The 144,179-nt window shown below is 34.7% G+C and overlaps 4 protein-coding genes across 6 annotated transcripts; 2 read left to right on the forward strand and 2 right to left on the reverse strand.

Annotated features, from left to right (window-relative positions):
* Window positions 1-4,267: 4,267 nt before the first annotated feature.
* LOC134710099 (ATP-binding cassette sub-family B member 10, mitochondrial-like) lies at window positions 4,268-80,845 on the reverse strand. The gene is made up of 13 exons (XM_063570292.1): window positions 80,331-80,845; window positions 76,253-76,456; window positions 75,464-75,666; window positions 74,137-74,271; window positions 71,931-72,077; window positions 71,176-71,311; window positions 8,871-8,966; window positions 8,167-8,373; window positions 7,253-7,332; window positions 6,728-6,908; window positions 6,102-6,145; window positions 5,533-5,567; window positions 4,268-4,684 (listed from the first exon to the last, which is right to left on the reverse strand). Exons 1-13 carry the CDS (start codon window positions 80,581-80,583, stop codon window positions 4,441-4,443), a joined length of 1,965 nt encoding a protein of 654 aa, XP_063426362.1. The 5' UTR covers window positions 80,584-80,845; the 3' UTR covers window positions 4,268-4,440.
* A 158-nt stretch (window positions 80,846-81,003) lies between these two features.
* Window positions 81,004-88,778, forward strand: LOC134710100 (ribonuclease P/MRP protein subunit POP5-like). 2 transcript variants are annotated; one of them, XM_063570293.1, is made up of 5 exons: window positions 81,004-81,117; window positions 85,199-85,335; window positions 86,305-86,442; window positions 87,109-87,192; window positions 88,501-88,778. In XM_063570293.1, the coding sequence occupies exons 1-5, from the start codon at window positions 81,098-81,100 to the stop codon at window positions 88,602-88,604; spliced, it is 483 nt and encodes a 160-aa protein (XP_063426363.1). In that variant the 5' UTR covers window positions 81,004-81,097; the 3' UTR covers window positions 88,605-88,778. The 2 variants fall into 2 exon arrangements, with proteins under 2 accessions (XP_063426363.1, XP_063426364.1); XM_063570294.1 differs by lacking the exon at window positions 81,004-81,117 and adding an exon at window positions 81,160-81,181.
* Window positions 88,779-92,557: 3,779 nt separating this feature from the next.
* On the reverse strand, window positions 92,558-119,131 carry LOC134710101 (kynurenine 3-monooxygenase-like). Its single transcript, XM_063570295.1, has 14 exons — window positions 118,972-119,131; window positions 113,155-113,224; window positions 110,264-110,451; window positions 109,545-109,593; window positions 108,368-108,455; window positions 105,424-105,592; window positions 104,712-104,905; window positions 104,350-104,407; window positions 103,495-103,584; window positions 103,082-103,139; window positions 102,817-102,899; window positions 102,108-102,209; window positions 95,334-95,393; window positions 92,558-93,964 (listed from the first exon to the last, which is right to left on the reverse strand). The coding sequence occupies exons 1-14, from the start codon at window positions 119,020-119,022 to the stop codon at window positions 93,821-93,823; spliced, it is 1,404 nt and encodes a 467-aa protein (XP_063426365.1). The 5' UTR covers window positions 119,023-119,131; the 3' UTR covers window positions 92,558-93,820.
* A 406-nt stretch (window positions 119,132-119,537) lies between these two features.
* Window positions 119,538-137,937, forward strand: LOC134710102 (ensconsin-like). 2 transcript variants are annotated; one of them, XM_063570296.1, is made up of 8 exons: window positions 119,538-119,668; window positions 121,618-121,825; window positions 123,174-123,259; window positions 124,746-124,829; window positions 126,347-126,445; window positions 128,181-128,300; window positions 128,815-128,896; window positions 132,687-137,937. In XM_063570296.1, exons 2-8 carry the CDS (start codon window positions 121,657-121,659, stop codon window positions 132,911-132,913), a joined length of 867 nt encoding a protein of 288 aa, XP_063426366.1. In that variant the 5' UTR covers window positions 119,538-119,668; window positions 121,618-121,656; the 3' UTR covers window positions 132,914-137,937. The 2 variants fall into 2 exon arrangements, with proteins under 2 accessions (XP_063426366.1, XP_063426367.1); XM_063570297.1 differs by having other exon boundaries at window positions 119,553-119,624.
* The last annotated feature ends 6,242 nt before the right edge of the window (window positions 137,938-144,179 follow it).

Raw genomic sequence — 144,179 nt, forward strand, 5'->3', positions numbered from 1 at the left:
TTGGTTTCATAGTTATAAGCAAAAAACTGCATTTTACCCCTATGTTCTATTTTTAGCCGTGGCGGCCATCTTGGTTGAATGGCCAGGTCATCGGACACATTTTTCAAACTAGATACCCCAAAGATGATTGTGGCCTAGTAGTTTCAGTGGAGATTTTGTAAAAGATTACTTAGATTTATGAAAAATGGTTAAAGATTGACTATAAAGGGCAATAACTCCTAAAGGGGTCAACTGACCATTTTGGTCATGTTGACTTATTTGTAGATCTTACTTTGCTGAACATTATTGCTGTTTACAATTTATCTCTATCTATAATAATATTCAAGATAATAACCAAAAACAGCAAAATTTCCTCAAAATTACCAATTCAGGGGCAGCAACCCAACAACCGATTGACCGATTCATCTGAAAATTTCAGGGCAGATAGTTCTTGACCTGATAAACATTTTTATCCCCATGTCAGATTTCCTCAAAATGCTTTGGTTTTTGAGTTATAAGCCAAAAACTGCATTTTACCCCTATGTTCTATTTTTAGGGGTGGCGGCCATCTTGGTTGGTTGACCAGGTCACGCCACACATTTTTTAAACTAGATACCCCAAAGATAATTGTGGCCAAGTTTGGATTAATTTGGCCAAGTAGTTTCAGAGGAGAAGATTTTTGTAAAAGATAACTTTAATTTACGAAAAATGGTTAAAAATTGACTATAAAGGGCAATAACTCCTAAACAGGTCAACTGACCATTTTGGTCATGTTGACTTATTTGTAGATCTTACTTTGCTGAACATTATTGCTGTTTACAGTTTATCTCTATCTATAATAATATTCAAGATAATAACCAAAAACAGCAAAATTTCCTCAAAATTACCAATTCAGGGGCAGCAACCCAACAACCGATTGACCGATTCATCTGAAAATTTTAGGGCAGATAGATCTTGACCTGATAAACATTTTTATCCCATGTCAGATTTCCTCAAAATGCTTTGGTTTTTGAGTTATAAGCCAAAAACTGCATTTTACCCCTTTGTTCTATTTTTAGCCGTGGCGGCCATCTTGGTTGGTTGACCAGGTCACGCCACACATTTTTTAAACTAGATACCCCAAAGATGATTGTGGCCAAGTTTGGATTAATTTGGCCAAGTAGTTTCAGAGGAGAAGATTTTTGTAAAAGATTACTTTAATTAACGAAAAATGGTTAAAAATTGACTATAAAGGGCAATAACTCCTAAACGGGTCAACTGACCATTTTGGTCATGTTGACTTATTTGTAGATCTTACTTTGCTGAACATTATTGCTGTTTACAGTTTATCTCTAACTATAATAATATTCAAGATAATAACCAAAAACAGCAAAATTTCTTCAAAATTACCAATTCAGGGGCAGCAACCCAACAACCGATTGACCGATTCATCTGAAAATTTCAGGGCAGATAGATCTTGACCTGATAAACATTTTTACTCCATGTCAGATTTGCTCTAAATGCTTTGGTTTTTGAGTTATAAGCCAAAAACTGCATTTTACCCCTATGTTCTATTTTTAGCTGTGGCGGCCATCTTGGTTGGTTGACCGGGTCACGCCACACATTTTTTAAACTAGATACCCCAATGATGATTGTGGCCATGTTTGGTTTGATTTGGCCCAGTAGTTTCAGAGGAGAAGATTTTTGTAAAAGTTAACGACGACGGACGCCAAATGATGAGAAAAGCTCACTTGGCCCTTCGGGCCAGGTGAGCTAAAAAAGGTGCTCCGCCAGGCGCAGCTTTATACGACCCCAGTTTCTTAAACCCTGAACAGTTGGGGCAAATTTCAAATTTTTGACATAATATAGGTTTTCGTCGCAAAATAAATGTGGTCAAAGATCTAACAAATCTATCGCACCATACTGTGCAACCGAAAATTTCTTCTTGAAACATTTGAAAACAAGCAATGTAAGGGAGGTAATCAAGTAATCAAACATATACATGTATATAACATTTTTCTTTAAATTTTCATTGCATTATCTCCCTTACACTGCTTTTATATAGTCTGCATTGTCCTTTCACCAGAAAAACCCTTGTTTTCCCCCTTTTTTTGCCACTTATTGCATAATGATTTGAGCCATAACCGCACCATAACCATTCCTTTGTAGTATGAAAACTTGTGGTATAATTTCAAGGAGATTTATACACTGAAACCCAAGTTTTTGACTGAAAACTACAAAAATGTTTATTTGTGCCCATTTTTTACTTACCCCTCACTTATTGAACCCCCCCCCCCCCTCCCCCATGGAGAAAGAACACCAAAAGTCAATTCCAGCATTTATGTTGTAGTAAGAAACCTTGTAGTATAATTTCAGAGAGATCCAAACAGTTATACATAAGTTATTGTCCCAAAACTACAAAAATGCTTGTTTTGGCCCCTTTTCAGCCCTCAATACCTTAATACTGAGACTGTTTGCCCCATAACTCTTAAGCTAAATCCCAACCTTCTACTTTATGGTATGAACATTGTGGTACAATATCAGAGCAATTGAAATACTAATGCACAACTTATTGTCCTGAAAATAAATAAATGCTTGTTCTGGGCCCCTAATTTCTAAACTGTTGGGATCATAACCCTTAAAAATCAATCCAAACCTTCCTTTAGTGGTTACAAACATTGTGTAAAATTTTTATTGATTTCTATTTACTTATACTTAAGTTATTATCTGGAAAGTGGAAACCATCCATCTTCGGACGATGCTGACAACCACGACGACGACAACAACGTGATACCAATATATGACCCAAATTTTTGCGGTTGTATAACAACAAAATTTCTTTGTTCCAAAATTATCGTCCGATTCCCACCAAATTGTATTTAGTGTTGTATCTTTGTTGAAATTTTACAACAATCCCTCTGTTGTAGGATGTTTCATCCCCAAGAGTATTACCAGTTCAGTAATCAGCACTTCAATTGTGTTGAAGTTAAGTATCATTGATACATTAATTTTTCTGTACATCACATCAAGGTTTTTAGAACTTTCTTTTTCAAAGCTGTTCAACTATGTATACAATTTGTCCTTCATTTGAGGGCCAATGATGAGCTAACAGATGAAAAAACAGACAAATGATTATACCTGGTGAATTTTCAGGTTGTTGGCTCATTGATGTTTATTCCACATTTCCTTTTTTTCTTTTTCAAATAAACAATGCAAATGATTATATATATGTTTTGCACTGAGGCTCAGATGTTTAGACACAAACACACACACACCACCATTCAACTTTTAATAAACCTCACTAATGACAAACATAGTATATTTACATGTCAATACAATCTAATTTATCACAGATTCAATTATACAAAATAAATATGAATATTTTTTTTTCTTCATAATATATGGTTCCTTTATAAACTCTAAACTTTACTAATCTTTCTGAATTCAAACTTATCGACCATCTCGTGCTAAGGACACATTTAATTTCTGCTTTAGTACTTCAAAAAAGCTATAGCTTAATTCAAAATCTATTTTAAATTTTTTATTACGGTTGCCATCAGCTATTTCAAATATATGTTCGTGAACATGGAATGAAAGAAATAAAAACCTGAACCAAAATTTCTGCTAATACAGTTTTTAAAATCCCAATCCATATTTAATATTTTGAAATTTAATTCTTAAAAATTTATTAATAACAGTGAAAATATTTGCCTCAGTTTCAACTGTATGCTTTTTACAAATTTATGTTTTAGAGAAGAAACATGCTAGCTAACTGTACAAAAAAGGATAAAAACCTACTGATACCCTGAAAACTTTGACAGTTAGATAAAAATGCCAAAAAAAGTATTTTATAATATTCATAGCACCTATAATGTCACTTTTTGACACTAAAATCATTCCTAAATAAAATGAAATATTACATTATACTTATCAGAAAGGGGGAAACTTGGCATGACATTGTTTGCAACTTATGCCAGTTCTTTTTTTTTTGTTTAATTGGATTTATAGGGAGAAAAATTCATTGCATTTGCAAATTCTATTCTTTTTTTAAATATATCATAAACTTACTGATAGTCATGGATATCATGTTTAACAATGTTTAAGGATCTTTTTTGTTTGATTTCTTATAGTTTGCATCAATGAAATAAAATCAAAACCTGCATTTACTTTAAAAATAAAATAAAAGTTTTATTCCCTGTGTTACAATGAACAAAATAAACAAATACTCAAAAACCTCATCAAAACGAAATCATTGATATTCCTTATATTTTCCAAAACTTTCATGTATTGCATATTATCTTAAGAAAAGCTACATGAGCAACAATTTCAATATTTAAAAAATGAAGACCTCACAAAAATCTATACAATCCTTGACCATAGACATGCACATCTTTTAACACTGGTCATCTAATCTATAGATTCATTAATAATAAATAATGAAAAGGGGAAGTTCATGTGTAATCTACTTTTTAAATGAATAACTTAAGACCCGTTAACATCAACAGTTATAGTTTGTCTCTCAACAAGTTTCCTGAAAAGTCCGTCTGGAATGTCCATTAACTGACTATAACTTCCTATTTCTGATACATGTCCGTGATTTATAACAGCTATCTGGTCAGCAGACTTAATAGTGGACAGACGATGAGCTATTGTTATTACTGTACGACCAACCATCAGTCTTTCTAAAGCTTCATGTACTAAATATTCACTCTCAGCATCTAAGGCACTAAAATATACAATGAATAATTTATAGAACAATGCTCTCAAAGTTGTCTTACAAAATATTTTCTATTAAAAAAACTGAAGTTCAATTATACACAGAGGTCATATGGAACATAATGTAAGTTTCATTTTGAAGCTGTACATCAATAATTAATATGTCTTTTAAATGTCTAGATATTTTGGTACACAATGCCACATTAACATGAACTTGATCATAGTTCTCTCTACCTGAACAACATGCAAACTTGATTTGTAACTCATGTCTTTTGTTATATTATGATAATGTCATTGTTTGGTATTTTTTTTAGATAGCAAATATTCGATAGTCTCTGTGAGAATTATTCAAAACTTGTGTAAATTCATGACAATTGAGAGTTGGGTTGTCTCATTAATATTTACCCTAATCATAAAAAAGAAACTTTAAAATTCTGTTAATTGGACACATAAAAGGGGGTCTCATGACCTTGCTACTAATTTGTCAGATTCCTGTATCCCGCTTACACTATGTATGTAAGCAATTCTCATTTTTTTTGTAATTTCCCGTGTCCCACTGGACTAAATTTCCCGTTTTCACTGCACAATAATTTGACTTTCATGTGTCAGGCTTACAAAAAATCGACAATTCGACGTCTCGCTTAGTCACCCAACCTTTTTGTGTACTAAATCATGAAAGTCAGAAAAAAATATCAAGTGTTTCGTAACTTTCGTTGAATGTTTTCTTGTGTTTTGTCAATGAGATGAGACATTAAAGCTAGTAAAGTAATACTGAAGTTCGTGTATTTGTGATTTACGATTATTACAATGACATTTCAGTTATATCTCGTCAAATTTCTATTATGGATTAAATCTTACCTGGTTGCTTCATCAAGAATAAGAATTTTTGGATTCTGCAATAAAAATATATAAACTATGTATACTGGTGTATATTATATTGCAAATTGCTGAACTTGTAACTGATACATAAAAGTAAAAAAAAAAGGAATATTTGTAAAATTCAGACATATAAATCCCAAATTTATAAAAGTTGCCTATTCTTGAAGTCTAAATGCTTATGTTCATGTTCATTTTTTTATGTGTCTTAGGGATGACAAGAGTAGATAGCTCCTTACCAGAGAAATTTTATCAGTAAATTTCAATATAAAATCATTTTTAGGAATAAAACATATTTTTGTGTTTTTTGAGTTTAGTATGATGTCCATTATCACTGAACTAGTATACATATTTGTTGAGGGGCCAGCTGAAGGACTCCTCTGGATGTGGGAGTTTCTGGCTGCATTGAAGACGCATTGGTTGTTGTCTGTTCTATGGTCGGGTTGTTGTCTCTTTGACACATTCCCCATTTCCATTCTCAATTTTATTTTAGGTGTAAAGCAGACAACTTTCCAAAAATAGACTTCATCATTTGTAATTAAGTTTGTTACCTTAAGGATCGCTCTGGCTATTGCAACTCTTTGTCTTTGTCCCCCTATTAAATAGACATACATACATATAAGTTTTCGCAGTGCAAAATTGAATTCAAAAAATATTTCATACAATAAATATACTATATAACATCTATTAAAAGTTATTGCAAATTTTTTGTACAGGACTAGTAAAAGATACAAATTTTCATGGATTGAGGAAAAATAACATTATTATATAATAATGTTTCAGTGGGATTGGATCCTGCTTACACTTTTCAACCCGCCACATGCTGTATGAATGTGCCTGTCCCAAGTCAGGATACTGTAATTCAGTAGCAGTAGTTGTCATTTGCTGCTGTGTTACATATTTGGTTTTTTTCTTCATTTTTTGTACATTAATTAGGTCAATAGTTTTCTAATTTCAATTGTGTTCATTTGTCATATCAAGGGCTTTTATATACAGGACTTACTATGCACTTAGGGCTTGTTGTAGGCTGTACAGTGACATAAAGTTGACAATTTCTGTGCCATTTGGTCTCTTGTGATCATGAAGAGTTATCTCATTGGCAATCATACCACATCTTCTTTTTTAAATAGTTAGCAAGTGAATGTCCAAAACTTCTCATTTTTATGTGAAACAATACCTGACAAAGTCTGTCCTCTTTCTCCGACCATTGTGTTGAATTTATCTGGGAATGAGTTGATAAAATGATATGCATTGGCTTTCTTTGCTGCCTCGTAAATCTCCTCATCTGTAACTGTGGTAGGGTCTAGTGAGCCATAGGCTATGTTATCTCTTACTGAACATGAAAATAATACAGGCTCCTGAAAAACCATGAAATTTCTATGTATGAATTAATTGGATAAGAACTCCAAATTATAAACAAACACTGGCTATATTGAAATGAAAAATAAACAGTATAATAGAAAATTTTATGACAATTATGCAAAATGAACGTATCTAAGTGCTGAATACATGCACTCAGTATATAAACATTTATAACAAAGACTTTCGGAACAGTTTTTTAAGAATAATCATTCACTTTTCTACTGATCAATATATCGTAAGGCACAAACCTGCCAGACAATATTACTCAATGAAAATGCAATAACCCTTTTGTTACATATATGTACAAAATAAATAAAACCTTATTAAGTACTATATTTACCTGACTAACAGTTCCTATCTGACCCCTTAGCCAGGTAGGATCTATCTTTTTTATATCTTCACCATCTAATGTTACTGAACCTAGATTAAAGTAAAAAAAAAAAATTATTTCAAAATGGCTTCATCCTTTGATGAATTCAAAAATATAAATTTGCAGAATTTCCTTTTTTGGAATACACAGAGATCAATGACATAGAAAATTTTAGCAAATAACAAGCTCTAGGTCTTAATCACACGTAGACTCCCCAAACTGCAATAAATTAATAGTTAAGAGAGACCACTAGAAGAAGACCCTATTTCAGTATTTAAATTTCATTTTCACCAATGTTGTAGCTGCTTTGGTAACATATTTTTGAGAAGAATCATTATGCTTCAACAGTGATGAAATAAAAATATATTAAATAATTTAAACTGCTTTTGTTAACAGTTGTTATGACATTTTATCGGACTATAGATAAAATATCACGTTGTGATTGGTTAAACGCCGTCACGTGGTGACCCCCTATGAGACCGTAGGGGGTTAGTAGGTTTCATAGGGGGTTTATGACGCGTTAATGGCGACGTCATCTATTAATGTTGTTGCGTTTTGTTGTTTATTTTTCAACAAAACGACGCAAAAAATCCGATAAATTCGTTATACGGTTAACTACTGACCCCCTACGGATCCATAGAGGGTGAATAAAATTCATAGGGAATCGGCCTCCGGCCTCATCCCCTATGGATTTTACTAACCCTCTATGGATCCATATTGGGTCAGTAGCGAACCATATAACTTATAATATTGTCTCAGCCGAAATGAAAAAAAACAACATACCAGTATTTCAATTTCTAGCTGATATGGTAACATAGCTTTATGAGGAACATAATATCTCAGAGGTAAATAAAAAATGTTTACATGTTGCTATGGTAACATACCTTGTGAAGGGTCATAATATCTCAGTAGTAAGGATCCAACCGTTGATTTCCCTGAACCACTTGGACCAACGACAGCAGTAATGGACCCTGATGGTACTAATAATGATAATTTATCAAATATCACAACATCTTCTCTGGAAGGGTAGATAAATCGGACGTCAGTAAATTGTATATTACCTATTACTGGTGAAGTTGGAATAAGACCACCTGTTAAAATAATAAATATTTTAATTATCAATGGTTTTATTCATCTTCATTTCACAAGTTCAATAAGACTGCAGATATTAAAATGAAACTCTAATGCTAAGTTCTTTGTAATGTGCATTTTGATTGGCCACATTTTGAGAAGTTAAATCTATGGTATACAGATAAAATGAAAACGTCATCAATGTTTTGATAATAGGTATTTCAAAAATAATAATGCATGGCTTTGCATAATAATCAATAAAAAAGTATCAAACTATAATCCATCGTATTAAAATATATATGTATATATAAAAACTTTTAGAATAATTACATATGATCAAACAGTGATTTATAAAACAGTTTAAAATTGCATATTATTAGTAGAAATACTTACAAGTGCATTATAATTTAACAAATAATAAAGTTGATTTAATAAAAACTAAAAGTTTTGAAATATTTCCATCATAAATTACCACCTGGATGATATCAACCTGTAATAACTACACCTAAATACAAACCATGTACTGGTATAGAAGAAGTTCTGTCTGTTAATTCCCACAATCTAGTACTAGCACCTAGTCCCTTCATCATCTCTGAGTAAAATGATGTCATTCCTGGAAAAAGAAAGAAAAATCAATTATCTGACATAAAATAATCTAACAAAAAGATAAATCACAAAAATACTGTACTCATAGAAAAATATGAAATAGAATGTCCCTAATCAAATGGCAAAATCAAAACCTCGAACACATCAAACACATCAAACAAATTGATAGCAACTGTCATATTGGTACAGGCATTTTTATATGTAGAACATACTTGAAACCTTCCAGTTTAATTGAGTTTACCCATTGTTTGTGCTTAGTTCAGTGGTTGTTGTTGGTTCATGTCACATATTTGTTTTTTTCAAAAAATGTTTTGTTCTAAATTAAGGGGCTTTTTTAAGCAAACCATGAGGTATGGGTTTTCTCATTGTTGAAGGCTGTACAGTTTCCAATACTTGTTAACACCTACTGAGATCTGATACTTACCTCCTAGAGAAGCACCAATGTAGGCAGCATACAACAAGAATGCAGAGAGATCACCAACTGAGATTTGAGACTTACCTCCTAGAGAAACACCAATGTAGGCAGCATACAACAAGAATGCAGAGAGATCACCAACTGAGATTTAAGACTTACCTCCTAAAGAAACACCAATGTAAGCAGCATACAACAAGAATGCAGAGAGATCACCAACTGAGATTTAAGACTTACCTCCTAGAGAAACACCAATTTAAGCAGCATACAACAAGAATGCAGAGAGATCACCAACTGAGATTTGAGACTTACCTCCTAGAGAAACACCAATGTAGGCAGCATACAACAAGAATGCAGAGAGATCACCAACTGAGATTTAAGACTTACCTCCTAAAGAAACACCAATGTAGGCAGCATAAAACAAGAATACAGAGAGATCACCAACTGAGATTTGAGACTTACCTCCTAGAGAAGCACCAATGTAGGCAGCATACAACAAGCATGCAGAGAGATCACCAACTGAGATTTTAGACTTACCTCCTAAAGAAACACCAATGTAGGCAGCATACAACAAGAATGCAGAGATATCACCAACTGAGATTTAAGACTTACCTCCTAAAGAAACACCAATGTAGGCAGCATACAACAAGAATGCAGAGATATCACCAACTACGATTTGAGACTAACCTCCTAAAGAAACACCAATGTAGGCAGCATACAACAAGAATGCAGAGATATCACCAACTGAGATTTGAGATTTACCTCCTAAAGAAACACCAATGTAGGCAGCATACAACAAGAAGGCAGAGAGATCTCAAACTGAGATTTAAGACTTACCTCCTTAAGAAACACCAATGTAGGCAACATACAACAAGAATGCAGAGAGATCACCAACTGAGATTTAAGACTTACCTCCTAAAGAAACACCAATGTAGGCAACATACAACAAGAATGCAGAGAGATCACAACTGAGATTTAAGACTTACCTCCTAGAGAAACACCAATGTAAGCAGCATACCACAATAATGCAGAGAGATCACAAACTGAGATTTAAGACTTACCTCCTAAAGAAACACCAATGTAGGCAGCATACAACAAGAATACAGAGATTACCAACTGATATTTAAGACTTACCTCCTAAAGAAACACCAATATAGGCAGCATACAAGAAGAATGCAGAGAGATCAACAACTGAGATTTGAGACTTACCTCCTAAAGAAACACCAATGTAAGCAGCATACAACAAGAATGCAGAGAGATCAACAACTGAGATTTGAGACTTACCTCCTAGAGAAACACCAATGTAGGCAGCATACAACAAGAATGCAAAGAGATCAACAACTGAGATTTGAGACTTACCTCCTAAAGAAACACCAATGTAGGCAGCATACAACAAGAATGCAGAGAGATCACCAACTGAGATTTGAGACTTACCTCCTAAAGAAACACCAATGTAAGCAGCATACAACAAGAATGCAGAGAGATCACCAACTGAGATTTGAGACTTACCTCCTAGAGAAACACCAATGTAGGCAGCATACAACAAGAAGGCAGAGAGATCACAAACTGAGATTTAAGACTTACCTCCTTAAGAAACACCAATGTAGGCAACATACAACAAGAATGCAGAGAGATCACCAACTGAGATTTAAGACTTACCTCCTAAAGAAACACCAATGTAGGCAACATACAACAAGAATGCAGAGAGATCACCAACTGAGATTTAAGACTTACCTCCTAGAGAAATACCAATGTAAGCAGCATACCACAATAATGCAGAAAGATCACAAACTGAGATTTAAGACTTACCTCCTAAAGAAACACCAATGTAGGCAGCATACAACAAGAATACGGAGAGATTACCAACTGATATTTAAGACTTACCTCCTAAAGAAACACCAATATAGGCAGCATACAAGAAGAATGCAGAGAGATCAACAACTGAGATTTGAGACTTACCTCCTAGAGAAACACCAATGTAAGCAGCATACCACAATAATGCAGAGAGATCACAAACTGAGATTTAAGACTTACCTCCTAAAGAAACACCAATGTAGGCAGCATACAACAAGAATACGGAGAGATTACCAACTGATATTTAAGACTTACCTCCTTAAGAAACACCAATGTAGGCAGCATACAACAAGAATACGGAGAGATTACCAACTGATATTTAAGACTTACCTCCTAAAGAAACACCAATATAGGCAGCATACAAGAAGAATGCAGAGAGATCAACAACTGAGATTTGAGACTTACCTCCTAGAGAAACACCAATGTAAGCAGCATACCACAATAATGCAGAGAGATCACAAACTGAGATTTAAGACTTACCTCCTAAAGAAACACCAATGTAAGCAGCATACAACAAGAATGCAGAGAGATCAACAACTGAGATTTGAGACTTACCTCCTAGAGAAACACCAATGTAGGCAGCATACAACAAGAATGCAAAGAGATCAACAACTGAGATTTGAGACTTACCTCCTAAAGAAACACCAATATAGGCAGCATACAAGAAGAATGCAGAGAGATCAACAACTGAGATTTGAGACTTACCTCCTAAAGAAACACCAATGTAAGCAGCATACAACAAGAATGCAGAGAGATCAACAACTGAGATTTGAGACTTACCTCCAAGAGAAACACCAATGTAGGCAGCATACAACAAGAATGCAAAGAGATCAACAACTGAGATTTGAGACTTACCTCCTAAAGAAACACCAATGTAGGCAGCATACAACAAGAATGCAGAGAGATCACCAACTGAGATTTGAGACTTACTTCCTAAAGAAACACCAATGTAGGCAGCATACAACAAGAATGCAGAGAGATCACCGGTGAACTGAGATTTGAGACTAACCTCCTAAAGAAACACCAATGTAGGCAGTATACAACAAGAATGCAGAGATATCACCAACTGAGATTTGACACTTACCTCCTAGAGAAACACCAATTTAGGCAGCATACAACAAGAATGCAGAGATCACCAACTGAGATTTGAGACTTACCTCCTAAAGAAACACCAATGTAAGCAGCATACAACAAGAATGCAGAGAGATCACCAACTGAGATTTAAGACTTACCTCCTAGAGAAACACCAATGTAGGCAGCATACAACAAGAATGCAGAGAGATCAACAACTGAGATTTGAGACTTATCTCCTAGAGAAACACCAATGTAGGCAGCATACAACAAGAATGCAGAGAGATCACCAACTGAGATTTACGACTTACCTCCTAGAGAAACACCAATGTAGGCAGCATACAACAAGAATGCAGAGAGATCACCAACTGAGATTTACGACTTACCTCCTAGGGAAACACCAATGTAGGCAGCATACAACAAGAATGCAGAGAGATCACCAACTGAGATTTGAGACTTACTTCCTAAAGAAACACCAATGTAGGCAGTATACAACAAGAATGCAGAGAGATCACCAACTGAGATTTGAGACTAACCTCCTAAAGAAACACCAATGTAGGCAGCATACAACAAGAATGCAGAGATATCACCAATTGAGATTTGACACTTACCTCCTAGAGAAACACCAATTTAGGCAGCATACAACAAGAATGCAGAGAGATCACCAACTGAGATTTGAGACTTACCTCCTAGAGAAACACCAATGTAGGCAGCATACAACAATAATGCAGAGAGATCAACAACTGAGATTTGAGACTTACCTCCTAGAGAAGCACCAATTTAGGCAGCATACAACAAGGATGCAGAGAGATCACCAACTGAGATTTGAGACTTACCTCCTAAAGAAACACCAATGTAAGCAGCATACAACAAGAATGCAGAGAGATCACCAACTGAGATTTGAGACTTACCTCCTTGAGAAACACCAATGTAGGCAGCATACAACAAGAATGCAGAGAGATCACCAACTGAGATTTGAGACTTACCTCCAAAAGAAACACCAATGTAGGCAGCATAAAACAAGAATGCAGAGAGATCACCAACTGAGATTTGAGACTTACCTCCTAGAGAAGCACCAATGTAGGCAGCATACAACAAGAATGCAGAGAGATCACCAACTGAGATTTTAGACTTACCTCCTAAAGAAACACCAATGTAGGCAGCATACAACAAGAATGCAGAGAGATCACCAACTGAGATTTGAGACTTACCTCCTAAAGAAACACCAATGTAAGCAGCATACAACAAGAATGCAGAGAGATCACCAACTGAGATTTGAGACTTACCTCCTTGAGAAACACCAATGTAGGCAGCATACAACAAGAATGCAGAGAGATCACCAACTGAGACTTAAAATTACCTCCTAAAGAAACACCAATGTAGGCAGCATAAAACAAGAATACAGAGAGATCACCAACTGAGATTTGAGACTTACCTCCTAGAGAAGCACCAATGTAGGCAGCATACAACAAGAATGCAGAGGGATCACCAACTGAGATTTTAGACTTACCTCCTAAAGAAACACCAATGTAGGCAGCATACAACAAGAATGCAGAGATATCACCAACTGAGATTTAAGACTTACCTCCTAAAGAAACACCAATGTAGGCAGCATACAACAAGAATGCAGAGAGATCACCAACTGAGATTTGAGACTAACCTCCTAAAGAAACACCAATGTAGGCAGCATACAACAAGAATGCAGAGATATCACCAACTGAGATTTGACACTTACCTCCTAGAGAAACACCAATTTAGGCAGCATACAACAAGAATGCAGAGAGATCACCAACTGAGATTTGAGACTTACCTCCTAGAGAAACACCAATGTAGGCAACATACAACAAAAATGCAGAGAGATCACCAACTGAGATTTGAGACTAACCTCCTAAAGAAACACCAATGTAGGCAGCATACAACAAGAATGCAGAGATATCACCAACTGAGATTTGAGACTTACCTCCTAAAGAAACACCAATGTAGGCAGCATACAACAAGAATGCAGAGAGATCACCAACTGAGATTTGAGACTTACCTCCTAGAGAAACACCAATGTAAGCAGCATACAACAAGAATGCAGAGAGATCACAAACTGAGATTTAAGACTTACCTCCTTAAGAAACACCAATGTAGGCAACATACAACAAGAATGCAGAGAGATCACCAACTGAGATTTAAGACTTACCTCCTAAAGAAACACCAATGTAGGCAACATACAACAAGAATGCAGAGAGATCACCAACTGAGATTTAAGACTTACCTCCTAAAGAAACACCAATGTAGGCAACATACAACAAGAATGCAGAGAGATCACCAACTGAGATTTAAGACTTACCTCCTAGAGAAACACCAATGTAAGCAGCATACCACAATAATGCAGAGAGATCACAAACTGAGATTTAAGAATTATCTCCTAAAGAAACACCAATGTAGGCAGCATACAACAAGAATACAGAGAGATTACCAACTGATATTTAAGACTTACCTCCTAAAGAAACACCAATATAGGCAGCATACAACAAGAATGCAGAGAGATCAACAACTGAGATTTGAGACTTACCTCCTAGAGAAACACCAATGTAGGCAGCATACAACAAGAAGGCAGAGAGATCACAAACTGAGATTTAAGACTTACCTCCTTAAGAAACACCAATGTAGGCAACATACAACAAGAATGCAGAGAGATCACCAACTGAGATTTAAGACTTACCTCCTAAAGAAACACCAATGTAGACAACATACAACAAGAATGCAGAGAGATCACCAACTGAGATTTAAGACTTACCTCCTAGAGAAATACCAATGTAAGCAGCATACCACAATAATGCAGAAAGATCACAAACTGAGATTTAAGACTTACCTCCTAAAGAAACACCAATGTAGGCAGCATACAACAAGAATACGGAGAGATTACCAACTGATATTTAAGACTTACCTCCTAAAGAAACACCAATATAGGCAGCATACAAGAAGAATGCAGAGAGATCAACAACTGAGATTTGAGACTTACCTCCTAGAGAAACACCAATGTAAGCAGCATACCACAATAATGCAGAGAGATCACCAACTGAGATTTAAGACTTACCTCCTAAAGAAACACCAATGTAGGCAGCATACAACAAGAATGCAGAGAGATCACCAACTGAGATTTGAGACTTACCTCCTAAAGAAACACCAATGTAAGCAGCATACAACAAGAATGCAGAGAGATCACCAACTGAGATTTGAGACTTACCTCCTTGAGAAACACCAATGTAGGCAGCATACAACAAGAATGCAGAGAGATCACCAACTGAGACTTAAAATTACCTCCTAAAGAAACACCAATGTAGGCAGCATAAAACAAGAATACAGAGAGATCACCAACTGAGATTTGAGACTTACCTCCTAGAGAAGCACCAATGTAGGCAGCATACAACAAGAATGCAGAGGGATCACCAACTGAGATTTTAGACTTACCTCCTAAAGAAACACCAATGTAGGCAGCATACAACAAGAATGCAGAGATATCACCAACTGAGATTTAAGACTTACCTCCTAAAGAAACACCAATGTAGGCAGCATACAACAAGAATGCAGAGAGATCACCAACTGAGATTTGAGACTAACCTCCTAAAGAAACACCAATGTAGGCAGCATACAACAAGAATGCAGAGATATCACCAACTGAGATTTGACACTTACCTCCTAGAGAAACACCAATTTAGGCAGCATACAACAAGAATGCAGAGAGATCACCAACTGAGATTTGAGACTTACCTCCTAGAGAAACACCAATGTAGGCAACATACAACAAAAATGCAGAGAGATCACCAACTGAGATTTGAGACTAACCTCCTAAAGAAACACCAATGTAGGCAGCATACAACAAGAATGCAGAGATATCACCAACTGAGATTTGAGACTTACCTACTAAAGAAACACCAATGTAGGCAGCATACAACAAGAATGCAGAGAGATCACCAACTGAGATTTGAGACTTACCTCCTAGAGAAACACCAATGTAAGCAGCATACAACAAGAATGCAGAGAGATCACAAACTGAGATTTAAGACTTACCTTCTTAAGAAACACCAATGTAGGCAACATACAACAAGAATGCAGAGAGATCACCAACTGAGATTTAAGACTTACCTCCTAAAGAAACACCAATGTAGGCAACATACAACAAGAATGCAGAGAGATCACCAACTGAGATTTAAGACTTACCTCCTAGAGAAACACCAATGTAAGCAGCATACCACAATAATGCAGAGAGATCACAAACTGAGATTTAAGAATTACCTCCTAAAGAAACACCAATGTAGGCAGCATACAACAAGAATACAGAGAGATTACCAACTGATATTTAAGACTTACCTCCTAAAGAAACACCAATATAGGCAGCATACAACAAGAATGCAGAGAGATCAACAACTGAGATTTGAGACTTACCTCCTAGAGAAACACCAATGTAGGCAGCATACAACAAGAAGGCAGAGAGATCACAAACTGAGATTTAAGACTTACCTCCTTAAGAAACACCAATGTAGGCAACATACAACAAGAATGCAGAGAGATCACCAACTGAGATTTAAGACTTACCTCCTAAAGAAACACCAATGTAGGCAACATACAACAAGAATGCAGAGAGATCACCAACTGAGATTTAAGACTTACCTCCTAGAGAAATACCAATGTAAGCAGCATACCACAATAATGCAGAAAGATCACAAACTGAGATTTAAGACTTACCTCCTAAAGAAACACCAATGTAGGCAGCATACAACAAGAATACGGAGAGATTACCAACTGATATTTAAGACTTACCTCCTAAAGAAACACCAATATAGGCAGCATACAAGAAGAATGCAGAGAGATCAACAACTGAGATTTGAGACTTACCTCCTAGAGAAACACCAATGTAAGCAGCATACCACAATAATGCAGAGAGATCACAAACTGAGATTTAAGACTTACCTCCTAAAGAAACACCAATGTAGGCAGCATACAACAAGAATACGGAGAGATTACCAACTGATATTTAAGACTTACCTCCTTAAGAAACACCAATGTAGGCAGCATACAACAAGAATACGGAGAGATTACCAACTGATATTTAAGACTTACCTCCTAAAGAAACACCAATATAGGCAGCATACAAGAAGAATGCAGAGAGATCAACAACTGAGATTTGAGACTTACCTCCTAGAGAAACACCAATGTAAGCAGCATACCACAATAATGCAGAGAGATCACAAACTGAGATTTAAGACTTACCTCCTAAAGAAACACCAATGTAAGCAGCATACAACAAGAATGCAGAGAGATCAACAACTGAGATTTGAGACTTACCTCCTAGAGAAACACCAATGTAGGCAGCATACAACAAGAATGCAAAGAGATCAACAACTGAGATTTGAGACTTACCTCCTTAAGAAACACCAATATAGGCAGCATACAAGAAGAATGCAGAGAGATCAACAACTGAGATTTGAGACTTACCTCCTAAAGAAACACCAATGTAAGCAGCATACAACAAGAATGCAGAGAGATCAACAACTGAGATTTGAGACTTACCTCCAAGAGAAACACCAATGTAGGCAGCATACAACAAGAATGCAAAGAGATCAACAACTGAGATTTGAGACTTACCTCCTAAAGAAACACCAATGTAGGCAGCATACAACAAGAATGCAGAGAGATCACCAACTGAGATTTGAGACTTACTTCCTAAAGAAACACCAATGTAGGCAGCATACAACAAGAATGCAGAGAGATCACCGGTGAACTGAGATTTGAGACTAACCTCCTAAAGAAACACCAATGTAGGCAGTATACAACAAGAATGCAGAGATATCACCAACTGAGATTTGACACTTACCTCCTAGAGAAACACCAATTTAGGCAGCATACAACAAGAATGCAGAGATCACCAACTGAGATTTGAGACTTACCTCCTAAAGAAACACCAATGTAAGCAGCATACAACAAGAATGCAGAGAGATCACCAACTGAGATTTAAGACTTACCTCCTAGAGAAACACCAATGTAGGCAGCATACAACAAGAATGCAGAGAGATCAACAACTGAGATTTGAGACTTATCTCCTAGAGAAACACCAATGTAGGCAGCATACAACAAGAATGCAGAGAGATCACCAACTGAGATTTACGACTTACCTCCTAGAGAAACACCAATGTAGGCAGCATACAACAAGAATGCAGAGAGATCACCAACTGAGATTTACGACTTACCTCCTAGAGAAACACCAATGTAGGCAGCATACAACAAGAATGCAGAGAGATCACCAACTGAGATTTGAGACTTACTTCCTAAAGAAACACCAATGTAGGCAGTATACAACAAGAATGCAGAGAGATCACCAACTGAGATTTGAGACTAACCTCCTAAAGAAACACCAATGTAGGCAGCATACAACAAGAATGCAGAGATATCACCAATTGAGATTTGACACTTACCTCCTAGAGAAACACCAATTTAGGCAGCATACAACAAGAATGCAGAGAGATCACCAACTGAGATTTGAGACTTACCTCCTAGAGAAGCACCAATGTAGGCAGCATACAACAATAATGCAGAGAGATCAACAACTGAGATTTGAGACTTACCTCCTAGAGAAGCACCAATTTAGGCAGCATACAACAAGGATGCAGAGAGATCACCAACTGAGATTTGAGACTTACCTCCTAAAGAAACACCAATGTAAGCAGCATACAACAAGAATGCAGAGAGATCACCAACTGAGATTTGAGACTTACCTCCTTGAGAAACACCAATGTAGGCAGCATACAACAAGAATGCAGAGAGATCACCAACTGAGATTTGAGACTTACCTCCTAAAGAAACACCAATGTAGGCAGCATAAAACAAGAATGCAGAGAGATCACCAACTGAGATTTGAGACTTACCTCCTAGAGAAGCACCAATGTAGGCAGCATACAACAAGAATGCAGAGAGATCACCAACTGAGATTTTAGACTTACCTCCTAAAGAAACACCAATGTAGGCAGCATACAACAAGAATGCAGAGAGATCACCAACTGAGATTTGAGACTTACCTCCTAAAGAAACACCAATGTAGGCAACATACAACAAGAATGCAGAGAGATCACCAACTGAGATTTAAGACTTACCTCCTAGAGAAATACCAATGTAAGCAGCATACCACAATAATGCAGAAAGATCACAAACTGAGATTTAAGACTTACCTCCTAAAGAAACACCAATGTAGGCAGCATACAACAAGAATACGGAGAGATTACCAACTGATATTTAAGACTTACCTCCTTAAGAAACACCAATGTAGGCAGCATACAACAAGAATACGGAGAGATTACCAACTGATATTTAAGACTTACCTCCTAAAGAAACACCAATATAGGCAGCATACAAGAAGAATGCAGAGAGATCAACAACTGAGATTTGAGACTTACCTCCTAGAGAAACACCAATGTAAGCAGCATACCACAATAATGCAGAGAGATCACAAACTGAGATTTAAGACTTACCTCCTAAAGAAACACCAATGTAAGCAGCATACAACAAGAATGCAGAGAGATCAACAACTGAGATTTGAGACTTACCTCCTAGAGAAACACCAATGTAGGCAGCATACAACAAGAATGCAAAGAGATCAACAACTGAGATTTGAGACTTACCTCCTAAAGAAACACCAATATAGGCAGCATACAAGAAGAATGCAGAGAGATCAACAACTGAGATTTGAGACTTATCTCCTAGAGAAACACCAATGTAAGCAGCATACAACAAGAATGCAGAGAGATCAACAACTGAGATTTGAGACTTACCTCCAAGAGAAACACCAATGTAGGCAGCATACAACAAGAATGCAAAGAGATCAACAACTGAGATTTGAGACTTACCTCCTAAAGAAACACCAATGTAGGCAGCATACAACAAGAATGCAGAGAGATCACCAACTGAGATTTGAGACTTACTTCCTAAAGAAACACCAATGTAGGCAGCATACAACAAGAATGCAGAGAGATCACCGGTGAACTGAGATTTGAGACTAACCTCCTAAAGAAACACCAATGTAGGCAGTATACAACAAGAATGCAGAGATATCACCAACTGAGATTTGACACTTACCTCCTAGAGAAACACCAATTTAGGCAGCATACAACAAGAATGCAGAGATCACCAACTGAGATTTGAGACTTACCTCCTAAAGAAACACCAATGTAAGCAGCATACAACAAGAATGCAGAGAGATCACCAACTGAGATTTAAGACTTACCTCCTAGAGAAACACCAATGTAGGCAGCATACAACAAGAATGCAGAGAGATCAACAACTGAGATTTGAGACTTATCTCCTAGAGAAACACCAATGTAGGCAGCATACAACAAGAATGCAGAGAGATCACCAACTGAGATTTACGACTTACCTCCTAGAGAAACACCAATGTAGGCAGCATACAACAAGAATGCAGAGAGATCACCAACTGAGATTTACGACTTACCTCCTAGAGAAACACCAATGTAGGCAGCATACAACAAGAATGCAGAGAGATCACCAACTGAGATTTGAGACTTACTTCCTAAAGAAACACCAATGTAGGCAGTATACAACAAGAATGCAGAGAGATCACCAACTGAGATTTGAGACTAACCTCCTAAAGAAACACCAATGTAGGCAGCATACAACAAGAATGCAGAGATATCACCAATTGAGATTTGACACTTACCTCCTAGAGAAACACCAATTTAGGCAGCATACAACAAGAATGCAGAGAGATCACCAACTGAGATTTGAGACTTACCTCCTAGAGAAACACCAATGTAGGCAGCATACAACAATAATGCAGAGAGATCAACAACTGAGATTTGAGACTTACCTCCTAGAGAAGCACCAATTTAGGCAGCATACAACAAGGATGCAGAGAGATCACCAACTGAGATTTGAGACTTACCTCCTAAAGAAACACCAATGTAAGCAGCATACAACAAGAATGCAGAGAGATCACCAACTGAGATTTGAGACTTACCTCCTTGAGAAACACCAATGTAGGCAGCATACAACAAGAATGCAGAGAGATCACCAACTGAGATTTGAGACTTACCTCCTAAAGAAACACCAATGTAGGCAGCATAAAACAAGAATGCAGAGAGATCACCAACTGAGATTTGAGACTTACCTCCTAGAGAAGCACCAATGTAGGCAGCATACAACAAGAATGCAGAGAGATCACCAACTGAGATTTTAGACTTACCTCCTAAAGAAACACCAATGTAGGCAGCATACAACAAGAATGCAGAGAGATCACCAACTGAGATTTGAGACTTACCTCCTAAAGAAACACCAATGTAAGCAGCATACAACAAGAATGCAGAGAGATCACCAACTGAGATTTGAGACTTACCTCCTAAAGAAACACCAATGTAGGCAGCATAAAACAAGAATGCAGAGAGATCACCAACTGAGATTTGAGACTTACCTCCTAGAGAAGCACCAATGTAGGCAGCATACAACAAGAATGCAGAGAGATCACCAACTGAGATTTTAGACTTACCTCCTAAAGAAACACCAATGTAGGCAGCATACAACAAGAATGCAGAGAGATCACCAACTGAGATTTGAGACTTACCTCCTAAAGAAACACCAATGTAAGCAGCATACAACAAGAATGCAGAGAGATCACCAACTGAGATTTGAGACTTACCTCCTTGAGAAACACCAATGTAGGCAGCATACAACAAGAATGCAGATAGATCACCAACTGAGACTTAAAATTACCTCCTAAAGAAACACCAATGTAGGCAGCATAAAACAAGAATACAGAGAGATCACCAACTGAGATTTGAGACTTACCTCCTAGAGAAGCACCAATGTAGGCAGCATACAACAAGAATGCAGAGGGATCACCAACTGAGATTTTAGACTTACTCCTAAAGAAACACCAATGTAGGCAGCATACAACAAGAATGCAGAGATATCACCAACTGAGATTTAAGACTTACCTCCTAAAGAAACACCAATGTAGGCAGCATACAACAAGAATGCAGAGAGATCACCAACTGAGATTTGAGACTAACCTCCTAAAGAAACACCAATGTAGGCAGCATACAACAAGAATGCAGAGATATCACCAACTGAGATTTGACACTTACCTCCTAGAGAAACACCAATTTAGGCAGCATACAACAAGAATGCAGAGAGATCACCAACTGAGATTTGAGACTTACCTCCTAGAGAAACACAAATGTAGGCAACATACAACAAAAATGCAGAGAGATCACCAACTGAGATTTGAGACTAACCTCCTAAAGAAACACCAATGTAGGCAGCATACAACAAGAATGCAGAGATATCACCAACTGAGATTTGAGACTTACCTCCTAAAGAAACACCAATGTAGGCAGCATACAACAAGAATGCAGAGAGATCACCAACTGAGATTTGAGACTTACCTCCTAGAGAAACACCAATGTAAGCAGCATACAACAAGAATGCAGAGAGATCACAAACTGAGATTTAAGACTTACCTCCTTAAGAAACACCAATGTAGGCAACATACAACAAGAATGCAGAGAGATTACCAACTGATATTTAAGACTTACCTCCTAAAGAAACACCAATATAGGCAGCATACAACAAGAATGCAGAGAGATCAACAACTGAGATTTGAGACTTACCTCCTAAAGAAGCACCAATGTAGGCAGCATACAACAAGAATACAGAGAGATCACCAACTGAGATTTGAGACTAACCTCCTAAAGAAACACCAATGTAGGCAGCATTCAACAAGAATGCAGAGAGATCACCAACTGAGATTTGAGACTTACCTCCTAGAGAAACACCAATGTAGGCAGCATACAACAAGAATGCAGAGAGATCACCAACTGAGATTTGAGACTTACTTCCTAAAGAAACACCAATGTAGGCAGCATACAACAAGAATGCAGAGAGATCACCAACTGAGATTTACGACTTACCTCCTAGAGAAACACCAATGTAGGCAGCATACAACAAGAATGCAGAGAGATCACCAACTGAGATTTGAGACTAACCTCCTAAAGAAACACCAATGTAGGCAGCATACAACAAGAATGCAGAGAGATCACCAACTGAGATTTGAGACTTACCTCCTAAAGAAACACCAATGTAAGCAGCATACAACAAGAATGCAGAGAGATCACCAACTGAGATTTGAGACTTACCTCCTTGAGAAACACCAATGTAGGCAGCATACAACAAGAATGCAGAGAGATCACCAACTGAGACTTAAAATTACCTCCTAAAGAAACACCAATGTAGGCAGCATAAAACAAGAATACAGAGAGATCACCAACTGAGATTTGAGACTTACCTCCTAGAGAAGCACCAATGTAGGCAGCATACAACAAGAATGCAGAGGGATCACCAACTGAGATTTTAGACTTACCTCCTAAAGAAACACCAATGTAGGCAGCATACAACAAGAATGCAGAGATATCACCAACTGAGATTTAAGACTTACCTCCTAAAGAAACACCAATGTAGGCAGCATACAACAAGAATGCAGAGAGATCACCAACTGAGATTTGAGACTAACCTCCTAAAGAAACACCAATGTAGGCAGCATACAACAAGAATGCAGAGATATCACCAACTGAGATTTGACACTTACCTCCTAGAGAAACACCAATTTAGGCAGCATACAACAAGAATGCAGAGAGATCACCAACTGAGATTTGAGACTTACCTCCTAGAGAAACACCAATGTAGGCAACATACAACAAAAATGCAGAGAGATCACCAACTGAGATTTGAGACTAACCTCCTAAAGAAACACCAATGTAGGCAGCATACAACAAGAATGCAGAGATATCACCAACTGAGATTTGAGACTTACCTCCTAAAGAAACACCAATGTAGGCAGCATACAACAAGAATGCAGAGAGATCACCAACTGAGATTTGAGACTTACCTCCTAGAGAAACACCAATGTAAGCAGCATACAACAAGAATGCAGAGAGATCAACAACTGAGATTTGAGACTTATCTCCTAGAGAAACACCAATGTAGGCAGCATACAACAAGAATGCAGAGAGATCACCAACTGAGATTTACGACTTACCTCCTAGAGAAACACCAATGTAGGCAGCATACAACAAGAATGCAGAGAGATCACCAACTGAGATTTACGACTTACCTCCTAGAGAAACACCAATGTAGGCAGCATACAACAAGAATGCAGAGAGATCACCAACTGAGATTTGAGACTTACTTCCTAAAGAAACACCAATGTAGGCAGTATACAACAAGAATGCAGAGAGATCACCAACTGAGATTTGAGACTAACCTCCTAAAGAAACACCAATGTAGGCAGCATACAACAAGAATGCAGAGATATCACCAATTGAGATTTGACACTTACCTCCTAGAGAAACACCAATTTAGGCAGCATACAACAAGAATGCAGAGAGATCACCAACTGAGATTTGAGACTTACCTCCTAGAGAAACACCAATGTAGGCAGCATACAACAATAATGCAGAGAGATCAACAACTGAGATTTGAGACTTACCTCCTAGAGAAGCACCAATTTAGGCAGCATACAACAAGGATGCAGAGAGATCACCAACTGAGATTTGAGACTTACCTCCTAAAGAAACACCAATGTAAGCAGCATACAACAAGAATGCAGAGAGATCACCAACTGAGATTTGAGACTTACCTCCTTGAGAAACACCAATGTAGGCAGCATACAACAAGAATGCAGAGAGATCACCAACTGAGATTTGAGACTTACCTCCTAAAGAAACACCAATGTAGGCAGCATAAAACAAGAATGCAGAGAGATCACCAACTGAGATTTGAGACTTACCTCCTAGAGAAGCACCAATGTAGGCAGCATACAACAAGAATGCAGAGAGATCACCAACTGAGATTTTAGACTTACCTCCTAAAGAAACACCAATGTAGGCAGCATACAACAAGAATGCAGAGAGATCACCAACTGAGATTTGAGACTTACCTCCTAAAGAAACACCAATGTAGGCAACATACAACAAGAATGCAGAGAGATCACCAACTGAGATTTAAGACTTACCTCCTAGAGAAATACCAATGTAAGCAGCATACCACAATAATGCAGAAAGATCACAAACTGAGATTTAAGACTTACCTCCTAAAGAAACACCAATGTAGGCAGCATACAACAAGAATACGGAGAGATTACCAACTGATATTTAAGACTTACCTCCTTAAGAAACACCAATGTAGGCAGCATACAACAAGAATACGGAGAGATTACCAACTGATATTTAAGACTTACCTCCTAAAGAAACACCAATATAGGCAGCATACAAGAAGAATGCAGAGAGATCACCAACTGAGATTTAAGACTTACCTCCTAGAGAAATACCAATGTAAGCAGCATACCACAATAATGCAGAAAGATCACAAACTGAGATTTAAGACTTACCTCCTAAAGAAACACCAATGTAGGCAGCATACAACAAGAATACGGAGAGATTACCAACTGATATTTAAGACTTACCTCCTTAAGAAACACCAATGTAGGCAGCATACAACAAGAATACGGAGAGATTACCAACTGATATTTAAGACTTACCTCCTAAAGAAACACCAATATAGGCAGCATACAAGAAGAATGCAGAGAGATCAACAACTGAGATTTGAGACTTACCTCCTAGAGAAACACCAATGTAAGCAGCATACCACAATAATGCAGAGAGATCACAAACTGAGATTTAAGACTTACCTCCTAAAGAAACACCAATGTAAGCAGCATACAACAAGAATGCAGAGAGATCAACAACTGAGATTTGAGACTTACCTCCTAGAGAAACACCAATGTAGGCAGCATACAACAAGAATGCAAAGAGATCAACAACTGAGATTTGAGACTTACCTCCTAAAGAAACACCAATATAGGCAGCATACAAGAAGAATGCAGAGAGATCAACAACTGAGATTTGAGACTTATCTCCTAGAGAAACACCAATGTAAGCAGCATACAACAAGAATGCAGAGAGATCAACAACTGAGATTTGAGACTTACCTCCAAGAGAAACACCAATGTAGGCAGCATACAACAAGAATGCAAAGAGATCAACAACTGAGATTTGAGACTTACCTCCTAAAGAAACACCAATGTAGGCAGCATACAACAAGAATGCAGAGAGATCACCAACTGAGATTTGAGACTTACTTCCTAAAGAAACACCAATGTAGGCAGCATACAACAAGAATGCAGAGAGATCACCGGTGAACTGAGATTTGAGACTAACCTCCTAAAGAAACACCAATGTAGGCAGTATACAACAAGAATGCAGAGATATCACCAACTGAGATTTGACACTTACCTCCTAGAGAAACACCAATTTAGGCAGCATACAACAAGAATGCAGAGATCACCAACTGAGATTTGAGACTTACCTCCTAAAGAAACACCAATGTAAGCAGCATACAACAAGAATGCAGAGAGATCACCAACTGAGATTTAAGACTTACCTCCTAGAGAAACACCAATGTAGGCAGCATACAACAAGAATGCAGAGAGATCAACAACTGAGATTTGAGACTTATCTCCTAGAGAAACACCAATGTAGGCAGCATACAACAAGAATGCAGAGAGATCACCAACTGAGATTTACGACTTACCTCCTAGAGAAACACCAATGTAGGCAGCATACAACAAGAATGCAGAGAGATCACCAACTGAGATTTACGACTTACCTCCTAGAGAAACACCAATGTAGGCAGCATACAACAAGAATGCAGAGAGATCACCAACTGAGATTTGAGACTTACTTCCTAAAGAAACACCAATGTAGGCAGTATACAACAAGAATGCAGAGAGATCACCAACTGAGATTTGAGACTAACCTCCTAAAGAAACACCAATGTAGGCAGCATACAACAAGAATGCAGAGATATCACCAATTGAGATTTGACACTTACCTCCTAGAGAAACACCAATTTAGGCAGCATACAACAAGAATGCAGAGAGATCACCAACTGAGATTTGAGACTTACCTCCTAGAGAAACACCAATGTAGGCAGCATACAACAATAATGCAGAGAGATCAACAACTGAGATTTGAGACTTACCTCCTAGAGAAGCACCAATTTAGGCAGCATACAACAAGGATGCAGAGAGATCACCAACTGAGATTTGAGACTTACCTCCTAAAGAAACACCAATGTAAGCAGCATACAACAAGAATGCAGAGAGATCACCAACTGAGATTTGAGACTTACCTCCTTGAGAAACACCAATGTAGGCAGCATACAACAAGAATGCAGAGAGATCACCAACTGAGATTTGAGACTTACCTCCTAAAGAAACACCAATGTAGGCAGCATAAAACAAGAATGCAGAGAGATCACCAACTGAGATTTGAGACTTACCTCCTAGAGAAGCACCAATGTAGGCAGCATACAACAAGAATGCAGAGAGATCACCAACTGAGATTTTAGACTTACCTCCTAAAGAAACACCAATGTAGGCAGCATACAACAAGAATGCAGAGAGATCACCAACTGAGATTTGAGACTTACCTCCTAAAGAAACACCAATGTAAGCAGCATACAACAAGAATGCAGAGAGATCACCAACTGAGATTTGAGACTTACCTCCTAAAGAAACACCAATGTAGGCAGCATAAAACAAGAATGCAGAGAGATCACCAACTGAGATTTGAGACTTACCTCCTAGAGAAGCACCAATGTAGGCAGCATACAACAAGAATGCAGAGAGATCACCAACTGAGATTTTAGACTTACCTCCTAAAGAAACACCAATGTAGGCAGCATACAACAAGAATGCAGAGAGATCACCAACTGAGATTTGAGACTTACCTCCTAAAGAAACACCAATGTAAGCAGCATACAACAAGAATGCAGAGAGATCACCAACTGAGATTTGAGACTTACCTCCTTGAGAAACACCAATGTAGGCAGCATACAACAAGAATGCAGATAGATCACCAACTGAGACTTAAAATTACCTCCTAAAGAAACACCAATGTAGGCAGCATAAAACAAGAATACAGAGAGATCACCAACTGAGATTTGAGACTTACCTCCTAGAGAAGCACCAATGTAGGCAGCATACAACAAGAATGCAGAGGGATCACCAACTGAGATTTTAGACTTACTCCTAAAGAAACACCAATGTAGGCAGCATACAACAAGAATGCAGAGATATCACCAACTGAGATTTAAGACTTACCTCCTAAAGAAACACCAATGTAGGCAGCATACAACAAGAATGCAGAGAGATCACCAACTGAGATTTGAGACTAACCTCCTAAAGAAACACCAATGTAGGCAGCATACAACAAGAATGCAGAGATATCACCAACTGAGATTTGACACTTACCTCCTAGAGAAACACCAATTTAGGCAGCATACAACAAGAATGCAGAGAGATCACCAACTGAGATTTGAGACTTACCTCCTAGAGAAACACAAATGTAGGCAACATACAACAAAAATGCAGAGAGATCACCAACTGAGATTTGAGACTAACCTCCTAAAGAAACACCAATGTAGGCAGCATACAACAAGAATGCAGAGATATCACCAACTGAGATTTGAGACTTACCTCCTAAAGAAACACCAATGTAGGCAGCATACAACAAGAATGCAGAGAGATCACCAACTGAGATTTGAGACTTACCTCCTAGAGAAACACCAATGTAAGCAGCATACAACAAGAATGCAGAGAGATCACAAACTGAGATTTAAGACTTACCTCCTTAAGAAACACCAATGTAGGCAACATACAACAAGAATGCAGAGAGATTACCAACTGATATTTAAGACTTACCTCCTAAAGAAACACCAATATAGGCAGCATACAACAAGAATGCAGAGAGATCAACAACTGAGATTTGAGACTTACCTCCTAAAGAAGCACCAATGTAGGCAGCATACAACAAGAATACAGAGAGATCACCAACTGAGATTTGAGACTAACCTCCTAAAGAAACACCAATGTAGGCAGCATTCAACAAGAATGCAGAGAGATCACCAACTGAGATTTGAGACTTACCTCCTAGAGAAACACCAATGTAGGCAGCATACAACAAGAATGCAGAGAGATCACCAACTGAGATTTGAGACTTACTTCCTAAAGAAACACCAATGTAGGCAGCATACAACAAGAATGCAGAGAGATCACCAACTGAGATTTACGACTTACCTCCTAGAGAAACACCAATGTAGGCAGCATACAACAAGAATGCAGAGAGATCACCAACTGAGATTTGAGACTAACCTCCTAAAGAAACACCAATGTAGGCAGCATACAACAAGAATGCAGAGAGATCACCAACTGAGATTTGAGACTTACCTCCTAAAGAAACACCAATGTAAGCAGCATACAACAAGAATGCAGAGAGATCACCAACTGAGATTTGAGACTTACCTCCTTGAGAAACACCAATGTAGGCAGCATACAACAAGAATGCAGAGAGATCACCAACTGAGACTTAAAATTACCTCCTAAAGAAACACCAATGTAGGCAGCATACAACAAGAATGCAGAGAGATCACCAACTGAGATTTTAGACTTACTCCTAAAGAAACACCAATGTAGGCAGCATACAACAAGAATGCAGAGATATCACCAACTGAGATTTAAGACTTACCTCCTAAAGAAACACCAATGTAGGCAGCATACAACAAGAATGCAGAGAGATCACCAACTGAGATTTGAGACTAACCTCCTAAAGAAACACCAATGTAGGCAGCATACAACAAGAATGCAGAGATATCACCAACTGAGATTTGACACTTACCTCCTAGAGAAACACCAATTTAGGCAGCATACAACAAGAATGCAGAGAGATCACCAACTGAGATTTGAGACTTACCTCCTAGAGAAACACAAATGTAGGCAACATACAACAAAAATGCAGAGAGATCACCAACTGAGATTTGAGACTAACCTCCTAAAGAAACACCAATGTAGGCAGCATACAACAAGAATGCAGAGATATCACCAACTGAGATTTGAGACTTACCTCCTAAAGAAACACCAATGTAGGCAGCATACAACAAGAATGCAGAGAGATCACCAACTGAGATTTGAGACTTACCTCCTAGAGAAACACCAATGTAAGCAGCATACAACAAGAATGCAGAGAGATCACAAACTGAGATTTAAGACTTACCTCCTTAAGAAACACCAATGTAGGCAACATACAACAAGAATGCAGAGAGATTACCAACTGATATTTAAGACTTACCTCCTAAAGAAACACCAATATAGGCAGCATACAACAAGAATGCAGAGAGATCAACAACTGAGATTTGAGACTTACCTCCTAAAGAAGCACCAATGTAGGCAGCATACAACAAGAATACAGAGAGATCACCAACTGAGATTTGAGACTAACCTCCTAAAGAAACACCAATGTAGGCAGCATTCAACAAGAATGCAGAGAGATCACCAACTGAGATTTGAGACTTACCTCCTAGAGAAACACCAATGTAGGCAGCATACAACAAGAATGCAGAGAGATCACCAACTGAGATTTGAGACTTACTTCCTAAAGAAACACCAATGTAGGCAGCATACAACAAGAATGCAGAGAGATCACCAACTGAGATTTACGACTTACCTCCTAGAGAAACACCAATGTAGGCAGCATACAACAAGAATGCAGAGAGATCACCAACTGAGATTTGAGACTAACCTCCTAAAGAAACACCAATGTAGGCAGCATACAACAAGAATGCAGAGAGATCACCAACTGAGATTTGAGACTTACCTCCTAAAGAAACACCAATGTAAGCAGCATACAACAAGAATGCAGAGAGATCACCAACTGAGATTTGAGACTTACCTCCTTGAGAAACACCAATGTAGGCAGCATACAACAAGAATGCAGAGAGATCACCAACTGAGACTTAAAATTACCTCCTAAAGAAACACCAATGTAGGCAGCATAAAACAAGAATACAGAGAGATCACCAACTGAGATTTGAGACTTACCTCCTAGAGAAGCACCAATGTAGGCAGCATACAACAAGAATGCAGAGGGATCACCAACTGAGATTTTAGACTTACCTCCTAAAGAAACACCAATGTAGGCAGCATACAACAAGAATGCAGAGATATCACCAACTGAGATTTAAGACTTACCTCCTAAAGAAACACCAATGTAGGCAGCATACAACAAGAATGCAGAGAGATCACCAACTGAGATTTGAGACTAACCTCCTAAAGAAACACCAATGTAGGCAGCATACAACAAGAATGCAGAGATATCACCAACTGAGATTTGACACTTACCTCCTAGAGAAACACCAATTTAGGCAGCATACAACAAGAATGCAGAGAGATCACCAACTGAGATTTGAGACTTACCTCCTAGAGAAACACCAATGTAGGCAACATACAACAAAAATGCAGAGAGATCACCAACTGAGATTTGAGACTAACCTCCTAAAGAAACACCAATGTAGGCAGCATACAACAAGAATGCAGAGATATCACCAACTGAGATTTGAGACTTACCTCCTAAAGAAACACCAATGTAGGCAGCATACAACAAGAATGCAGAGAGATCACCAACTGAGATTTGAGACTTACCTCCTAGAGAAACACCAATGTAAGCAGCATACAACAAGAATGCAGAGAGATCACAAACTGAGATTTAAGACTTACCTCCTTAAGAAACACCAATGTAGGCAACATACAACAAGAATGCAGAGAGATCACCAACTGAGATTTAAGACTTACCTCCTAAAGAAACACCAATGTAGGCAACATACAACAAGAATGCAGAGAGATCACCAACTGAGATTTAAGACTTACCTCCTAGAGAAACACCAATGTAAGCAGCATACCACAATAATGCAGAGAGATCACAAACTGAGATTTAAGAATTACCTCCTAAAGAAACACCAATGTAGGCAGCATACAACAAGAATACAGAGAGATTACCAACTGATATTTAAGACTTACCTCCTAAAGAAACACCAATATAGGCAGCATACAACAAGAATGCAGAGAGATCAACAACTGAGATTTGAGACTTACCTCCTAGAGAAACACCAATGTAGGCAGCATACAACAAGAAGGCAGAGAGATCACAAACTGGGATTTAAGACTTACCTCCTTAAGAAACACCAATGTAGGCAACATACAACAAGAATGCAGAGAGATCACCAACTGAGATTTAAGACTTACCTCCTAAAGAAACACCAATGTAGACAACATACAACAAGAATGCAGAGAGATCACCAACTGAGATTTAAGACTTACCTCCTAGAGAAATACCAATGTAAGCAGCATACCACAATAATGCAGAAAGATCACAAACTGAGATTTAAGACTTACCTCCTAAAGAAACACCAATGTAGGCAGCATACAACAAGAATACGGAGAGATTACCAACTGATATTTAAGACTTACCTCCTAAAGAAACACCAATATAGGCAGCATACAAGAAGAATGCAGAGAGATCAACAACTGAGATTTGAGACTTACCTCCTAGAGAAACACCAATGTAAGCAGCATACCACAATAATGCAGAGAGATCACCAACTGAGATTTAAGACTTACCTCCTAAAGAAACACCAATGTAGGCAGCATACAACAAGAATGCAGAGAGATCACCAACTGAGATTTGAGACTGACCTCCTAAAGAAACACCAATGTAAGCAGCATACAACAAGAATGCAGAGAGATCACCAACTGAGATTTGAGACTTACCTCCTTGAGAAACACCAATGTAAGCAGCATACAACAAGAATGCAGAGAGATCACCAACTGAGACTTAAAATTACCTCCTAAAGAAACACCAATGTAGGCAGCATAAAACAAGAATACAGAGAGATCACCAACTGAGATTTGAGACTTACCTCCTAGAGAAGCACCAATGTAGGCAGCATACAACAAGAATGCAGAGGGATCACCAACTGAGATTTTAGACTTACCTCCTAAAGAAACACCAATGTAGGCAGAATACAACAAGAATGCAGAGATATCACCAACTGAGATTTAAGACTTACCTCCTAAAGAAACACCAATGTAGGCAGCATACAACAAGAATGCAGAGAGATCACCAACTGAGATTTGAGACTAACCTCCTAAAGAAACACCAATGTAGGCAGCATACAACAAGAATGCAGAGATATCACCAACTGAGATTTGACACTTACCTCCTAGAGAAACACCAATTTAGGCAGCATACAACAAGAATGCAGAGAGATCACCAACTGAGATTTGAGACTTACCTCCTAGAGAAACACCAATGTAGGCAACATACAACAAAAATGCAGAGAGATCACCAACTGAGATTTGAGACTAACCTCCTAAAGAAACACCAATGTAGGCAGCATACAACAAGAATGCAGAGATATCACCAACTGAGATTTGAGACTTACCTCCTAAAGAAACACCAATGTAGGCAGCATACAACAAGAATGCAGAGAGATCACCAACTGAGATTTGAGACTTACCTCCTAGAGAAACACCAATGTAAGCAGCATACAACAAGAATGCAGAGAGATCACAAACTGAGATTTAAGACTTACCTTCTTAAGAAACACCAATGTAGGCAGCATACAACAAGAATGCAGAGAGATCACCAACTGAGATTTGAGACTTACCTCCTAAAGAAACACCAATGTAGGCAGCATAAAACAAGAATGCAGAGAGATCACCAACTGAGATTTGAGACTTACCTCCTTGAGAAACACCAATGTAGGCAGCATACAACAAGAATGCAGAGAGATCACCAACTGAGATTTGAGACTTACCTCCTAAAGAAACACCAATGTAGGCAGCATAAAACAAGAATGCAGAGAGATCACCAACTGAGATTTGAGACTTACCTCCTAGAGAAGCACCAATGTAGGCAGCATACAACAAGAATGCAGAGAGATCACCAACTGAGATTTTAGACTTACCTCCTAAAGAAACACCAATGTAGGCAGCATACAACAAGAATGCAGAGAGATCACCAACTGAGATTTGAGACTTACCTCCTAAAGAAACACCAATGTAAGCAGCATACAACAAGAATGCAGAGAGATCACCAACTGAGATTTGAGACTTACCTCCTTGAGAAACACCAATGTAGGCAGCATACAACAAGAATGCAGAGAGATCACCAACTGAGACTTAAAATTACCTCCTAAAGAAACACCAATGTAGGCAGCATAAAACAAGAATACAGAGAGATCACCAACTGAGATTTGAGACTTACCTCCTAGAGAAGCACCAATGTAGGCAGCATACAACAAGAATGCAGAGGGATCACCAACTGAGATTTTAGACTTACCTCCTAAAGAAACACCAATAAAGGCAGCATACAACAAGAATGCAGAGATATCACCAATTGAGATTTGACACTTACCTCCTAGAGAAACACCAATTTAGGCAGCATACAACAAGAATGCAGAGAGATCACCAACTGAGATTTGAGACTTACCTCCTAGAGAAACACCAATGTAGGCAGCATACAACAATAATGCAGAGAGATGAACAACTGAGATTTGAGACTTACCTCCTAGAGAAGCACCAATTTAGGCAGCATACAACAAGGATGCAGAGAGATCACCAACTGAGATTTGAGACTTACCTCCTAAAGAAACACCAATGTAAGCAGCATACAACAAGAATGCAGAGAGATCACCAACTGAGATTTGAGACTTACCTCCTTGAGAAACACCAATGTAGGCAGCATACAACAAGAATGCAGAGAGATCACCAACTGAGATTTGAGACTTACCTCCTAAAGAAACACCAATGTAGGCAGCATAAAACAAGAATGCAGAGAGATCACCAACTGAGATTTGAGACTTACCTCCTAGAGAAGCACCAATGTAGGCAGCATACAACAAGAATGCAGAGAGATCACCAACTGAGATTTTAGACTTACCTCCTAAAGAAACACCAATGTAGGCAGCATACAACAAGAATGCAGAGAGATCACCAACTGAGATTTGAGACTTACCTCCTAAAGAAACACCAATGTAAGCAGCATACAACAAGAATGCAGAGAGATCACCAACTGAGATTTGAGACTTACCTCCTAAAGAAACACCAATGTAGGCAGCATAAAACAAGAATGCAGAGAGATCACCAACTGAGATTTGAGACTTACCTCCTAGAGAAGCACCAATGTAGGCAGCATACAACAAGAATGCAGAGAGATCACCAACTGAGATTTTAGACTTACCTCCTAAAGAAACACCAATGTAGGCAGCATACAACAAGAATGCAGAGAGATCACCAACTGAGATTTGAGACTTACCTCCTAAAGAAACACCAATGTAAGCAGCATACAACAAGAATGCAGAGAGATCACCAACTGAGATTTGAGACTTACCTCCTAGAGAAACACCAATGTAAGCAGCATACCACAATAATGCAGAGAGATCACAAACTGAGATTTAAGACTTACCTCCTAAAGAAACACCAATGTAAGCAGCATACAACAAGAATGCAGAGAGATCACCAACTGAGATTTGAGACTTACCTCCTAAAGAAACACCAATGTAAGCAACATACAACAAGAATGCAGAGAGATCACCAACTGAGATTTAAGACTTACCTCCTAGAGAAACACCAATGTAAGCAGCATACCACAATAATGCAGAGAGATCACAAACTGAGATTTAAGAATTATCTCCTAAAGAAACACCAATGTAGGCAGCATACAACAAGAATACAGAGAGATTACCAACTGATATTTAAGACTTACCTCCTAAAGAAACACCAATATAGGCAGCATACAACAAGAATGCAGAGAGATCAACAACTGAGATTTGAGACTTACCTCCTAGAGAAACACCAATGTAGGCAGCATACAACAAGAAGGCAGAGAGATCACAAACTGAGATTTAAGACTTACCTCCTTAAGAAACACCAATGTAGGCAACATACAACAAGAATGCAGAGAGATCACCAACTGAGATTTAAGACTTACCTCCTAAAGAAACACCAATGTAGACAACATACAACAAGAATGCAGAGAGATCACCAACTGAGATTTAAGACTTACCTCCTAGAGAAATACCAATGTAAGCAGCATACCACAATAATGCAGAAAGATCACAAACTGAGATTTAAGACTTACCTCCTAAAGAAACACCAATGTAGGCAGCATACAACAAGAATACGGAGAGATTACCAACTGATATTTAAGACTTACCTCCTAAAGAAACACCAATATAGGCAGCATACAAGAAGAATGCAGAGAGATCAACAACTGAGATTTGAGACTTACCTCCTAGAGAAACACCAATGTAAGCAGCATACCACAATAATGCAGAGAGATCACCAACTGAGATTTAAGACTTACCTCCTAAAGAAACACCAATGTAGGCAGCATACAACAAGAATGCAGAGAGATCACCAACTGAGATTTGAGACTTACCTCCTAAAGAAACACCAATGTAAGCAGCATACAACAAGAATGCAGAGAGATCACCAACTGAGATTTGAGACTTACCTCCTTGAGAAACACCAATGTAGGCAGCATACAACAAGAATGCAGAGAGATCACCAACTGAGACTTAAAATTACCTCCTAAAGAAACACCAATGTAGGCAGCATAAAACAAGAATACAGAGAGATCACCAACTGAGATTTGAGACTTACCTCCTAGAGAAGCACCAATGTAGGCAGCATACAACAAGAATGCAGAGGGATCACCAACTGAGATTTTAGACTTACCTCCTAAAGAAACACCAATGTAGGCAGCATACAACAAGAATGCAGAGATATCACCAACTGAGATTTAAGACTTACCTCCTAAAGAAACACCAATGTAGGCAGCATACAACAAGAATGCAGAGAGATCACCAACTGAGATTTGAGACTAACCTCCTAAAGAAACACCAATGTAGGCAGCATACAACAAGAATGCAGAGATATCACCAACTGAGATTTGACACTTACCTCCTAGAGAAACACCAATTTAGGCAGCATACAACAAGAATGCAGAGAGATCACCAACTGAGATTTGAGACTTACCTCCTAGAGAAACACCAATGTAGGCAACATACAACAAAAATGCAGAGAGATCACCAACTGAGATTTGAGACTAACCTCCTAAAGAAACACCAATGTAGGCAGCATACAACAAGAATGCAGAGATATCACCAACTGAGATTTGAGACTTACCTCCTAAAGAAACACCAATGTAGGCAGCATACAACAAGAATGCAGAGAGATCACCAACTGAGATTTGAGACTTACCTCCTAGAGAAACACCAATGTAAGCAGCATACAACAAGAATGCAGAGAGATCACAAACTGAGATTTAAGACTTACCTTCTTAAGAAACACCAATGTAGGCAACATACAACAAGAATGCAGAGAGATCACCAACTGAGATTTAAGACTTACCTCCTAAAGAAACACCAATGTAGGCAACATACAACAAGAATGCAGAGAGATCACCAACTGAGATTTAAGACTTACCTCCTAGAGAAACACCAATGTAAGCAGCATACCACAATAATGCAGAGAGATCACAAACTGAGATTTAAGAATTACCTCCTAAAGAAACACCAATGTAGGCAGCATACAACAAGAATACAGAGAGATTACCAACTGATATTTAAGACTTACCTCCTAAAGAAACACCAATATAGGCAGCATACAACAAGAATGCAGAGAGATCAACAACTGAGATTTGAGACTTACCTCCTAGAGAAACACCAATGTAGGCAGCATACAACAAGAAGGCAGAGAGATCACAAACTGAGATTTAAGACTTACCTCCTTAAGAAACACCAATGTAGGCAACATACAACAAGAATGCAGAGAGATCACCAACTGAGATTTAAGACTTACCTCCTAAAGAAACACCAATGTAGGCAACATACAACAAGAATGCAGAGAGATCACCAACTGAGATTTAAGACTTACCTCCTAGAGAAATACCAATGTAAGCAGCATACCACAATAATGCAGAAAGATCACAAACTGAGATTTAAGACTTACCTCCTAAAGAAACACCAATGTAGGCAGCATACAACAAGAATACGGAGAGATTACCAACTGATATTTAAGACTTACCTCCTAAAGAAACACCAATATAGGCAGCATACAAGAAGAATGCAGAGAGATCAACAACTGAGATTTGAGACTTACCTCCTAGAGAAACACCAATGTAAGCAGCATACCACAATAATGCAGAGAGATCACAAACTGAGATTTAAGACTTACCTCCTAAAGAAACACCAATGTAGGCAGCATACAACAAGAATACGGAGAGATTACCAACTGATATTTAAGACTTACCTCCTTAAGAAACACCAATGTAGGCAGCATACAACAAGAATACGGAGAGATTACCAACTGATATTTAAGACTTACCTCCTAAAGAAACACCAATATAGGCAGCATACAAGAAGAATGCAGAGAGATCAACAACTGAGATTTGAGACTTACCTCCTAGAGAAACACCAATGTAAGCAGCATACCACAATAATGCAGAGAGATCACAAACTGAGATTTAAGACTTACCTCCTAAAGAAACACCAATGTAAGCAGCATACAACAAGAATGCAGAGAGATCAACAACTGAGATTTGAGACTTACCTCCTAGAGAAACACCAATGTAGGCAGCATACAACAAGAATGCAAAGAGATCAACAACTGAGATTTGAGACTTACCTCCTAAAGAAACACCAATATAGGCAGCATACAAGAAGAATGCAGAGAGATCAACAACTGAGATTTGAGACTTACCTCCTAAAGAAACACCAATGTAAGCAGCATACAACAAGAATGCAGAGAGATCAACAACTGAGATTTGAGACTTACCTCCAAGAGAAACACCAATGTAGGCAGCATACAACAAGAATGCAAAGAGATCAACAACTGAGATTTGAGACTTACCTCCTAAAGAAACACCAATGTAGGCAGCATACAACAAGAATGCAGAGAGATCACCAACTGAGATTTGAGACTTACTTCCTAAAGAAACACCAATGTAGGCAGCATACAACAAGAATGCAGAGAGATCACCGGTGAACTGAGATTTGAGACTAACCTCCTAAAGAAACACCAATGTAGGCAGTATACAACAAGAATGCAGAGATATCACCAACTGAGATTTGACACTTACCTCCTAGAGAAACACCAATTTAGGCAGCATACAACAAGAATGCAGAGATCACCAACTGAGATTTGAGACTTACCTCCTAAAGAAACACCAATGTAAGCAGCATACAACAAGAATGCAGAGAGATCACCAACTGAGATTTAAGACTTACCTCCTAGAGAAACACCAATGTAGGCAGCATACAACAAGAATGCAGAGAGATCAACAACTGAGATTTGAGACTTATCTCCTAGAGAAACACCAATGTAGGCAGCATACAACAAGAATGCAGAGAGATCACCAACTGAGATTTACGACTTACCTCCTAGAGAAACACCAATGTAGGCAGCATACAACAAGAATGCAGAGAGATCACCAACTGAGATTTACGACTTACCTCCTAGAGAAACACCAATGTAGGCAGCATACAACAAGAATGCAGAGAGATCACCAACTGAGATTTGAGACTTACTTCCTAAAGAAACACCAATGTAGGCAGTATACAACAAGAATGCAGAGAGATCACCAACTGAGATTTGAGACTAACCTCCTAAAGAAACACCAATGTAGGCAGCATACAACAAGAATGCAGAGAAATCACCAATTGAGATTTGACACTTACCTCCTAGAGAAACACCAATTTAGGCAGCATACAACAAGAATGCAGAGAGATCACCAACTGAGATTTGAGACTTACCTCCTAGAGAAACACCAATGTAGGCAGCATACAACAATAATGCAGAGAGATCAACAACTGAGATTTGAGACTTACCTCCTAGAGAAGCACCAATTTAGGCAGCATACAACAAGGATGCAGAGAGATCACCAACTGAGATTTGAGACTTACCTCCTAAAGAAACACCAATGTAAGCAGCATACAACAAGAATGCAGAGAGATCACCAACTGAGATTTGAGACTTACCTCCTTGAGAAACACCAATGTAGGCAGCATACAACAAGAATGCAGAGAGATCACCAACTGAGATTTGAGACTTACCTCCTAAAGAAACACCAATGTAGGCAGCATAAAACAAGAATGCAGAGAGATCACCAACTGAGATTTGAGACTTACCTCCTAGAGAAGCACCAATGTAGGCAGCATACAACAAGAATGCAGAGAGATCACCAACTGAGATTTTAGACTTACCTCCTAAAGAAACACCAATGTAGGCAGCATACAACAAGAATGCAGAGAGATCACCAACTGAGATTTGAGACTTACCTCCTAAAGAAACACCAATGTAGGCAACATACAACAAGAATGCAGAGAGATCACCAACTGAGATTTAAGACTTACCTCCTAGAGAAATACCAATGTAAGCAGCATACCACAATAATGCAGAAAGATCACAAACTGAGATTTAAGACTTACCTCCTAAAGAAACACCAATGTAGGCAGCATACAACAAGAATACGGAGAGATTACCAACTGATATTTAAGACTTACCTCCTTAAGAAACACCAATGTAGGCAGCATACAACAAGAATACGGAGAGATTACCAACTGATATTTAAGACTTACCTCCTAAAGAAACACCAATATAGGCAGCATACAAGAAGAATGCAGAGAGATCAACAACTGAGATTTGAGACTTACCTCCTAGAGAAACACCAATGTAAGCAGCATACCACAATAATGCAGAGAGATCACAAACTGAGATTTAAGACTTACCTCCTAAAGAAACACCAATGTAAGCAGCATACAACAAGAATGCAGAGAGATCAACAACTGAGATTTGAGACTTACCTCCTAGAGAAACACCAATGTAGGCAGCATACAACAAGAATGCAAAGAGATCAACAACTGAGATTTGAGACTTACCTCCTAAAGAAACACCAATATAGGCAGCATACAAGAAGAATGCAGAGAGATCAACAACTGAGATTTGAGACTTATCTCCTAGAGAAACACCAATGTAAGCAGCATACAACAAGAATGCAGAGAGATCAACAACTGAGATTTGAGACTTACCTCCAAGAGAAACACCAATGTAGGCAGCATACAACAAGAATGCAAAGAGATCAACAACTGAGATTTGAGACTTACCTCCTAAAGAAACACCAATGTAGGCAGCATACAACAAGAATGCAGAGAGATCACCAACTGAGATTTGAGACTTACTTCCTAAAGAAACACCAATGTAGGCAGCATACAACAAGAATGCAGAGAGATCACCGGTGAACTGAGATTTGAGACTAACCTCCTAAAGAAACACCAATGTAGGCAGTATACAACAAGAATGCAGAGATATCACCAACTGAGATTTGACACTTACCTCCTAGAGAAACACCAATTTAGGCAGCATACAACAAGAATGCAGAGATCACCAACTGAGATTTGAGACTTACCTCCTAAAGAAACACCAATGTAAGCAGCATACAACAAGAATGCAGAGAGATCACCAACTGAGATTTAAGACTTACCTCCTAGAGAAACACCAATGTAGGCAGCATACAACAAGAATGCAGAGAGATCAACAACTGAGATTTGAGACTTATCTCCTAGAGAAACACCAATGTAGGCAGCATACAACAAGAATGCAGAGAGATCACCAACTGAGATTTACGACTTACCTCCTAGAGAAACACCAATGTAGGCAGCATACAACAAGAATGCAGAGAGATCACCAACTGAGATTTACGACTTACCTCCTAGAGAAACACCAATGTAGGCAGCATACAACAAGAATGCAGAGAGATCACCAACTGAGATTTGAGACTTACTTCCTAAAGAAACACCAATGTAGGCAGTATACAACAAGAATGCAGAGAGATCACCAACTGAGATTTGAGACTAACCTCCTAAAGAAACACCAATGTAGGCAGCATACAACAAGAATGCAGAGATATCACCAATTGAGATTTGACACTTACCTCCTAGAGAAACACCAATTTAGGCAGCATACAACAAGAATGCAGAGAGATCACCAACTGAGATTTGAGACTTACCTCCTAGAGAAACACCAATGTAGGCAGCATACAACAATAATGCAGAGAGATCAACAACTGAGATTTGAGACTTACCTCCTAGAGAAGCACCAATTTAGGCAGCATACAACAAGGATGCAGAGAGATCACCAACTGAGATTTGAGACTTACCTCCTAAAGAAACACCAATGTAAGCAACATACAACAAGAATGCAGAGAGATCACCAACTGAGATTTAAGACTTACCTCCTAAAGAAACACCAATGTAGGCAACATACAACAAGAATGCAGAGAGATCACCAACTGAGATTTAAGACTTACCTCCTAGAGAAACACCAATGTAAGCAGCATACCACAATAATGCAGAGAGATCACAAACTGAGATTTAAGAATTACCTCCTAAAGAAACACCAATGTAGGCAGCATACAACAAGAATACAGAGAGATTACCAACTGATATTTAAGACTTACCTCCTAAAGAAACACCAATATAGGCAGCATACAACAAGAATGCAGAGAGATCAACAACTGAGATTTGAGACTTACCTCCTAGAGAAACACCAATGTATGCAGCATACAACAAGAAGGCAGAGAGATCACAAACTGAGATTTAAGACTTACCTCCTTAAGAAACACCAATGTAGGCAACATACAACAAGAATGCAGAGAGATCACCAACTGAGATTTAAGACTTACCTCCTAAAGAAACACCAATGTAGGCAACATACAACAAGAATGCAGAGAGATCACCAACTGAGATTTAAGACTTACCTCCTAGAGAAATACCAATGTAAGCAGCATACCACAATAATGCAGAAAGATCACAAACTGAGATTTAAGACTTACCTCCTAAAGAAACACCAATGTAGGCAGCATACAACAAGAATACGGAGAGATTACCAACTGATATTTAAGACTTACCTCCTAAAGAAACACCAATATAGGCAGCATACAAGAAGAATGCAGAGAGATCAACAACTGAGATTTGAGACTTACCTCCTAGAGAAACACCAATGTAAGCAGCATACCACAATAATGCAGAGAGATCACAAACTGAGATTTAAGACTTACCTCCTAAAGAAACACCAATGTAGGCAGCATACAACAAGAATACGGAGAGATTACCAACTGATATTTAAGACTTACCTCCTTAAGAAACACCAATGTAGGCAGCATACAACAAGAATACGGAGAGATTACCAACTGATATTTAAGACTTACCTCCTAAAGAAACACCAATATAGGCAGCATACAAGAAGAATGCAGAGAGATCAACAACTGAGATTTGAGACTTACCTCCTAGAGAAACACCAATGTAAGCAGCATACCACAATAATGCAGAGAGATCACAAACTGAGATTTAAGACTTACCTCCTAAAGAAACACCAATGTAAGCAGCATACAACAAGAATGCAGAGAGATCAACAACTGAGATTTGAGACTTACCTCCTAGAGAAACACCAATGTAGGCAGCATACAACAAGAATGCAAAGAGATCAACAACTGAGATTTGAGACTTACCTCCTAAAGAAACACCAATATAGGCAGCATACAAGAAGAATGCAGAGAGATCAACAACTGAGATTTGAGACTTACCTCCTAAAGAAACACCAATGTAAGCAGCATACAACAAGAATGCAGAGAGATCAACAACTGAGATTTGAGACTTACCTCCAAGAGAAACACCAATGTAGGCAGCATACAACAAGAATGCAAAGAGATCAACAACTGAGATTTGAGACTTACCTCCTAAAGAAACACCAATGTAGGCAGCATACAACAAGAATGCAGAGAGATCACCAACTGAGATTTGAGACTTACTTCCTAAAGAAACACCAATGTAGGCAGCATACAACAAGAATGCAGAGAGATCACCGGTGAACTGAGATTTGAGACTAACCTCCTAAAGAAACACCAATGTAGGCAGTATACAACAAGAATGCAGAGATATCACCAACTGAGATTTGACACTTACCTCCTAGAGAAACACCAATTTAGGCAGCATACAACAAGAATGCAGAGATCACCAACTGAGATTTGAGACTTACCTCCTAAAGAAACACCAATGTAAGCAGCATACAACAAGAATGCAGAGAGATCACCAACTGAGATTTAAGACTTACCTCCTAGAGAAACACCAATGTAGGCAGCATACAACAAGAATGCAGAGAGATCAACAACTGAGATTTGAGACTTATCTCCTAGAGAAACACCAATGTAGGCAGCATACAACAAGAATGCAGAGAGATCACCAACTGAGATTTACGACTTACCTCCTAGAGAAACACCAATGTAGGCAGCATACAACAAGAATGCAGAGAGATCACCAACTGAGATTTACGACTTACCTCCTAGAGAAACACCAATGTAGGCAGCATACAACAAGAATGCAGAGAGATCACCAACTGAGATTTGAGACTTACTTCCTAAAGAAACACCAATGTAGGCAGTATACAACAAGAATGCAGAGAGATCACCAACTGAGATTTGAGACTAACCTCCTAAAGAAACACCAATGTAGGCAGCATACAACAAGAATGCAGAGATATCACCAATTGAGATTTGACACTTACCTCCTAGAGAAACACCAATTTAGGCAGCATACAACAAGAATGCAGAGAGATCACCAACTGAGATTTGAGACTTACCTCCTAGAGAAACACCAATGTAGGCAGCATACAACAATAATGCAGAGAGATCAACAACTGAGATTTGAGACTTACCTCCTAGAGAAGCACCAATTTAGGCAGCATACAACAAGGATGCAGAGAGATCACCAACTGAGATTTGAGACTTACCTCCTAAAGAAACACCAATGTAAGCAGCATACAACAAGAATGCAGAGAGATCACCAACTGAGATTTGAGACTTACCTCCTTGAGAAACACCAATGTAGGCAGCATACAACAAGAATGCAGAGAGATCACCAACTGAGATTTGAGACTTACCTCCTAAAGAAACACCAATGTAGGCAGCATAAAACAAGAATGCAGAGAGATCACCAACTGAGATTTGAGACTTACCTCCTAGAGAAGCACCAATGTAGGCAGCATACAACAAGAATGCAGAGAGATCACCAACTGAGATTTTAGACTTACCTCCTAAAGAAACACCAATGTAGGCAGCATACAACAAGAATGCAGAGAGATCACCAACTGAGATTTGAGACTTACCTCCTAAAGAAACACCAATGTAGGCAACATACAACAAGAATGCAGAGAGATCACCAACTGAGATTTAAGACTTACCTCCTAGAGAAATACCAATGTAAGCAGCATACCACAATAATGCAGAAAGATCACAAACTGAGATTTAAGACTTACCTCCTAAAGAAACACCAATGTAGGCAGCATACAACAAGAATACGGAGAGATTACCAACTGATATTTAAGACTTACCTCCTTAAGAAACACCAATGTAGGCAGCATACAACAAGAATACGGAGAGATTACCAACTGATATTTAAGACTTACCTCCTAAAGAAACACCAATATAGGCAGCATACAAGAAGAATGCAGAGAGATCAACAACTGAGATTTGAGACTTACCTCCTAGAGAAACACCAATGTAAGCAGCATACCACAATAATGCAGAGAGATCACAAACTGAGATTTAAGACTTACCTCCTAAAGAAACACCAATGTAAGCAGCATACAACAAGAATGCAGAGAGATCAACAACTGAGATTTGAGACTTACCTCCTAGAGAAACACCAATGTAGGCAGCATACAACAAGAATGCAAAGAGATCAACAACTGAGATTTGAGACTTACCTCCTAAAGAAACACCAATATAGGCAGCATACAAGAAGAATGCAGAGATATCAACAACTGAGATTTGAGACTTATCTCCTAGAGAAACACCAATGTAAGCAGCATACAACAAGAATGCAGAGAGATCAACAACTGAGATTTGAGACTTACCTCCAAGAGAAACACCAATGTAGGCAGCATACAACAAGAATGCAAAGAGATCAACAACTCAGATTTGAGACTTACCTCCTAAAGAAACACCAATGTAGGCAGCATACAACAAGAATGCAGAGAGATCACCAACTGAGATTTGAGACTTACTTCCTAAAGAAACACCAATGTAGGCAGCATACAACAAGAATGCAGAGAGATCACCGGTGAACTGAGATTTGAGACTAACCTCCTAAAGAAACACCAATGTAGGCAGTATACAACAAGAATGCAGAGATATCACCAACTGAGATTTGACACTTACCTCCTAGAGAAACACCATTTAGGCAGCATACAACAAGAATGCAGAGATCACCAACTGAGACTTAAAATTACCTCCTAAAGAAACACCAATGTAGGCAGCATAAAACAAGAATACAGAGAGATCACCAACTGAGATTTGAGACTTACCTCCTAGAGAAGCACCAATGTAGGCAGCATACAACAAGAATGCAGAGGGATCACCAACTGAGATTTTAGACTTACCTCCTAAAGAAACACCAATGTAGGCAGCATACAACAAGAATGCAGAGATATCACCAATTGAGATTTGACACTTACCTCCTAGAGAAACACCAATTTAGGCAGCATACAACAAGAATGCAGAGAGATCACCAACTGAGATTTGAGACTTACCTCCTAGAGAAACACCAATGTAGGCAGCATACAACAATAATGCAGAGAGATCAACAACTGAGATTTGAGACTTACCTCCTAGAGAAGCACCAATTTAGGCAGCATACAACAAGGATGCAGAGAGATCACCAACTGAGATTTGAGACTTACCTCCTAAAGAAACACCAATGTAAGCAGCATACAACAAGAATGCAGAGAGATCACCAACTGAGATTTGAGACTTACCTCCTTGAGAAACACCAATGTAGGCAGCATACAACAAGAATGCAGAGAGATCACCAACTGAGATTTGAGACTTACCTCCTAAAGAAACACCAATGTAGGCAGCATAAAACAAGAATGCAGAGAGATCACCAACTGAGATTTGAGACTTACCTCCTAGAGAAGCACCAATGTAGGCAGCATACAACAAGAATGCAGAGAGATCACCAACTGAGATTTTAGACTTACCTCCTAAAGAAACACCAATGTAGGCAGCATACAACAAGAATGCAGAGAGATCACCAACTGAGATTTGAGACTTACCTCCTAAAGAAACACCAATGTAAGCAGCATACAACAAGAATGCAGAGAGATCACCAACTGAGATTTGAGACTTACCTCCTAAAGAAACACCAATGTAGGCAGCATAAAACAAGAATGCAGAGAGATCACCAACTGAGATTTGAGACTTACCTCCTAGAGAAGCACCAATGTAGGCAGCATACAACAAGAATGCAGAGAGATCACCAACTGAGATTTTAGACTTACCTCCTAAAGAAACACCAATGTAGGCAGCATACAACAAGAATGCAGAGAGATCACCAACTGAGATTTGAGACTTACCTCCTAAAGAAACACCAATGTAAGCAGCATACAACAAGAATGCAGAGAGATCACCAACTGAGATTTGAGACTTACCTCCTTGAGAAACACCAATGTAGGCAGCATACAACAAGAATGCAGAGAGATCACCAACTGAGACTTAAAATTACCTCCTAAAGAAACACCAATGTAGGCAGCATAAAACAAGAATACAGAGAGATCACCAACTGAGATTTGAGACTTACCTCCTAGAGAAGCACCAATGTAGGCAGCATACAACAAGAATGCAGAGGGATCACCAACTGAGATTTTAGACTTACCTCCTAAAGAAACACCAATGTAGGCAGCATACAACAAGAATGCAGAGATATCACCAACTGAGATTTAAGACTTACCTCCTAAAGAAACACCAATGTAGGCAGCATACAACAAGAATGCAGAGAGATCACCAACTGAGATTTGAGACTAACCTCCTAAAGAAACACCAATGTAGGCAGCATACAACAAGAATGCAGAGATATCACCAACTGAGATTTGACACTTACCTCCTAGAGAAACACCAATTTAGGCAGCATACAACAAGAATGCAGAGAGATCACCAACTGAGATTTGAGACTTACCTCCTAGAGAAACACAAATGTAGGCAACATACAACAAAAATGCAGAGAGATCACCAACTGAGATTTGAGACTAACCTCCTAAAGAAACACCAATGTAGGCAGCATACAACAAGAATGCAGAGATATCACCAACTGAGATTTGAGACTTACCTCCTAAAGAAACACCAATGTAGGCAGCATACAACAAGAATGCAGAGAGATCACCAACTGAGATTTGAGACTTACCTCCTAGAGAAACACCAATGTAAGCAGCATACAACAAGAATGCAGAGAGATCACAAACTGAGATTTAAGACTTACCTCCTTAAGAAACACCAATGTAGGCAACATACAACAAGAATGCAGAGAGATTACCAACTGATATTTAAGACTTACCTCCTAAAGAAACACCAATATAGGCAGCATACAACAAGAATGCAGAGAGATCAACAACTGAGATTTGAGACTTACCTCCTAAAGAAGCACCAATGTAGGCAGCATACAACAAGAATACAGAGAGATCACCAACTGAGATTTGAGACTAACCTCCTAAAGAAACACCAATGTAGGCAGCATTCAACAAGAATGCAGAGAGATCACCAACTGAGATTTGAGACTTACCTCCTAGAGAAACACCAATGTAGGCAGCATACAACAAGAATGCAGAGAGATCACCAACTGAGATTTGAGACTTACTTCCTAAAGAAACACCAATGTAGGCAGCATACAACAAGAATGCAGAGAGATCACCAACTGAGATTTACGACTTACCTCCTAGAGAAACACCAATGTAGGCAGCATACAACAAGAATGCAGAGAGATCACCAACTGAGATTTGAGACTAACCTCCTAAAGAAACACCAATGTAGGCAGCATACAACAAGAATGCAGAGAGATCACCAACTGAGATTTGAGACTTACCTCCTAAAGAAACACCAATGTAAGCAGCATACAACAAGAATGCAGAGAGATCACCAACTGAGATTTGAGACTTACCTCCTTGAGAAACACCAATGTAGGCAGCATACAACAAGAATGCAGAGAGATCACCAACTGAGACTTAAAATTACCTCCTAAAGAAACACCAATGTAGGCAGCATAAAACAAGAATACAGAGAGATCACCAACTGAGATTTGAGACTTACCTCCTAGAGAAGCACCAATGTAGGCAGCATACAACAAGAATGCAGAGGGATCACCAACTGAGATTTTAGACTTACCTCCTAAAGAAACACCAATGTAGGCAGCATACAACAAGAATGCAGAGATATCACCAACTGAGATTTAAGACTTACCTCCTAAAGAAACACCAATGTAGGCAGCATACAACAAGAATGCAGAGAGATCACCAACTGAGATTTGAGACTAACCTCCTAAAGAAACACCAATGTAGGCAGCATACAACAAGAATGCAGAGATATCACCAACTGAGATTTGACACTTACCTCCTAGAGAAACACCAATTTAGGCAGCATACAACAAGAATGCAGAGAGATCACCAACTGAGATTTGAGACTTACCTCCTAGAGAAACACCAATGTAGGCAACATACAACAAAAATGCAGAGAGATCACCAACTGAGATTTGAGACTAACCTCCTAAAGAAACACCAATGTAGGCAGCATACAACAAGAATGCAGAGATATCACCAACTGAGATTTGAGACTTACCTCCTAAAGAAACACCAATGTAGGCAGCATACAACAAGAATGCAGAGAGATCACCAACTGAGATTTGAGACTTACCTCCTAGAGAAACACCAATGTAAGCAGCATACAACAAGAATGCAGAGAGATCACAAACTGAGATTTAAGACTTACCTCCTTAAGAAACACCAATGTAGGCAACATACAACAAGAATGCAGAGAGATCACCAACTGAGATTTAAGACTTACCTCCTAAAGAAACACCAATGTAGGCAACATACAACAAGAATGCAGAGAGATCACCAACTGAGATTTAAGACTTACCTCCTAGAGAAACACCAATGTAAGCAGCATACCACAATAATGCAGAGAGATCACAAACTGAGATTTAAGAATTACCTCCTAAAGAAACACCAATGTAGGCAGCATACAACAAGAATACAGAGAGATTACCAACTGATATTTAAGACTTACCTCCTAAAGAAACACCAATATAGGCAGCATACAACAAGAATGCAGAGAGATCAACAACTGAGATTTGAGACTTACCTCCTAGAGAAACACCAATGTAGGCAGCATACAACAAGAAGGCAGAGAGATCACAAACTGGGATTTAAGACTTACCTCCTTAAGAAACACCAATGTAGGCAACATACAACAAGAATGCAGAGAGATCACCAACTGAGATTTAAGACTTACCTCCTAAAGAAACACCAATGTAGACAACATACAACAAGAATGCAGAGAGATCACCAACTGAGATTTAAGACTTACCTCCTAGAGAAATACCAATGTAAGCAGCATACCACAATAATGCAGAAAGATCACAAACTGAGATTTAAGACTTACCTCCTAAAGAAACACCAATGTAGGCAGCATACAACAAGAATACGGAGAGATTACCAACTGATATTTAAGACTTACCTCCTAAAGAAACACCAATATAGGCAGCATACAAGAAGAATGCAGAGAGATCAACAACTGAGATTTGAGACTTACCTCCTAGAGAAACACCAATGTAAGCAGCATACCACAATAATGCAGAGAGATCACCAACTGAGATTTAAGACTTACCTCCTAAAGAAACACCAATGTAGGCAGCATACAACAAGAATGCAGAGAGATCACCAACTGAGATTTGAGACTGACCTCCTAAAGAAACACCAATGTAAGCAGCATACAACAAGAATGCAGAGAGATCACCAACTGAGATTTGAGACTTACCTCCTTGAGAAACACCAATGTAGGCAGCATACAACAAGAATGCAGAGGGATCACCAACTGAGATTTTAGACTTACCTCCTAAAGAAACACCAATGTAGGCAGCATACAACAAGAATGCAGAGATATCACCAACTGAGATTTAAGACTTACCTCCTAAAGAAACACCAATGTAGGCAGCATACAACAAGAATGCAGAGAGATCACCAACTGAGATTTGAGACTAACCTCCTAAAGAAACACCAATGTAGGCAGCATACAACAAGAATGCAGAGATATCACCAACTGAGATTTGACACTTACCTCCTAGAGAAACACCAATTTAGGCAGCATACAACAAGAATGCAGAGAGATCACCAACTGAGATTTGAGACTTACCTCCTAGAGAAACACCAATGTAGGCAACATACAACAAAAATGCAGAGAGATCACCAACTGAGATTTGAGACTAACCTCCTAAAGAAACACCAATGTAGGCAGCATACAACAAGAATGCAGAGATATCACCAACTGAGATTTGAGACTTACCTCCTAAAGAAACACCAATGTAGGCAGCATACAACAAGAATGCAGAGAGATCACCAACTGAGATTTGAGACTTACCTCCTAGAGAAACACCAATGTAAGCAGCATACAACAAGAATGCAGAGAGATCACAAACTGAGATTTAAGACTTACCTTCTTAAGAAACACCAATGTAGGCAGCATACAACAAGAATGCAGAGAGATCACCAACTGAGATTTGAGACTTACCTCCTAAAGAAACACCAATGTAGGCAGCATAAAACAAGAATGCAGAGAGATCACCAACTGAGATTTGAGACTTACCTCCTTGAGAAACACCAATGTAGGCAGCATACAACAAGAATGCAGAGAGATCACCAACTGAGATTTGAGACTTACCTCCTAAAGAAACACCAATGTAGGCAGCATAAAACAAGAATGCAGAGAGATCACCAACTGAGATTTGAGACTTACCTCCTAGAGAAGCACCAATGTAGGCAGCATGCAACAAGAATGCAGAGAGATCACCAACTGAGATTTTAGACTTACCTCCTAAAGAAACACCAATGTAGGCAGCATACAACAAGAATGCAGAGAGATCACCAACTGAGATTTGAGACTTACCTCCTAAAGAAACACCAATGTAAGCAGCATACAACAAGAATGCAGAGAGATCACCAACTGAGATTTGAGACTTACCTCCTTGAGAAACACCAATGTAGGCAGCATACAACAAGAATGCAGAGAGATCACCAACTGAGACTTAAAATTACCTCCTAAAGAAACACCAATGTAGGCAGCATAAAACAAGAATACAGAGAGATCACCAACTGAGATTTGAGACTTACCTCCTAGAGAAGCACCAATGTAGGCAGCATACAACAAGAATGCAGAGGGATCACCAACTGAGATTTTAGACTTACCTCCTAAAGAAACACCAATGTAGGCAGCATACAACAAGAATGCAGAGATATCACCAATTGAGATTTGACACTTACCTCCTAGAGAAACACCAATTTAGGCAGCATACAACAAGAATGCAGAGAGATCACCAACTGAGATTTGAGACTTACCTCCTAGAGAAACACCAATGTAGGCAGCATACAACAATAATGCAGAGAGATCAACAACTGAGATTTGAGACTTACCTCCTAGAGAAGCACCAATTTAGGCAGCATACAACAAGGATGCAGAGAGATCACCAACTGAGATTTGAGACTTACCTCCTAAAGAAACACCAATGTAAGCAGCATACAACAAGAATGCAGAGAGATCACCAACTGAGATTTGAGACTTACCTCCTTGAGAAACACCAATGTAGGCAGCATACAACAAGAATGCAGAGAGATCACCAACTGAGATTTGAGACTTACCTCCTAAAGAAACACCAATGTAGGCAGCATAAAACAAGAATGCAGAGAGATCACCAACTGAGATTTGAGACTTACCTCCTAGAGAAGCACCAATGTAGGCAGCATACAACAAGAATGCAGAGAGATCACCAACTGAGATTTGAGACTTACCTCCTAGAGAAACACCAATGTAGGCAGCATACAACAATAATGCAGAGAGATCAACAACTGAGATTTGAGACTTACCTCCTAGAGAAGCACCAATTTAGGCAGCATACAACAAGGATGCAGAGAGATCACCAACTGAGATTTGAGACTTACCTCCTAAAGAAACACCAATGTAAGCAGCATACAACAAGAATGCAGAGAGATCACCAACTGAGATTTGAGACTTACCTCCTTGAGAAACACCAATGTAGGCAGCATACAACAAGAATGCAGAGAGATCACCAACTGAGATTTGAGACTTACCTCCTAAAGAAACACCAATGTAGGCAGCATAAAACAAGAATGCAGAGAGATCACCAACTGAGATTTGAGACTTACCTCCTAGAGAAGCACCAATGTAGGCAGCATACAACAAGAATGCAGAGAGATCACCAACTGAGATTTTAGACTTACCTCCTAAAGAAACACCAATGTAGGCAGCATACAACAAGAATGCAGAGAGATCACCAACTGAGATTTGAGACTTACCTCCTAAAGAAACACCAATGTAAGCAGCATACAACAAGAATGCAGAGAGATCACCAACTGAGATTTGAGACTTACCTCCTAAAGAAACACCAATGTAGGCAGCATAAAACAAGAATGCAGAGAGATCACCAACTGAGATTTGAGACTTACCTCCTAGAGAAGCACCAATGTAGGCAGCATACAACAAGAATGCAGAGAGATCACCAACTGAGATTTTAGACTTACCTCCTAAAGAAACACCAATGTAGGCAGCATACAACAAGAATGCAGAGAGATCACCAACTGAGATTTGAGACTTACCTCCTAAAGAAACACCAATGTAAGCAGCATACAACAAGAATGCAGAGAGATCACCAACTGAGATTTGAGACTTACCTCCTTGAGAAACACCAATGTAGGCAGCATACAACAAGAATGCAGAGAGATCACCAACTGAGACTTAAAATTACCTCCTAAAGAAACACCAATGTAGGCAGCATAAAACAAGAATACAGAGAGATCACCAACTGAGATTTGAGACTTACCTCCTAGAGAAACACCAATGTAGGCAACATACAACAAAAATGCAGAGAGATCACCAACTGAGATTTGAGACTAACCTCCTAAAGAAACACCAATGTAGGCAGCATACAACAAGAATGCAGAGATATCACCAACTGAGATTTGAGACTTACCTCCTAAAGAAACACCAATGTAGGCAGCATACAACAAGAATGCAGAGAGATCACCAACTGAGATTTGAGACTTACCTCCTAGAGAAACACCAATGTAAGCAGCATACAACAAGAATGCAGAGAGATCACAAACTGAGATTTAAGACTTACCTCCTTAAGAAACACCAATGTAGGCAACATACAACAAGAATGCAGAGAGATCACCAACTGAGATTTAAGACTTACCTCCTAAAGAAACACCAATGTAGGCAACATACAACAAGAATGCAGAGAGATCACCAACTGAGATTTAAGACTTACCTCCTAGAGAAACACCAATGTAAGCAGCATACCACAATAATGCAGAGAGATCACAAACTGAGATTTAAGAATTATCTCCTAAAGAAACACCAATGTAGGCAGCATACAACAAGAATACAGAGAGATTACCAACTGATATTTAAGACTTACCTCCTAAAGAAACACCAATATAGGCAGCATACAACAAGAATGCAGAGAGATCAACAACTGAGATTTGAGACTTACCTCCTAGAGAAACACCAATGTAGGCAGCATACAACAAGAAGGCAGAGAGATCACAAACTGAGATTTAAGACTTACCTCCTTAAGAAACACCAATGTAGGCAACATACAACAAGAATGCAGAGAGATCACCAACTGAGATTTAAGACTTACCTCCTAAAGAAACACCAATGTAGACAACATACAACAAGAATGCAGAGAGATCACCAACTGAGATTTAAGACTTACCTCCTAGAGAAATACCAATGTAAGCAGCATACCACAATAATGCAGAAAGATCACAAACTGAGATTTAAGACTTACCTCCTAAAGAAACACCAATGTAGGCAGCATACAACAAGAATACGGAGAGATTACCAACTGATATTTAAGACTTACCTCCTAAAGAAACACCAATATAGGCAGCATACAAGAAGAATGCAGAGAGATCAACAACTGAGATTTGAGACTTACCTCCTAGAGAAACACCAATGTAAGCAGCATACCACAATAATGCAGAGAGATCACCAACTGAGATTTAAGACTTACCTCCTAAAGAAACACCAATGTAGGCAGCATACAACAAGAATGCAGAGAGATCACCAACTGAGATTTGAGACTTACCTCCTAAAGAAACACCAATGTAAGCAGCATACAACAAGAATGCAGAGAGATCACCAACTGAGATTTGAGACTTACCTCCTTGAGAAACACCAATGTAGGCAGCATACAACAAGAATGCAGAGAGATCACCAACTGAGACTTAAAATTACCTCCTAAAGAAACACCAATGTAGGCAGCATAAAACAAGAATACAGAGAGATCACCAACTGAGATTTGAGACTTACCTCCTAGAGAAGCACCAATGTAGGCAGCATACAACAAGAATGCAGAGGGATCACCAACTGAGATTTTAGACTTACCTCCTAAAGAAACACCAATGTAGGCAGCATACAACAAGAATGCAGAGATATCACCAACTGAGATTTAAGACTTACCTCCTAAAGAAACACCAATGTAGGCAGCATACAACAAGAATGCAGAGAGATCACCAACTGAGATTTGAGACTAACCTCCTAAAGAAACACCAATGTAGGCAGCATACAACAAGAATGCAGAGAGATCACCAACTGAGATTTGACACTTACCTCCTAGAGAAACACCAATTTAGGCAGCATACAACAAGAATGCAGAGAGATCACCAACTGAGATTTGAGACTTACCTCCTAGAGAAACACCAATGTAGGCAACATACAACAAAAATGCAGAGAGATCACCAACTGAGATTTGAGACTAACCTCCTAAAGAAACACCAATGTAGGCAGCATACAACAAGAATGCAGAGATATCACCAACTGAGATTTGAGACTTACCTCCTAAAGAAACACCAATGTAGGCAGCATACAACAAGAATGCAGAGAGATCACCAACTGAGATTTGAGACTTACCTCCTAGAGAAACACCAATGTAAGCAGCATACAACAAGAATGCAGAGAGATCACAAACTGAGATTTAAGACTTACCTTCTTAAGAAACACCAATGTAGGCAACATACAACAAGAATGCAGAGAGATCACCAACTGAGATTTAAGACTTACCTCCTAAAGAAACACCAATGTAGGCAACATACAACAAGAATGCAGAGAGATCACCAACTGAGATTTAAGACTTACCTCCTAGAGAAACACCAATGTAAGCAGCATACCACAATAATGCAGAGAGATCACAAACTGAGATTTAAGAATTACCTCCTAAAGAAACACCAATGTAGGCAGCATACAACAAGAATACAGAGAGATTACCAACTGATATTTAAGACTTACCTCCTAAAGAAACACCAATATAGGCAGCATACAACAAGAATGCAGAGAGATCAACAACTGAGATTTGAGACTTACCTCCTAGAGAAACACCAATGTAGGCAGCATACAACAAGAAGGCAGAGAGATCACAAACTGAGATTTAAGACTTACCTCCTTAAGAAACACCAATGTAGGCAACATACAACAAGAATGCAGAGAGATCACCAACTGAGATTTAAGACTTACCTCCTAAAGAAACACCAATGTAGGCAACATACAACAAGAATGCAGAGAGATCACCAACTGAGATTTAAGACTTACCTCCTAGAGAAATACCAATGTAAGCAGCATACCACAATAATGCAGAAAGATCACAAACTGAGATTTAAGACTTACCTCCTAAAGAAACACCAATGTAGGCAGCATACAACAAGAATACGGAGAGATTACCAACTGATATTTAAGACTTACCTCCTAAAGAAACACCAATATAGGCAGCATACAAGAAGAATGCAGAGAGATCAACAACTGAGATTTGAGACTTACCTCCTAGAGAAACACCAATGTAAGCAGCATACCACAATAATGCAGAGAGATCACAAACTGAGATTTAAGACTTACCTCCTAAAGAAACACCAATGTAGGCAGCATACAACAAGAATACGGAGAGATTACCAACTGATATTTAAGACTTACCTCCTTAAGAAACACCAATGTAGGCAGCATACAACAAGAATACGGAGAGATTACCAACTGATATTTAAGACTTACCTCCTAAAGAAACACCAATATAGGCAGCATACAAGAAGAATGCAGAGAGATCAACAACTGAGATTTGAGACTTACCTCCTAGAGAAACACCAATGTAAGCAGCATACCACAATAATGCAGAGAGATCACAAACTGAGATTTAAGACTTACCTCCTAAAGAAACACCAATGTAAGCAGCATACAACAAGAATGCAGAGAGATCAACAACTGAGATTTGAGACTTACCTCCTAGAGAAACACCAATGTAGGCAGCATACAACAAGAATGCAAAGAGATCAACAACTGAGATTTGAGACTTACCTCCTAAAGAAACACCAATATAGGCAGCATACAAGAAGAATGCAGAGAGATCAACAACTGAGATTTGAGACTTACCTCCTAAAGAAACACCAATGTAAGCAGCATACAACAAGAATGCAGAGAGATCAACAACTGAGATTTGAGACTTACCTCCAAGAGAAACACCAATGTAGGCAGCATACAACAAGAATGCAAAGAGATCAACAACTGAGATTTGAGACTTACCTCCTAAAGAAACACCAATGTAGGCAGCATACAACAAGAATGCAGAGAGATCACCAACTGAGATTTGAGACTTACTTCCTAAAGAAACACCAATGTAGGCAGCATACAACAAGAATGCAGAGAGATCACCGGTGAACTGAGATTTGAGACTAACCTCCTAAAGAAACACCAATGTAGGCAGTATACAACAAGAATGCAGAGATATCACCAACTGAGATTTGACACTTACCTCCTAGAGAAACACCAATTTAGGCAGCATACAACAAGAATGCAGAGATCACCAACTGAGATTTGAGACTTACCTCCTAAAGAAACACCAATGTAAGCAGCATACAACAAGAATGCAGAGAGATCACCAACTGAGATTTAAGACTTACCTCCTAGAGAAACACCAATGTAGGCAGCATACAACAAGAATGCAGAGAGATCAACAACTGAGATTTGAGACTTATCTCCTAGAGAAACACCAATGTAGGCAGCATACAACAAGAATGCAGAGAGATCACCAACTGAGATTTACGACTTACCTCCTAGAGAAACACCAATGTAGGCAGCATACAACAAGAATGCAGAGAGATCACCAACTGAGATTTACGACTTACCTCCTAGAGAAACACCAATGTAGGCAGCATACAACAAGAATGCAGAGAGATCACCAACTGAGATTTGAGACTTACTTCCTAAAGAAACACCAATGTAGGCAGTATACAACAAGAATGCAGAGAGATCACCAACTGAGATTTGAGACTAACCTCCTAAAGAAACACCAATGTAGGCAGCATACAACAAGAATGCAGAGATATCACCAATTGAGATTTGACACTTACCTCCTAGAGAAACACCAATTTAGGCAGCATACAACAAGAATGCAGAGAGATCACCAACTGAGATTTGAGACTTACCTCCTAGAGAAACACCAATGTAGGCAGCATACAACAATAATGCAGAGAGATCAACAACTGAGATTTGAGACTTACCTCCTAGAGAAGCACCAATTTAGGCAGCATACAACAAGGATGCAGAGAGATCACCAACTGAGATTTGAGACTTACCTCCTAAAGAAACACCAATGTAAGCAGCATACAACAAGAATGCAGAGAGATCACCAACTGAGATTTGAGACTTACCTCCTTGAGAAACACCAATGTAGGCAGCATACAACAAGAATGCAGAGAGATCACCAACTGAGATTTGAGACTTACCTCCTAAAGAAACACCAATGTAGGCAGCATAAAACAAGAATGCAGAGAGATCACCAACTGAGATTTGAGACTTACCTCCTAGAGAAGCACCAATGTAGGCAGCATACAACAAGAATGCAGAGAGATCACCAACTGAGATTTTAGACTTACCTCCTAAAGAAACACCAATGTAGGCAGCATACAACAAGAATGCAGAGAGATCACCAACTGAGATTTGAGACTTACCTCCTAAAGAAACACCAATGTAGGCAACATACAACAAGAATGCAGAGAGATCACCAACTGAGATTTAAGACTTACCTCCTAGAGAAATACCAATGTAAGCAGCATACCACAATAATGCAGAAAGATCACAAACTGAGATTTAAGACTTACCTCCTAAAGAAACACCAATGTAGGCAGCATACAACAAGAATACGGAGAGATTACCAACTGATATTTAAGACTTACCTCCTTAAGAAACACCAATGTAGGCAGCATACAACAAGAATACGGAGAGATTACCAACTGATATTTAAGACTTACCTCCTAAAGAAACACCAATATAGGCAGCATACAAGAAGAATGCAGAGAGATCAACAACTGAGATTTGAGACTTACCTCCTAGAGAAACACCAATGTAAGCAGCATACCACAATAATGCAGAGAGATCACAAACTGAGATTTAAGACTTACCTCCTAAAGAAACACCAATGTAAGCAGCATACAACAAGAATGCAGAGAGATCAACAACTGAGATTTGAGACTTACCTCCTAGAGAAACACCAATGTAGGCAGCATACAACAAGAATGCAAAGAGATCAACAACTGAGATTTGAGACTTACCTCCTAAAGAAACACCAATATAGGCAGCATACAAGAAGAATGCAGAGAGATCAACAACTGAGATTTGAGACTTATCTCCTAGAGAAACACCAATGTAAGCAGCATACAACAAGAATGCAGAGAGATCAACAACTGAGATTTGAGACTTACCTCCAAGAGAAACACCAATGTAGGCAGCATACAACAAGAATGCAAAGAGATCAACAACTGAGATTTGAGACTTACCTCCTAAAGAAACACCAATGTAGGCAGCATACAACAAGAATGCAGAGAGATCACCAACTGAGATTTGAGACTTACTTCCTAAAGAAACACCAATGTAGGCAGCATACAACAAGAATGCAGAGAGATCACCGGTGAACTGAGATTTGAGACTAACCTCCTAAAGAAACACCAATGTAGGCAGTATACAACAAGAATGCAGAGATATCACCAACTGAGATTTGACACTTACCTCCTAGAGAAACACCAATTTAGGCAGCATACAACAAGAATGCAGAGATCACCAACTGAGATTTGAGACTTACCTCCTAAAGAAACACCAATGTAAGCAGCATACAACAAGAATGCAGAGAGATCACCAACTGAGATTTAAGACTTACCTCCTAGAGAAACACCAATGTAGGCAGCATACAACAAGAATGCAGAGAGATCAACAACTGAGATTTGAGACTTATCTCCTAGAGAAACACCAATGTAGGCAGCATACAACAAGAATGCAGAGAGATCACCAACTGAGATTTACGACTTACCTCCTAGAGAAACACCAATGTAGGCAGCATACAACAAGAATGCAGAGAGATCACCAACTGAGATTTACGACTTACCTCCTAGAGAAACACCAATGTAGGCAGCATACAACAAGAATGCAGAGAGATCACCAACTGAGATTTGAGACTTACTTCCTAAAGAAACACCAATGTAGGCAGTATACAACAAGAATGCAGAGAGATCACCAACTGAGATTTGAGACTAACCTCCTAAAGAAACACCAATGTAGGCAGCATACAACAAGAATGCAGAGATATCACCAATTGAGATTTGACACTTACCTCCTAGAGAAACACCAATTTAGGCAGCATACAACAAGAATGCAGAGAGATCACCAACTGAGATTTGAGACTTACCTCCTAGAGAAACACCAATGTAGGCAGCATACAACAATAATGCAGAGAGATCAACAACTGAGATTTGAGACTTACCTCCTAGAGAAGCACCAATTTAGGCAGCATACAACAAGGATGCAGAGAGATCACCAACTGAGATTTGAGACTTACCTCCTAAAGAAACACCAATGTAAGCAACATACAACAAGAATGCAGAGAGATCACCAACTGAGATTTAAGACTTACCTCCTAAAGAAACACCAATGTAGGCAACATACAACAAGAATGCAGAGAGATCACCAACTGAGATTTAAGACTTACCTCCTAGAGAAACACCAATGTAAGCAGCATACCACAATAATGCAGAGAGATCACAAACTGAGATTTAAGAATTACCTCCTAAAGAAACACCAATGTAGGCAGCATACAACAAGAATACAGAGAGATTACCAACTGATATTTAAGACTTACCTCCTAAAGAAACACCAATATAGGCAGCATACAACAAGAATGCAGAGAGATCAACAACTGAGATTTGAGACTTACCTCCTAGAGAAACACCAATGTAGGCAGCATACAACAAGAAGGCAGAGAGATCACAAACTGAGATTTAAGACTTACCTCCTTAAGAAACACCAATGTAGGCAACATACAACAAGAATGCAGAGAGATCACCAACTGAGATTTAAGACTTACCTCCTAAAGAAACACCAATGTAGGCAACATACAACAAGAATGCAGAGAGATCACCAACTGAGATTTAAGACTTACCTCCTAGAGAAATACCAATGTAAGCAGCATACCACAATAATGCAGAAAGATCACAAACTGAGATTTAAGACTTACCTCCTAAAGAAACACCAATGTAGGCAGCATACAACAAGAATACGGAGAGATTACCAACTGATATTTAAGACTTACCTCCTAAAGAAACACCAATATAGGCAGCATACAAGAAGAATGCAGAGAGATCAACAACTGAGATTTGAGACTTACCTCCTAGAGAAACACCAATGTAGGCAGCATACAACAAGAATGCAGAGAGATCACCAACTGAGATTTACGACTTACCTCCTAGAGAAACACCAATGTAGGCAGCATACAACAAGAATGCAGAGAGATCACCAACTGAGATTTACGACTTACCTCCTAGAGAAACACCAATGTAGGCAGCATACAACAAGAATGCAGAGAGATCACCGGTGAACTGAGATTTGAGACTAACCTCCTAAAGAAACACCAATGTAGGCAGTATACAACAAGAATGCAGAGATATCACCAACTGAGATTTGACACTTACCTCCTAGAGAAACACCATTTAGGCAGCATACAACAAGAATGCAGAGATCACCAACTGAGACTTAAAATTACCTCCTAAAGAAACACCAATGTAGGCAGCATAAAACAAGAATACAGAGAGATCACCAACTGAGATTTGAGACTTACCTCCTAGAGAAGCACCAATGTAGGCAGCATACAACAAGAATGCAGAGGGATCACCAACTGAGATTTTAGACTTACCTCCTAAAGAAACACCAATGTAGGCAGCATACAACAAGAATGCAGAGATATCACCAATTGAGATTTGACACTTACCTCCTAGAGAAACACCAATTTAGGCAGCATACAACAAGAATGCAGAGAGATCACCAACTGAGATTTGAGACTTACCTCCTAGAGAAACACCAATGTAGGCAGCATACAACAAGAATGCAAAGAGATCAACAACTGAGATTTGAGACTTACCTCCTAAAGAAACACCAATATAGGCAGCATACAAGAAGAATGCAGAGATATCAACAACTGAGATTTGAGACTTATCTCCTAGAGAAACACCAATGTAAGCAGCATACAACAAGAATGCAGAGAGATCAACAACTGAGATTTGAGACTTACCTCCAAGAGAAACACCAATGTAGGCAGCATACAACAAGAATGCAAAGAGATCAACAACTCAGATTTGAGACTTACCTCCTAAAGAAACACCAATGTAGGCAGCATACAACAAGAATGCAGAGAGATCACCAACTGAGATTTGAGACTTACTTCCTAAAGAAACACCAATGTAGGCAGCATACAACAAGAATGCAGAGAGATCACCGGTGAACTGAGATTTGAGACTAACCTCCTAAAGAAACACCAATGTAGGCAGTATACAACAAGAATGCAGAGATATCACCAACTGAGATTTGACACTTACCTCCTAGAGAAACACCATTTAGGCAGCATACAACAAGAATGCAGAGATCACCAACTGAGACTTAAAATTACCTCCTAAAGAAACACCAATGTAGGCAGCATAAAACAAGAATACAGAGAGATCACCAACTGAGATTTGAGACTTACCTCCTAGAGAAGCACCAATGTAGGCAGCATACAACAAGAATGCAGAGGGATCACCAACTGAGATTTTAGACTTACCTCCTAAAGAAACACCAATGTAGGCAGCATACAACAAGAATGCAGAGATATCACCAATTGAGATTTGACACTTACCTCCTAGAGAAACACCAATTTAGGCAGCATACAACAAGAATGCAGAGAGATCACCAACTGAGATTTGAGACTTACCTCCTAGAGAAACACCAATGTAGGCAGCATACAACAATAATGCAGAGAGATCAACAACTGAGATTTGAGACTTACCTCCTAGAGAAGCACCAATTTAGGCAGCATACAACAAGGATGCAGAGAGATCACCAACTGAGATTTGAGACTTACCTCCTAAAGAAACACCAATGTAAGCAGCATACAACAAGAATGCAGAGAGATCACCAACTGAGATTTGAGACTTACCTCCTTGAGAAACACCAATGTAGGCAGCATACAACAAGAATGCAGAGAGATCACCAACTGAGATTTGAGACTTACCTCCTAAAGAAACACCAATGTAGGCAGCATAAAACAAGAATGCAGAGAGATCACCAACTGAGATTTGAGACTTACCTCCTAGAGAAGCACCAATGTAGGCAGCATACAACAAGAATGCAGAGAGATCACCAACTGAGATTTTAGACTTACCTCCTAAAGAAACACCAATGTAGGCAGCATACAACAAGAATGCAGAGAGATCACCAACTGAGATTTGAGACTTACCTCCTAAAGAAACACCAATGTAAGCAGCATACAACAAGAATGCAGAGAGATCACCAACTGAGATTTGAGACTTACCTCCTAAAGAAACACCAATGTAGGCAGCATAAAACAAGAATGCAGAGAGATCACCAACTGAGATTTGAGACTTACCTCCTAGAGAAGCACCAATGTAGGCAGCATACAACAAGAATGCAGAGAGATCACCAACTGAGATTTTAGACTTACCTCCTAAAGAAACACCAATGTAGGCAGCATACAACAAGAATGCAGAGAGATCACCAACTGAGATTTGAGACTTACCTCCTAAAGAAACACCAATGTAAGCAGCATACAACAAGAATGCAGAGAGATCACCAACTGAGATTTGAGACTTACCTCCTTGAGAAACACCAATGTAGGCAGCATACAACAAGAATGCAGAGAGATCACCAACTGAGACTTAAAATTACCTCCTAAAGAAACACCAATGTAGGCAGCATAAAACAAGAATACAGAGAGATCACCAACTGAGATTTGAGACTTACCTCCTAGAGAAGCACCAATGTAGGCAGCATACAACAAGAATGCAGAGGGATCACCAACTGAGATTTTAGACTTACCTCCTAAAGAAACACCAATGTAGGCAGCATACAACAAGAATGCAGAGATATCACCAACTGAGATTTAAGACTTACCTCCTAAAGAAACACCAATGTAGGCAGCATACAACAAGAATGCAGAGAGATCACCAACTGAGATTTGAGACTAACCTCCTAAAGAAACACCAATGTAGGCAGCATACAACAAGAATGCAGAGATATCACCAACTGAGATTTGACACTTACCTCCTAGAGAAACACCAATTTAGGCAGCATACAACAAGAATGCAGAGAGATCACCAACTGAGATTTGAGACTTACCTCCTAGAGAAACACAAATGTAGGCAACATACAACAAAAATGCAGAGAGATCACCAACTGAGATTTGAGACTAACCTCCTAAAGAAACACCAATGTAGGCAGCATACAACAAGAATGCAGAGATATCACCAACTGAGATTTGAGACTTACCTCCTAAAGAAACACCAATGTAGGCAGCATACAACAAGAATGCAGAGAGATCACCAACTGAGATTTGAGACTTACCTCCTAGAGAAACACCAATGTAAGCAGCATACAACAAGAATGCAGAGAGATCACAAACTGAGATTTAAGACTTACCTCCTTAAGAAACACCAATGTAGGCAACATACAACAAGAATGCAGAGAGATTACCAACTGATATTTAAGACTTACCTCCTAAAGAAACACCAATATAGGCAGCATACAACAAGAATGCAGAGAGATCAACAACTGAGATTTGAGACTTACCTCCTAAAGAAGCACCAATGTAGGCAGCATACAACAAGAGTACAGAGAGATCACCAACTGAGATTTGAGACTAACCTCCTAAAGAAACACCAATGTAGGCAGCATTCAACAAGAATGCAGAGAGATCACCAACTGAGATTTGAGACTTACCTCCTAGAGAAACACCAATGTAGGCAGCATACAACAAGAATGCAGAGAGATCACCAACTGAGATTTGAGACTTACTTCCTAAAGAAACACCAATGTAGGCAGCATACAACAAGAATGCAGAGAGATCACCAACTGAGATTTACGACTTACCTCCTAGAGAAACACCAATGTAGGCAGCATACAACAAGAATGCAGAGAGATCACCAACTGAGATTTGAGACTAACCTCCTAAAGAAACACCAATGTAGGCAGCATACAACAAGAATGCAGAGAGATCACCAACTGAGATTTGAGACTTACCTCCTAAAGAAACACCAATGTAAGCAGCATACAACAAGAATGCAGAGAGATCACCAACTGAGATTTGAGACTTACCTCCTTGAGAAACACCAATGTAGGCAGCATACAACAAGAATGCAGAGAGATCACCAACTGAGACTTAAAATTACCTCCTAAAGAAACACCAATGTAGGCAGCATAAAACAAGAATACAGAGAGATCACCAACTGAGATTTGAGACTTACCTCCTAGAGAAGCACCAATGTAGGCAGCATACAACAAGAATGCAGAGGGATCACCAACTGAGATTTTAGACTTACCTCCTAAAGAAACACCAATGTAGGCAGCATACAACAAGAATGCAGAGATATCACCAACTGAGATTTAAGACTTACCTCCTAAAGAAACACCAATGTAGGCAGCATACAACAAGAATGCAGAGAGATCACCAACTGAGATTTGAGACTAACCTCCTAAAGAAACACCAATGTAGGCAGCATACAACAAGAATGCAGAGATATCACCAACTGAGATTTGACACTTACCTCCTAGAGAAACACCAATTTAGGCAGCATACAACAAGAATGCAGAGAGATCACCAACTGAGATTTGAGACTTACCTCCTAGAGAAACACCAATGTAGGCAACATACAACAAAAATGCAGAGAGATCACCAACTGAGATTTGAGACTAACCTCCTAAAGAAACACCAATGTAGGCAGCATACAACAAGAATGCAGAGATATCACCAACTGAGATTTGAGACTTACCTCCTAAAGAAACACCAATGTAGGCAGCATACAACAAGAATGCAGAGAGATCACCAACTGAGATTTGAGACTTACCTCCTAGAGAAACACCAATGTAAGCAGCATACAACAAGAATGCAGAGAGATCACAAACTGAGATTTAAGACTTACCTCCTTAAGAAACACCAATGTAGGCAACATACAACAAGAATGCAGAGAGATCACCAACTGAGATTTAAGACTTACCTCCTAAAGAAACACCAATGTAGGCAACATACAACAAGAATGCAGAGAGATCACCAACTGAGATTTAAGACTTACCTCCTAGAGAAACACCAATGTAAGCAGCATACCACAATAATGCAGAGAGATCACAAACTGAGATTTAAGAATTACCTCCTAAAGAAACACCAATGTAGGCAGCATACAACAAGAATACAGAGAGATTACCAACTGATATTTAAGACTTACCTCCTAAAGAAACACCAATATAGGCAGCATACAACAAGAATGCAGAGAGATCAACAACTGAGATTTGAGACTTACCTCCTAGAGAAACACCAATGTAGGCAGCATACAACAAGAAGGCAGAGAGATCACAAACTGGGATTTAAGACTTACCTCCTTAAGAAACACCAATGTAGGCAACATACAACAAGAATGCAGAGAGATCACCAACTGAGATTTAAGACTTACCTCCTAAAGAAACACCAATGTAGACAACATACAACAAGAATGCAGAGAGATCACCAACTGAGATTTAAGACTTACCTCCTAGAGAAATACCAATGTAAGCAGCATACCACAATAATGCAGAAAGATCACAAACTGAGATTTAAGACTTACCTCCTAAAGAAACACCAATGTAGGCAGCATACAACAAGAATACGGAGAGATTACCAACTGATATTTAAGACTTACCTCCTAAAGAAACACCAATATAGGCAGCATACAAGAAGAATGCAGAGAGATCAACAACTGAGATTTGAGACTTACCTCCTAGAGAAACACCAATGTAAGCAGCATACCACAATAATGCAGAGAGATCACCAACTGAGATTTAAGACTTACCTCCTAAAGAAACACCAATGTAGGCAGCATACAACAAGAATGCAGAGAGATCACCAACTGAGATTTGAGACTGACCTCCTAAAGAAACACCAATGTAAGCAGCATACAACAAGAATGCAGAGAGATCACCAACTGAGATTTGAGACTTACCTCCTTGAGAAACACCAATGTAGGCAGCATACAACAAGAATGCAGAGAGATCACCAACTGAGACTTAAAATTACCTCCTAAAGAAACACCAATGTAGGCAGCATAAAACAAGAATACAGAGAGATCACCAACTGAGATTTGAGACTTACCTCCTAGAGAAGCACCAATGTAGGCAGCATACAACAAGAATGCAGAGGGATCACCAACTGAGATTTTAGACTTACCTCCTAAAGAAACACCAATGTAGGCAGCATACAACAAGAATGCAGAGATATCACCAACTGAGATTTAAGACTTACCTCCTAAAGAAACACCAATGTAGGCAGCATACAACAAGAATGCAGAGAGATCACCAACTGAGATTTGAGACTAACCTCCTAAAGAAACACCAATGTAGGCAGCATACAACAAGAATGCAGAGATATCACCAACTGAGATTTGACACTTACCTCCTAGAGAAACACCAATTTAGGCAGCATACAACAAGAATGCAGAGAGATCACCAACTGAGATTTGAGACTTACCTCCTAGAGAAACACCAATGTAGGCAACATACAACAAAAATGCAGAGAGATCACCAACTGAGATTTGAGACTAACCTCCTAAAGAAACACCAATGTAGGCAGCATACAACAAGAATGCAGAGATATCACCAACTGAGATTTGAGACTTACCTCCTAAAGAAACACCAATGTAGGCAGCATACAACAAGAATGCAGAGAGATCACCAACTGAGATTTGAGACTTACCTCCTAGAGAAACACCAATGTAAGCAGCATACAACAAGAATGCAGAGAGATCACAAACTGAGATTTAAGACTTACCTTCTTAAGAAACACCAATGTAGGCAGCATACAACAAGAATGCAGAGAGATCACCAACTGAGATTTGAGACTTACCTCCTAAAGAAACACCAATGTAGGCAGCATAAAACAAGAATGCAGAGAGATCACCAACTGAGATTTGAGACTTACCTCCTTGAGAAACACCAATGTAGGCAGCATACAACAAGAATGCAGAGAGATCACCAACTGAGATTTGAGACTTACCTCCTAAAGAAACACCAATGTAGGCAGCATAAAACAAGAATGCAGAGAGATCACCAACTGAGATTTGAGACTTACCTCCTAGAGAAGCACCAATGTAGGCAGCATACAACAAGAATGCAGAGAGATCACCAACTGAGATTTTAGACTTACCTCCTAAAGAAACACCAATGTAGGCAGCATACAACAAGAATGCAGAGAGATCACCAACTGAGATTTGAGACTTACCTCCTAAAGAAACACCAATGTAAGCAGCATACAACAAGAATGCAGAGAGATCACCAACTGAGATTTGAGACTTACCTCCTTGAGAAACACCAATGTAGGCAGCATACAACAAGAATGCAGAGAGATCACCAACTGAGACTTAAAATTACCTCCTAAAGAAACACCAATGTAGGCAGCATAAAACAAGAATACAGAGAGATCACCAACTGAGATTTGAGACTTACCTCCTAGAGAAGCACCAATGTAGGCAGCATACAACAAGAATGCAGAGGGATCACCAACTGAGATTTTAGACTTACCTCCTAAAGAAACACCAATGTAGGCAGCATACAACAAGAATGCAGAGATATCACCAATTGAGATTTGACACTTACCTCCTAGAGAAACACCAATTTAGGCAGCATACAACAAGAATGCAGAGAGATCACCAACTGAGATTTGAGACTTACCTCCTAGAGAAACACCAATGTAGGCAGCATACAACAATAATGCAGAGAGATCAACAACTGAGATTTGAGACTTACCTCCTAGAGAAGCACCAATTTAGGCAGCATACAACAAGGATGCAGAGAGATCACCAACTGAGATTTGAGACTTACCTCCTAAAGAAACACCAATGTAAGCAGCATACAACAAGAATGCAGAGAGATCACCAACTGAGATTTGAGACTTACCTCCTTGAGAAACACCAATGTAGGCAGCATACAACAAGAATGCAGAGAGATCACCAACTGAGATTTGAGACTTACCTCCTAAAGAAACACCAATGTAGGCAGCATAAAACAAGAATGCAGAGAGATCACCAACTGAGATTTGAGACTTACCTCCTAGAGAAGCACCAATGTAGGCAGCATACAACAAGAATGCAGAGAGATCACCAACTGAGATTTGAGACTTACCTCCTTGAGAAACACCAATGTAGGCAGCATACAACAAGAATGCAGAGAGATCACCAACTGAGACTTAAAATTACCTCCTAAAGAAACACCAATGTAGGCAGCATAAAACAAGAATACAGAGAGATCACCAACTGAGATTTGAGACTTACCTCCTAGAGAAGCACCAATGTAGGCAGCATACAACAAGAATGCAGAGGGATCACCAACTGAGATTTTAGACTTACCTCCTAAAGAAACACCAATGTAGGCAGCATACAACAAGAATGCAGAGATATCACCAACTGAGATTTAAGACTTACCTCCTAAAGAAACACCAATGTAGGCAGCATACAACAAGAATGCAGAGAGATCACCAACTGAGATTTGAGACTAACCTCCTAAAGAAACACCAATGTAGGCAGCATACAACAAGAATGCAGAGATATCACCAACTGAGATTTGACACTTACCTCCTAGAGAAACACCAATTTAGGCAGCATACAACAAGAATGCAGAGAGATCACCAACTGAGATTTGAGACTTACCTCCTAGAGAAACACAAATGTAGGCAACATACAACAAAAATGCAGAGAGATCACCAACTGAGATTTGAGACTAACCTCCTAAAGAAACACCAATGTAGGCAGCATACAACAAGAATGCAGAGATATCACCAACTGAGATTTGAGACTTACCTCCTAAAGAAACACCAATGTAGGCAGCATACAACAAGAATGCAGAGAGATCACCAACTGAGATTTGAGACTTACCTCCTAGAGAAACACCAATGTAAGCAGCATACAACAAGAATGCAGAGAGATCACAAACTGAGATTTAAGACTTACCTCCTTAAGAAACACCAATGTAGGCAACATACAACAAGAATGCAGAGAGATTACCAACTGATATTTAAGACTTACCTCCTAAAGAAACACCAATATAGGCAGCATACAACAAGAATGCAAAGGGATCACCAACTGAGATTTGAGACTTACCTCCTAGAGAAACACCAATGTAAGCAGCATACAACAAGAATGCAGAGAGATCACCAACTGAGATCTGATACTTACCTCCTAAAGAAACACCAATGTAGGCAGCATACAACAAGAATGCAGAGAGATCACCAACTGAGATTTGAGATTCTGTCATCATTGTTCCTCCATAATAAAATACAGAGAGAACTACACAATTTCCTGCTAAACCAACCTGAAATATAGCAACACGAAATTATGTATCTTATCTATGCATGTCTGTATTTTCCAAAACACAGAATACTTTGCCACATATGGGGAGATAACTCAGATATAAGGGTACGTAACTCTGATTGAATTTATTTGAATTTAAAGAATGTGTTGTGAATTTACCTATTTTAATATGTAGAAAGCACATGAGTTCAGTGTGAGTGGTCCTATTTTTATTTTTCTTATTTATTTGACAGCATATTATTATAGCTATCTTCTCATATTCTATCTATAATTCTATGGCTTATTTTTTACACAAAATTCGGGTTTCCATGCTTAATGTATTTAAAATCTGACAATTTTCACAACCTTTTATCACAAAAAAGCCTGGTGACCCATACTTTTTATTATATTTTGGAGAAATGCATGATCATAATGATTTAAGCTACATTTTGACAAATTATTAAAAACTCTATGGATTTTAATTCAAACCCCCATCTAACTTAAAACCTGCTTTAGAACAGTATAGTAAAAAACAAATAGATCTATATAAATAATGGCCTTCAAACTCCCTTTATTGAACCTGCAATAATCCTGTTATTGCCTTAAAACTAAGATTCTACTGGACCTCTACTGGTACTTACTGAACCAAAGAACGCAGCCCTCATAAGAGCCTCTTTATAAGTTAAGTCAAGAACACGTTTGATCCCTGTATTATAACGATCTTCTTCTGTAGTTTCATGACCAAATGCTCTGACTGTTCTTATATTGCTAATCTTTTCCTCTGCTATCTGTAATTAAAAATTGTATATTATTATTATTTTTTTTATTTATATGCTAACTCTGTCTGTGTTATGAATATGAATGTATAACATATATGCAAAAGTCATGATATAATTTTTTTTTTAAAAGAATCCATCATTTATCCCTGGTTGATGGATATTTATAAACACGGGGCCTCTTGTGTATGCTTCCCTGGGTTATACAAGGTAAATCATATTTGGGTGATTTTCAATAAATGTATTAAAGTCTTAAAAAAAAATGATATGTGTTGCAATGCTGTTAAGGGGCTCGCGGGTCTAAATGATTTTTTTTATTTAATATAGGATTTCGCTATATTTTTCTATAAATGAACTTTATCTTATACTTAATGGAAAAATGAAATAAAAAAATGGGGTCACCGTTCATTTACGCTCACAATCTGCCTTCAAAAGAAGTATACATTTTTGTTAATGTCCTTTTTTTCTGTTGATCTTATAGGAGAAATATCGGTAATATCGAAATAAAAAAAGAACTAAATTACAGAAATCGCTTAAATTTTACAATTATTTAGTTTATGTACAGCTTATTCGAAAACAACAATAAAAAATATAGGTCACCGATGATTTAAAAAAGATATTTCAATTTTATGCCAAAATATGTCATTTTTGCACCAAAGGGAGATAATTTGGAGCTTTTTCAATGATATCTACATTTTAAAAGTCACCAGGGGTCAACACAAATTGATTTTTTGGAATGATTTTTGTACCATATGATAAAGTAACAACTACTTAAGGAAGGGAATAAAATTTGTAATGAAAAATTAAAGTTTATTTTTTTTCGGAAAATCTTATACCCGCGAGCCTCCTTAAGTACAATTAAGAAATAATTCATGGGGGCTTGAATATATCTTGATTTTACCACGGGTTGGCCCTTTATGACAAATATTTTACCCTGAGCGTTAGCGAGGGATAAAATATCGGCATAAAGGGACAATCCATGGTAAAATCTAGATATATTCAAGCCCCAAAGAATTATTTCGATTCTAATAGGACAAATACGGCAATTCTTTTGGATCAAAGCGCTCTAAGTGGAGATAAATATTTGCCGTTCTGATAAATAAACGCACTATTAAATTGACGTAACAGAACAGAGCAAACTGAATAAGTGACATGTTTTAACTATTAAAAATAACATATTTAAATAGTTTTGGATGCATTTAAATGATAATTTACTTATATATGTCTAACATGTATAAAAAAAAAATGGCTTATACGACATTTTAGCATCGTTTGTTTACGTTTCCTTGTTGTGATGATTTTCGGTTTCACAAGCGTGAATTTTCCGATAAAAATGCTTATATTCTTACGTCAATGTTCTATGACGTCGGGTTCCTCATTCATTAAAAAATGTATGACATGGGGGTACAATGGGAACAGCCCATGAAATATATTCATATTTTACCACGGGTGTGTACTCAAAGCGTTTGAAGGACGTCATGTTAGAATTAGTATTATAATTAATTTTTTTTTTAACTATAGAAACTATGACTTTTTTTGGAGGGGAATGTCGTCTATCATCTCTCATCCTTCAATCATGATGCTATCTGTGCTTCTCTAATGTGTGATTTTGCTATTGCCTCCTTGGTAGATGATGCAAATGTCTTATATTTCTTTGCAGGAAATTTATAGATTTTATTTTGTGTTAAATTTTCAATCATTTGTGGTTTGGTTCATTCTTCCTTCAAGCAATACAAAATTTGTTTGTTAAACACTCAAATCCTGTTACCAGTACTATTGAAATCCAAGATAATTAGGGCTAATCTATTACACCAAATATAGAGGATAGGAAGGGAAATATATTTTTTTAACATAGGTCATCGGTCATATATGGTTTTATGTTCAATAATTGATTAATGCAAAGTTAGTAATTTTACTCAAAGAATATGTTGGCTATTGGGGAATTTAAATACTACTTTCTAACATCAATGATTTTATAGATAATGAATAGAATAGCACAGTGCATCTTTTAACTAACAATGAATTAACATTCTCAATACAAAATTTCTACAGTTAAAGATTATCCTCATACCTGTGTAGTGTTTGCTAGTGAATCTTGCACATCTTTTGTGATAGCCCGTAAAAATCTTCCATAATATCGAGCCATAATGGATACTGGTGGAACTATCAACAAAGCTATACCTGTCAGCTTAGGGGACACGTACATCTGGAGAATAAAAAAGATAAACCTGTCATTCAACTAGACGCCAAAAAAATAAGTGCAAGATTTAAGATTTACACAATATTTTTTCTGTTTATACAGTTATACAGTTGATAGACTTTTTGAGTGTTTAACAATCAGCAGTTATATTCAATCATCTCAAGTGAATTATCAATTTGGATTGTGATCAAATTTTTGACATAATATAGATTTCTGACACAAAACAAATGTCAATATCTTACAAATCTATTGTGCAATACTGTGCAATAAAAGATTTCTTCTTGAAACTTTTCAAAAATTTGAAATTTGAAAATTTTTGAAAAAAAATAAATTGAACCCCTTAAAAAATTTGACCCACCCAAACTTTTTGAATCTCCCCATGGAGCATTTACCCCAACACTCGATCCAAGCCTTTCCTTTGTAGAATGGAACCTTGTAGTACAATGTCAGAGAGGTCCATACACTTCAATACAAGTTAGTGTATGAAAACTAGAACTAGAAAAATGCTTGTTTTTGCCCCTTTTTTGGCTCCTAATTATATAATTCCTGCATGAATGAAGCATTAACCTTGAAACTCAATCCCAGCCTTTCTTTTGTGATATGGAACTTTGTGGTACAATGTCAGAGAGATCCATACATTTATACACAAGTTATTGTCCAGAAAATAAAAAAAATGCTTATTTTTGGCCCATAATTCCTAAACTATTGGCACCATAACTCCCAAAATGAATCCAAACCTTATACTTGTGTTATTAAACATTGTGGTACAATTTCAGAGCAATTTAAATACTTATATTACTTATACACAAGTTATTATTCTGAAAGTAGAAAAATGCTTGTTTGGGGTTCTTTTTTGGCCTTAATTCCTGAATGGATGGAACCATCATCCCCAATGATTTTATATCAATCCCAACCTTCTTTTTATGGCATTGAACCTTCTTATGAAGTTTCAAAGAGATCCATTCATCCATTGTTCATGTAAACTAAACTTATTGTTCAGGAACCAAAAGTATCTCCAGATGACGACATCATACCATTATACAATCCCCAAAAAAATGTTGCAGTCGTATAAAAATGCCACTCGGCAAAACATAAAGACAAAGCTAGAAGTATAATAAAGAAACAAATCCAGCAGCTGTTCCAAAATTGTCAACAACCTAGAATCTAATTTAAATATGTTTAATGACTGTAAACCTACCATCATACCCACTCCACCTGTGGCTTGTGCCACAGCTCTCAGTCCATCTGATATGTTTTGAGTAACAGACTGGCCTACAAGAAGTGTGTCTGCAGATAATCTATTTACTAATTCCCCAGTCTTTGTTTTGTCAAAGAAGCCCATTTCTTGGCGCATTATTGATGAAAAAAGTGTTTGTCGAAGTCTATTAATAATTCTATTTCCTGAAATCAGATAGGGTATCAATTTAAAAGAAGAACATTCATTTTGACTGGACATAAAGAAAACAAGGATCTAAGAGAACAATACAAAACTTTAATGGGTAGTTGTCTTATTTGCAATCATACCACATCTCTTTATTCTATATTAATTCTGAGATAACTATAAAGTTATATACACTTTAAAAAGCTGTCTAAGTAATTGTTCAAGATAGTACAGTTAACTCTACATGTAGATGTCATTTTTTTGTTTGTTTGTTTTTTGTGTGTGAAGTGTATTGTATTGATTGTTACATGTAATGATTTGTATTATCTCCCTTACTCTATGGGTCATGTAAATGTATGATATTTGATGGGTTATTTCCCCCTTATTGTTTCCTGACTCAGGTTCATTTATAAATGTGTCTTCAAAACAATTTGTGTTTCTACATTGGAGCACCACAGTATACTCCCGTCTTTATTTTTTTCTGTTAACCTAGACCGTTATAGGTTCTAGCATTTTGTATGAGTTTGTTACATTTACATGATAAACGCGTGCTCTATTTTATTGATTTGGCATACAATAAAGTCAATCAAATTTCTATATATTTACCTGAAACTGACATTAAATAAACTCTTCCAAAGTTTGCTACGGCACCAACAATAAATACACCAACCATTATTTGACAGAACGTAGTTAGTTTCTCTTTCATTTTTTCTCGTTCAGATGGTGAATAAATGATATCTATAACTTTTCCAATACAGAATGGAACTGCCATAGAAACACCACTTGATACGATCAATAAAACAACAGCACCTAAGAAAACAATAGAAAAATTATATAAATACTGGCCTTAAGGTAGTACCCAACACTTTCACTGAAATTAATTTTGCTCGTTTAATTTTCATAAAATTTTGTCAAAGTAAATCCTTTAACAAAAATGTAAAAACTTCAAAACTTTTGAACCACCCGTTTTGTCAGAAAAATTACACTGGTTATAAAACAGTTTGACAAACACTAATTTTGATCATTGAGAAGCTTAATATTCCTTTTACAACACAACATAATTAAAACGTTTAGCTGACTTTAAAGAGTTATCTCCCTGAAGTGTTAGGTACCACATTAACAAGTGATATTATTCTTTGTGTCTTTAGGCTTGTTTGTCGAAGAGAAAAAGATACCAAACAATATGTTTATGATTGTAATTTGCATTTTCAAATAATTAATTTCACGTGCGGTTATTTTTTTTGTGGTAAAAAAATCTTTGGAGGATATATCATGTTTATCTAATTATTGCAATTCTCTAGCAAATGAATTTATAAATCACATACATTGTATATGAAGCACCTTTGATTTTTTACCAGTGGTAAGTTATATAAATAGAACATAAGCCATTTAAATTGGATTCCTCATTTGTTCTTCCGATTTTCCTTGCACTCTTAAACATGTTAAACAAATTCTCTTTTTCAAATTTATAGAATAAACTTGTTTTGATCTTAATGCTCAACATGTTTTAAGAGAACACACTTATACAATTTAGTACAATTTCTTAACATTATGTGTCATTTACCGGTTGTAACTTAAACAGCTGCATTTACATATGTTTTATGTATTTCAACATTTTTGTTTAGGGGCCAGCTGAAGCTTGCATTAGGTTGCAGGATTTTTCTGCTGTAATAATCAAAGACCCTTTTGAGCATGTTGTGGCCTTGGTCATGTTGGTCTTCTGTTTTTGTGCTCTTAGTCAGGTTGTTGTCTCTTTGGCATATTCCCCATTTTCACTCTCAATTTTATTTAAAATGTAAATGTTTATTGTCTTGTGCATGATAATGACATGTATGATGACAGTTCTCATGTATTTTGTTTTAATTTATGTGTAGAATAGTCTGTTTTAAAATCACTGGTGAGCTGTATATGTTGTACTTTTTTTTATATATGAATGGGTTCTAAATAAAGATTATGATTATTTACAATGCAAACTAGTCTTGTATTATTTTAATTTTAGTTTCTTGTGTACAATTTGGAAATTACAGTACAGCCTGTGACATCCTCTTAGTAATGTCCACCCTCTTGCATGGTCAACATCCAATGGTGGACATTTATTGGGGTATTCAATCTTGAGATGTTGGCCATTTATTGGGGGTCATAAAACATAGGTAGATTTTTTATCTCATTATGTTACCTGTTAAAGTCAATCGGGGTTGAAGTTTTCAGCTGTTGTGGTTCATTAATTTTTACCTGTACAGGTAACTCAGGTAACTTCTTTTAAAATTGACATTTCACCTTTTTTGGAAAATGTAGAATATTGAAAAGATTGATTTAGGCTGTTTAATTTATTATTTGTTTTTTTGTTTTAATGTTATATATTTAAATTTTTTATAACTTTTTGTTGTTTTTTTTCATTAATTTTTTGTTTCTTATTCTTTTAATTTCTTCTTGGTAAGAATCTTGAGTAGAAATGGCAAAAGGCAATAATAAAGTTATTGATGACTAACATTTGAAATAAACAGACTTTTATCAATTGTATTTTAAATAAAAAAATTATATAAATTGTAAATGATGTTTGTTAGCATTATTACATGTAAATGAGTTATTAGTTACTATTAATAATTATAATAATAACTTATCATGTAAATGATATTCAAAAAAAAATTAAAGTAATTAAACAAGTTGGTTTCTTAACAAAATAAAATGATCAATATCAATCCTTTTACAATAATCATCTAATAGTATTCAGGAAAACTACAAGTTTCCTTATATGGTTTAGGAAAACAACTAATTTTGTTATCTATTTTTGTTTCAAATCTCAAAACAAGAGTTGTGCACAAACAATCACTGAAAAGACTTATTTTCCAAATGCCCACCTAGTCACATGCTAGTTATCATCAAATTTTGTTAAATGCTCATTAAAAAATGATAATCACAATTAAAAAATCTGAATAAAGTGAATCTTATGAAAAGAAATGTCTTGAAACTTATTAAATATGACATGATGTTATCTTCAGTTTGGTTAATTTCCTTCAAAATTTGTCTCCAGAAAAAAATAATGTGCACTTCTAAAGATGGTGACACTTTTATGGTCTATTAATTGCATCATATTTTTTTCTCAGTGTAATGTACATATATTGTCGAAAGTGCTGGACTAGCATGATACATATTCTTGGTATACATTTGCAAAGAATATTTCACTCAACCTAGGCCTTTTAGATATAATTAATGGATAATATAAAATTCCTAGAAAGGATAGAATATGTAAACAGTGTCTCTTGTCACTAGGTCAATGAAAACACCTATTCCTTGATTGTAAAATTATCAAAACAACTTTGAGATAATCTATTTGAAAATTATCTACCTGGCTTCTCATAATAACGTCTCTTGCCCAAAAACAAAAAGCAAAAGAAATGTTTTACCTCTAAAACATGGATCATGTTTAAAATATCATATGACAATAAAAACATTATCAAATTTTGCTTTAATGAATATTTCTAATATTTATATTTTATTTAATAGAGAAATAAACAACTGCCTAAATTTTATTTAGAGTAAGTCCTAAAGACAATCTTTAACATATGTTAAACAATGTTGAATGCAGATCAGTCTACAATAATAAACAATTTTGATTTAACAAAATTAATTTGAGAAACACCTTTTCATTAGAAAAAGGCAGGCATTTTAAAAGTGTGCAGTTATATTTGAAAATGATATTCATTTATTTTTCCAAAAAATAGACTTAATGTAAAAAATATTTTTTATGGCCACCATTAATAAGATAAAATCACAGGTAGTACTGTAGTATGGCGTTCATTATCACTGAACTAGAATATATTTGTTTAGGGGGCCAGCTGAAGGACGCCTCCGGTGCGGGAATTTCTCGCTACATTGAAGACCTGTTGGTGACCTTCTTCTGTTGTTTTTTTTTTATTTGGTCGGGTTGTTGTCTCTTTGACACATTCCCCATTTCCATTCTCAATTTTAATATGTTTAATAAATGTTTTACAGTGTGTCCTTTTGTGTCGTATTGTTATGCCAATGTCTCAGGTTAGGGTGAATGTTGGCATCAGATAAAAAGTGCAAACTTGCTGCTCTTCTTTGAAAACTGTCCTAATTTAGTGGGTCTCATTGAGGTCTAAAATAAGCGTGCTGCAGGATTGTCGATTTTTTGTAAGCAACTGCTGCGTGACACGGGAAATGAGGTCTTGCAGGACCTGGGAAATGACCAAAAAAGGAGAATTGCTTACGTACATAGTGTAAGCGGGATACAGGAATCTGACAAAACAGTTAGCGGGATCCGGGATCGAGACCCCCAATTTAGGAAACTGATGTTCACTGGTTGTCATTTGTTGTATGGTTGACAAGTGTTTCTCTTTTCTGTGTTTTTTTACATAGATTAAGCTGTTGGTTTTCCTGTTTGAACTGCCAAATAGTATGTTTATATTTTTACACTAACTATTTTGGGGGTTATTACAATTGAAGCCTGTTGTTCTGGGTGAGCCAAGACTCCATGTTGACGACTGTACTTTGACTTTATATAATGGTTTAATTTAAAAAATTGTGACTAAGAAGAAGAGTTGTCTTATTGGCAATCATACTACATCTTCTTATAAACTCTGATTAAATAAAAGTTGTTATCATTATCATTCTATCCTGAGTATGGTGCACATTTTGTGCATGCTATCCAGATAACACTTGCCTGACAACTTCCATCTCTCTGGTTTTGCAAGAGAAAACAATCTCCTTATTTCATATGTCTTTTTCTTTATGTTGTCAGGTGCCTTTTTATTGGTAGCTTTGACATTAGCAAATCTTTTAAAAATATGGAAGACTTTTGGTTTATCACATTTCACTTTCAAAACTTGTCTGCCAATAACTGATGACCTATGTCTGATATTATTAGAAGTCAATCTTTGACTTAACAAGATACAATTTCTCATCAAAATGGTCATATTTGTTGCATCAGATCTCCAAACTTTTTGGTTTATGTGTATCCGGCTGTGTTATTACGTAAGATTTTCAATAGTCTAACAGATGGACCACTGGTTGACCGGTTATTTCATGTTTTGATATTTTTTACAACACTTCTCTTCAATAATGCAAACAGTAGACATCTATAAACTTGATCATGCCGATTGTCTTTAAACTTCTTTCCTTAAAAATACAAAAATAACATGTTCCAAATGTTGACATTCATGGGCGCAGACATGTTGGATAGACATAAATTGTGTATTCTAGTCCCGTTACTTGCACGGTAATATCTTAAAATCATAGTGATGAAATTACAATTTTCTTGAATTTTATGAAATACCTTTCCTTAGTTAATAATCTATAGTTTATTCTATTTTTGATAATTGCAATGGATGTCAAATAAAAGTTCAAAATTTAATGATCGGAAACTTTCATTCGTAATTTAACTTATTTCACAAATTTGCTAGAGACTGAAGACATAAAAATAAATAGAAGATGGTTCGGTTCAAAAACAGGTTCATATACATTTAGTGAAAGTGATAAAGCAATTTTCAAAAGGGGGACCCAGGATAAATAGTGGTGTGTGAATGTGTTCTAAATATATGTTTTTGCTTAAAAATCTAATTGACTCTGTACTTTCCACAGGTAAAAAATTGTATGCCTGTTTTATAGATTTTAAAAAGGCGTTTGATTCAGTCATACATAGTGGTATTAAATATAAACTATTACAGATGGGATTAGGAGGAAATTTTTACAACATTATAAAGAACATGTACAATGTTAGCTCAACTTGTGTCAAAGCTGGGAAAATTTTAACTGACTCTTTTAGAGTTAAATTAGGGGTTCGACAAGGTGATAACCTAAGCCCTAATCTTTTCAAAATTTTTATAAATGACTTTCCATCATATATTGATAATGTTGATGATGATCTGATTTTGGGTGATACTAATATTAATTGTTTAATGTATGCTGATGATATTGTTTTGCTCTCTACCACATCATATGGTCTTCAATCTAAGTTAAAAAATGTTGATAAGTTTTGCTCTGACTGGTGCTTAAACATAAACACCAATAAAACAAAAATTTTAGTATTTAATAAGCAAGGTAGACTTATCAATGAAAAATTTACTCTTCAGCAAGTTGAACTGGAATGTGTACAGCACTACAAGTATTTAGGCCTTATATTTTCGGCTTCAGGAGTCTTCTCTCATGCAAGACAGGAATTGTACAAAAAGAGTCTAAAAGGCTATTATAAATTATGCAAAGATGTTATTCGTTCACATCCAAAAATTACTACCAGTCTACATCTATTTGATCACATGATCAAACCTATTTCTTTATATTCCTCTGAAATTTGGGGTACATTTAACCCAAAGAGTAGTAAATTTAGAAATGATATAGTCTTAGATAAAATTTATTCAGATCTTGAACCAGATAAATTACACATGAAAATAACAAAATTTATTTTGGGTGTAAACAGAAAGAGCAGCAATTTTGCTGTACTCTCTGAACTAGGTAGATTTCCTATTTATATTAGTATTGTGAAAAATTTACTGAATTATTATTTTAGAATTGAAAATATGCCTGAGGACTCTTTATTATATAAAGCCTTACAAACCTCTAAAGATTTAGATGATAAAAATCACAATAGTTGGTATAGCAGTGTCAGACACTTATGTAAAATTATTGACCTGCCTAGTAACTTCATTAATTTTAGTAAATACAAATTCAGAAAATGTTTACTTAATTGTTTAAAAGTATCCTATGTTAAATCTTGGGAAAATGCTTATAGCCAAAATAGCCAAGGAAAACTAAGAACATATTGTCAGTTTAAAACATCATTTTGTAAAGAAAATTATTTAAATATCTTGAAAAATTTTGATTTGAGAAAAGCTATCACAAAATTAAGGATTTCATCTCATAGACTTAAAATTGAAACTGGGAGATATTCCAAATTAGAAGTTCATCAAAGAATTTGTGATAAATGCGATTTAAATAAAGTGGAAGATGAACTTCATTTTCTTATAGAATGCCCTGTATACTCTAAGGATAGAGATATGTTATTTGATCTGATATTTAAAGAATGTAAAAATTTTTACTCCTTGGATATGGTCAATAAATTTATTTGGCTTTTAAACTGTGAGTCTATTAATATTTTAAAACAACTTGGCTATTTCTTATCAAAACACCTGCCTTGAGTAAACATTTATATCATATATTTAAAATGTCTAACTTTTTTAAAGCATACTGTTTTGTTGTTTTGCTTTATTGTATTTGTAATTGTTTGTAACTATATATTGTCATGAATGTATATGCACTATGCCCCTTGTGGGTACCTCTTATGGAAATAAAAGATATTCTATTCTATTCTATTCTGTTCCCATTCTATGCATTGATCAGCCAAAAAAAGGGGGGTGTCCAACCTCTGCACCCCCCCCCCCCCCCTTTTTGGGTGTGCCATAGTCCAAATAATTATGACGTCTGGCAAGTCTTTTTTGGGGGGGACGCCTGCCTATGACAGTCCTAGGAAGGCATCCCAGAAAAATTACAATAACCTTGCCAAACTTAATAATTATTTGGACTAGATCATCTAGTAGATGCACCACTTCTTCTAAACAGTTGACATGACAATTAATTTGAGGGTAGCAATGAATTTTACCTTCACATGCCTAATGTTCATTTTCAGCTACGTTTAGGAGGATAGTAATGCCCTTTACCATCAGGCCTGAAACGGTCATTTGCAATAACCATTTAAGCATCAAATTGGTTAAAATCTTTAATACTGTGATTCGTCAAAATCTTACAGTGATTCATCAAAATATCTATATTGTGATTCGTCAGAGGTGTCAAATAATAATTGTTAATATCATTTTTGGAAAAAAGATAACGAGATGCTTCAAAATCAGTCGATTTTTTTTATCCTGGAAAAGAAAGTGTACACTTTATCGTCAATGCAACAAAAATTATGTAAGAAGTTTTACCGTTATTTGTAATGAAGGTACCTTATTACTACCCTTCTTTAGCACTGCAACTCTTACAACTTTTCCAAATTAAACAAGAAAAGAAAGAAGTCACATTATAAACGTGGTGATATACAAAGTAAAAACACAAAAATACTAAACTCTGAGGAAAATACTGTACAAGGTATAATGATCAGTGTCAAACTGTATTTATAGATTATGGTTTAGATCACAAACGTTCACTGTACCAGCGTAAGCGAGAAAATGAAATAGAGTTGAGATGACCAATGATGACCTGTTCATCAAATTTTTCATAGCTATTTAACCTACAACAATGTTGTCAATTTCATTGAAGATGACATGAGCACCCATAGCATTTAGCGATAATTATTCATATCACTGTCAGTCAGGGGTACTACTTGTACAAATTTGTAGGATACTTATACAAGTGAATTTTATTTACTTGTATAGGTAAAAAAAAAATTGGCTGAGTTATGTGCCTTCCCCATTCAGATTTTTTTACTTGTATATGTTTAAAAAATCATCCTTTCTTCTTTTCTTGAATTCTGAATATTTCTTTGCTCTAATCGAATTTTAAATTGTGTACCCTTTGAAGATGTCTATACTAATCATTCAAGTGTAATTTCATGGACAATGAAAGTCCCATTTGTCTGTTATCTTCTTAAACACTGCTCATTTACAAGCCCCAAACAGGGATGTATATATATATAGGTCCTTGCCCCAAAAGAGCAATTTTTGATTGCATTGCACAAATATACAAGATCTTTGCTCAATCAGTTTCTTTGATGAATTAATGAGATGAAACTTTGAACTTTAATGAAAAAATTTGAGCAAACCTGGGAAAAAATTTTAAAGGCATGATTTTACATCTCAATACTTGAGAATTTTTGTGGGATTGTAAGAATAATTTACTTGTACAACTAAATTTTTCAGAAAATTAAGGGGAGATTATTCAAACATTATTTATTTACTTATAATGTGTATATTTTTTTCACTTCTTCAAGTAAATAAAATACACTTGTACAAGTAGTACCCCTGACTGACTGTACTGTTCTGAGAAAGGAAATTATCAGTCACATAAATCAAAAGAAAATTTTGTAAAATAGCAATAAACACATACAACCATTTCTCACAACAATTTAAGTGTTAAGCTACTAACAACCAATTTTGTTTCTCGCAGAAATTTGTGATGTCTATATTTAGTATTTAGATTTTATAAAAAGTTGAAAAGTATAGAGGTCACTTAAAAGAATTACTAATTCATAATGTATATCATGTATATATTTATATAGCCAAAAAAACAAAAAACCAAAGGGATTATAAAATTTTAAGTAAAAGTTTGAGATGTGAGTAGATGATATCCCTTCAACATGCAGCTTAGGTTTTATGCATTGGACTATTATATAGAAAAAAATGTAAAAAGAGGGTTCACCATTGTATTTGATCAAATTAACATATCAACATTAAACATGATAGACTTGATTTTTCAACTGTCAAAACATATTCTTTATTATAATTCAATGAATTTTACTCTATTAAAAAAAAAGATTTAAAATACAAGTATTCTTTGAATATCTGACTGTTTCCAATGATAAATACTTAAATTATATTTCAGATATTTAGTGTGTGAAGTTGTAACAGACGGCAGGAAACCAGAGTTTCAACAGATGGATTTTCTTCGTTGTTTGAAAGATGCAGTATCAAAATATCATGGAGATTATGGCACAGGGTCTATTATGACTTCATTATTTGGTATATATAAAAAAGAAGATGTGGTATGATTGCTAATGAGACAACTATCCATAAAAGACCAAAAATTACACAAACATTAACAACTATAGGTCACACAATATGAATGTTTTTATTTCAGTAGCATATATATTCGAGCTTCCATTAAATCATTAAAATAACTGATTCAGTTATTGTATAAAATAAACTTGTATTGTAGTAGTAAGCAATTTTTCAAGACCTTAGCAAGTGGTCTTCTTCAGTTTCTAAAATAAATTCTAATATGACGTCCTTATTACGCTTTGTAAACAAAGCCGTGTTCTAATGAGAATAAAAAAAATGTTTGACACATGCGCACGAACTTACTGTGTATATTAACGTTATTTCCATCGTTATCCTTTAAAATCTATACATTTAAGCAGCTAGCATAAACTTTTATTATATATATTTTTTATAAAACGACATATATTTACCCTGCTCGTAGTTTTTAAACTTATCAAATATGAAATGTAATGCACAGACTCCTTGGGGAGGAAACGGGAAAAGCCAAACATTTTTACGGTATTTTTGTACGCTTCGACCTATAAAAATACTGTATTTGTCCTATTAGAATCGAAATAATTCCTTCGTGTCATGCTCTATGCTCATTTTAACATGGGTAGGCATTATATTTGACCACATTTTACACCTCGCTAACGCTCAGTGTAAAATATCGACAAATATAATGCCTACCCATGTTAAAATGAGCATAGAGCATGACACGAAGGAATTATTTCTTAACTGTAACAGTACTGAATGATTCAGTTCTCATGTAATTGCATTTTTCTCTAATTAGCAGTTGTAATATGTACATACAAACATGAAGGTCTATATCATGTTTATGGCAGGGTCTTCCATTCTGAATTATTTTTTTTGCTCATTGTTGCATTCTCTGTATTTTTGGTTCTTTTTCTCTATTTGTATCATTTAAACATGAATGTTCATTTATTTCAGTTAAGTATTTTAACCCAGAGACTGGGATCATTATCATACGAGTGAAACGTGGATGTCATCTGATGATCCAGACAACTTTAACCTTTATGACAAAGGTCAAAGATTGTGAAGTCATGTTACATACTATTCACATAGGAGGTTAATATTTGTTATAATATTTTGGAGTCTTTTTCTTTGTGTTAGAACTCCATTTGAATTTGATTAGCCTAATATATAACTACCAGTACTTTAAATATAAATCAGGCTGTCTATGAGAGAGATAATTACAAGAAACTTCTTCTCATCATATCTTTGTAACTTTCAACAGTCCATTATTTCATTCAGAATTTGTAAACCCATAACCAAAATGTGACAAACAACAGAAACATGGAAAATATTTAATACCTTTTACATAATATGTATAAAAGTAGACATATGAAACAGCAAACCAAACAAACATCCAAACAAAATCTAGAGGTCAAAATACAGTTATCAACAATCTATAGATATGGTGTCCAGATCTTATGGAAAGCTCTAAATTACCTAAAAGATGGCCTGTTTATTGGACTTGATTTGGTCATTGATAATCTTGGACTAGGCATATACCTATTATACTGGGTTTCTCAAAACATTAGGCTACTGGATACCATTTATCCAGGTATATTTTGATAAAATTTAATCTGTGATTAAAATTAATGGTAACTATGTCCCAGAAATCAAAATGTGTTTTTTCTTTCATAATAATTGAGTACAAGGATATTTTGACTTTCAAGTATCTAAAGGAACTTGATTTTATGATATTATATTTTTCTTGTTTTTTTTCAGGTACACTGAAGTCCTGCCAGAAATTTCTGATCAGATATCATCAAAAACAGCTAGCTACGTCACTGAAACAATGTAAAACTAAAGGTTAGTAAAACTATAATTGGGGATATTTTGTAAAATTGAGAATGGAAATGAGGAAAGGGACAACAACCCAACTAAAGAGCAGAAACAGTTCAAGGCCACCAATGTTAATTGCTTATAATATTGTATTTACAGTAATTATTTTCAGTGATTGACTTTTCATCGTCTTTTGTCAAATTAATTATAATGTTGATCAGAGAATTTTGTGATTTATTCCCAACTTTTTTACTCTTTGAGATGACCTTTGGTACCGTGAAGACATCTGTACATTGTTGAAGACTATACATTAATTACATCAAGAGGTCTTTTGGATTTTAATGTACATGTGTCAAATTTGCTGTCTCATTGATGATTACCCAAACACTTTTTGTCGAGCCTTCGACTTTAGTTGAAAAAGCGAGACTAAGCGATCCTACATTCGTTGTCGTATCTGGTGGCGTCCACAAATATTCACTCTGTGGTTAAAGTTTTTGAAAATTTAATAACTTTCTTAAACTATACTGGATTTCTAACCAATTGGACAGAAGCTTGTTTATGATCATAAGATGGAATCCAGAAGTATTTTGTAGAAATGAAATTCCATTTTTTCAATATTTTACTTGTAAATGGACTTAGTTTTTCTGCGGGGAAACATTACATTCACTCTGTGGTTAAAGTTTTTAAAATTTTAATAACTTTCTGAAACTATCCTGGGTTTGTACCAAACTTGGACAGAAGCTTGTTTATGATCATAAGATAGTATCCAGAAGTAAATTTTGTAAAAAAATAAATCCATTTTTTCCATATTTTACATTTGAATGGACTTAGTTTTACTTCCAGTTAACATTACATACGTGTAAAGTCTGCAGTTAAAGTTTTTAAAGCATTTATTAGATTCATAAACTATGCTGGATTTTTACCAAACTTGGACAGAAGATTCTTACAATCAAAAGATTGAATCAAGAGGAATATTTTATTGATTTTTTTCCTCATTTTTGTTGAGCCTGCCATTTACAGCAAAAGTAGGCGAGACACTGGGTTCCGCGGAACCCTACAATTTTTTTTATTGATAGTTGCTCGAAAGAGACTGAATTTGCAATATATATGCTTAGGTTTTATTTTCTGTTATTTGATCTACAAATAGTCTGTTAGTGTCCATTTGATTTTTTTTCCTAAATGTGACACAGATTCCAAACATATAGATAAAAAATTCATAGGTGTGTTTTAATTTATTCCAAATGGGAGAGTAAAATGGAGCATTCAGCTCAGATCTATATGAGGAATATTTATTTCAACCATTGTTTTCAGTATTTCTTTACTTTTTCTTTTCAGAAGAGAAAACTGTTGTAGGAAAAGCTGTCAAAAGAAGTGATGCCATTGTGAAAGCCAGTAATCTGAAAAAACTGGAGCTGAATATATTGTCAGATGTTACTTGATATGGGTTTAATAGTCAAAGAGAATAGAAAAGTATGAAGAGGCTAACCATTAAAAAATAAACTGTCCAATTGAAATGTGATGCTTGAACCAGAAAATAACATTGATTTTTTGGTGACTGTACTGAACTCAGACGTTATTGTTCAATATGCAAATGAAGACATGTTAATAAAGATTGAATCATGTAAATTTTAGAGTAGTAATACTATAAATGAATCAATAATTTGTTTGTTTGTTTGTTGCCACTATCAGCACTCTTTCCTGGGAGACTGAGGACTTTTTCCTGTACTATTTCAGGAATATGACAGTTGTTATCCATTTGTTTGAGCTTTCAATTTTGTCATTTGATTAGGACTTTCCATTTTGAATTTTCCTCAGTGTTCAGATTTTTTGTTAATTTACTTTTTTCCATTTTTAATCTGTAATTCTCAAGGGGAGATAAGTATTTTTTCGGGGTAGATGGTTTCCCTTTGTAAGCAAATGCAAAGTTCTTGTTTTACTATGCTGAGCATTGAGTAATTTACATTTACTTTAAATGATATTCACTTGTGTTTATTTTGTTTAATTTTAAATGATATTGTTGACTGCTTTTCTATTTTCACTCATGACAATAAATTTTACATAAATAATTCTTCGAATTCACTGCCACTATATCAGATTATAAGTTTATTTTTCAATAAATATATACAACTAGTATAGCAATTAATTATCTAAATCTAAGACATTTCAATATATGTAAACAGTGTTCTAGTACAAATGTTTCAAATTTTTGTAATCTATAAACTGAACGTATTTTTGTCCATTCCTGAAAAATCACAATAATAAATGCATACAATAATTTCTGAGTTTACAATATTCAAATGTCAATAACTTTTCCATTGATTCAAAGGCAGACGACAGACATTTGGCCAAGATGAACTTAATTTATTTTTACTATCATGCTGTACAGAATTTTTTATAAAGCAAAAGTGCTGTCGTTGACCTAATTGATTATTTTTTTATCATCGATAGTGAAAAAACTCAAATTATAAACAACACAGAAAAATACAATATTTTTATGATTTGTTTTTTAAATTTTTAAAGAAGTCAAACAGACTATAATTAATAACTGAATTTGACCTGCATTAAATAATTGTCCACAGGCAAATGGAATGTCTAAAAAGAAACCTGAGAAAGTATGCATCAAATAATTGTTTACAGAACAAAAACATACAAGAATTTAATATGCTAAGATTATATTTTTAACAACTAACATTTATCTTTTACAATAAACTGTAAATCATCAATAATGCTGTTTTCTGTGTACATAATATGGTGATCAATTACTGACTAGTTTTGAGTTATAACACAACAATTCCATATATGGAAAACTCAGAAACAGCAAATTTTCTTAATTTCTTATTATATTTTGAATGGATATACAATCTAAACGTAACTAAAATACATAAAAGAGTAAACTATACTACTTTATAATAAAGTAAAACAGATTTAAAAGATCGAGATTGAATAATACTGCAATAACTGACATTCATTCATTAATAAAATATAATTCATAATATTTAACATGGGAGATAACTCTATTTGCCTTTTTGTTTCTAGAAAAAATATGTCAAAGCATTTCTTGATGTCAGTATCCAGTGTAAGTCATATAAAGATGGATTTTCTTATATGCTTCTGATTTCACACTACTCATAGACGATTACCCCACTAATGTTAGACTGTTAAAAGATCCACTACAAATTAGATATTTTGTGTTCTTTATTGCATAAATGTGACAATAGGTTTTTTAAAAATATAACATAGAATTAAAATTTTGATAGCACTATTGATATATGCACCATTTTTTTAAATCCTAATATCAATTCTAATATTTTTGTCATTTAAGTAAGTTGTTCAGCAATTACACTAATAAATGCACACAAACTTCTAAAACAATTTACTGCACCAAATAATAGTACCGGTAATGATACACATTTTACAATCTTGCACATAAAAAAATTCTCAGATAAAATAATTTTATTTCATTCTGAATATTTGAAGCACTAGAAATGCAATTGTTTTCTAATAGTGACAACTGAAAATACATTAATATTAGACTGCAAAAAATGTAGTTCTACAAAACCAGTAAATGCAAATATGGCCCCTATTCATTCCATCAAGTGCATATATTTTTTTTATTAAGTTAAAGTAATAAAAATGGCAGTGCATTAAAAGCACGTCAATTAGTAAAAAATTCAAAACAGATTAGGCCACTTTTTTTTTATTAGTTGGTTTACGGATCCGCCGACCCTGTTTTTCACGATATTGAAATAAAAATAAAAACGATTTTGAAGATTTTTTTTAATTCCGCCGACCTTTTTCTGTTTGAAGAAGTACAAATAAAAATAAAAACATGATTAAAAAGATCGGTCTTTCTTCTTCCAGTCGGAATACCCTCGGAAATCCCGTGCGGTTCCCTGTTCAGTGAACGTTTCATGATGATCTAATGTGGTGAAAAGGAACCAGTTGAAAGGCGGTTCCCTGTTCAGTCAACGTTTCATCATGATTTAATGCGGTGAAAAGGAACCAGTTGAAAATGGAGGCAACTTCCAAGCAAGGAACGAAGCTCATAAACTCGGCAATCAATGTTACACGCAGGACTTCGGGAAAGTTCGGATAGCCGACAACCTTGCTTCAGAAGTTGAAATGGAGGACCAGATACGATTTTAATATTGTTGCCTTGGAGATTTTCGGTGTAAATCTTAACGGTTGAACAAAATAAACATCGCAGTCATGAATAATAAAAATGAAAATTATTTTTGAGATGGTTTGGGAAGTTTGGTTTAAAAGGTCGAACAACCGCTAATTTGAAACCTTGTTTTAGACTGTCAGTGAGGTTGACGGCGGGTCAACTTTGGTTTAAGTGTTGATCAGAAAGTCTGAAACCCGTCGAAAGGGGTTGTTTTAGTTTCTTGAGGATTGAGCTGCATTTGTCATTACATATATGAGGTACAAATAATTATGACGTCTGGCAAGGCTTTCTGGCATCCAAGATTTGTTTTAAATAGCCTTGCCAGACGTCACTTAATTTAAGGGAAGAATCTTTTAACTTGCTGCCAGGGATGGGTGTCTGATTAATTGGCCTTATTATATAAATACCTAAATACCATCCCACCGTACTCATTAAGATTTAATGGAACAGAGATGGGAAATGGTGGACAAGATCCCAACACAAAATCAGAAGATGTATTACTGTAATAGAATGTCTGACAATTAAAATCACTTCAACATTTATAAAAAGGGACAATCCCAGAACACTTCGAGATATAAGCTTATACTTTATAAATAGCAGTGTAAAATAGCATAAAAAGTCTAAGAAGGACATGTTTTAATGTACCACATATGAATGTATATGACATGCAGAGCGCATATGGTATTTCCTCAATAAGATTGTATTTTGTTATGAGGAATTTTGTCACTCCCTGATCTAAATTTGATAAATAAATACACAGAACAAAGAGAAATGCAATTGGAAAAGACACTTCCCTTTCATCAGGGACATGGTTTCATCAATCTACATTGACATTGGACTCCTTGTAACACATTAAATTTAAATTGAAACAGCAAGAATCAATACCAAATTATGAAACGATCTGCATACATGTTAAGTACAAAATGCATAATACTATCATATCTATCTATCTATCTTCCCGTCAAGGAGTGGACTCATTTTTGAGTGTATATACTCCAGCGATTATATTACTATTATATAGAGTAATGTCATTGTTTGTTTCTCTCCATTTTTGGTTAAAAAAAAAAAGTATTAATTCCAATTTTTATTTTTATTTATTTTTCGACCTCCTACCCTACATTTTTTCATTGTTTTTATATTTAATTTTTTTTCGACCTCCTACCCTTCCTTTTTTAAGAAGAATCCCGTAAACCAACTAATAAAAAAAAAGTGGCCTTAAACAAGTATTGAACAGGGTAATACATTTTGTACAATGGAATTTTCTGTCAAAGAATTCATTAGCATATGTAAAATAATGGAATGTTTGTGGAAAAATTATTACAATACATACAAAAATCAAGATACATGTCCATCCTAACAATATTCCGACAAAGTCAGTATTACAGAAAATAAGGTGACCGACTGCACATGTTTCTTAAAAACAAAAAAATGCATCACAATTTCAAACTCTTCCTACATTTGCTTAGTCTATTGATTTCTTACTTGCCTAGCCATTTTGAAGAATCCCATATTAATGATATTTTTCATGATAGTTGCTTCATGACTAATAGCTATATCCGTAGGTAATTTTGAGAAGAAAAACTTGTGTTTGCAGCACTAATCTGATACATATGTAGCCAAAGGTGGTGGTGGGGATCAGACAAGCCCCACCCCCTTCCCCCTTGAAAATTAAATAATGTTATTAGAGACTATCATATTGAGATTCACTTTGAAGTGTAACAATCTAAAGACGAGATTCACATTGAAATTTGTCTATTACCATCAGAGCACCATTAGCCACGAATAACCACAACCCTACTACCCTCTCCTCAGGGACACCTTAGCTACAGGTAGTACATGTATAAACATAGTCCCTAATGATGAAAATAAAACTTTACAAAAGTTTATGTCCAGGTAAATCATTTTATATCTAATCATTAAAAAAAAAACATTATATGTGAACATTGGTGGATGAAAATAGTTTATAAAACAAATGGTCCGAGTACACAGTTATCGTCCTTTGATTTTCGTTGTCCATGAATATAGTCCTTAGTGTGGACAGTGTGTTACTTGTCAATTTTTGTTATACCCCTTCCAAATTTATTTCTCCATGTTTAATGCCTCATATAGCAAGTTGGGGGGTGAAATGACATTGAAAAAAGTGATAAGGTCCAGCTGAAAAAGGTAAAAAATTAGCACTTCTGAAGCTGTCAAAAGATTTCAAGACCCCCTTAACATAAAATTGTCCATAATGAAGTTTTCTATAATTTTGATATAATCTGTCCCAAAAGTAGTACAACACAGTGTAAAAATATTATTGAGAAAGCGCAGATGGGATTTTTTTAATTTTCATTTATTGTCTAAAAGCAATGCACTACGAAATAACTGTGTACTCGGACCAAATTAACATATTTTTGATTTCCATAAATTCTATCATCAAATAGTATTTGATTTTTGTTTTTTATCAAAATGTACAATCACCATGACAACTAGGCAAGAGTTATAAGATCAAAGGTGAAGTCCGTCCAGCAATGACTGTATCCTTCCTTGTAGAGTGGTCACAATATCGGTTGTCTGGTTCACACGTCTAACTAACAGGAAACCACCAACCATTAAACTCACAACACCAACTTGTATAAAAGAACTGAGTACCTATTAAAATATTTCATAATAAACTGTATACATGGTATAGTGCATTAGCCTAAATATTGGTCTTTAAATTTAAGCATTGTTAAGTTATCTATTTATCTGATTTCAGATATATATCAATCAGTTTTGAAGTCTGGAGCTGGCATGTCAGTAACTGGTTGTAGTCCTTTATTATTTTTTTTATAAATGACAATTTGCTTTAAGTTTTCTTTTGTTACCTATCCTGACATCACTTGGACTTCTTTTAAACTGAGTGTTAATGTGCTTTTTACTGTGTGTTTGTTTAATCTGCATTGGCTAGAGGTATTGAGTGTTGCGGCGTTTTGCATTTGCGCCGATTTTTTTACAGGTAAATTACAGGTAAATTACAAGTGAATAGATATATAAAGATGTGTGAGTGCCAATGAGACAACTTTCCATCCAAGTTATTTTTCATTTAACATTTTGACCTCTTCCGTTAGCCAGTTGTACAGAGGAGAGGGGTGGTGGAAGAAGTCATACTTGATACATCTTCAGACCTTTTCCTTGACTGTACCCATAGTTTTTAGCCTTTGTCTTTCGGTCATCGATCTGCCGCATGGTTATGCTTTTCAAGTCTTTTGACAATAGCCAGCCAGACCATCAGAATCCGTGGTGAGTTTGGCTTTACACGATTTTATGGTACTTTGTAAGATATGTTGTTATGTTTCAGGACACTGACCTTCCGATATGTATGACCGTCAATGATAAAGGAATTAGGAATTGACTCATTGGCTCATTTTAGTCCATGTCCATATGTCCATTGTGTTACAACGAAGTTCAAGAACTATATATCATATGAATCCAAATTAACTTAAACATAAGTGAACTACATTTATAACCAGATTTTACCAATGGTATAGTACATGTGCAAGTGTTAACTTACCTGTAAATCTAATTAGGAGAAAACATAAAATCGGCGCAAATGAAAAAATGAAATCGGCGCAAATGTCATACGCCCGAGTGTTGAGATCTCACAAAACATCTTTAACCCTGCAGCATTTTTGCACCTGTCCCAAGTTAGGAGCCTCTGACCTTTGTTAGTCTTGTTTGATTTTTAATTTCATTTTATTAACATCATGAACAGGTTTTGGAGTTTAGTGTAACATCCATTTTCACTGAACTAGTACACATTGTTGTTAAGGGCCAGCTGAAACACATCTCTGGGTGCAAGATTTTCTCACAGTGTTTAAGACCCATCGGTGGTCTTTGGCTCATGTTGTTGTCTCTTTGACACATTCCCCATTTCTATTCTCAATTTTACTCCATTGTTTAAACAATCTTTTTTTTCCACACTTTTCAGATGGCCACAAAGGCTCCTCTAAATATTTGGACTTCTTATATACAATATTACCTTATCCTGCTGCTTTCTCTTGGCTATACATAAGTGATATCTTTCTCTGGAGAATGAAACCTATGAACAAATACATAATTCTTTTAGAAATAAATTAAATAGTTGAATAATTGCATTTATTTTTGCTGAATTTATAGTATTTATTGTTGTAAAATACTTGCTCCTGAGAAGTAATAATTGAATACTTTTTCTCAGTGGCAGATCCATAAATTTGCATAAGTGGGGTCCCACTGAGTGCTTAAGAGAGGGCCTGCTTCGGTCATGCTTAAGAAATTCTCTTTCTAATCAACCAAATTCTGCCCAGAAAAGGGGGGCCATCTAAACCCGCCTCTGTTTCTTCTTTTTTTTAATACAGCTGGTTGACAGAATATTCCAAAGTGATAATGACAGAGGTCCTGATATTTCTCAATTGATAGTCTCTTTCTTTGCTATAGTTTCAAGATTTTAGCCAAAATCTTCAGATTGAACCCTTTGTTCAATTCTACCTATGATGGACATGTTGGTTGATGAACCTAGACAAAAGTCGCAAACTTCATAGTACCTAAACACAAACAGACGAAGCTGAGGCAAGCATTGGTTTAAGTGCTTTTAGAAGAACAAATTTTTAAGAAAACCTTACTGACAACTGATGATGGAAGCTAAGTACAGTCAAGGGTCTAACTTAAATAAAAATCAGAGAAAAATAACATGCATGTTGTTATTGTGGGCTAAAATATCAAAAATCTGTAATAACATATGTATGTTACATGGGGCGCATTTCATTTGCACCAATTTAAAAAAAAAAAAAACTTTCATTTGCGCCACAAGTTTATATATTATTTGCGCCAAAAAAAAACCTTCATTTGCGCCATTTTACAGGTATGACAGGTAATATAACGGAAAAGTTAAAAATTATTTACGATTTATTTTGTTTTTTGTTTGTACATAACTCCCCCTGGATACATGTGTGAGTTCATACTCATTTCTAATACAAAACTGAGAGTCACTAAGGTTATAATTATATATATAGTGTTCACATGACCAGTCCAGTGTGAGGATGGACATAGTCAAATCTGAGACAAACAGAGGAAAAAATTCTGTGATATTTGATGACCACATATAACGGTTATCAAATGTTTTAAAAAATGGAGACAAATCCTTCAGGTGTACCAAAAAAATCCTGTAAAGCCAGGATTACGACTGATACGGACAGCAAAACAACTTTTAGCATTACTTGTATGATTTTATCGAGGTTTTAGCATAGTTTGTATGATTTTATCAAGGTTTTAGCATAACTTGTATGATTTTATGATAACTGATTTCTGAGGAATATGTTTAAAACTTTCTTCATTATTAAGAGACTTTTTGAAAAATTTAATATTTTATACTATTATTACCTGTATTTACATGTATTTACCTGCAATATTGGCGCAAATGAAAAATTTAGTTTTTGGCGCAAATGAAATATGGTTTGTGGCGCAAATGATTTTTTTTTTGGCGCAAATGAAATGCCAATTGGCGCAAAAGCAAAGCAACGGTTACATGTTTCAAAGGGAAAATATACAACCTTTATTTTGTTAAAGTTAGACCCTTGACTGAAGTAATGGCCACAGCTGAAATTGCCCATAAAATAATTCTTACCATAGTATATAATGGAACCCAAGAGTTAGGGAATATCCAATAATTCTTACCATAGTATATAATGGAACCCAAGAGTTAGGGAATATCCAACAATTCTTACCATAGTATATAATGGAACCCAAGAGTTAGGGAATATCCAATAATTCTTACCATAGTATATAATGGAACCCAAGAGTTAGGGAATATCCAATAATTCTTACCAAAGTATATAATGGAACCCAAGAGTTAGGGAATATCCAATAATTCTTACCATAGTATATAATGGAACCCAAGAGTTAGGGAATATCCAATAATTCTTACCATAGTATATAATGGAACCCAAGAGTTAGGGAATATCCAATAATTCTTACCATAGTATATAATGGAACCCAAGAGTTAGGGAATATCCAATAATTCTTACCATAGTATATAATGGAACCCAAGAGTTAGGGAATATCCAATAATTCTTACCATAGTATATAATGGAACCCAAGAGTTAGGGAATATCCAATAATTCTTACCATAGTATATAATGGAACCCAAAAGTTAGGGAATATCCAATAATTCTTACCATAGTATATAATGGAACCCAAGAGTTAGGGAATATCCAATAATTCCTACCATAGTATATAATGGAACCCAAGAGTTAGGGAATATCCAATAATTCTTACCATAGTATATAATGGAACCCAAGAGTTAGGGAATATCCAATAATTCTTACCATAGTATATAATGGAACCCAAGAGTTAGGGAATATCCAATAATTCTTACCATAGTATATAATGGAACCCAAGAGTTAGGGAATATCCAATAATTCTTACCATAGTATATAATGGAACCCAAGAGTTAGGGAATATCCAATAATTCTTATCATAGTATATAATGGAACCCAAGAGTTAGGGAATATCCAATAATTCTTTCCGTAGTATATAATGGAACCCAAGAGTTAGGGAATATCCAATAATTCTTACCATAGTATATAATGGAACCCAAGAGTTAGGGAATATCCAATAATTCTTATCATAGTATATAATGGAACCCAAGAGTTAGGGAATATCCAATAATTCTTACCATAGTATATAATGGAACCCAAGAGTTAGGGAATATCCAATAGTTCTTACCATAGTATATAATGGAACCCAAGAGTTAGGGAATATCCAATAATTCTTACCATAGTATATAATGGAACCCAAGAGTTAGGGAATATCCAATAATTCTTATCATAGTATATAATGGAACCCAAGAGTAAGGGAATATCCAATAATTCTTACCATAGTATATAATGGAACCCAAGAGTTAGGGAATATCCAATAATTCTTATCATAGTATATAATGGAACCCAAGAGTTAGGGAATATCCAATAATTCTTACCATAGTATATAATGGAACCCAAGAGTTAGGGAATATCCAATAATTCTTACCATAGTATATAATGGAACCCAAGAGTTAGGGAATATCCAATAATTCTTACCATAGTATATAATGGAACCCAAGAGTTAGGGAATATCCAATAATTCTTACCATAGTATATAATGGAACCCAAGAGTTAGGGAATATCCAATAATTCTTATCATAGTATATAATGGAACCCAAGAGTTAGGGAATATCCAATAATTCTTACCATAGTATATAACATGTATAATGGAACCCAAGAGTTAGGGAATATCCAATAATTCTTACCATAGTATATAATGGAACCCAAGAGTTAGGGAATATCCAATAATTCTTACCATAGTATATAATGGAACCCAAGAGTTAGGGAATATCCAATAATTCTTACCATAGTATATAATGGAACCCAAGAGTTAGGGAATATCCAATAATTCTTATCATAGTATATAATGGAACCCAAGAGTTAGGGAATATCCAATAATTCTTACCATAGTATATAATGGAACCCAAGAGTTAGGGAATATCCAATAATTCTTACCATAGTATATAATGGAACCCAAGAATTAGGGAATATCCAATAATTCTTACCATAGTATATAATGGAACCCAAGAGTTAGGGAATATCCAATAATTCTTACCATAGTATATAATGGAACCCAAGAGTTAGGGAATATCCAATAATTCTTACCATAGTATATAATGGAACCCAAGAGTTAGGGAATATCCAATAATTCTTACCATAGTATATAATGGAACCCAAGAATTAGGGAATATCCAATAATTCTTACCATAGTATATAATGGAACCCAAGAGTTAGGGAATATCCAATAATTCTTACCATAGTATATAATGGAACCCAAGAGTTAGGGAATATCCAATAATTCTTATCATAGTATATAATGGAACCCAAGAGTTAGGGAATATCCAATAATTCTTATCATAGTATATAATGGAACCCAAGAGTTAGGGAATATCCAATAATTCTTACCATAGTATATAACATGTATAATGGAACCCAAGAGTTAGGGAATATCCAATAATTCTTACCATAGTATATAATGGAACCCAAGAGTTAGGGAATATCCAATAATTCTTACCATAGTATATAATGGAACCCAAGAGTTAGGGAATATCCAATAATTCTTATCATAGTATATAATGGAACCCAAGAGTTAGGGAATATCCAATAATTCTTACCATAGTATATAATGGAACCCAAGAGTTAGGGAATATCCAATAATTCTTACCATAGTATATAATGGAACCCAAGAATTAGGGAATATCCAATAATTCTTACCATAGTATATAATGGAACCCAAGAGTTAGGGAATATCCAATAATTCTTACCATAGTATATAATGGAACCCAAGAGTTAGGGAATATCCAATAATTCTTATCATAGTATATAATGGAACCCAAGAGTTAGGGAATATCCAATAATTCTTATCATAGTATATAATGGAACCCAAGAGTTAGGGAATATCCAATAATTCTTACCATAGTATATAACATGTATAATGGAACCCAAGAGTTAGGGAATATCCAATAATTCTTACCATAGTATATAATGGAACCCAAGAGTTAGGGAATATCCAATAATTCTTACCATAGTATATAATGGAACCCAAGAGTTAGGGAATATCCAATAATTCTTATCATAGTATATAATGGAACCCAAGAGTTAGGGAATATCCAATAATTCTTATCATAGTATATAATGGAACCCAAGAGTTAGGGAATATCCAATAATTCTTACCATAGTATATAATGGAACCCAAGAGTTAGGGAATATCCAATAATTCTTACCATAGTATATAATGGAACCCAAGAGTTAGGGAATATCCAATAATTCTTACCATAGTATATAATGGAACCCAAGAGTTAGGGAATATCCAATAATTCTTACCATAGTATATAATGGAACCCAAGAGTTAGGGAATATCCAATAATTCTTACCATAGTATATAATGGAACCCAAGAGTTAGGGAATATCCAATAATTCTTATCATAGTATATAATGGAACCCAAGAGTTAGGGAATATCCAATAATTCTTACCATAGTATATAACATGTATAATGGAACCCAAGAGTTAGGGAATATCCAATAATTCTTACCATAGTATATAATGGAACCCAAGAGTTAGGGAATATCCAATAATTCTTACCATAGTATATAATGGAACCCAAGAGTTAGGGAATATCCAATAATTCTTACCATAGTATATAATGGAACCCAAGAGTTAGGGAATATCCAATAATTCTTATCATAGTATATAATGGAACCCAAGAGTTAGGGAATATCCAATAATTCTTACCATAGTATATAATGGAACCCAAGAGTTAGGGAATATCCAATAATTCTTACCATAGTATATAATGGAACCCAAGAATTAGGGAATATCCAATAATTCTTACCATAGTATATAATGGAACCCAAGAGTTAGGGAATATCCAATAATTCTTACCATAGTATATAATGGAACCCAAGAGTTAGGGAATATCCAATAATTCTTATCATAGTATATAATGGAACCCAAGAGTTAGGGAATATCCAATAATTCTTATCATAGTATATAATGGAACCCAAGAGTTAGGGAATATCCAATAATTCTTACCATAGTATATAACATGTATAATGGAACCCAAGAGTTAGGGAATATCCAATAATTCTTACCATAGTATATAATGGAACCCAAGAGTTAGGGAATATCCAATAATTCTTACCATAGTATATAATGGAACCCAAGAGTTAGGGAATATCCAATAATTCTTATCATAGTATATAATGGAACCCAAGAGTTAGGGAATATCCAATAATTCTTATCATAGTATATAATGGAACCCAAGAGTTAGGGAATATCCAATAATTCTTACCATAGTATATAATGGAACCCAAGAGTTAGGGAATATCCAATAATTCTTACCATAGTATATAATGGAACCCAAGAGTTAGGGAATATCCAATAATTCTTATCATAGTATATAATGGAACCCAAGAGTTAGGGAATATCCAATAATTCTTACCATAGTATATAATGGAACCCAAGAGTTAGGGAATATCCAATAATTCTTACCATAGTATATAATGGAACCCAAGAGTTAGGGAATATCCAATAATTCTTATCATAGTATATAATGGAACCCAAGAGTTAGGGAATATCCAATAATTCTTACCATAGTATATAATGGAACCCAAGAGTTAGGGAATATCCAATAATTCTTACCATAGTATATAATGGAACCCAAGAGTTAGGGAATATCCAATAATTCCTACCATAGTATATAATGGAACCCAAGAGTTAGGGAATATCCAATAATTCCTACCATAGTATATAATGGAACCCAAGAGTTAGGGAATATCCAATAATTCTTACCATAGTATATAATGGAACCCAAGAGTTAGGGAATATCCAATAATTCTTACCATAGTATATAATGGAACCCAAGAGTTAGGGAATATCCAATAATTCTTACCATAGTATATAATGGAACCCAAGAGTTAGGGAATATCCAATAATTCCTACCATAGTATATAATGGAACCCAAGAGTTAGGGAATATCCAATAATTCCTACCATAGTATATAATGGAACCCAAGAGTTAGGGAATATCCAATAATTCTTACCATAGTATATAACATGTATAATGGAACCCAAGAGTTAGGGAATATCCAATAATTCTTACCATAGTATATAATGGAACCCAAGAGTTAGGGAATATCCAATAATTCTTACCATAGTATATAATGGAACCCAAGAGTTAGGGAATATCCAATAATTCTTACCATAGTATATAATGGAACCCAAGAGTTAGGGAATATCCAATGTAACATATTGTCAATCTTCTTACGCAACAGGAACATCTTGGAATTAACAGATTTTCTCATCTGAAATAATAATGTAATACTGCTTATCAAATAACACTATATTTTATATTGCAAAATTTACAGTAGGATAAGTTTGGGAGAGAAAAAAAACTTGCATTTACAATGTTGATAAATAATTTGTATTCACCTTTCCTGAAATCACAATACTGTAAATTCTGATATTATTGCGTGCATTTATTATTGCGATTTTGTCATTTGAGACTTAAATGCGATTTTAATTTTTACTATTTTGAAAAAAATCCTGTTTAATTCATATGTATTATTTCAAAATGCGAGTTTTAATTATTGCGGTTACAACTCTATCGCATTTATCGCAATAATAAAAACCTCGCAATAATTTCTGAATTTACAGTAATTTATCTGACAATTTTACTGCAATTAATACTTAAGAAGGAAAATAAAGAAATTGAAGAGACCAATGGACGAAACTTCTTAAATAATAGTTTAATACTACACTTATGTTAAATATGTTCCCTATTGGAATTTTTCAAACAAGAGTACAATTAATAAACAATCACAACAATAAATGCATGCAAAAACTTTTGTGTTTTTTTCTTAAATTCTACTACATTAGATCATATGATCATAAACTATTTATTATATTTACCTCTACATAATTGTACATGGCTAGATCTACTATAGCTTTAGCATCTGGATTTCTGTGTTCTGTGTACGCTTTCAAGGCGAGTTCTGTAATAAACAGGAATTATGATGTTATATTATAACAATTTTCCTTTTCATTTAAACAATGGCCATATATTTCTTAAACTGGATTTTCAGAATTTTTCTTGTCTTTTGATCAGAAAAAAGTTTCTGTTCAAGTTTCATAAAATACTTTGATTATGTATGTCTAAAAAGTTTTAACAACTCACCTAAGTTGTCACTATGTTTATCTAGCATGTCATTCAACACAATACAATCTTCAAAACCCTGAAAATCAAACATGAAAATGTGAAAATTATAATTTAAATATGTTAAAATATAAAAGTTAATTTTCAATGCTTCAATTTATTCATTTATTTTTTTCATAAATACCAATTTTCAGGTACAACACAAATGATCATGGTTGCTGTGATACTTTAAAGTATGTGACGAGGAATAGTTGAATTATGTTTTATTTACCAAATTTACCAGAGTTCTACTGGAGCAATTTGTTTTTTGTATTTAAATTGCCACTTGCAAGGTAATTTATGAATACCATGCAATTTATCTTACTTGCAACAAATAAAAAATGGAAAATATTTTTTTTCTCCTCTAATTTTGGTGAGTCTGAAAGTTTACATACACAATTCATTCCTTGTCCATAGAATGGTACCATAGCATGTGCTGCATCCCCCATTATCACAACTTTGTCTTTGACATGGTATGGACTACACTGAAAAAAAAGACACAAGTTGAGGGAATAGTGTTGTTTGGTGCTGAAATTGGATATCTATCCAGTCACCCGTTGTCTTTTAACATATCATTATGCCTTTTTTTTTTTTTCTTTTTGGAAATGTAGTGTTGCTGGAAATCTGAATTCATTATCTCTGTTTAACGATTCACCAACGTTATCAGACACAGGGTTATTGAGAGCTTGCCATATTGTATGGGTATCTGTCTTATGCTGAAGACCATATTTTTACCACTTGTTGTCTTTAGTGTTAATTGATGTTTCCTTGATGTATATCCACATGACTGCAATGGCTTGATAACACTGTAGACAACTGTTTGTACCTGTCCTAAGTCATGTAAGTCAGGAATCTGATGTACAGTAGTTGTCGTTTGTTTATGTAATTTATACATATTTCTCGTTTCTCGTTTTTTTTTTTTTTTTATTTTTTTTATTAGATTAGTACCGTTGGTTTTCCCGTTTGAATGGTTTTACACTAGTTATTTTGGGGCCCTTTATAGCTTGTTGTTTTTTGGTGTGAGCCAAGGCTCCATGTTGAAGGCTGTACATTGACCTATAATGGTTTACTTTTATAAATTGTTATTTGGATGGAGAGTTGTCTCATTGGCACTCACACCACATCTTCTAATATCTAATTAGAGTTATTCTTTAATTTGTATGCCAAAATAATTCTGCCTTTAGCTGATCATTCTCAATTTTTATATGAACCCTCATTTTAAGGTGGATGAATCTGAAACTATCTCTTACCTTTATAGAAACCATTGGAAGAGCTTTGCTAGATTGGTAGATTTCCTTCAGGAATTTCCTGAAAAATAATATTAAGATATATTTTGGTGAAAAACATTTTGCAGCAGTTTTAAAATAAGAAAATTTGTATACAAATATATATCCCTATTGTCCATCTAAATTTTTATTGAAATAACCATCACCAACAAAATATTAATTACCTTCAAAATTGAATTTTAAAAAGGGTACAAATGTTACCCAAACTATAAATTGCTATCAGAAAACAATGGAACTATGAATGATCTCATGAAAAGAATATACTCTTCAACCTAAAAATGTGATTGTCTCCCCTTTTAAACATGTAGGCCAGCATTGAAACTTACTCTCCTATTAGAGGTATAGAGTCTGGAAACATCCTATTGAAAAAATCCATGACATCATCTTCAGTCTTTATTTGATTAAAGTTTTCAAATGGCATAAATAATGTTAAGGTATATGATTTGTCCAGGTTTGGCAAAGCTATCATCATGAATTCATTCCTTGGCCAAATATGTAGGTAGTTCACTCCCATGGCAAACTGTGAAAAAAAAATCCTTTTTTAATTTGTATTTAAGACTTTATGAAATTAATATTAAACCTTTATAATAGTGCCTAACTGTTAAAATTATTCAACTTGGTGAAAGAAGAAGAATTAGTACTGCACATCTGCAGTAAGTTCATTTTATTTAAATATCATGATCCTCCTTAATACACAATGGTTCACCTCATGTTTTTTGTGGGTTTTGAGTTTCTCAGTCTTATATTCCCTGCGTAATGTTTTGCTATATTGTTATTCAACTTTTGATTGTTTTTCTTTTTGGTCATGGTGTTGTCTACTTTATTTAAAATTATGATTTTTAATCATTCATAATTTTGGCCATGGTGATGGCTAGTTCAATTGAAATCAAATATTTTATTGTTCATCTTTTTGGTCATGGTGTTGTCTATTTTTATACAAATTATGAATTTTTATCGCATCTTTGGTATCTTTTATATTTTTTAACAGCAATGGATGTTAATGGATGAATTGTGAATCACAAGTAGATGTAAGCTTACATCATTTGATGGTGTGGCAGGAATTGTTAACTCCATATAGCCGTGAGGAATATATTCCTGGTTATAGTCTAATAAGGTATCTTTCATCATCTGACGTCTAATGGCAGAGAAAGCTCCGTCATTTCCAACAATAAGATCTACTTTATTTTTAACTTCTTTGCCTTCCTTCCTAATGATGATAAAATGGAAACATAAAAAAGTAAGAAAGTTTTAAGAAATAAATATAAATTTAAAAGTTAAAGGGAACGGATATTTGAAGATAGAATCCACCAATTCATCATGTTCATCAGACATTTTTTTCAAATCCAACAAATCAAATGATACAGTTAATTTATTATTTTTATGGGTACTAATTTTTGGGGAGTGAGGAAAAATTGTATTAACGTGGATATTTTTTTTATTTTTTTTGCCAAAATTCTGCATAAAAGCCAGTTGATCCAAACACATAGTATTATTGTTAAAAACGTGATGGTTTCATAAAAATATAAAATCCCATTTCAAATCTTAATAGCATTTTTTTTATATAACATACTGAAATAGCATCTTACATTTTTCCTTTGTTTCTTAATTGCAATTATAGTACAAGAAAACAACATACATCTTTTCCACTCAAATTTTGATTACTGTATATAAAAAAGAAGATGTGGTATGATTGCCTATGAGACAACTATCCACAAAAGACCAAAATGACACAAATATTAACAACTATAGGTCACCGTACGGCCTTCAACAATGAGCAAAGCTCATACCGCATAGTCAGCTATAAAAGGCCCTGATAAGACAATGTAAAACAATTCAAACGAGAAAACTAACGGCCTTATTTATGTAAACCAGATGCTCCGCAGGGCGTAGCTTTATACGACCGCAGAGGTTGAACCCTGAACGGTTGGGGCAAGTATGGACACAACATTCAAGCTGGATTCCGCTCTAAATTTGGATTGTGATTAAATAGTTGACACAGCATAGGTTTCTGACACAGAATGAATGTATTCAAATGAACTTAAAATTTTTGTTTTCTCTTAGAGCAATTCACTATGCTGTTGAATATTAATCCTCTCAAAAAAATGTTTGAAGAAATTTTCTTTTTATTTATGAAATTTCAAATGAGAAAAATTGAACCCAATTTTTTAATCACAACCCCCTTTCCCTTATTCCAAAACTAATTTCAATTAAAATATTCTAATGGAGTTTGCAACAATTACTACTCATTTAAATACATCATAAAATATTAAGATGTAAAAAAACTGCTTGTTATCACTGAATGGTAAAGATTATTTAAATTTATCAGTTGGTAGTAAAAAGTTAATATACATTGTATATTGTATATAACAAAGATTTAAGTTGATTCTGGACAAAGAAAGATAACTCCAATTAAAAAAAATCTTGCAGATATTTTTTGCTTACTATACTGGACAAAGAAAGATAACTCTTAATTAAAAAAAAAATTGCTATTTCACAATATTGTGAAATTAGATATTTCTTGCCATTGCACAATACTGTGAAAAGACTTGCTATTGCACAATACTTAATATAATAATTTTAGATCCTGATTTGGACCAACTTGAAAACTGGGCCCATAATCAAAAATCTAAGTACATGTTTAGATTCAGCATATCAAAGAGGCCCAAGAATTTAATTTTTGTTAAAATCAAACTTAGTTTAATTTTGGACCCTTTGCACTTTAATTTAGACCAATTTTAAAACTGGACCAAAAATTAAGAATCTACATACACTGTTAGATTTGGCATATCAAAGAACCCCAGTTATTCAATTTTTGATGAAATCAAACAATGTTTAATTTTGGACCTGGATTTGGGCCAACTTGAAAACTGGGCCAAAAATCAAAAATCTAAGTACATTTTTAGATTCAGCATATCAAAGAACCCCAAGGTTTCAATTTTTGTTAAAATCAAACTAAGTTTAATTTTGTACCCTTTGGACCTTAATGTAGACCAATTTGAAAACGGGACCAAAAATTAAGAATCTACATACACAGTTAGATTCTGCATATTAAAGAACCCCAATTATTCAATTTTGATGAAATCAAACAAAGTTTAATTTTGGACCCTTTGGGCCCCTTTTTCCTTAACTGTTGGGACCAAAACTCCCAAAATCAATACCAACCTTCCTTTTATAGTCATAAACCTTGTGTTTAAATTTCATAGATTTCTATTTACTTATACTAACGCTATGGTGCGAAAACCAAGAAAAATGCTTATTTGGGTCCCTTTTTGGCCCCTAATTCCTAAACTGTTGGGACCGAAACTCCCAAAATCAATACCAACCTTCCTTTTGTGGTCATAAACATTGTGTTTAAATTTCATTGATTTCTATTTTCTTTAACTAAAGTTATTGTGCGAAAACCAAGAATAATGCTTATTTGGGCCCTTTTTTGGCCCCTAATTCCTAAACTGTTCAAACCAAAACTCCCAAAATCAATCCCAACCTTTCTTTTGTGGTCATAAACCTTGTGTCAAAATTTCATTGATTTCTATTAACTTAAACTAAAGTTATAGTGCGAAAACCAAGAAAATGCTTATTTGGGCCCTTTTTGGCCCCTAATTCCTAAAATGTTGGGACCAAAACTCCCAAAATCAATACCAGTCTTCCTTTTATGGTCATAAACCTTGTGTTGAGATTTCATAGATTTCTATTCACTTTTACTAAAGTTAGAGTGCGAAAAGTAAAAGTATTCGGACGACGACGACGACGACGACGACGACGCCAACGTGATAGCAATATACGACGAAAATTTTTTCAAAATTTGCGGTCGTATAAAAAATGAACGAAAAACAAATATGTAACACATAAACAAACGACAACCACTGAATTACAGGCTCCTGACTTGGGACAGGCACATGCATAAATAATGTGGTGGGTAATTTGTTTTAAATTAAAGAGCCAATGCAACCAATGCTTTGACTTTTTTTGTATGTTTACTTACGTCAAAAAGGTCAATTCCCCTGTGTTAAAATCACACTTCAAGAGCTTGTGGTTGAAGTGACAGGTAACTTGAGGGTTCCTCTCTGCAGCTGGAATAATAACCATCAAGTTTTGGGGATTACAGAACAGTCTTGTTTTCTTTCTTCCATAAATGCATGTTTGAAGGCTCCAAAAGAAAAGGGACCACAAAATTTTAAAATTACAGATAGTTTGTTAAACAATTGAAGGATGTTATTTAATCATTTATATACTAATCAGTAATTTTCACATTTAATGTACCAAAAAGTGTCATTATCATGCTCCCTTCTTAAAGGGGCACTAGCTACGAGATATATAAAAAATCTGAAGTATGATTTTTTTTGTTCAATCAATAATGAAAGTGAAATAGTGAAATAACAATTCGCTTTTTGCAGCCAAAAAGGTTCAATTTTGTCAAACTACGCTAAGAAACATTGATACTTAGGTTTTCACTTGCAAGTAAATTAGTCGACCTCTTTAAATCCGTATTCATGTGAACCTCAATTTAACCCCTAGCTAGAGATTGACAACGCATGCATTGTATGTGTACTGGTTATTTAAAAAAAAAAGAATGTCAACAATGAAAGTAAAATAATGGTAAATCATTTGATTACTAATTCAATGCACATAAAATCAGACTTTTAAAAATCCAATTGCACGTGTTGGTTTAATCAATTCATATCTTTATTTATGTTAATACATCGCTTATATGGTCATCTGAGGTCAAATCAATATTTAATTAGATGGCGTCTGGACTAAAATACACACGAAACGAACCTATATTTTATCTACCCCATGCTCTGTAAACTGTTTATTTTAGACTTTTGATAGTGTGGATAAATGTTTTACATTGTTTTAAATCAAATATGAGAATTTGAGTCAAATCGGTGACCATGAATTTGACAGCTAGTGCCCCTTTAAGTGAAAACAATTTCACAGTTATTTTTAGTCCGATTATCTCCCTTGTCTTCTTATGTTTGTTATTAATGAGCCATGTTATGTTACTTAAAAATGTTTTACATTAATTTTGGGCATGAATTCCTCGTAAATTCAGTTTGCAGCTGACATGGTGTAAGAAACACTTGACTGCAAGACAAACTACATAGTTACATCAAATTTGCAATATAATCAAAGGGATCGCAAGTAATCTGTGTTCATACCTGTCAGTAGGACTTCATTCAATAACCTTCTGTCCACAGAATTGATGAACTGTAAAATTAAAAGTTTATTAAGTATTTAAAATAAATTACCATCAGTAAGCCATGTTTTTTTGATTTTGCCTTATTCAACATGTCATGTTTTACCAAGGTTTTTTTCAAATTTACTTTAACTTATGCATTGGTTTGATTTTGTTTTGCATATACTCATAGTATTCCTTGTTTGTTTACAATAAACAATGAAATAAAAAGATGACTGAATACTCAGTTCAATTAACTACTATCATTCCTATAATATGTTAGAAGTGAATATTTGCTAGTCTCTTTCTGTTTACCAGGAATAGTTCAGTTTCTTCCACTAGGCAATTTACAGCATTGGAACTGTATGAATACATGTATACACAATGAAGTTAAAACTAACAATGAATAAATGTCTAACCAGACAAAGCTTGGTATGATAATACTGACCCCTTTCATGGCATTTCATCACACTTTCCTGTTTTTTCTTAAATATGTCCATGGACCAGAAACGTCAGTCAAAATAGAGAGATAAAAACACTACCCACCCTCACATCACTTTAATTTGGAATTCGTTTTTTAATCATGAGAGATTTTTTGTAAACATAGATCGTAATTCTACCCCTTTTTCAACAGTCTATAAATACAAAAAAAACTTGTTTTAATGAGTGGAGACTCAACCATCGTTGCAACCCGACAAATACCTGATCACTCTTTCCGTATGGTATTGGATGGCAAGTACCATCTAAATCATGGATCATTCTGGCACGCATTGGAATAGCTGTCTTTAGAACCTCATCTTCAAGTCCAACATGCTTTAAAGCTTCTCTTCCTCTACAGGACAAAGCCAGATTGATACTTCTTCCTTTCACAATCTCCATAGTACGTATATCTTAAATATTCAAATTAAAGTAATATGAATCCTTCCATACTGGTAACCTAAAAAAACTAGAGGCTCTCAAGAGCCTGTGTCACTCACCTGTTAATGTGTTTACTGATGTCGGCCATCTTTGTTGGTAGGCGGGGTCATTAGACACTTTTTTTTTAAATAGATACCTTAGTATTATGATTGTGGCCAAGTTTGGTTAAATTTGGCCAAGTAGTTTTAGAAAATATTTTTATACAAGTTACAAAAATGACGAAAAGTTGTTCAATATTGACTATAAAGGGCAATAACTCCTTAAGGGGTCCTCTAACAGTTTTGATCATGCCGACTTATTTGTAGATCTTATTTTGCTGAACATTATTGTTGTTTACAGTTTATCTCTATCTATAATAGTATTCAAGATAATAAACAAAAACTGCAAAATTTCCTTAAAATCACCAATTTTAGGGCTGCAACCCAACAACAGATTGTCCGATTCAACTAAATATTTGTGAGGGGATATATCTTATTCTGATGGACATTTAAATCTTGAAAGATTTGCCCTAAATGTCTTAATTTCAAAAATTTAAAGCAAAAACTGCACTTTACCACTATGTTCTAATTTTAGCCATGTCGGCCATTTTGTTTTGTAGGCTGGGACATTGGACACATTTTTTAAACTATAAACCACAATGATAATTGTGGCCATGTTTGGTTAAATTTGGCAAAGTAGTTTTAGAGAAGAAGATTTTTAGAAAAGTTACAAAAAATTACGAAAAGATGTTAAAAATTGACTATAAAGGGCAATAACTCCTTAAGGGGTCAACTGACAATTTTGGTCATGTTGACTTATTTGTAGGTCTAACTTTGCTGAACATTATTGTTGTTTAAAGTTTATCTCTATCTATAATAGTATTCAAGATAATAACCAAAAACTGCAAAATTTCCTTAAAATAACCATTTCACAGGCAGCAACCCAACTACAGGTTGTCTGATTCATCTGAAAATTTCAGGGCAGATAGATCTTGACCTGATCAACAATTGTATGCCTGTTAGATTAGCTCTAAATGCTTTGGTTTTTGAGTTATAAGCCAAAAACACATTTTACCCCTATGTTCTATTTTTAGCCATGGCGGCCATCTTGGTTGGTTTGACGGGTCACTGGACACATTTTTTAAACTAGATACCCCAAGGATGATTGTGGCCAAGTTTGGTAGAATTTGGCCTAGTAGTTTCAGAGGAGAAGATTTTTGTAAAAGTTTACAGCCGACGGACGACAGACGACGGACGCAGGACGACGGACGCCAAGTGATGAGAAAAGCTCACTTGACCTTTCAGGTCAGGTGAGCTAAAAAAGGTGTCATACATATGATCGACTGTGAAACTGAGCCTCAGAGATTAAGAAAGTTTGTTCAGGTGTATAAACCTCACATTAGAATGTTTTTTTTATAAACCTTTAATCATTGTTAATTGGGCATAAATGTACTTGTTAGTCTGGCATGATTTTGAATTTTAGTGTTTTGTGTATTATAATTCAGATTTTAGTATGACGTCTATTACCACTGTACTAGTATGCATATTTGTTTAGGGGCCAGCTGAAAGGTGCCTCACGGTGCGGGAATCTCTCGCTACATTGAAGACCCATTGGTGGCTGTTGTCTGCTTTATGGTCGGGTTGTTGTTGCTTTGACACATTCCCCATTTCCATTCTCAATTTTAATTTTACAGGTAATAGTCTAGTCAAACTAAGATTTAACCTCAAACTAATTGCAACAGAAATGTTTTAGTTCTAATTCTTTTTTTTCTTGAAATTTTTGATGGGGCTATAAGTTTGAATTTGACTAAATTATATAATCTTCTGCTCATGAAATGTACAAAACCAAAATGTTATGTGTAGTTTTATTTTTTTCATTAAAGAAATTGCAAATTTGAAGCTTTGTAACCATTTTGAAAAAAATTAATGTGAAAATTTGGTATTGTTTATATCTGTATATTATATTTTTTCACCAACTTACATATCTAAAGAAACTTTAAACCACAAAAAGAAGAATAAATGCTTAATTATTTTTATCAAATTTGAGATTCTTTGAGACATGTTGAAAAATTCAATAAATGGTCAAGTAATGAATTAAGAAATCTAGATTATAGCTTTATAAAAGATATGAGAACACTTTTAGAGTTGTTTGTTATACCCTAAGACCGCTAAAAAATCAAGAATCAATACATTCTGATTAATAAAAGCGTTGAAGTTATAATTTTGTATCAATTTTTATTGATATTTCTGCCTTTTTTGCAAGTATTATCTCCCTTTTCAATGCAAATCTCCAAAGGAATTTTAAATGGGGAATTTTTGTAGTCTTCCTCAAGTTATATTTTATGGGACTTTTTTCTGTGTATATTTGGGGTATAATTCTAACATGTCTAATGATTAAAACTTGAAAATCTTCTGTTGCAATTACTTTTGGGTTAGGGTCAAATTTATGCTAGATTGGCTTGACTATAACCATTTGATGTCAAAATAGTCTATTTGTGTGTTTTTTCTTCAATCTTTCATCTGAATGTAATATATCAATGAAAGATAAATTCAGACAAAATAGAAAAATATAAATCCATATCTTAGTATTTCTCTAATTGCAAAACTGAATTACTTGTCCTTTAATCATTTTATTATGTCCCTTAATTAGTTTATTTCAATGTACATGAGGAACATCTTAAAAATTTTGAACCATACCATCTCTCATTTCATATAAATCCACTTTATATTTTCTCTTGGCAAAAAAGCAAGCATTCAGGGATCCTACCTATAAAAAAAATATACAATTAACAATCATTAGAGATTTAACATGTTTAAAACAATCATTTACATGGTATATGTAGACGAAACGTGTGTCTAGTGTACTTAATTATAATCCTGGTACATTTGATAACTATATATACAAATTAAAACTTTATAAAAAAAATCATTTATATATGTACAATTGATCATTATACAATTCATAGGCAGATCCAGTTGATTATATAGGGAATTACTGAAGCATGACTGGAGTGCCCCCCCCCCTTAGGTCAGTCAGCGGGCCCCTCTTAGGAAAACTTCTGGATCTGCCACTTACAAATGTTAAAAAATAGCACCATGTCACAAGTTGTGTGAACTTGATTGGTAATCAACATGATCAAATACATCATGAAGTTGTATAAGCTTTGATATCTCTTCTATTGATTAAGAAATATCAATAAAAACATAATTCAGATAACATTTTTGTAAAAACTTCCCCATATTTCAGAAGAGAAGTCAAAGCTTATACAACTTACATTGATGTGTTTTCTACCTCTTTTGAAATATAGGGAAGTTTTTACAAAAATGTTATCTGAATAATGTTTTTTTATCGATATTTGTATAAGATTTCCAAAAATACATGTATTTCCATGATAAAATACTTAATCAATAAATTACCTTCAAACACAAATACTTCTTATAGTTCATGTAGTTTGGCCTAACAAAAAAGTTTAAGGAAAAAAAGGGTGCTTAATTATAAAGACAAATGAAAGAATAGCAAATAATGGGTCAAAAACTGTGAACTTAAAATTGTGTAAAATAAAAAAATAATGAAATATATTATATAGTGATGAACACCATCTCATTAAGATCATATACAATTTTTCCACTTCTATCAATTGTTTCCAGGCACTGTACAATGAAGGGTCATCAAGTTTGGTATTTAATGATTCAATCATCCTTTAAAAAAAATTGACTAAGGGAACAGTCATTATTTATCAGCTGAGGGGGTCGGTTCAAATTTTCACATCAAAAAGTTTTGTTGGCAACCCCCCCATAATTTTTATGAACCACATAATGACCCCCCCTTAAAATGATGTTTCATAAGTATGACCCCCCTACTAAAAAAAATCCCTATTAATTAACAGTGGGCAAATAACTATGGGAAGAATGTGGACATTGACACTATCTGTTACCGAGTATGCATGGCAGAAAGAAATTTTCCCTGATTGCAGTCATTTTCTTTGATTTTTTATATTACATTCTACAATTATAAGTTCCTCTGGTATCTTCTGTCCCTCTTTTCTATTATTTAGTATAAGTAGCTTGAACTTATTAATTTGATAAAGATAATTAAGTTTGACTGCATGTTAGCAGTCATTAATAACTGATATTCTCTAACTATTTTCAAATATTTTTATTGGATAAAGCAAAAAAACTATAAGGTGATTTTATATTCCCTTGATGTTCATTATGACCTTCAATGTTCTTTGTTTTGAAGCTGATAGACCTGATTTTGGTTACCTTTTTCATTTAATTCTACTTTGAATAAAACAGCCTGAATACATGAAATATCACATCGATTTTTTTTCAGATTGTTTTTTTCTTGAAACACGAATTTCTGACACATGCAAGAAGAAAAAAAGACAAAATAAGCATTTAAATGAAAAAAATATAGATCGCAATTTAACTCGAAGGTTCGTGTACAGAATGAAGGAAAATGTCTAAATACATTTAATGCCTTTATTAAAATTTTAAAGCTTTATAAATGTTTTGTGGATTTTATTTTTCTAATAATATAGTTCTAGGGAGTGCAACTTATGGTTCTGGTCCGTCCTGTTTCAAATATGAATATACACTTAACATTATTTTGGAGCTTATATTTTTATACGACCGCAAATTTTGAAAAAATTTTCGTCGTATATTGCTATCACGTTGGCGTCGTCGTCGTCGGCGGCGTCGTCGTCGTCGTCGTCGTCGTCGTCGTCGTCGTCCGAATACTTTTAGTTTTCGCACTCTAACTTTAGTAAAAGTGAATAGAAATCTATGAAATTTTAACACAAGGTTTATGACCATAAAAGGAAGGCTGGTATTGATTTTGGGAGTTTTGGTCCCAATATTTTAGGAATTAGGGGCCAAAAAGGGCCCAAATAAGCATTTTCTTGGTTTTCGCACTATAACTTTAGTTTAAGTGAATAGAAATCTATGAAATTTTGACACAAGGTTTATGACCACAAAAGAAAGGTTGGGATTGATTTTGGGAGTTTTGGTTTCAACAGTTTAGGAATTAGGGGCCAAAAAAGGGCCCAAATAAGCATTATTCTTGGTTTTCGCACAATAAATTTAGTTAAAGTAAATAGAAATCTATGAAATTTAAACACAAGGTTTATGACTATAAAAGGAAGGTTGGTATTGATTTTGGGAGTTTTGGTCCCAACAGTTAAGGAAAAAGGGGCCCAAAGGGTCCAAAATTAAACTTTGTTTGATTTCATCAAAATTGAATAATTGGGGTTCTTTAATATGCCGAATCTAACTGTGTATGTAGATTCTTAATTTTTGGTCCCGTTTTCAAATTGGTCTACATTAAGGTCCAAAGGGTCCAAAATTAAACTTAGTTTGATTTTAACAAAAATTGAAACCTTGGGGTTCTTTGATATGCTGAATCTAAAAATGTACTTAGATTTTTTATTATGGGCCCAGTTTTCAAGTTGGCCCAAATCGAGGTCCAAAATTAAACATTGTTTGATTTCATCAAAAATTGAATAATTGGGGTTCTTTGATATGCCAAATCTTACTGTGTATGTAGATTCTTAATTTTTGGTCCAGTTTTAAAATTGGTCTAAATTAAAGTGCAAAGGGTCCAAAATTAAACTAAGTTTGATTTTATCAAAAATTAAATTCTTGGGCCTCTTTGATATGCTGAATCTAAACATGTACTTAGATTTTTGATTATGAGCCCAGTTTTCAAGTTGGTCCAAATCAGGATCTAAAATTATTATATTAAGTATTGTGCAATAGCAAGTCTTATCAATTGCACAGTATTGTGCAATGGCAAGAAATATCTAATTTCACAATATTGTGAAATAGCAATTTTTTTTTTAATTAAGAGTTATCTTTCTTTGTCCAGTATAGTAAGCAAGAATTTTTTTTAATTGGAGTTATCTTTCTTTGTCCAGAATCAACTTAAATCTTTGTTATATACAATATACAATGTATATTCACTTTTTACTACCAACTGATAAATTTAAATAATCTTTACCATTCAGTGATAACAAGCAGTTTTTTTACATCTTAATATTTTATGATGTATTTAAATGAGTAGTAATTGTTGCAAACTCCATTAGAATATTTTAATTGAAATTAGTTTTGGAATAAGGGAAAGGGGGATGTGATTAAAAAATTGGGTTCAATTTTTCTCATTTGAAATTTCATAAATAAAAAGAAAATTTCTTCAAACATTTTTTTGAGAGGATTAATATTCAACAGCATAGTGAATTGCTCTAAGAGAAAACAAAAATTTTAAGTTCAGTTGAATACATTCATTCTGTGTCAGAAACCTATGCTGTGTCAACTATTTAATCACAATCCAAATTAAGAGCGGAATCCAGCTTGAATGTTGTGTCCATACTTGCCCCAACCGTTCAGGGTTCAACCTCTGCGGTCGTATAAAGCTGCGCCCTGCGGAGCATCTGGTTATATATATATATATACAGTTAACTCTCGTTGTCTCGAACTCGGTTGACTCGAAATTTCGGATGAGTCGAAGTTTTCACGTGGTCCCGAACTTTGTTCCATATAAATGTATGTAATTCGACTCCTGATGAGTCGAAATTGGATGTGTCGAAATTTCGGTTGAGTCGAACTAAATTTACGATCCCAAGGTTAACAAAAGCATTCAAAATTCATTATTTATCTCGAACTAATACACATATGTCAAATCATGACCTCCGGCATTTAAATGGATTGAAGAGTAAATCTGACAATACACGTGTAATTAAATATCTTAACTGGACCCCTGCTGTTGTTTCAATCTTATCTACACAAAGTTTGTGTCGAAGTATCAATCAGCGGGTGGCCAGTTAATTAAATATCCAGTCACTGACCACTGTATTGATTTATGACATGCTGTTTCCACGAGTGTTTACCTAAGATTATCTTGTATAGAATTTTTATAAATAATTAGTGATACATTTGTTTATGTTCATGAAAAAGTATTTAAAATGTTTACAAAACAGTTAATTGTGATTTACACTAATGAGCTTGGGTGTGTATAAAGTAAGGATTATGACTTCCGTTGATGATCACCTAAAAATTACTCAATCGGCGTCTTTAATCTTGTATTTTCTTTTATTAAAAAAAAGAGTGAGATAAAAAAAAATGAAGAGGAATTTAAATTTTTTAGTCTTTTGTATCCGAGAATAAACAATTTTGCCATAGGAAACAATTGTAACTGAAACAATTGAATAAGTAAAACAATGTTATTATAATAACGAAAGACCATGACATACAAATATATCGATCTGATACCAGAATATCGATCCCCTTCCCATATTCACCCTGATTTATTTTAGCTTTACCATGCTAAGCAAGAGGTGTCCCTTGTTCAGTCAAACTTCCGGTTTACGTTTGAGTCGAACTATGTGTATCTCGAAATATTTCTCCGGTCCGGCTGACTTCGAGATAACGAGAGTCGACTGTATATATCATGTATTTATAGGTTTATTATTATAAGAACATTCAATTTCATTTCAATGTGGAAATGTTTTACAAAATCCCTGAGTGTACTGTTTTTTGTTTGTGAATGCCATGCTACCCAACACAATTAAAGGCCCTTACTTGAATCATTAAATATTCTTTATCTTAATCGATAACTTTGTAATAATTTAATAAATTAATAATTTCTATATAATTATCAAATGATTTTAGAATGTACACACCTTTAACAGTCCTACATCTATCCTAAGAAATATCATCAACATGATTTTAACACTTTAGAAAGTTGGAATAAACTTGTTCAACTGCATGTTCAGAAACTTTTCATGTTTTATACAGTTGTAAATCTTATGAATTAGTTGTAAATTTTCACATCCTATGGATAATGAACCATAACAAATGAGTGATTAGATACACTACAAATGAGAGATTGGGCATCCTGCTGGTGCTATTAAAGGTTTTAAAATGACAGAAATCATCAAAGAGATTGCACACTTACTTACAATATCGTCAACAATTTATATACTTGACAGACATACAAACTTTCATTGTGTGACCCCCCCAGTAAAATAAAATTTTTGATGGCAACCCCCCCAGCTGTGTGATTTTTTTGGTAATGACCCCCCTAAAATGCACCGACCCCCTCAGCTGATAAATAATGACTGTTCCCTAAAGGACTTAGGAGTTTAAATGTTACATTAATATACAGAGTTCAAAACTTGTTTTTCAATTCAGATTTGTTTCAAACTGTTCAACCTACATATACAGTTGATGTTTCTTATTTTTAGCTCATCGTGGGACAATATAATAATAATCACATGCACTGTTTAAATTCTTAAATTAAAGTGACATAGTACATTCTGTTGAGTGATCTAGTGGATAACATAATTTCTGACATGTACATAAAAAATGTTCTGACCCCTGTGAATATATAATATATATATATTTTTTTTTTTTTTCATTTTACATGTTTTATAACAGCAGAACAGTACTGATATTTTAAAATAAAAATGATTGCACTAAAAATAAAGGAAATATTCAAAACAATTATTGCTGACTTACCAAACCCCCACCAACAACAGCTACATGTTTAACTTGTTTTTCACCCGACATGCTGATTCAGACTGTCAACTTCTGAAGACTATTTTAAAAGCATGTGAAGAATAGTGTCAAGGACATTTTTGTTGACAAGCTCACTGATTGGTGTATTGGAGCACAGCCTTCTTTTCTAAATATATTTTGGATATACTATTCTTCTTCGGTAAATTATACAACAATTTCTTTTTAAGTTTGTTATATTTAATTCGTCCGTCATGTACAAGGTGTACATCTTTCCAAATTTCTATTTCAATAAAAAAAAAATACAACAGGAAATTTTTTTTCCGCGAAAAGGGGAGTAACGCTTTAACTTCCTTCTGGATCTTTCTTTGCATAAAGAAACAGGTATAAAGAATGCATAGAAAGAACAATTTATATTGTAATTTAATGGATTGATTATAAGAATAATTCAGTTTTATAACACTTATAGCCACAATTTCAGGTTGTAATGTGAATGGCACTCAAACATTTGATATTTTATGAGATTGCAATGGAGTGCTCCCTGATATTTATACGTCGCCATGATACGGACTACGTCACGGGCACCTGTTTCCTGTAACGTGCATTCCAACTACTGAAAAAGTCTTCAGAGCATGAATCTTTATAATTTGATTATGGTGTATTCTTTGTGAATTATTTAAGAGAAAAATATAAGTTTTCTGTAAGTAAAATTATATGGAAATGTTCAATTGTATGCATGTTCAAATATTCGCCCTAAAAAGTTTTGAGTTGATAAATCTGTAATTTTTATTTAACAATAAAACCCTTGTTCAAGTTGTTGTATATCATGGATATATGATTTTGATAGGCATTTTAGCTGGATAGTTACAACTCTCTAAGAAGGGAGTAATTTGCTTAAGGAATGACTTTTCTTCAATTACCTTTCATTTTCAAAGAATTTTGTAAATTCAGATTCTTATACACCTTATTTTTACCAAGTTTTGTATTGCCAGGTCTATCATGGATTCTCAAGTGGACCTTTTCAAGTGTCATAAACTCCAAATATGACAGTAACAAGTCATTAAAATTCATTGTCATCAATAAAAACACTCAGAAATATATATAAAAACGTTATATTAAACACTTTTTTTTATCGATTGCTACTTAGTTTTTCAGGAATTGTCCCATTTGGTAGGTTACCCAACTATTTTACAAGTATTATTGATTTATATTAAAAGAGTGTGCCTAAACAAAATTAAACTCTGGAGGCACCTTTTGGAAAACTAATTGTCCACATATGTTGGATAATTCCTCAAATGATGTGTTATCTCTTTAAAGAGTTGATCATTTGATGTATCGGCAGCTACATGTACATTTAGTTATAAATTAATATAAAACTAGATTTAACCTTTTTTTTTCTTTAAAAACAATAGTATTTGGTTCGTATTAAAGAATAAGAATAAGACTATTTATTATTCCAACATGTCCAATCAAGGGCCCTTGATGGGCAGCTTAGCATGTACACATAAAACAATACATGTTTTGTAACAGAAAAACATCTTTATATACTAAAATGAAACATTATAACAAAAAAGTTCAGACAGATGCTATTATCTTCATTCTATAAAAATCATATACATATAATTGGTTCGTATTTGCATGACTTGTACAAACTCAAGTATATTTCATATGTAACTTTTTCACTTGTTTGGTGATCGGTTGTTATATTAAACAATTGATTATTCCGTTTTCCTTGACTCTGCTTTTAAATTTGAATTTACCTAGGAAATTTGTAATTTCGTTATACTGTTATAAATACATGTATGAAGTAAAATTTAATTTTGATTTTTAAACAAAGTTGAACAACATTTTAAATACTGTGACTGTTTAAAAATTGAACACATACAAAAGTATGTGATCCAAATAATTTCCATTTCTCCTTTGGAACATAAAATATATTACAAGTTACATTAAGATGATTAAATCGATCATGGAGTTTCTTAAATTTACAATATATATATCTTTTTGTCGTATAAATCTTGACATGTTTAACAATGTTTAAGAATCATGAGAATGTTGGAGGACAATATTATATACTTTTCAACAATCATGACAATACAGTCAAATAATATTTATGTGTTTAAAGATCTTTATTATCTTAACTTAAGGAGCAGTACACTTTTTTTTCTAAAATTTCAAATTTTTATAATGAACTGATATCAAAGAATTTGAAATACTTTAAGAATTAATCTTTTGGATTAAGCATAAATGTCTATTTTACGCTGATGGATTTTTTTTTATTATCCAAGCCTTAATTTGCTTCTTGTTCACTGTAAAATGATACGATCATTATTTAGATCATGAAACAGTTATTAGAAAAAAAAACACAAGAAAAGAATAACTTTGTTTGATTTATTAATGAAATAAAAAAATCTGTGAAAAATAGTAAAATTATCATGTTGATGTGGACAGACTAACGACTGGACTTTAAGGGGAAAAAAATCCAATAATATTTAGATAAGACAAGACAAGTCATGAATGATAGTTTATAACAACAACAAGGAAAGTAAAGGTAATATAGATGTTGTTAATTGATTAAAGTAGATAGATTATTTAATTATTCTCCTAGGAGTTTATGTCACTAAGAGTTTGTTATTGAATATCCTATAGGTTTATCATCATTAGTAACTGAGTGATGGTATTGTAATCATGGGCTGTGGAACATCCCGAGTTAACCCCGACGGGGAGAAAGAAGCAGCCACACCCAGACCTAACCCAAACAAGAGCAGAAATGGACTAGTACCGAATGGAGAAACTAAAACATATGATAAGAAGACAGCCGTGGATTCTAATGCTAACATTCCTAGCCAAAGACCAGGTAAGACATGTATAGTGCACTTTGGTTTTTTGTCCCATATTACATGTACATGTATTTGTAAAGTTTACAAAAATGTTTTCTTCATATCCTGTTTCTTGTAAAAAGCAAATGGTAATGTATAAAAAAATAATATACTTTCAGTTTAACTTTTATGATATATCAGATAATATAATCTTGTTTCATAGTCCTGCATTGTAATAAGAGAATCGCCACAATATACAGTAGCCTTTTTGCGTTCATGGAGGAGGGTTTGGATGGGGTTAAATGATTAAAGAACAATTATGATACCCTTGTAAAATGAAGATTAGAGAATGACGGGCAACAAAAATGAAGATTAGAGAAAAAAGGGGTTAATTGTTTGAAGATTAGAGAAAAAGGGGTGAAAATTAAATGTTTACAGAATAACAGAACCCCCCCAAATCCAGACCCTCATGGAGCATAAAGCAAACTCCAATCAATCAGTCAATGAAATAAGAGAAAAGCTCATATAAATAGATAGAACTGTGAATAGAATTGGGGAATGTGTCAGAAAAGACAACAACCTGACAAAAGAGCATGTAAAGGTTCTTCAAAAGTTTATATTTTTCTACAAGGAGCTTGGATATGTATTCTGTAACTTTGTATAATAAACAAGTTATATACTAACTTGTAATAAACTTTATAGATACAAATATACATTAACAAAGTTAAAATCTATTGTTTGTACCATTTGATAATCTGAATTAGTCCACTATGTGAACAAACCAAATTTCCGTTTTAATTAATTAATAGATTTCATGTTGAAACAACCAGGTACCAAGTTGTACAGTATATAACATGTAATTAAACCTGATCCCACAACACTCCTAAACTCTGCCTCATTGAACAATTAATTAACAATTTATAGGGAAGGAAAGTGGTCAGGTAAAAATAATAATTAATTATTTATATCACATCATATAAATGTTTGTATTTCGTTGCCATGTTAATAAAGTGATAATCTCACACTTATAAAAAATAAAGAAGTTTATGATTTTCTGAAAAGTATTCAGTAAATTTGTTTATCTATAAAAAAATCAGATTTATGTCTGTAATATACATATGATATAAACATTTTGCTTCACTTGTGCATTTTTCAGTCTGTTTGTGAAAATATTTCATAATCTAAATATTTTTGAAACAAATTGCAATGAAGGGTTTACTTTAATTGCTACTTCAATGTACTATTTTATGGTTTTGCTGTTTAAGTGTGGCCTTAGCAGTTGCATTTAGCATGATACAATTGTATTTCAGAAATTTGTCCGGTTTTGTTGTATGAAGCTCAAAGATAAGCTCATTACAAACTGAATATATTTTACATTAATTTCAGTTCCAAAGTCTGTGGCTTTTGAAGTTTTATTGGATGAGAATAAAACAGACAGTTTGATAAGGAAACATCCTCCAATGAGAATTCAGGTAACATTTCATTCTCAAATAATTAAGACATGTATCTACAGTCATCATGCAAATAAAATTTTGTCAGTTTTTTCCAATGGTATCCTTTTTTTTTCAACCTGTCAAAAAGTCATGGTTCTCTCACGGGAGTCTGCCTCCTTTAAGCCCCAGTCCAACTAGATGCAACACGCTCACTGCGATCTAAAATAAATTGAAATCATGGTGAGGTTGCGGTATGAGTGGCATGGAAATGTTAATTTTCATTGTTTTTACGATGGTACTACTACGTCCTTATTACGCTTCTACCACAATCCCACTACCATTATACCATGTTCTAACCATGCTTCTTCTACAATTATCACGATCTTAAAAACTTCAAAGTTAACCACGCTCATCCCAATCTTAAAGACCTCACCACGACCATGATACGACCTTACTGTGATCTACAAGATCGCACTATGATCATCAAAATTTGCATTTTTTTCACAGATTGTAGTGCGATCGTGGCCTAGTGGGACAGCAGTATTACCAATTAGCAATTAAAACTTGTAGCCAAGATAAAACCAACATTGCTAAAAGTGGTGTTAAATACCATGAATAAATCAATTGCTTGATTTGGTAGCCCACTTCTCCAAACAGTAACCAAGACCTTACATTTCAACTTGTCCACCATGGACAGCCCACTCTAATTTACCTAGGTAAATGTTGTAAAAATGTTGAACACATTATAGCTGAAATTGCTTATGAATTGAATAATTTGAGTCCAAGTATTAAGCTAGGTGACATTTCATTCCATAGGATAAGCACAGGAGATTATCTAAAATATTGTCCAAATGACAAAATTCACCTGATCTGTAGTTTAAAGGTTGCTAAGAGGTCAATGTCTACACATGTTGTCTTAAATGAACTTGATGGATTACTTTGTATAATTATAGTCATTGATTTGACAGAGAAGAATGAATTGATTTATAAAGAGAATGATTATAAACATAAATGATAAACTGGTCCTAACAATAGTTACAACTAATTTAAAATTGAGTAGGTAAAACACAAAATAATAAAATCTGAAAGATATGTATAGATCACTTTTCCAAACTACCCAACATGATAAGGTTGCGAATTTTTATTAAATATATAATACGGTTGCTGATTATATCAGATGTTATATCTGAAACTTAACTATTACATTAGCTACATTATGGTGCAGAGTAACACTTAATAAAAGGCTGACTTGACAATATAAGATCCCTATCAATGTCTGCAGGAATGTCATAATATACATGTACTTTAAATTATTGTGATGTTTTTAGTATTTCGGAAAATGAGACAAGGTTACAAGCACAATAATTTAAACTCTTATTTTGAAACTTTTTATACGAATTTTACAGGATTTTTCTCAATATCGCTAAGATTTAAACCGCATTTTACTCTAAAATGACAAAATCGCAATAATTTCTGAATTTACTGTAATCCCTGTTCATGATATTTTCTGTTTATTTTTATTTAGAAATTAGAACCTTTGAGCTTACCAGTTCTTACTCCAGAAATGTTAGCAGAAAAACAGAGACTGGCTGATGAGAAACGAGAAAGGGTAAGATTGGTTTACTAAATCTGAGCTTTAAAAAATAATATGAGTAAAAGGGAAGTAACTTATGTTTTGTAGCAACGAATCATTTTAAAAATCAAATTTGTGGAGTTATTTATTAGTAAATGTTCCTATTACAAAATGTTACATAAAGTTATGGATATACAGTCGACTCTCGTTATCTCGAAGTCGGCCGGACCAGAGAAATATTTCGAGATACACATAGTTCGACTCAAACGAAAACCGGAAGTTTGAATGAACAAGGTACACAACTCTTGCTTAGCATGGTAAAGCTAAAATAAATCCGGGTGAATATGGGAAGGGGATCGATATTCTGGTATCAGATCGATGTATTTGTATGTCATGGTCTTTCGTTATTATAATAACATTGTTTTACTTATTCAATTGTTTCAGTTACAATTGTTTCCTATGGCTTTTATCCGAGAGAGTAATTTCCAATCGATAGTTTCGTAATTCAGGTCGTTTAAAGTTGACAAAATTGTTTATTCTCGGATACAAAAGACTTTAGAAAATTTAGATTCCTCTTCATTTTGTTTTATCTCACTCTTTCTTTTAATAAAAGAAAATACAAAAAGATTAAAGACGCCGATTGAGTAGTTTTTAGGTGATCATCAACGGAAGTCATAATCCTTACTTTATACACACCCAAGCTCATTAGTGTAAATCACAATTAATTGTTTTGTAAACATTTTAAACACTTTTTCATAAACATAAACAATGTATCACTAATTATTTATAAAAATTCTATAAAAGATAATCTTAGGTAAACACTCGTGGAAATAGCATGTCATAAATCAATACAGTGGTCAGTGACTGGAAGTTTAATTACACGTGTATTGTCAGATTAACTCTTCAATCCATTTAAATGCCGGAGGTCATGTTTTGACATATGTGTTTTAGTTCGAGATAAATAATGAATTTTGAATGCTTTTGTTAACCTTGGGATCGCAAATTTAGTTCGACTCAACCGAAATTTCGACACATCCAATTTCGACTCATCAGGAGTCGAATTACATACATTTATATGGAACAAAGTTCGGGACCACGTGAAAACTTCGACTCATCCGAAATTTCGAGTCAACCGAGTTCGAGACAACGAGAGTTAACTGTATATTTTATTTGTACACATGTGCATTAGAATATATATCAAGTTATTCTCTTTTATTTTTATTATATCCCAGTTTCTCCTTTATCATTTTTCTATGAAAATCATTGTTTGCCTTTCAAAAGTTACCCTTAGATTGTAAATATTAAATAAAAAAAGAGAGAAACTTTGCACATAAATGTAGTTTAAGATAATTTTTAAGCTAAAATATGTAGCATGTACATGTACATTATTTTTGTAGGTCAAAATTTCCCTTAGTTTTTCGTCTTGAAAAATACTTCTGGTGGATATCTCCAGTTTTGGAAAAAAATTAAATCTTGGACTACTATGTTTATTATAGAAATTTCTTATAATTTGTAAAACACATATATGTCATAGAATTCTCATTATTTTCCAGGAATTACAAAAAAGAGCAAGTGCATCTAGGAAGAAGTCACAGAGAAGGAGAGAAATTCTGAAAGCTCAAGAAATAGCACAAGACTTACAGCAAAAGGAGGTACGAGAAATATGATATCTTATAAGGAAGCCAAACTTAATGAAACACCACCTTTAAAAGTAAAGGACCAAAAGTCTAGTCTGTGTCAGGTTGAATATTTTGATTAAGATTTAGGCTAAAATTTCTGTTAAATTTAGTATGGGTTACATCAACTTGGATCCCAGTACACATGAGGGGTGTAAGAAGGGGTCCTGATACCAAAATTCCGTGCTTAAAAACATGAAATCCAGAGGTCCTGAATTTAAATAAATTTCAATCAAGACATCCTAAAATTCGAAAAAAGAATTCTCGGATCCGGAAAGGGTCAATCCTGATATCCCAAACTTAAAAACACCCGATTCCAGAGTCCCTTCAAAGGTCCTATCCCCCCTTACACATGAAGTGAACATTTTAGAGTATATACTAGAGATGGAACCGTGAATTCTAGAGTAGGGCATTGTGTCCAAATAAGTTAATTGCCTTATAAAAATTAGAATTAAAAAAAAATCTGAAAGAAGTTTAAGTTATATTTTATTTTATTTTGAACTTTTATAAGTGGAAGAAAATTGATTTTAAAAAGCTAATATTAAGTCTTCCTGCATATTTGGCATGGAAAAATTACAAATTTAGAAAATGAAATCGTAATTAGCCATCAGAAAATTCACTATTTGATAGCTGCTTAACTTTTATGAAGTAGAGTTATCTCCCATGGACAAAATATTTCTTTACATGACTTTTAGAAAGTACACTATCAAACTTATAAGCCTAGAAAGATACAACTTATATTTAGTAGAGTTATCTCCCATGTCCACAATACTTCCTTATATGACCTCATAAAGTTGACTGACTGATTAGCATATAAAATATCATTTATTTGTATTAGAGTTATCTCCCATGGGCACAATATTTCCTTATACAACCTCAGAAAGTTGACTGACTGATTATCCTTTACAGGTATAACTTATTTGTATTAGAATTATCTCCCATGGACACAATATTTCCTTATACAACCCCAGAAAGATGACTGACTGATAAGCCTTTAAAGGTATAACTTATTTGAAGTAGAATTATCTCCCATGGACACAATATTTCCTTATACGACCTCAGAAAGTTGACTGACTGATTAGCATATAAAATATAATTTATTTGTATCAGAGTTATCTCCCATGGGCACACTATTTCCTTATACAACCTCAGAAAGTTCACAAACTGATTAGCCTATGTAGGTATAGTTTATATGTAGAAGAGGTTAATTTAAACATATTTATTTATAGTGGATTGGGGAACAAGTTTTGCAACTTATATTTATCCCTTTCCACTTTGCAGGTGTGAGTGCTGCCTTGTAGCCGCATGAGCCTGCTCTTTTTCGAAATCTACAAGGGTGTCTTATGTGCAAGAGATATGGCTCTCTCTTATCATTTTTTGTCCCCTTTTCGACTGACTGTCATTGTTTCCTCAAGACCATACTTGCAAATGCTGTCAAGGGAGACCTGAAAATTTTCATCCCGAAACGGGAACCCAACCAGGAACCTTTGTGTTAGTAGAAGAGGTGTATCCCATTATTTATTTGAGTTAACATAGGTACATTGAATTCAACATACTGTTTAGAATTTTTGAAAAACCAAAAAAATGCAATTTTTCCGTAATTTTAAAAATGGTACCAATAAAATTAAAATTTGAAGAGTTTTTTGTCATGAGAGATAGAACACTGTTGCATGCGTTTCTTGGTTATATACCTTTTATTAATTCCTTTCAGGTTCAGAACCAGTTTTTAACTAGAGAAAAAACAGTAGAAAATTTAAGGTCTGCAAAATTAGCAGAAATACAAGAAAAACAAAGATTGCAAGAAGAAAGAAGAAAAAGAACAAGAGAAAGGGTAAATTTAATATTGTTTTTTCTTTCTCTTTGTATGATCACCAAAAGATGTTAAATGATACACTACAGTTCAACTGAATTTTGCTTTTAAATATCTTCCTCCTGTGTTTAGAAACACATTAGCTTTAACTTATTTCTTATTATAATTCAGGGATGAATGAACAATTTAAGGGCGAAACTTTATAATGATATTTGATTAATGAATTTAATGATAAATTTTCAACAATTGAGATAAAATGAAAACATAAATTAAAATTGAAATAATGCTTCAGCAAATTATGAGTTGATGAAGGAATCTGATGAATATTAAAGAATAAGAAAAAAACTATCAATACTGAAATTCAACCAAAAAATTTGTGTCCCTGTTATGACCTGAGATTTTCCTCCTTGTTTTTAGAGGTTGTCCCAAATGTTTAAATGCTAAAAATAGTCATTTAGTTATAAGAGTCCTGTTTTCACAGGAAATAGCTATAGGTTTCAATTAAAAGTTTACATTATCTCCCTTTTTATTTTAGGCCAAGAAAATTAACACAGAAGATCAGCAGGAGGTAGGAATGTTGGAGGTTGAAAAAGACGACCATTATAATGCTGATGATGGTATGTATTATAAGACTTTAGTTTTGAATAGGGAATTATAGCAGAAGGGGAGGGTTCAGGAATTGGGAAGTTTTAATTGTGAGATGTATATGTCAGAATTTACATAACTGAACAAACTTTTTGGTTTTATTTGTCTATGGGAGAAGGGATGTAATAATATCTAGTTTGTAACCTGCATATATACCATTGCTTATTTAATGTGTTAAATGTGTCAGCCACTTGATTAATCAAAAATTCTCTATAAAAAAAGATATTATTTATGATGCATAAAAATATTATTCTTTAAAAGTGTTAAAGATATTAAAGCTTATTTCTTTTATGATGCACCTTTTTACAAGTAGTCCCTTTTTACAAGTAGTCTTCTGAAAATAACTAATTTTCTTCTATTATTGTTGTATGTGTTCATGTCCTAAATGAATCAGAATCAAATACAAGGACCGAGCAACAAGTTCTTTAAAATATGATTCAATTGTTTGCCAACAACTATAATATCTCAAACTAACCAATCATCTACCCTTTTGTCATCAGTTTATTTTAATGTAACAGCATTATGTTAAAATATTTTTCATCTACCAAACCTAAAGATCCTCCTTGAATCTCATGCTGGTATTAATGTGGATTCATAAATATTCATTTGATATCAATTTTTGTGGATTTCTTGGTAACAATGAAACCATGAATTTAAACGTTCAACGAAATGTTTATTTTTTAAAGGAATGTATGCCAAATTTGCAAAAAACACTAAATTTTAATATCCTCGAAAATGCAAGTTTTCCTCTATCCACTAAAAAATGATATCCAAGTAAATAGATACCCATGAAAAGAAATGAATCCACAGTAGTATTATGGCTAAAATGCTTAAAAGCAACCAAGAGAAATTTAACCAAAATTTAAGCTCTAAAATATGATTTCAGCCAATAAACAATCTATCTAATTGAGGTAAGTTAACTTTTGACACAGTAACTATGGTAACTATATTATTTGTTTGTGACCTTCAGGAATTGTCAGAAAGATGCTTGACCTTGAATGTTTATGATATGTAAGTTATTGTTTTACAAGAATGGTCAGATCAATATTAAAATTTCATAACTTGATGCTGTTCCTTTGTAAATGTAACAAAAAGTCAAGAGTTTTAGAAGATTTATTTCCACTGCATAACAAACATTTTATTTATTTGTCGTGAATGATTTTGTGCTGATTTTTTCCTAATATTTCTCAAATAAAACAAATTTTCAAAACAAATTCAATTTTATTTTTACTACAATAGAAATTGCTGTACCTAAAAAGTTCATTTATACATATATTTACATCAAGAAGCATTGTATCTTAACTCTGTTAGGATTTTAGGAATAGTTTTATACAATTATCTAGTTTTTAGTTTTTTTCCATCATGTTTTTTGTGTTTCTAGAGGCAACACCTGTATTTGTCATCTCTACATATCCTTTATTTTATTTTATTTTTTTCTGTGGGGGGAGGGTAGTAAATGGTATGTATATGTAATCTCTGCTAACAGTTTTCAATCTTAGATAAGAATGGATTATCATTGCAGTGGCGGATCTAGAAATGTTAATAAGTGGGAGCCCACTGGCTGGTCTAAGAAGGGAATGTTACCATCACGCTTCAGTGATTCCCTATATAATCACCCCTCCCTAAATCTGCCTCTGAATTGGTTGATTTCTATTCTGTTCAAATTGTTGACATGTTTATGGATATTAGATGTTGGGTAAACAATCAATGAGATATTATTTTGTCATTTTCACATAAACAACAGTTTAAGATCTAGATTGAATATTTAGGTATTTATTTTTTATTCTAGTACATTAATAAGTATAGATTCTTTATGATGTAGAAGTTAAAAATTATAGGTCACTGAACAGCCTTCAAAAATGGGCAAAACACATACATCATAGTTAACTATAAAAGTCCATAAAAAAGAAAACAAGAAAACAAGAAAACTAACAGCCTGTTTATTACATAATATATGATTAAATAAATTTAGGTGTTAAAAGTAATATAAATGAAACCATTATTATCTATGTGAGTTGGATGTTCATATATTTTAAAAAAAAAATACATCCATAAACTTTTTGTGATTTTAGTGGTTAGTGCCATAAGCATAATTATTCTTGCATGTAAATAAGAAATGGTATATTGCATCACTTTCTTATTACAATATTTGACAGTAGTTCAGTTGAATCCTTGATGTCATTTTAATATAATTTGTCCATTCTAAGTTTGAACTCTTACACTGGTTGAATTTAAGCATGAATGCATAGTTGCATACACTTCTCTTTATATATTTCATATTTCACTAATTCATTTTAAGGTTTCATTAATGTGTGTAATCTATAGATTCATTTCACTAATATGTTTTCGTTGATTTTTTAAACAATTTTTTTTTCATTGATTTGTCTGTTTCATGTAATTCTGTTTTTGATGAAGAAAATGAGATTGCACAACATTACATTTAACTAGCAATATGTAAATAATTTTGTGTCATATGTTTTGACGTTGCTGTTTTTCAGTGAAGACTATTTCATTTGAATGAATATTAGAGGGTAGGATAGGACTTCAGAAGTTCCCCCTCCACCAACATACTTTATTAATGTAATATCCTTACATTAAATTATTAAAAAATAAATAAAAAAATCACCAACCAAAAATCACCGATGAATTTAACTTTCATAACTTCGCTGAAACCCTACCTTTTCACTCTCTCACCTAAATGGAATAGTCCTTACTTTAGAGGTATATTGAGCACCTCTGTAAACATTCTGCTGTTGCATATTCATTTAAAAGATACCCATCACCTGCTATGTATTAGCTGCAAATATTTTGGGAAAATATCATGTCCTGAAACTATGGAGTGTTTAAGGACATTGACTGGCCCTCGCACTGATGGTGCACAGTTAAAGAAATGGAGCTTCAATGCTCCAGATGGATGTTATGTACTTATGTTAAAATCTAATTCTATTCAATTTGTCTTTGTTTTCAATGATTCAATGTTTTAGTATATAAATTATGATTTCTGGTAATTTTACTAAAGAATTAGATTTTTGCTTCTCTGCATACAATAAGCACATATCATTTAGTGTCGAGAGAAAAGGTTTTTGTCAGAATTGGAATTGTGTGTTCAGATTCAGTGATTTGTCTTCCTTTTCCCTATTAACTAACATGTTAAACATGAATATCTTAAAATGCCATGGTGTAGTACAAAACAAAGGGATTCATATTGATATAGCATTAACATGTCATTGTTCTGAATGTGCTTTTTCTGTTTGGAATTTGTCATCTAACATCCATCAAGACATCATTTAAGAACTGCATGTGTGTTGGTATTAACATTTTAATCAAAATATTAATCACCTAAATTCATCTTCAAAAATATCAAATGGGGGCCTACCTATCATATGTATTTGAAATTTTAACCAATTGTATTCTTCTTTTACAAAAAAATATACATTCAAAATGATTTTAAATTATTTTATTATTGTCAAAATATTACTTAATCAATAAAGTTTTGTATGGAAGCTATATAGTCAGAAACAGGTACTGTGGATCCATTATTATTCATAGAATACCAATTTTCTTGGAATAAGTCAGATGGGTAAAATACAATTTTTCTAATGGTTTAATATAGATTTTGTCATGTCCACATCAACCAAATGAAAAACACTAAAATTGGTATCAATGAAAATAAATGAACACACAGTCATCACCTTATTTTTCAGTTATACAAAATCAAAAATAATCTTTCTTTTGATACTTAATAATACTTTATATTTTTAGCGGATTCATGGCTGAATGGAGATGATAATAATAATGACAATCCATCTGAGCCGGGTGATAGAGTCTATAATGGCCGAACAAGTCCATCTAAAAACACGAATCCTAGAGAGTGTCCTCCTAGTGCTTCAACTGTTGATAGTTATGACAATGCCTATAATCGTAAAACAAGTGGTAAAACTCGTGCAGAACAGATAAATTCACAAACTGACGATTTCTTTGACTCTTGATGACAAGATTCTAGCTATATATAGTCATGTGACTTTGTTCAGTAGATAGTATCTCAAAGGTTTTGACCTGTATCTTTGTGTCATATTTCATAGTATAACTAGTGATGCAGTACATGTAGTAACCTTCAATTGAAGTGGATTTAGTCATTGTCACTCGTTCAGACTTGGGTTGGCCAACGATTCGGTAAAACTCAAAGTTTACACACATAAAGTCATGTGCCTTCAAATTGGGACAAACTTGTCTGGCTTTTTTTTTATAATTAGCTTAACACTTGTATCTATATAAATATATATAGAATCTTGGAAAAATTATTGAAGATTTTTTTTCATTATTTTTTGGCAAAATCTTTTTAAACTTGAGTAGGAGGTTCCATGTTGTGTAGGGTAGAATTGACATATTCCACACATGGTGTAGTGCATCATGGGTAAGTTGACTGATCTAGTATTGTTATCATCATTTATATTTTTCTACAATTTGTTCATAACTTTTATATTTTGTAGATTTTTTTATACAAATGTTGTAATTGTAAATTCAGGAACTATTGATGTAAAAATAAAGAGATGTTGTATGGTAGTCAACTTTTGAGCAGAACAAATATTATTACAGTTGTTGATCAAATCAAATGAATAACAAGATAAACGCGGAAAAAAAATAAACATAAATTATGTTATTGTAGTATTAAACCAATTTTTAAGAGTTTTCTTTGATTGTAAAAGTGAAAATGTTAGCCATGCAGTGAAGGAGAAAAACAAAGAAACTGAAGAAGGCAAATGGCCGAAACAACTTAAAATTAATTGCAAAATATTCTGAATTTATAGTAATAAATGATAATTACTGAATTTATATGTCTTTGTGAAAGAGTTCATCAGTGTTCTTTTTACTTAGTTTTGTTAGCATGAATTATAAATTGATATTGTCAATTATATTTATGAAAATATTTAATGTAATTGTTTATGCAGGTCCATAATTAGTGGTTTTTACATTGACAATTTTCAATTCCATTTATATCTTTCATATATAATATAGCATGTTTAGATAATGAATGCGACTAGAGGTATAATTTGCACTTTTTCATCAGACAAAATTTGTATGCCACCAATGAATAGTATTGTTTTTAGACTTATTATGCTTCTAGCTAGAATTTGTTGGTTTTACTTTTTGAATTTTAGATAATAAAAAAAACAATTTCATTTCAATGGCCTTTGATCCCTCCAATTTCACTCCATTTATAAAAACTACATTTGAATAATGTGGAAAAGAAGAATTTCCTGTTTGATCTGTAAAATTCCATTTAAATTCTAAAAAACTGGTTCACCAGACATTCAAACTAAAAGCATACAAGAATGGCAGTTGAAGGTATTTTAAAACACAAAAAGTTCCACGCCAGTGAATTTCACAAATCTTGCCATACACTGAAAATTTAAATACAGGTAAAATATTTATATATCACAATATGTCTAGTCCTTATACATGTTCAGGTTTATTTATGGAAAATGCATTGGATATTTTGTTTACCTGTATGATTTTTTTTATTGTGGCATTATGTTGCTGTCTCATTGACCTTTATATCAAACATTTTTACATTCATTTTTGTCAATTACAGCTAATAATAAATTCTTTGGCAGATATAAAATAAGCAATTTATAAAAATTCAACATTTATTATGTATTCATTAACAAGTAGCACATATAAGTTATGAAAACAGAGACTGTATTCTGTACTTCAAATTAAGATCTGTTTTGTGTATATTTTTGTGAATGTTTCTCATTAGCATAAAAATTAAACCAAGACTTGGAAATCCTCCTTTAAAATAATGTTGTAAGAACTAATAATGCAAATTCCAATAAACAGGATGCTTATCGTAGATTAGGTGTAGCAATAAAAGAAGCATTCCAGGATTTTTTTAATTTAGGTGTCAGATCACTAATTCAAAATCCCTATAGCTTTATATAATGTTTCAATTTGCACAGCTCTCTAGATATTTAACTGTAAGATTAACTTCACAAGAACCATCTATATCTCGAATTATTCATGAATTGACTTTCTATATGCCAATTTGTAATCAATGGTAATAAAATTAACGGTACCAATTTTCTTGCACCAGATAAAGTCTTGTAGTGATAAATGTTCAGGCAGTCCCCTACAATTAAAAATAGCATGCTGGACTAATGAAAATCAGCATTAAGATACAGGTATTGAGCACAACTAGTAAATTTGGCATCAAAATTATTAACATATATTTTTTTCAATTAGAACATGTTACATGCATGTTAAAATATCATTTGCTAGTTAATAAGAAAACAACAATATTAAAAGCACAATTTTTGTCAAAGTTGACTACTTCTATGTTCTAAATTGGAGTGGGTGAATTGTTAAGGCTGACAACCTTTCAAATGTACTAATAATGTTATTAGCCATTACACATAGAGTGATGATAGTTATATGCTCAGTGATATTTAAATGTGTTCGGATTTTGATATTTTTTACTTTATCATTTAGATCTACCATTAATTTAGATAGATTAGGTATCCATATCCTCTTAACTTGCAGGAGTTTGATGTGAATGATTAGAACATTGTAGTATTTGGTTGAAATATATAATCAGTATTGATGAATAGCCAAATTATGTCAAATAAGTTATAGTACCTGTTAAAAAGTGGTATGTAATTTTGATTTCTCTTTATACCATGTGACAATGTCGAACGTGTTGTGTTCTTTACAACCATTTTTGACCATTAAAATTGTGGCTTTTTACAATAGTGAAATTAAATGAAAAACATTTATTCTACTATAATGAGATAAAATGTAAACTCAAGACTACACAAATTTTTGTTTCTTGATATTTCAGTTCCTATTCAAATATAAAAAAAATAATTTGAGTTGAAATTTTTATACCAATTAAATAGTTTTGCCTGTATTTACCCGTTATAGAGGTTTATAATTAAGTATTTGTATGCTATGATTATTGCAGTAATATTTGAAAGAAGATATGTGTATATTATCACCTTATTTATTATCTGTTCATTAAGTATTGTAAACAATACATGTATATTCATCAGTATTATAAAAAACATAGATGTATCATTTAGATTATTTAGTGTTTGGATGTAGTGTATATAAGAAAGACAACTCTTGGAAAGCAACACATAAAAGAATTATTCATTTGCAATAACTGCAAATTTGTCCAGGTTGTTATAGTTTAATTTCTATATCTGACCTTGCTTATTTGTTAGATTTTCTTTTAATGCCCATTATTGGTTCACTAGACTTTAAAACTTATCATGTTTTTATTATAGAAGTACAAAACAGCTGAGTTTTTAATAGAATCCCAAGTTTAACAAAATTATTAAGATATTGAACAACACATTCAGTATCAGCTTTACTTAATCATTAGAAATGTGCAAGTGAATCATTCCACACACAAAAGATATCCTAGGTGCATAAAGATGTCAGCATGCCAAGGGAAATCCCTATATCCCTATTGAAATATCAAGAGATACCTTTGACTGTCTGTCCTTCTTTCCATCTTTTAGTTCATCCTTCTGTTCATCCTAGAAGTATTTTCACATTATATGATTCAAACTTGAGCAGAGGCATTCATGTCCTCACACACATTCATATTTTATAATTCAACTATTTTGTGTATATTTATTTTGGTCTTTCTTTGCATAATTAAAAGTAACAAGTAAATCACCTCACATTAAGATTTTACAACTCCCCACTATCACATACAAATATTCAGGGTAATATGAAATTTCAAGATTGTTTACATAAATATATGCCTTTTGAAAAATTATTCAAAATTTACAGTCTTAGATTAGGAGATAATTTGAAGATTTCCACTGACAATTAAGAACCCTAATTTATTTATCACAGTGTTTTAGAATTTGTTATTAATGTAATACTAAATTGATCATAGATGATGGTAGTTGTTTAGTGCTGATGAAACCATGGTTATCTACATCACATTTTGCCTTAAATGAGAATAATAGTTATGATATTCTTAGTAATTTAGTTATAATCACATGTATCCATTTTACATTCACAATGGGTTGTATTTTTACAACCTTTAAAAATTGGAAAAAAACATAGTTACACCCTTTTAGATCAACTGTAATTCATAAAAGGAAAAGATGTGATAGTACAAATTTACTTGCAGCTTCAATTTGAAAATAAGGTTTGTAAATATAGCACCAAACTTAATGGTCAAAGGGTTTTCACAGTCATCCTTGTATTAACTGATTGTCCTGTGAAATGACTGGCTGGCAATAAATATTGTTACTTTTTGCAAAAGGTAGGAATCAAAGATTATAATGATATTTTGATCCACCGAACAAAAAAGTTACAGAAGCAAACCTATTATTTTCTATTATACATTCAACTATAGGCACTTTAAAAATCTAAACTGTTAGTTTTCTGGTTTGAATTGTTTTACATTGTCTTATCAGGGCCTTTTATAGCTGACTATGCGGTATGGGCTTTGCTCATTGTTGAAGGCTGTATGGTGACCTATAGTTGTTAATATTTGTGTCATTTTGGTCTTTTGTGGATAGTTGTCTCATTAGAAATCATACCACATCTTTTTTATATAAACCAATTGCTAATAATAACTTTCTCTTATTTTATATTCAAATTTCAATATTTCATGGTATATAGGAATAAAGGATCTACTTCTAGAAATTGAATTTAGGAAAAAAGTAATTTATCCATGAAACTGGTACCAAGTATTTGTTTTACATTGTTTTGCACAGTATTCAGAAGAACCAGTCAATGTTTGTTATTGTTTATCTGAACCAGTATTTATTTCTCTGTGATATGTATTGTTTGTTTCTTCAAATTTTATACATGATTAATTTATAGCACACACATAGATTTATATAATTTTCTTTTTTGTATATTTTTGTACATTTGAGGAGAAATATGTTTGCAGATTTTTTGCTGATATAGTTTATGAAATAGATTATAGAATTGTTGAAAGTGTATGTATGTTTTCATTCCAATAAAAAAAATGCTGATGCTTGTAGATATTTAGTATTTATTTTGTGATGATTTCCATACAAATTCCAAATGAAATGGATTCTAGATTATAATAATAGAATTCCTATAAATGAACAACCATTATGAATTTCCACTGCCCAAACATATTCCTGCTTCTCATGGTCCTAAATTGTTTAATACTGTAAATTCAGAAATTAATTCGAGGTTTTTATTATTGCGAAAAATGTGACTGAGTTGTAAACGCAATAATTTAAACTCGTATTTTGAAATATTTTATATGAATTTAACAGGATTTTTCTCAAAATCGTACAAATTAAAATCGCATTGAAGTCTAAAATGACAAAATCGCAATAATAAATGCACGCAATAATTTCTGAATTTACAGTATAAATGTAAGGAGAATTATGTAGAATGATTGCCAATGAAGCAATTATCTTCTAGAGACAAAAGAACATGGGTGTATGCATAAACCACAGGTCACCCATAGATCAACAATCAATGAGCAAAACTCGTACCAAATGTGATAATATAATAACCTATAAAATACTCTGACATGAAAATGCACATACGTTTGACGAGAAACCCTACAGTTTCATTTATAAATAAATCAACAGACAAGGTTGGGCCAAACATGTGCATGGACGCTCAACCCTCGCTAAACTGGGAAAGTGGTGTACTTTTCTTTTCATATTTAAAATACTTCAGTTATTTGAGCTCCAGGCGTTTAGCAGTATATATGTAACGCCGTGTACAGTAAACATGTTTACATTTGGTTTAATGTAATGTACCCTAGTTTCACATTAAATTTGTTCACATCTATACACCTTGTTTAGCTACCTGTACCTAACATGCATAAGTTTTGTTCACAGTCATTTAACAAATGTTCATTACGTAGAACAAAATTCAAACTTTCGAACAACTTTTCTAGCAGTTAGGGAACAGTCATTTGACTTTTAAAAAAGGGGGGTGATTTTACCACAATTTGATTTTTTTAAAATCGGGTCATACAGATGATTAGAATGAACAAATATTCTGAATCCAAAGTTTGCCCATACATTATAGTGTCAAATATTGAATTGGTACCATAGAAAAAATAAATAAATATAAAATTTCGTGCGAGAAACAATTCTGACTCAGAACCCCCCCCCCCCCCCCCCCCCTTTTTTTAGCTCAGCTGGCCCAAAGGGCCAAGTGAGCTTTTTTCATCACTTGGAGTCCGTCGTCTGTCGTCCGTCGTCGTCGTCCGTCGTTAGCTTTTACAAAAATCTTCTCCTCTGAAACAACTGGGCCAAATTTAACCAAACATGGCCAAAATCATTATTAGGGTATCTAGTTTAAAAATTGTGTTCGGTGACCTGGCCATCCAACCAAGATGGCCGCCACGGCTAAAATTAGAACATAGGGGTAAAATTCAGTTTTTTGGCTTTTAACTAAAAAACCAAAGCATTTAGAGCAAATCTGACATGGGATTTATTTGTTTATCAGGTCAAGATCTATCTGCCCTGAAATTTTCAGATGAATTTGACAACCCGTTGTTAGGTTGCTACCCCTGAATTGGTAATTTTAAGAAAATTTTGCTGTTTTTGATTATTATCTTGAATATTATTATAGATAGAGATAAACTGTAAACTACAATAATGTTCAGCAAAGTAAGATTTACAAATAAGTCAACATATCAGAAATGGTCAATTGACCCCTTTAGGATTTATTGTCCTTTATAGTAAATTTTCACAATTTTCATAAAGTTTGTAAATTTTTACTAACACTTTCCTCTGAAACTACTGGGCAAAGTTCATTATAGATAAAGATAATTGTAAGCAGCAACAATGTTCAGTAAATTAAGATTTACAAACACATCATTATCACCAACCAAAACACAATTTTGTCATGAATCCATCTGCTTCCTTTGTTTAATTTAATATTCACATAGACCAAGGTGAGCGACACAGGCTCTTTAGAATCTCATAGCGCTCAGCTGATATTCAGGACCAATATTTTAGGAATTTTTGGTGCTCAATGCTCTTCAACTTCGTACTCTATTTGGCCTTTTAAACATTTTGTGATTCGAGCGTCACCGATGAGTCTTTTGTAGACGAAACGCGCGTCTGGCGTAAATATAAATTTTAATCCTGGTATCTATAATGAGTTTATATTGAACATTTAAAGTGATACTAAATTTACCTTTCAACTATTTGCGCAACAATCCCTATTTTTCAATAATCATTTAAAAAGGACAAATAGTACACAGTTAACAGTGATACTTATACACAAAAGAAAAGCAAAAGAGAAAAATATTAACCGTTTAAAAAGTATAATAACAAAAACACCGAACTCCAATAGAAATTCGAAACGGGAAGTCCTTTATGAAATGGTAAAAATCGAAAGCTAAAACACCTGTTACTTTGGTTATTGGGAAAATTATTTTTCGTATACTACAAGCACCAAACTACTATAATTATTTGTCGTAAAAAGCATCCAAAATTTTCTAAGAGCTTTCCGTTAATTCAATGGCAAAAATTCAAAAAAAATGCGAAATTTCCACTCCGAAAATAAATCATCTGCAACACAACACTTGACGTTAAAGTAATGCCAGTGATAATGTCACTGTTAATCAGCCGGATCATTCAATCCTTTCTATGCAATTTCGCATCACCATCTTCTCCCTAATTTATACCACAGGACTTACTTACCCTCTTCATCTTTCAATACCTATCCGTAGACAAAAGGAAGACAAGTAGATTCGACCATTTGGAAAGGCGACACCATATGTTTGCACTATTTAAAAAAAAAATGATGGTATATCTGTTCCTAAATGTGATGAGCATTTTCATCTCTACCATGTCTACTCCTTGACATATGTATACGGTAAATACGTATTTACCTGTTATAATTCAGGAATTTAACGTTGAGTAGTTGTCGTTTGTTATTGTGGTCCAAAAATGTTTCTCGTGTCTTGTTTTTTTTATATAGATAAGATCGTTAGTTTTCCCAATTGAATGTTTTACACTACTATTTTTTGGGCCATTATTAGCTTGTTGTTCATTGTCAATCAATGACAATCAAGGCTCGGTGTTGAAGACAGTACGTTGACCTATAATGGTTTACTTTTACAGATTGTGACCTGGATGGAGAGTTATCTTATTTGCATTCATACCACATCTTCTTATAATAATGGTCATCGTCAAATCACATCACCTATTACTCTCCATAATATCGCTACTTATGACCTTCTGCCATTTAAATAAAAGCTACACAAAACTTTATTTATTACCCATTCAAAGCTTCATCCTCGATACACATTATCTCGCATAATTTGCTGTATGAAATGATTGCATGGTGTACATGTCCGTCTAAGCGTCTTGCAAGGTTTGTCCGACCTTGACTCAGTTTCATCATCCATTCAATAGATCAACCTTAAGTTTTCGTTGTTATCTCTGATTCGTATAATATAATCAATATATTAACCAAAGTTAAATAGTGTATAACATTTAATGATTTTACGCAAAATGAAAATAAAACTTAATTAATTTGATGCGTCTTACGTCCTTTCCTAGATTTACCTTTACGTAGGCTAAAAGAAAAAACACACAAAAAAAACGTAAGCTAAAAGAAAAAAAACACAAAAAAGGAGTTTAAGTATTTATACCTTTCTGAATTTTGGGTCGTCAATGCTCTTCACCCTCGCACTTTTATTTTGCCTGTTTAATATTTTTTTATTCGGAATTCACTGAGGAGACTTTTGGGTCTGGCGTATAAATATGAACAAAGAGAAGAAAAGAAAAGCAAATTCGTCGAGCAAAAGTCGACTTTCCTTCAGGAAGTTGGAACTTTTGTTTTCTTATCGGATTATCTTTTAAATTATGTTAAATGAATCATGTTCATGTTTGAAGCACTGGGTACTAAGCTGATGATCTCATTAGTTACTTAAAGTCAATCTGGATTGCTGCCATGTGTTCCAAATTGGTTCTTTTATTTCTCAATAGATTTTCTGAATTTAAGCTCAGAGCCAAAATATAGAAATCTAAGACTGTATTCATATAATATGTATACTTATTGACCATAAATAAAGACAGTAGTATACCGCTGTTCGAACGTCAAAAATCGATTAAGAAAAAACAAATTCGAGTTACAAACTAAAACTGAGGTAAACACATTAACTTTAAGAGGAAAACAACGAAAAAATAGAAATATTAAAAAAAATGTAACTACACCCAGAAACAAACTATAAGATAATAACTGCCAATTTGCTGGACATGTTAAGAAAAAAACAGTGGCTTAAAACTGGTTTTGCGGTTATTCAAACCTCGCACTTTAAGGACAATGTTAAATATAACACTAAAATAACAAAATAACATGACAGGACTACAGTACAAATACATGCAAGAAGCTTCATAACAGAGAAATACACAAATAAACATTACAATAGGACATTTTGACATGCCAATAGTAATCAAAGGTACCAGGCTTGTAATTTGATACAGATACACGATACGAGCGTTTCGTCTAAAAAGACTCACCAGTGACACTCAGATCAAAACAGTAAAGAAAGCCAAACAAGTACAAAGTTGAAGAGCATTGATGACCAAAAATTCAAAAAAGCTGTGCCAAATACGACTAAGGTATGCCTTAGATTAGAAAATCCATAGTATTTAGATTAGTTCTTAATTGAAAATAGTAAATTTACAAATACTACCATTTGGTTGATGTTCATGTCAACAACGAAGTGTACAGGCAAATTCATCTAACGATTATACGTTAGAGTCAACGTTGGTTTAGGCATTTGGTCCCAGTGTTATACTACTGATACGTACTGTCATTTTTATTAAGAGATATTCTCGTATTATTGTCTTTCGTTTTTGCTTATGTGCTTTCACTGAATGCCTTTTGATGTTGTGCTTTGTCTATATGCATTTAATGTTTCTTTGTTACATATATGACGTGGCTTAGTACTTATACATCCCGTCATTGTGTTATTGCGCTATGGCAAATTTGTGTAACCTTATCTTTAATTTTTGCTAATATACTTGGTCTATATGCAATTTTGTGCTTCTTTGTTACATATTTGTTTGTTTTTTAGTGATTAAGATTATAACACGGTGTTGACTGCTGTATATTTGACATTTTTACCTATTATGTCGGTTTGTTTTGTTCACGCATCATTGTTAATCTAATGAAATATGATGCAACTGTCATACAAGTGAGGGGTTTAGCGCTATAAAACCAGGTTCAATCCACCATTTTCTTCATAAGAAAATTCCTGTACCAAGTCAGGAATATAACAGTGGTTATCCATTCGTTTGATGTGTTTGAGCTTTTGATATTGCCATTTGATTTTCCGTTTTGAATATTTCTCGGAGTTCATTATTTTTTGTGATTTTACTTTTGGCTGAAGCAGGTTTCAGGCTAGTTTCATTTTAAAAATTAATTTCATTAAAATTATCAACGGAGAATTTAAAATAAAAAGGTATGTCATAAGTCCTGACCGTGACCTTATTTTCATGGATCATTGATAATGTTGAGTTTATGCCAAACTTGTAGTTAAACCGCGGCTTATCAGTCATTACAGTGTGTGCACTGTTACAAATTATTTTCATAATGGAGGGAAGAGGTTTTTAGCTTGCAATATTGTAAATATTTTAAGCCTTAGGTTGCTGTCTTATTGTCGGTATAGATATTATCTATTTTATAAGGTATATATTTTTTTATTCCTACACATAGTGAGTTGGAACAACCAGAGCTTCCGTAACATGATTTTGCATGAAAGACAGCAATGTAGCAAAATTTATAATCTCAGACTTTGAGAAATTTATTTATATTAACCATATCATGTCCATCGCGACATCTGCAGAAATTTACCACTTGACCAGCCTTGTTTAACAACCCTAGTTCGCAACGTAAATGTCACATGAAAACTAATTTTGAAGTAATCGACTGTAAGAACAATCAATTTCTATCAAATTCTTTAACAAACGACGAACAGCAAGTTTATATTTTAAATATGGTTTTATTGTTAATGTTTATATAACACTCACAACTTAGTAAATACATGTTTACAGAGGAATTTCTATTTCAATACTTTAAAATAACATTTGTTTCTAAAAGGTATGAATAGCTGATGTTTTAACAGTCAGGTAAACATGTTATGGTTTACCAAACGTGAAATAAGGATTCTCCCGTGATGTGTTACCGTCACTGGGGTAAAGCTGGTAACCTTAATTCGATTCACGGTCATCCCAATATGGCGGATAAAAATTAGATAAGTATATA

Source organism: Mytilus trossulus, chromosome 3 (assembly GCF_036588685.1).
Source record: "Mytilus trossulus isolate FHL-02 chromosome 3, PNRI_Mtr1.1.1.hap1, whole genome shotgun sequence".
NCBI classification, from domain to species: Eukaryota; Metazoa; Mollusca; class Bivalvia; order Mytilida; family Mytilidae; genus Mytilus; species Mytilus trossulus.

Excerpts from the sequence above, each read along its gene's own strand:
- LOC134710099 (XM_063570292.1), bottom strand. The coding sequence starts at position 80,583 with ATGACCATTTTGATGAGAAATTGTATCTTGTTAAGTCAAAGATTGACT. Across the intron at positions 74,272-75,463 it reads CAGGTGGAGTGGGTATGATG|ATGTACGTGTCCCCTAAGCT; the intron begins GTAGGTTTACAG and ends TTTATTCTCCAG. Across the intron at positions 7,333-8,166 it reads ATATTATGACCCTTCACAAG|GTTCAGTAACATTAGATGGT; the intron begins GTATGTTACCAT and ends ACTTTAATCTAG.
- LOC134710100 (XM_063570293.1), top strand. The coding sequence starts at position 81,098 with ATGGTTCGGTTCAAAAACAG. Across the intron at positions 86,443-87,108 it reads ACATACTATTCACATAGGAG|GTACACTGAAGTCCTGCCAG; the intron begins GTTAATATTTGT and ends GTTTTTTTTCAG. Across the intron at positions 87,193-88,500 it reads GAAACAATGTAAAACTAAAG|AAGAGAAAACTGTTGTAGGA; the intron begins GTTAGTAAAACT and ends TTTTCTTTTCAG.
- LOC134710101 (XM_063570295.1), bottom strand. The coding sequence starts at position 119,022 with ATGTCGGGTGAAAAACAAGTTAAACATGTAGCTGTTGTTGGTGGGGGT. Across the intron at positions 109,594-110,263 it reads CATACGGAAAGAGTGATCAG|TTCATCAATTCTGTGGACAG; the intron begins GTATTTGTCGGG and ends TTAATTTTACAG. Across the intron at positions 104,906-105,423 it reads CTGCCACACCATCAAATGAT|TTTGCCATGGGAGTGAACTA; the intron begins GTAAGCTTACAT and ends TTTTTTTCACAG.
- LOC134710102 (XM_063570296.1), top strand. The coding sequence starts at position 121,657 with ATGGGCTGTGGAACATCCCGAGTTAACCCCGACGGGGAGAAAGAAGCA. Across the intron at positions 121,826-123,173 it reads CATTCCTAGCCAAAGACCAG|TTCCAAAGTCTGTGGCTTTT; the intron begins GTAAGACATGTA and ends CATTAATTTCAG. Across the intron at positions 128,301-128,814 it reads GAAAAAGAACAAGAGAAAGG|GCCAAGAAAATTAACACAGA; the intron begins GTAAATTTAATA and ends TTTTTATTTTAG.